At 43.4% G+C, this 115796-nt stretch overlaps 1 protein-coding gene across 2 annotated transcripts; it reads right to left on the bottom strand.

The window, feature by feature from the left end:
* Positions 1 to 21268: 21268 nt before the first annotated feature.
* Positions 21269 to 96683, bottom strand: LOC120045614 (melanopsin-A-like). 2 transcript variants are annotated; one of them, XM_038990519.1, is made up of 11 exons: positions 96200 to 96683; positions 72069 to 72214; positions 71503 to 71636; positions 53896 to 54099; positions 51403 to 51574; positions 51074 to 51238; positions 46961 to 47068; positions 34554 to 34749; positions 34291 to 34461; positions 21551 to 21744; positions 21269 to 21336 (listed from the first exon to the last, which is right to left on the bottom strand). In XM_038990519.1, the coding sequence occupies exons 1-11, from the start codon at positions 96386 to 96388 to the stop codon at positions 21315 to 21317; spliced, it is 1701 nt and encodes a 566-aa protein (XP_038846447.1). In that variant the 5' UTR covers positions 96389 to 96683; the 3' UTR covers positions 21269 to 21314. The 2 variants fall into 2 exon arrangements, with proteins under 2 accessions (XP_038846447.1, XP_038846446.1); XM_038990518.1 differs by lacking the exon at positions 21269 to 21336 and having other exon boundaries at positions 21496 to 21744; positions 96200 to 96388.
* Positions 96684 to 115796: the final 19113 nt, after the last annotated feature.

Below are 115796 nucleotides of genomic sequence, written 5' to 3' on the forward strand. Positions count from 1 at the left end.
ATATGGTCTCACAAGGGGTCTGAGGATCTCATCTCGGTAACTAATGGCAGTCAAGCTACCTCTGGCGAGCCCATGGAGGGCCAAATGCACTGTATATGGATCCTAAAGCTATCCTATTTTGTTTTACTGTTTAGGCATTAAGGCTTGCATATCTGTCATATCTTATTTTTGGTTTCATTCTCATATTTTCTTCATTACACACCCTTACTTGTGTGCTAACGTAATTGTTAAGGTCTGAATTGGTTACTTATTTTGTTTCACTTTATTATAATAATAATTGTTTTACACCTAAAGACCAAAAATATGCTGCTTAAGAGATTTCATATTTAAGGCTGCCACTAGCCATTATGCTATAACCCTGTAATTATAGTGCAGGGCGGGGAGAACCGAGGAGGGAGGGCTGGGGGCTAGGGAGGCTGGGGAAGGGGGACAGGGACGAGGGAACGATTTATTGAAAGGGTATTTGCTGTTGGAGAGTGACCAATGGGTGGGTTTCGCTGTGGGTTCTGCTTCTTTTTTTCTTCTTTTTTTTACATCTATGGGCTTATCAACACCAAAGATAACAACTTAATTTTAGAAAAACAACAGCAACGCTAGATATTCTCTTGTGGAATTTGAAAGGCCTTAATATTCCTATTAACCGTTCCAGCTGTCTTGATATACTAGCAAGAAACCATATTGATATAGCAATGATCCAAGAAACACATCCGCTCCAAAGGGACACACATAGAATAGAGAACCATTTGTACAAAATGGCTGCCTTATCATCAGCCCCAAACAAAACTAAAAAGGTGTAATCATAATGATACATAAGAAACTCAAAATCACCATCCTTGGTAAAGGCAACGCCAAGAAGGCAGAATCACTTTCCTTAAATGTATCCATAATAGAAAGAAAATTGCCTTTGTTAATGTGTATTCTTCAAATTCATATGATCCTAAGTTTTTGGATTGTCTGAACAGCATATTATTAGAATTAACTTCATTCCAACTGGTTATTGGGACAGACATGATCATCATGCTTCTTACTGCCAGATACAAATTTCATAATCTCCAACAACAAAAAAGTCACAAAATGGAGCTTTAATTCATCTTTACTACAAAATCCTAATTTCTGTTAAGAATTTGAAACTAAACTGAATGAATGTATTAACAAAAATGTAGTCAATGATTCTCAGATTTTATGGGACGGCATTAAAGGTTTTATTAAAAATAATGCAACTGCATTTGCATCTGGGCTGAATAAATTACAATTAAAGAAGATATCAGAACTTGAAAAGTTGACAACGTTAGAGCGTTCTCAACAAACACTTTTTTTTTAGACCAGGTAGCGACTACTCTCTTAAAAGTCAAGAACAAACTAAATATAGTGATAAGACAGACAGCAGAATTTGACATCCATCGAGTTAGACTCAACCATTACTTCCAGGGTAATCGACCCAGTCGTCTACTGGCAAGCAAGCTTCGCAGTAATGATCAATTTGCAGATATTGCAACTATTGAATCTGAATCAGGTGAATTACTACCAGAACCCAAATTAAATCAACCAAAGATTCTCCAGTTTTTTTAAATATATTTCCCCCCTTTTTCTCCCCAATTACGTTATATCCAATTACGATCTTGTCTCACCTCTGCAACTCCCCAACGGGCTCGGGAGAGGCGAAGATCGAGTCATGCGTACTCCGAAACATGACCCTCCAAACCGCGCTCCTTAACACCCGCCCGCTTAACCCGGAAGTCAGCCTGCAGGCACCCGGCCCGCCACAAGGAAATCGCTAGAGCACGATGAGCCAATTAAAGCCCCCCCGGAAAAACCCTTACCCAGACAACGCAAGGCCAATTGTGCGCCGCCATATGGGACTTCCGGTTACGGCCGGTTGTGACACAGCTTGGGATGCAGTGCCTTAGACCGCTGCGCCACTAGGGAGGCCAAGATTCTCCTGTTTCTATAAATAATGATATACCTAGAAATTGTAAATCCACACCAAACCACATCAAGTCCTTATTTAAAGATGTAAGAACTCCTCTTCTCTCAACTGAGGAAGCCGGAGCTCTGTCAGAGTGACCATCGGGGCTGGGGGCAAAATCTCCCTCCGTGAACTCAGAAGGACATCGGATAACATGAATAAAGGAAATCATTTTTTAACCAATTAGGTCCACTCTTACTTGAAATGATTAACACAGCCGTTCACAAAGGCTCATTTGGAAGGGATGTAAATACACCACTAATTTCAATTTGATTTTTTTTTAAGTACATCACCCAGTGCTCTCATTATTGCCCTGCATCTTTGATAAACACAGATATTAAACTATTTTTTGAAATTCTGTCATGTCGTCTCGAAACTTACATCTATCCTCAGATAACCGCTGTCTATTACATATATTTCATGCTACATCAGAAACCAAAGCTCCTTAGGCAGTTCTCTCTCAACGCAGAAAAAGCTTTTGATGGACTAGAATGGTCATATCTTTGGTTGGTTTTGGAACATATGGGACTTGGCTGCAATTTCATTAATATGATTAAAATATATGCCAGTCCCACAGCCATAGTAATAACAGGCAATACCGGGGCGGCAGGGTAGCCTAGTGGTTAGAGCGTTGGGCTAGTAACCGAAAGAGCTGACAAGGTACAAATCTGTCGTTCTGCCCCTGAACAAGGCAGTTAACCCACTGTTCCTAGGCCGTCATTGAAAATAAGAGTTTGTTCTTAACTGACTTGCCTAGTTAAATAAAGGTTAAATGTAAGTCGCTCTGGATAAGAGCGTCTGCTAAATGACTTAAATGTAAATGTTAAATGTAAAATACCGGCTCTGTTCTGTTCAGAATAACTAAAAGTAGCAAGCAAGGTGATCCTATCTCACCTCTGCTATTTTTATTGTCTATAGAGCCCCTGGCCCAGGAAATTTGACAATCGGAAAAAATTACACCAATATCTCTTAATTCTACGGATCACGTCATCTCATTATACGCCAACAATATCTTACTTTATCTAGAGAATGTATCTTAATCCTTCCCAAAAGATCATAGACAAATCCAGCTCCATCTCAAGTTCTAAAATAAATCTAAACAAATCTGCCCAGCTGCCTATCAAGACCCCGATGGAGGACTCCATCTCTACTTATGGAATCCCAATCATTTCCCCATTTTAAATACACTGCTCAAAAAAATAAAGGGAACACTTAAACAACACAATGTAACTCCAAGTCAACCACACTTCTGTGAAATCAAACTGTCCACTTAGGAAGCAACACTAATTGACAATAAATTTCACATGCTGTTGTGCAAATGGAATAGACAAAAGGTGGAAATTATAGGCAATTAGCAAGACACCCCCAATAAAGGAATGGTTCTGCAGGTGGTGACCACAGACCACTTCTCAGTTCCTATGCTTCCTGGCTGATGTTTTGGTCACTTTTGAATGCTGGCGGTGCTTTCACTCTAGTGGTAGCATGAAACGGAGTCTACAACCCACACAAGTGGCTCAGGTAGTGCAGCTCATCCAGGATGGCACATCAATGCGAGCTGTGGCAAGAAGGTTTGCTGTGTCTGTCAGCGTAGTGTCCAGAGCATGAAGGCGCTACCAGGAGACAGGCCAGTACATCAGGAGACGTGGAGGAGGCCGTAGGAGGGCAACAACCCAGCAGCAGGACCGCTACCTCCGCCTTTGTGCAAGGAGGAGCACTGCCAGAGCCCTGCAAAATGACCTCCAGCAGGCCACAAATGTGCACAGGGAAGGGATGGTATTCTGAGGGTTTTTTCTGGTCGCCAGGAATGGAGCCGGGGGGATGGGGGGGTAGTGGGTGACTGACAAGCAACCCTAGTTGCTAAGAGGGGTGGGAAGGGGTTGGAAACATGGTTTCCGGGGGTGGAGTTGGATGAAGACATGTTGGCAGGGTGGGGTTGGGGGAATGGGATGGGAGTTTGGGGACGGAGGCCACCTTTTTTGTTATCTTTTCCTGTTTATATTTAATTTATTATCACTTAAACTCTATGTATTTTTATTATTTTATTTTGAGTGGCAGCCTATAGGTACATGTTTTAGAAACGTATACTTTAAAATGGATAATGTACATGTAAGCCCCCAAACAAAAAAACAAATAAAAATGATCAAAAACAAAAGCTTTTAAAAGGAGGGGTCCGCCTGAGTTTCCATATACCATTGTGTATTTAAACCCAATGTATCTCCCCAGGATCCCTATCCACACACACACAAACAAAACCAGACTACTGACCACCTGCTCTGATTCGCCGAACCTTAGCACACATGCACTCACTCACGCACACACCCACAAGTAAGCATTTCATTAGACGGTGTGTACCATGTGTATCCCTGTACATACGACTAATAAAACTTTCCAGGCTGGCCCACCATCCAGGACAAACACAAAAGGGAGGAGGGCTAATCCTAAAGGGATACAGTGAGCCGGGTGCCCTCCCTGGAACTCACTCTCTTAAGAAACCCAGTGCAGAGCTAGTACCAGTGGTCCTATTCCTGCCAAGTCAAACAAGCTCAGAGCTATAGTCGATAGGCCGCCTGATGTTCAGGCAAAGGTAATTGTGTCTGACAGACATGTCAACCATAACACACACCATAAAAATCTGAAGCTTGCTAATTCAGGTATTCCTTTCTGGAAGTATTTTAAGAGCAAACCAAAATGCCTTTTTATGTGACGAATCCTTCACGTGAGTACTATATCTGTGACTTAAGTAGAATGTGAGTACTATATCTGTGACTTAAGTAGAATGTGATCATAAAACAAAATATACAAACTGGGCTGTTGTACTTAGCTAAGCTAATAATAGAGACATCCTCAGCATCAGAATTATCTTGTTAGCTGGACTGGAAAATATCTCTGTTACTTAGACTGAGGCACGGGATATGATAGAATACTATATCCACCTAATCAACTATGACATAACACTCGCTGAGTATGAGCACAGCTATTAGCTCATTTATGCAGAACATGAGGTTGTTTGCGAGCGCAGCAAATGTTCTAGCAACTCGTCCTCTCCTGTTATAGCAACCCTCTTGTCAGGCGAGCAGCCTGTGAGGTCATCCACAATGAGGTGACTTTATCAGACATTTGAAGGAATGCGATGGTAGACGGGTGGGGGCGAAGGGGTGACGCTCAGTCTCTCTGGTCTGCTAACTCTTGAGAGAGAGCCAGGAGCAGATTCTTTAATGTGGGAGTGGGAAAACACTGGCACTGGTCTATCTACTGGACTGGCTCTTTTGACTAGAATTCATTAACTCCCTCCACATTGTACAATCATCGGCTATCACTATATTCACATTCCATTTCTGTCTGCAAAGACAGACGGACTTGTCCAAGTCACTCAGAACATTTCTGCCTCTAGTTAGAAACATCATGTAAATCAGTGGTCACCAACGTTTTCTGAGTCAAGATCACTTCCTGAGTCAAAATGAAAGACAAGATCTACCGCTCTGATTTTTTTGAAACATTACTTAAAAAACATAAGACTATACGACATTAACCAATTAAAAACAGGTCTGTAGTAATGAGGTTTGTGCAGTAGGATATAGGCCCAATACATTATCACTGCATATTGGCTATGCTTGAATTTCCCTGCCAATGTTGTTCTTTTCAGACCAATTTGAATTTATACTTAGAAAATGTACTGTATATGATCACACTGGTAATAGATCATTTGATGCATTACTTGTGAGGCACAGATGAGTGAGCATAATAATAATTTTTTTGTCAGTCTGAGGAGAGGGAGGGAGCAGCGGTCAGGCTGTTCCTCCGCTCTCCCTCCGCTGAGAAAAGGGGACACAATCTTCCAGCTGATGGCGAAACTCAAGTCGCACTGCATTATTTCTGCCTCATGCACCAATTCATGTTGTTACTTCTATGACCAGATTAAGTCAAACATTCTTCGATATTAAAAAAGACACAAGCTGCTAACAATAACAACGCAAGCTTATCGGAACACTTTGCTATACTCACTCATTGCAGCTGCAGTGCTGGTTGTAGCATAAGTGGAAGTAGGGAGAACGCACATTTTATGGCTTATAAAAGTGTTGACAGTGCTGAATATCAACTTAAACATGAACTTACTCATGAAAACCGCAGCTCTTTGCTGTATGCATTGAGTCTATCTCTAGTCAGGGTTTTAAATGTTTTGAAATCGCACAGTATCAACTTGCGTTTGAGGCTTCTCTTTATTGCCTATGGCTCAAGGAAACTGTGTAGACACAGTGATCTCAGCTATCTGATTGAACAGCGGTAGGCCTATAGGTGCACTTCATTTGCTCTCTGGGCCTGCCGAATAGGCGGAGTTCTACCTTCAGAGACATTAAATGGTTTAAAATGGGAACACTTTGCCTTCCCGGCACCAGGGCTATTGCATCAAGTGCACCTACTGCCAACAGCAGGGGGGGAAATAAATATAGAGGTACGCAAGGTTTTATCGTAGTTTTTTTTACAGAAATGTTTAGTGATCGACAAGGAATCATTAATGAAGAAAACCATATGATTATGTTATTTTTGGGGACAGGTTGAAAAACATATGATTAACAAAAGGTGACTGGCAATAATATAACAATACAATACCTACAGTGCATTCGGACAGTATTTAGACCCCTTGACTTTTTCCACATTTTGTTATGTTACAGCCTAATTCTAAAATTGATTAAATTCATATTTTCCCCTCAATCTACACACAATACCCTATAAATGACACAACGAAAACAGGTTTAGACATTATAGTAAATGTATTAAATATAAAAAACATACCTTATTTACATAAGTATTCATACCTTTTGCTACGAGACTTTGAAATTGAGCTCAGGTTCCCATTGATCATCCTTGAGAACTTGATTGGAATCCAACAGTGGTCAATTCAATTGATTGGACATGATTTGGAAAGGCACACACCTGTCTATATATGTTCTCACAGTTTACAGTGCATGTCAGAGCAAAAACCAAGCCATGAGGTCGAAGGAAATGTACGTAGAGCTCTGAAACAGGATTGTGTCGAGGCACAGATCTGTGTAATGGTAAAAAATGTCTGCAACATTGAAGGTCCCCAAGATCACAGTGGCCTCCATCATTCTTAAATGGAAGAATTTTGGAACCACCAAGACTCTTGCTAGAGCTGGCCACCCGGCCAAACTGCGCAATCGGGGGAGAAGGGCCTTGGTCAGGGAGGTGACCAAGAACACGATGGTCACTCTGACAGAGCTCCAGAGTTCCTCTGTGGAGATGGGATAACCTTCCAGAAGGACAACCATCTCCAGAGCACTCCACCAATCATGCATTTATGGTAGAGTGGCCAGACGGAAGCCACTCCTCAGTAAAAGACATAGGACAGCACATTTGGACCAAGATTGAACTCTTTGGCCTGAATGCCCAGCGTCATGTCTGGAGGAAACCTGGCACCATCACTACGGTGAAGCATGATGGTGGCAGCATCATGCTGTGGGGATGTTTTTCAGCGGCAGGGACTGGGAGATTAGTCAGGATCGAGGAAAAGATGAACAGAGTAAAGTACAGAGAGATCCTTTATGAAAACCTGCTCCAGAGCACTCAGGACCTCAGACTGGGGTGAAGGTTCACCTTCCAACAGGACAGCAACCCTAAGCACACAGCCAAGACAATGCAGGAGTGGCTTCGGGACAAGTCTCTGAATGTCCTTGAGTGGCCCAGCCAGAGCCTGGACTTGAACTCGATCTAACATCTCTGGAGAGACCTGAAAATAGCTGTGCAGCAACGCTCCCATCCAACCTGACAGAGCTTGAGAGGATCTGGGAGAAACTCCCAAATACAGGTGTGCCAAGTTTGTAGCGTCATACCCAAGAATGGGTTTGCTTTAATCGCTGGCAAAGGTGCTTCAACAAAGTACTGAGTAAAGGGTCTGAATACTTATGTAAACGTTATTTTATATTTTTTATAAATTAGCAAAAAATTCTAAAAACCTGTTATTGCTTTGCCATTATGGAGTATTGTATGTAGATTGATGACGGGAAAAAAATTATTGAATCAAATTTAGAACAAGGCTGTAACGCAACTAAATGTGTAAAAAGTCAAGCGGGCTGAATACTTTCCGAAGGCACTGTATCCCAACCAGAAGCCATAGATTACAGGCAACATCCGCACTGAGCTAAAGGGTAAATTTTCAGTTTTCAAGGAGCAGGACACTAATCTGGACGCTTGCAAGAAATCCCATTAAGACCCCCGACGAGCCATCAAACAGGCAAAGCTTCAATAAGACTAAAATGGAATCCTACTACACCAGCTCTAACGCTCGTCGGATGTGGCAGGGCTTGCAAACGAACACTGATTACAAAGAGAAACAGAGCAGAGAGCTGCCCAGTGACAGTGACACGAGCCTACCAGCCGAGCTAAATGCCTTCTATGCTCGCTTCGAGGCAAGCAACAATGAACCATGCATGAGAGCACCAGCTGTTCCTGACAACTGTTCGATCTTGCTCTCTGTAGCCGATGTCAGTAAGACCATTAAACAGGTTAACATTTACAAGGCCGTGGGGCCAGACAGGAATATCAGGACACGTACTTAGAGCATGCGCTGACCAGCTGACAAGTGTCTTCAATTACATGTTCAATCTATCCCTGACCCGGTCTGTAATAAATCAAATCAAATTTTATTTGTCACATACCAACTTGTTTCAAGCAGACCACCACTGTCCCCGTGCCCAAGAATGCTAGCGTAACCTGCCTAAATGACTATCGCCCCGTATCACTCACATCTATAGCCATGAAATGCTTTGAACGGCTCACATCAGCACCATCATCCCAGACACCCTGGACCCCAATTTGCATACCAACCCAACAGATCCGCAATCGCTATTGCACTACACACTGCCCTCACCCGTCTGGACAAAAGGAATACTTATGTAAGAATGCTGTTCATGGACTACAGCTCAGCATTCAATACCATAGTCCCCTCCAAACTCATCACCAAGCTCAGGACCCTGGGACTGAACACTTCCTTCTGCAACTCAGTGTCCACATCACTAAGGAATTAACATGGTCCACACACACAGTTGTGAAGAGGGCCCGACTGCTCCTCTTCCCCCTCAGGAGGCTGAAAGGATTTGAAATGGGCCCTCAGATCCTCAAAAGGTTTTACAGCTTTACCATTGAAAGCATCTTGACTGGCTGCATCACCGCTTGGTACAGCAATTGCAAGGCACCCGACCGCAAGGCGCAACAGAGTGTAGTGTGTATACGGCCAGGTACATCACTGGGCCGAGCTCCCTGCCCAAAATATTTTCAAAGACTCATGCCAACCAAGCCACAGACTGCTCTCTCTGCTTTTTTAAAACTAATTATTTTGCACTGACTATATGCACACACTGCACATACATACACCGACACCCCAACACATAACATGTGCACACATGCATAATGACACGCACTTTCACACTCGACATATGCTGCTCCTACAGCTCAGCCTATTATCGACCCTGTTGCCCATACCTATATGTACATAGCTACTACCTCAATTACCTCGTACCCCTGCACATCGACCCAGACTCAGTACTCCCTGTATATAGCCATGTTATTTCTATTGTAATTCACTGTGTATTTATTCCTCGTGTTACTATTTCGATGTTCTATTTTTAAATCTCTGTTTTTAACTCTGCGTTGTTGGAAAAGGACACATAAATAAGCATTTCACTGTTCGTCTCCACCTGTTGTTTATGAAGCACGTGGCAAATAACATTTGATTTGCCGTGCACACATGGAAATCGGTTCAACCCCGCCCAAGAAGTGCCCACCCCACCGTAAACACACCTATACAATTATTCCTGAAGGAGAAGTAATGCACATAACATGCTGACCACAAGGCACGCAACACAGTGCGCGAGCATGACAAAATAAATGTACACATACATGTTATTCAATCATTTCATCCAAACTGCCAACGCGCCTCTGCGTAGCCAGGTGCTAAAATAGAGATTGGTTCTATTTCTGAGGCGCTGCAAGTCCCACCTCTGCCATTGAACGATGAACTGAGGTCCACACTCCAGTCCAGATGGTGGTGGTAATGCACCTTATTAAAGTTGTTTGCCAACCGCCATATAAGGTCTTAGAAACTAAATACGTTTCCCTGTTTATATGTGGATTAATTGTTTGAGAACACACGATATTGTGTTGACTCAAAATGGGTCAAAATTCTACAACGATCCAGTAAAAAAAGGACCTTGTGCATTTCAGGTAAAATAACAAGCCAATGTTAATATCCCAGGACAAATTAGCTAGCAACAACATGCTAGCTAGCTAAATGTCCATGAACGTTTCATGTGCTTAGACCTGTCTCCAAGGTCTAAGCACATGTTGATTTTGTGTTGATTTTGTGGATTGACAAAATCAGCATGCGCGCAATGGCGCACGCAGACGTGCGTGCCCGGTCTAGTCAACAGGTAATACTGGTATGTACACCGCCATAAAACCCCAACGAAGAGGAAGATTCATCACTGAAAGTTACAGGTGACACGTGCACCATCCCACAGTTGTTGACGCCAACGAGTTCCTAGATGAGATGCAGCATAATATGAATAATTTAATGGGATTTTCAGTTCAAACTCTTGCATGTAAAACCGGAGAAAGTGAAGGTTTGTGGCTGTTGTGACAAACAAACATGAGGTCGGGTGCAGTGAGCCTGTTGCATACGCGACAGATTATTGTAAAGAGCTACAACTGCTTCAAATTCCATTCAGTTCATGGCTCACGGTAAACGCTCTAAACACGCTGACGGCTTTTACTACCTGCCGTTGTTATTTGCGGTTCTTCTCTCCGTCCCCTCTGTGTCGCAGCTATGTCACTCGGGACAGCCTCATCCGATCCCCGGGACCACGGGCTACGTCAGCTCCTGGTAAAGGGGAGGGGGATTAACTGGGGATTTTGATTAAAGTGGAATTATTAAAGCGACAGTCGTCCTTTATCTACGGGCCATATCAGAGACACATGTTGAAAGCACCAAAACATACATGCAAAAAGACGCACGCTATTGATATAGATAGAAGTCAGACAATTTCACACCTGTCAAATGACCAATCAGATTTAGGACTAAACTGCTAATCACAATAATCACGCTTCAGATTCACTGTATGCATAATCTCGGTTACCCATAAGTAAAATTCCCTCGCGAAAATTAGTCATTTGCTGTTTTCATCTGTCCACGAGAATCTGTTCAGAGAGATTACAGTATGCAGGTTTGGTGTCAATGTTGTCAAATTAACAATAGGCACTAGGCAGGTAAATTCAGTATGGGTATAGATTCAAGTATTTATTCATCTCATTGCAGGGGAGATGACTGTTAGCTTGATGAAAATGATATGTCAAGAAAATGCTGAAGCATTTTCTATTCTAGGTGTGATAATGACATAAAATAATGCCTGAATTTTTTCATGCATTGATTCTGTATAGCTCACCTCCTCATAAATGCCAGCAGAACCCAGATGTGTCAGTCACAGCAGACCTGGGATCAATGAGGAATGAATGTGCACAGGGGTCTGATCTCCATGTCAGGCCTGGATGCATCACCTGCCTCCCAGGCCCTGAGCTCTGAGCACCTCTCTGTGGGGGGAATCCAAACGGAGAAGGAAAGCCATGATTCTTCATGGTTGTCAATTCCATCAGTAAGGAAAATCATTATAAATGTATTTTTCCTGCTTCAGAGAGAGTGAGGGTGTAAATACTAGAGCTGGGCGATATGGACCAAGATCCATATCACAATAAATTGACTGAATTATCACGACAACGATAAATTGAACGATAAATTTATAACGGTGTGCACCATAGTTATTTTTTATATTACCCTTAAAACTACTAGCTATCAGTTGTCCCATTAACAATCACCCATATTAACAAAGTTATTTAATTTCAAACTTCATATTTCTCTAGTAGGGCCCTATAGGTTATTTATCGTAATGAATGATACCAGCAAAATGTCTACGATAAGTGGCTGGTTTGTTCGGTGTCAAAAATGTTCACTTTATTGTCCCAGCTCTAGTACAGTAAATGCAGTGGTATGCTATACATATAACCATAGTAAAGGTACTCCAATGCAAACATATCCCCATCAAATGAGGCATGCTACTTGATGTCTCAGCCTCTGTCCAACCTTTTATATTGACCTTGTTCTGGGTTTGCATGAATAGCTCTGGAACACTGTAAAATTCACAAATGGACCCTGAATCTACAAAAAAAATAGAAAATATGTGTGATAATGTGTCACAATATGATAAATGCCCTTGGATGAGAGTGGGGCTAGATAACCAACAACAACATAGGCAATTTGCACTGCAGAAAGATCCATATCACACATAGTTATCAATTGTCCTGAGTCCATTGCTATCATTAAACTGTAAATAATAACTGCATTAAATAACAGACCAGAGGGGACTTCGGTGTATCACAGATACATATATCATTTTGTTTGTCTGGAGGATACTGTCTAACTTTTCAAAACACCTAAGAATGCTGAAAAAGTGTATGGAATAACAAGAGGCCTCACAGACAGGAAAGAACAATCTGTCTGTTAAGTGAATAAGAGCCTCTATTTACATTACATCATTTGGCAGATGCTCTTATCCAGAATGAATGCATACATTTTCATACTGGTCCCCCATGGGAATTGAACCCACAACCCTGGCATGGCAAGTGCCATGCTCTACCAACTGTGCTAGATGGGATTCTGTCTAAGATGAGCTTATTTCCTGTAATCAAAGATAGCGCACAGAGATTTCAGCTGAAATTGCAAAACCATTGTGTTACTTGACACACAGGAAAAGTAGTGTACCGAGGATGTGCAGTTTGTCAGTCGAGGCATGGACTTCAACACCTTTGGACGCTGTAATGTTCTTGTTGATCATTCTTCATGTGTAATAGTGCGAGTTGGAGCTATCCTGGAGTAGCTGTCATTTTCTTGTTCTTCTAGGCCTATGGGCATAACCACTTATTACTGAGCATACCATTTTGAATGTGGAAATAATGACTTTTCAAAAGAACATCCCATTGCAGTCGATATACATATGTTATTTGTCAAATGAAGTGTTCAGTACATCTCGTGTGCAGGGCCGTAGCCAGGGTTTGAGTTTTAGTGAGGTCCGGATATTAGTTGCTGTAGCTTCATTCAAATTCACCTTAGTCGATCTACAAACACATAGCCTATTAGCTGTACAATTAGCCGTTATACATTAACTCAGCACCGGGATTAAAAACTATAATTTAAATCATACTAAGGGATCCGGGAGCAAAACAATTATTTTATTAACAAAATATCAACAAATATGTTTGCTTTAAAGAACAATTTAATTTGCAGTTTTAAAGATAATTTTCCTCAATTGTACACATTTTGCCATGATTTTTGATAGGATAATATGATATCGTAGTGAGAGTGACTGTAAGGGGTGCGTGACTGGCTGCAGGGAAGTCAGACGCAGGAGAGCAGAACTGGGTAATAACCGGAGCAGTTTAATATGCAAAACCAACGGCATCCAGAACAACAAAATATGGGTACAAAGAACCCATCGCGAACCAGTCAGAAGTGCACATACACTTAACAACAAACAATTCCATACACAGACATGGGGGGAACAGAGGGTATTATACACGACAAGTAATGAGGGAATGTAAACCAGGTGTGTGGGAAAACAAGACAAAACAAATGGAAAATTAAAGGTGGATCGGCGATGGCTAGAAGACCGGTGACGTCGACCGCCGAACGCCGCCCGAACAAGGAGAGGAACCGACTTCGGCGGAAGTCGTGACAGTGACTGCCAAAATCAATGGGGGGATAGCTAGCTAGACTAACTAGACTAATTTGCCAATCTAAAAATGTTTAACTGACATTGGCTAATTGAGTGACTGTCTGTGAGGAAAACTGCTGCAACCAAGTTGCGAAATTGCACCTTGTGTATTTTACTATTCTAACGCTCAACAATAAGATGAGACCAATGTTCGCTGTCATTTTTTTCGTCACTTTGCAAATTTCAGGCCTGCTGAGCGCAAACTTGAAAGTTGTGAAAATTCTGTGCAATTTCCAGCGTGCGCTTACTGTGAACACTGAGGCTGTATGCACTTTAAGTTACAGTTTTAAGAGTGGCCAAGTAGCTTACTGTGGCTATTTGATCATAATGTAGGCTTACCAGAGTGGCCTACCATCAAAAACAATGGAGAAAATGCATCCCATAACATTTTAACATGGAAATAGCTGTTCTATCATTCAGCCTACAGTAGCAGTCAATGTGTAGTGTTCAATGTAGGCCTAAATTCCATGAGACTTTTGAAAAAAACATGCAGAGCTTGACATGAACTGTTTATCCACTTGTCCTTCAGACAATGAGGTGACTGAAAATGTTGTTTTGTTGTTTGATGCAAAAAAACACTACAACACAAAATCCATTATTATTCCCATATCATTATTACAGAGAATCAGACAAATCATACTACCCTCTGCCTATTGGCTAATTATCTTATTCAAGCCTGTCTCAAAATAAAACACCGCCCCTTTAAGACAAAAAGAGCTCTTTAACTGACCTGCTTTTCAAAGATGTCTAGAAATGTACAAGTTTTGTGCTCTTGTAAGAAGCAATCACTCCCCTATTGCTGACCACAAATGATCTATAACTGGGATAATAACTCACTAACTAGCAAAGGATATGAAAAAAATGTGCACATGTGGCTACATGCAGCTTTTGCTTTGAACTCAAAACAAGCCCATCTACTCACCACCACAGCTGTAAACACAGTCCAGTTCCAAGTAAATGGCACAGATCCATATATGGCAATAGTCTATTTGCATATAGACCTACTCCAGTTCTGATTGGTTATGTCACACCGGTTTGTGTATAGTATGGGCTGAGTTGTGTGCAATAGAATCCTACACTGATGTGTTCTGCCTACAACACAATCTCTTAGTTTGTTTTGTTTTCGGTATGTTGCATTGAAGGTGGCTAATATTGTGTTGATTGTATCACAATTGCCACAGTAAAGGGAAACGTTGATAGTGTTAACTAACAGGGAAAACTCTAGAAAGTTGAGTGAAGTTCAGTCTCGTGCTTCTCTCTGTTGGCTGATATTTCTTCTGCACTCTGCCTCGGGCAGTCTCTAGGCTACTGCACCCCCCCCCCCCCCCCCGCAGACGCACAGCTTAGGAGGGAACATTGGTTGAGACCCCAACTGAGTTCCAAAATATGAGTACCCTCGGTGTCCTTGTGTCTTAAATATAAATGGACAGTTGATTGGCAGGTTCAGCCCTTAGGCAATCGCTCTCATTTTCCCATCCCATGTTCTGTAATGCGTGACTGATAGTGTGGATCCATTATCAGGAACATGACTAGCAAGCAAGCAGCAAGCAAGCAATGCCAAAGCCCCAATGTACATGTGCAGACGTGTTGAAATAAATAATTTTGCGTATTCAGTAGAATTAGAATGTTATAGTCTTGCCAAGGCAGATCTGATGAAATTAGTGTATCTATGTATCCAGATAGTCTTAGCGCAATATTGATGAGAAGTCATGACTGCATGACATGGGAGGCGGCAGGTAGCCTAGTGGTTAGAGTGTTGGGCCAGTAATCGAAAAGTTACTAGATTGTATCCCCGAGCTGACCAGGTAAAAGTCTGTCGTTCTGCCCCTGAACAAGGCAGTTAACCCACTGTTCCTAGGCTGTCATTGTAAATAAGAATTTGTTCTTAACTGACTTGCCTAGTTAAATAAAGTAAAAAATGTCTCATGACTGCATGTCTCTTCACAGTTGGATCAAGCTATGCTTTATTTTATAGATTTTTGAATGATGTTGGTGAAAACTGCTGTTGGTGAAATATCAGTCAATCACATTTAATCAAAAGTATTTATAAGGCCCTTTTTACATCAGCCGATGTCACAAAGTGGTGTACAGAAATCCAGTCTAAAACCCCAAACAGCAACCAATGCAGATGTAGAAGCACGGTGGCTAGGAAAAACACCCTAGAAAGGTCAGAACCTAATAAGAAACCTAGAGAGGAACCAGGCTCTGAGGGGTGGCGAGTCCTCTTCTGGCTGTGCCGGGTGGAGATTATAACAGAACATGGTCAAGATGTTCAAACGTTCATAGATGACCAGCAGGGTCAGATAATAATAATGACAGTGGTTGTAGAGGGTGCAAAAGGTCAGCACCTCAAGAGTAAATGTCAGTTGGCTTTTCATGGCCGATCATTCAGAGTTAGAGAAAGCAGGTGCGGTAGAGAGAGAGTCTAAAACAGCAGGTCCGGGACAAGGTAGCATGTCCAGTGAACAGGTCAGGGTTCCATAGCCGCAGGCAAAACAGTTGAAACTGGAGCAGCAGCATGACCAGGTGGACTGGGGACAGCAAGGAGTCATCAGGCCAGGTAGTCCTGAGGCATGGTCCTAGGGCTCAGGTCCTCCGAGAGAAAGAGAGAGAGAATTAGAGGGAGCATACTTAAATTCACACAGGACACCGGATAAGACAAGAGAAATACTCCAGATATAACAGACTGACCCTATGCCCCCCGACACATAAACTATTGCAACATAAATACTGGAGGCTGAGACACTGTTGCCCTGTCTGACGATACACCCGGACAGGGCCAAACAGGCAGGATATAACCCCACCCACTTTACCAAAGCACAGCCCCCACACCACTAGAGGGATATCTTCAACCACCATCTTCAAATACCTTCCATTATGTGTCAGAAGACCTATCCGACATCAACACATTCCTTCTTTGGTCAATGTTCAATTAGCAACATGAAAAGGTTTAGGATGCCAATGTCAAGTGCAATGGAAACTCATTTTATCATACACATTGAAAAACGCACACATTTATCAGTTCACGCACTTAAGGGTGTACAGGCCCACTGCGTTTGTCGCCCGAGATGTCCTGTCACTTATCTACGGAGGGAATGCTTTAAAAAGAACCTGCCTAACTCTCTTTCCCTGTCTCCCTCTCACCCTCTATCCTTCTTTCGCTCCCTCTCACCCTGTCCTATTCCCTCACGCACTTGCAGTCACACGCATATACACGCAAACACACACGCACACACACTAACAACAAAAGCCACAACACGCCATTTCAAGCCAAATCTGTAACTATGAGATATATTTTGTGGAGACTATTTTCATCAACTGATGATTTGAGTATTGATCCTATAGGTGTTTTGCAGTTCAACCTCCTACCAAAGAAGATTAGGTCCGTTCTGCTAGTAGCCAATTGCCACATACTTTGGGCTCAGAGGGTATTTAATGAGAACAAAGAGGATAACAAAGCCATCCATAATTCTTTATCCCTAAATTCACTACTTGGGGTCATAAATCTGCTGTTTCACAAGGCCCAGCCACCCGCAAGTGTCCCTCACCCGGCTCAGGAGATCAGAGGTTTTAAGGGAAGACCTCTGTGTTTGTGTGTGCTTGCCAGTGCATGAGTGCATGTGTGTGTGTGTGCATGTCTTCACACAGCAGCCTCTTGATAACAGAGTTCCACACCGGATCTCCAGGGAGAGAAGTCAATGAGGTAATGACTGCTGACAGGGAGCGGGGAACGGGAAAAAAGAGACTGGAGAAACCTCTAATGGTGAGGAAGTTGCAACAACCACATACTGTGCAGAGTGGTGTAATTGCAATTTTACATTTGAAATCATAGTAATTATGAGATCTATGTGGACCTAAGCTGTAAAAACTTCTCACATTGAATCTTTTATGATCTTTTATTTACCTTTTGTATTTGTACAATACTTCAGAAATACTGATGCACCACAAGGTGGAGGATACATTAAGTAAAATGTATTTATTTAGAAAAATAAATTAGAACAACACTGATTAGACATACTATAGTCAAGGTAACAAATCTACAATAAATCTTTTTTCATATTTCTAAACATATCGTCCTTTTCCTGTAAGATAGATGCTTGTCAATAATACAAACACACAAACAAATGTAGAATTTAACGGGATTTAAGCTCAACACCATTATACTACAGAACAACAAAATAGATTACAACTTGCCATTTGATAAGACTGAATAACATTTATTTGGAAAACATACTGCAATTGAATCCATTTTTAGAAACTTTCACCTCTGAGATACTGAGAGCAAGGGGTGAAAATACGTTTTCACCATTAGGAATGCTTTTGAATCAACCTTTCAATCCCTTTCCATCTGGAATGAAACTCTCAAGTCTCTCTGCCTACTTTTCTGGCCATGAGACAATGTGAATCACTAACCACGTTTCCATCCAGTTTTTATGCGAGTAAAGTCATATCATATATTTTTTTTAAATCACTACAGTTGTGAGCTTGTGATGTAATTAGGAAGTTTTGGTAAAATTGTATAAATGTTGACAGATAATTTGTTTGTTCGACATGGTGGGATCGTTTTGTGTCGGTAAAACTAATTATGCTAGAAATGGCGGAGAAAACGCCTTTACACGCAAATATTGATATAATAACCATCATATCGGAGTAAACTTGGAGTCATGCGATATGGTGTATGGTCCTCCCACTTCGACTCTGGCAACCATGCAGTTTTATTAGGCTACAGATTAAATAAATTCTGATTAACTTCACACGCCTTTCCAATAAATAAGAGGCTTTTATTCGGGTGATATGATGATCGATGCTTGACTGCCGTTTGACAAATAAAAAGTATCCATATTCATCTCATCATGTAAACATTTTTATTTTTTAAAGAGTTTAAAATGCGATGGAAACACATTGAACTTTAGATTTTGATTCGGTAAATGAAAACTTAAGCGAAAAAGTAATTTTTTGTGCACTTCCTCATCACACGCTGATTTTTTTTTAAAATCAGCAACAAGTCCGTTTGCTGGAAACACACCACTGATGAAAAAAAAATCATATTTTCTTTATGTAGATTTTTTTTATATTTGCATGAAAATCTGTTGCCAATTAGATGGAAACCTGGCCACTGGGACCACTATTTACACCTCACTGTGCGGCTTAATCACATTAGCTAGCATGTAGGAAGTAGTAAGTAAAATAATACATTTCACACCTCAGAATGGTGGGTCACCATGTAGGACAGTTTCCCTTTCCCAAAACAGTATATGGATGCCACTGCCCACTGAGTTGCCAGTAAAACATAACCAAGCATGCAAGATCTGACAAACAGGATTTCATGATTGAGCGCCAATGCAATTGCCAAGGAGTAATTTTATGGGCAATCAAGGGTATATTTACTCTGATGTATCAATCAACAGGAAGTGTTTTTCCCACTTCCTGGGGACAAGGCTCAGTGGGAAACATCCTGTAAATTGCAGATAAATTGCAAACACTGGGGGGGGGGTCATTTTCTGTTCGCATTCGACCATTCCAAATTGTAAAATAAAACAAACACCTCTTGCACTTCGCTCAATATTTTATGTTTTATGTTTCTGAGCTATTATAGACTATGATGAAATCTTTCATATTCTATAATATCATTATAGTCACATGCATTATAGTTGTGCTCTGTATTGAAACTCACTACAGACCCATTTTAGTGTAAGCTATTTAACAGCTGAGGTATAATCAACAATAATATCCCTTTTGCCCACCCATACAAGCACAGGGAATATTGGATTCATACTCTACAACACTGCTCATAAAACTGTACAATTCACCTTACAGTCACTTTAAAAGCTTTTAAATGAATCACAAAATTAATATCTAGACCTTAAAGTGCTTCTGCAGATCATCTTGAAGTTTGCTTGCACAAGGAGTTAAGTTATCATTATCCGTTATTTCAACTGTTCCATTACAGCACTTAGCTCCATAATGAATTGTCTGATACCGATTCTCCCATGAATAACAATCAGAAAGACCCCCGCGGTAGAGAAATATAAATACGTATGATTATCTTAGTGTGGAAATCTTTTTAAAATATTGAACATTTTGAAATTCAATACTTACTGGTAATAAATGCAGCTTCTTACAAAGCAAAATCAATTTTACACTGCGTAATTACAAGCAGAATCTAAAAAGCAGGAGACCATAATAAATAGGAGACCAGACACTCAACAGATGCACATGGACTGTTTACCTGTACATATGAATACCACTTCTTGTGTTCTCATTACAAGTGCTATCAATCACTCTCAACCATTGTGTCCTGTAGTCTGTCAGTCTATTTGGTTCCATCAAAACACAGTAGTATCAGTTAACACTAGTCTGGTGATTGAAGTCAGAGGAACGGATGAGAAACTGAGGCTGGAATTCAAATCCGCCATAGATAATGTTATTGCAGTGTCTTTGTTTACCAACTATGCTACTGCCCATGGACCAACCACTTCTTATTCTGTAAACTGGACGCATCTACAATAGTTAAAACCATTCAGTGATTTTATTTGTCTATGGGGAAAAGAGCTATACTGCGTAAATACAGCAATAGAATACTGTATTACCATCAAGAAGGAATTTGTCTTGCACAATCAAATTGCAGGTTCTATCGAATTCAGCCTTGAGTTGTGGATTTATTGTGCAGCGTCCTACACATTCTAATGCTCAAGACATTTAAGGCCAGGGTATTGATTGAAGTCCTTAATGTGAGTCCAGGCTGTATTCAGCCCAGATTCTGTCACACAGGCCATGGGCCTCGAGAAAGAATCTTGGCTGACTACAGCCTGGACCCACATTAAGGACTTCAATCAATACCCTGGACCAGCGGTTCTCAAACCTCTCCTCGGGGAACACCAGACTCTTCACAATTTTGTTGTAGCCCTGAACTACTGTAACTCACCAGATTCACATAGTCAAGGGCTTGATGATTAATTGACTATTTGAATCAGGTGTGCAAGCTGTGGAATAGTTAAAATACATTGACCAGCTGGGGGTCACCGATGAGAGGTTTGAGAACCCCTGCCCTAGACAGCCAGACATTTCCAGCGTCTCCCAGCTAAGATAGATCCCTCAGATAGCCATTTCCAGCTCAGCCTTTTTTAGTTATGTCTGCATTACTTCACACAATAGTTCTACTTAATCGGTTTCAGCCTTTAGCAGATCTTAGATAAGGGGACCTGGGCTAGGGGAAATGTTTGAAACGGGTTTGAAACAGTTGGGCTGCTGTCTGATTTTACAGACTTCCTTACGATTGTAGCTCACTCAAAAGGAACAGGTGAAAGCTTAGCAGACAACACAACCAATCCCATTTCTGTACTTTGTCTTTTACCCAGGCCCCCCCCCCTCCTCCCACTGTGGCCTCCCTGTTGATGGCGGAGATACATTGATTTAGTTTTATGGTACTATTCCCTGACATTTTGCAATGTGGTGTAGAGAACAGTATGTTCGGGGGCCCCATGGCGGCCGGAGCCCCAAAGCGACCGCTTACGTCACTTATGCTTGGAGCCGGCCCTGGTTGTACCACATTAACAAAGCAACAAAACAAAACCTTTTCAGTAAAGAACGTACAGCAAGAGTATTCACATGGGGGTTAACTTGACTTGTAGAAAAGTTTCATGTTGAGTACAGACCCTGGCATTTATTATAATTTATCATGTACTGTGGTTGTGATCAGATGAGTGGTGTAGAGGCATCACTGTTAGAGGAGTTAGAGGGAAGTGTTGACCTCTGCTGGACATTCTCCTGTGGCTCCTTAGTAACAGACCCCACATCTATACTGCCATTGGATGGCCTTGTACGGGAACCACGGGAACTGGCCCTAAGGACAGGTAAGAAAGGGCTGGTCTCGGAGGTGATGATGATGCTGGGAATCTGGCCAATCATTCCTCTCGTTACGATGGCTTCTGACGAATCACCAGCCTGTCGAAGTCAAACAAAAGGTGAGATGAGAAACAATGAACATAAAATGCCAAATGATAGATTTTTGCACCCAATTATCTATGCAACATGGATTCCTGGTTTAATATTATTTTCCATAAAAGATGGTCTTGTATCCTTCGAAGCAAATCTCAAAGATCCCTTTTCCTTTGTCTCCAGCCAGGTCATGTTTTTTGGGTATGGGAGAAAAGGTACCAAAGATAGAGCTAGAGACACCATATTTTATGACAAACAATTTATATACAGTATGTCCTCTACTATTAGCAACTGTAATTTCCTTTCTAGGGTAAATTAGTTGAAATGAAATACACAGAGAACAGAACGACCGGAACATTACTTTTGTGCCTGACGGCGGGTCGGGAGTTAAAGGCGCTGCATGGTCAATCCGACATTTGTTTTGGCCATGCAGCATTTACGGTGCTATAGCCTCTACAGAAGTCAGGGCATTCAGACTTATTGCGTTTCGCGGCGCAGCGCAGAGCTGTCGAGTAGAACTGTTGTCAAGGAAGTGAGTTCGTGTTTATACAGTACCACCCACCCCCACCTACCGTCAACCAATCATGTCAATGAAGAGCAATACGGAGCCCTCTGCATTGTTACAACATTTGTGAGGCGCACAGGGATACGGTACCGAGTTTAATTTGGCCTCTGCATGCCTCCAGAGGCTCCTCAATTCCGTCACACCTTCTATAAGGAGCGTCAGACCACATTTTCGGATCAAGCATAAATTGGCTTGGGACGGAAGTAACAGCTGGCAAGAAGTGCACAATATCTGTCTTATCTCCATGTTTATGGTTTGTAATGCTCATTACTTTAAACAAATGTACTATTAGTCATAATGTCATGTTTGTGTCGATTTGAATAATTCATACTGTAGGTTAGAAATGTTCATTTAAAATAAACCATGCGTCAACATCGCCTTCCAATATTAATTGGACAAAAATTAATCACAATCGTTACTCATGTCTTGATAGAATAAACGTTTTTATACTTTTAACAAACGGCAAACTCATCATGCTTATCAAATTTCTATGGTTTGACTCCCAGAATCATAATGATATATATTTTTAACCACTAACCTGCCCATAAAAGCTTATGTGAGAAGCTGATCGATCAAGTCAATTGATTAAGGCATTATTCTAATGATGCCATATATCATTTTCAAACATTCAGTCCCTTGTTGATATTTTGCTAACTTTACAAAAGCAATATGAACTAGAGGAGACATTGGCCTGTGCTCAAATGTTATTTTATTCCAGGTCATCTGTTAACATTGTGTTACTTTCGTCCCACCCGTATCTCCTGTAACTTCTCCCAGGCTAACACTCAAGACTAGCTATTATAATACTTGAAACCTATGCTGTCGTTTAATTAAGAAAATGACATAAGAAAATGTCAGTTTTGTCAACAACTCTACAACCAAAAAACCCTTCCAGGTCCGTTTTTTAAACTTTTTAAAAACTCGCTCAAAACCACTTTTTGTTGATAATTTGGCAATACATGGGTAGACTGGGCTGTTTTTTGTTGTTGCAGGGACCTCGTCCTCCACATTAGGAATGGGTTGACTTCACTATGTCATTCTAGCTTCTATGTTATCTGAGAAAAGTGTTACTTTCACCCGCCTTACTTTCATCTTGACTCTCTTCCACCTACAATCTGTATATGTAACAATGCTTTGGTTACTTTAAAGGGATACTTTGGCAATGAAGCCCTTTATCTACTTCCCCAGAGTCAAATGAACACATAGATACTATTTCCATGTCTCTGCATCCAGTATGAAGGAAGTTAGAGGTAGTTTGATGAGCCAATGCTAACTGGAAGCCAGTCATTGTGCTAACAGTATTTAGCAATTGCGTAACACTAGTTAGCAACTTCCTTTTTTAATAAAATGTAACCCCTATTTTACCAGGTAAGTTGACTGAGAACACATTCTCATTTACAGCAACGACCTGGGGAATAGTTACAGGGATGAATGAGCCAATTGTAAGCTGGGGATGATTAGGTGACCATGATGGTATGAGGGTCAGATTGGGAATTTAGCCAGGACACCAGGGTTAACACCCCTACTCTTACAATAAGTACCATGGGATTTTTAGTGACCACAGAAAGTCAGGACACCCGTTTTAACATCCCATCTGAAAAACAGCACCCTACACAGGGAAATATTCCCAATCACTGCCCTGGCGAATTGGGATATTATTATTATTATATTATTTTTTTTGAACTGAGGAAAAGGTGCCTCCTACTAGCCCTCCAACACCACTTCCAGCAGCATCTGGTCTCCCATCCAGGACCAACCCTGCTTAGCTTCATAAGCAAGCCAGCAGTGGGATGCAGGGTGGTATGCTTCTGGTAAAGCAGAATCATAATAATGGTATCCACGAGTTCATCTGACTCTGGGGAAGTAGTTAAAAGGCTTCATTCCCGAAATCCCGAAGTATCCCTTTAAGACAGAAGGTTACTTAATACAGGAACAACAGTAGGGAGGTTGGTTGGGGAGAATGGGTGGGCACATAACGCAAACTTCTAGCAATCCTAAGGTTGCATGTTCGAATCGTGTCAGGGACAACTTAAGTATCTTAGCTAATTAACAACTTTAGCTAACCATAACTATTTGCAACTCCTTAGCATGTTAGCTAACCCTTACCCCTAACCTAGCTAACATTAGCCACAAATGCTAACGGCAACAAGACATATTATACTGTATGACTACTAAGACGTATGATACGGTAAGACTGCTTTTCCACCACCGGACCATTCGTAACATATCATAAAATTGGAGGAAGTACTGTAATATATCATAAGAAATGGAGGGACACAAATATATATATATATAATGCGAATGAGTGTGAGAAAGTATTGTTGTCTCTGCAGCTCAGAGTGGAAGTCTGCCTCACGTCATTATAATCTGCCACTGCCGTTCCTGCTCTGACATTATCGGCCCTGACTACAAATCAAAGAGCAAGTGGTAATATTTCTCCCCCTGTAAGGCCTAGCCTGCCACGAGGCATGTCACAGAACAGTTAATTATGTATCTCATTGATAAGGCTGGTTAATCTGCTGTGACATTTGAGATTAAACTGCAGTGATTTAATAAGGCCGTGCCATCCACATGCCTGCTGTCTGCTCATGGCTCATGGCCAGACCTCACAGGAATGCATTAGCATCCGTCAACCCTAATCACACTGAGGCTAGGGCAGAAATACAAAGGATGAATCGTCTTTGGCTAAGGAAGACACTATGGGAGCCCATTACCTAGCTGGGCTAAAGAGGGTAAAAAACAGGGGAATACATGTAATGTTATATTGCAGACTCAGACAATGTTTAGTAGGGCATTAGTGCTGTTTTTTTGTCTATTGGAGGTAGGTAATGGCCACACTGATTGATACAAAACAAGCGCAATTGACTGACACTTTTGACTTATTATGAGTACTTACAGCTAGAGGCAAGCTGCAGGCCCTGTGGCCTATACCTGTCAATGAAATGTCATTCAGAGCTCTATAAGATACACAATTCAGGACTTTGAGGTTGGTTCCTGCTATCATAATGAGTAACATATTGTAATTATTCGGTGAGTCACTTCAATGTTACACTCAATTAAATACCAGTCACATGTAAGTAAAGAGTTTCTAACACAATTTAGCCTTCATCAAATATTTGATCTTGAATGGGCGGATGGTGACCACAACAATCAGTCCGTGTGACACGGTATTGCGCATCTCCAAACATCTATCAAGTCACACCACAGATCATTTGTTACTAAGGCCCAAAGCTTTTAGTCCATCTAAAACACTCAGGTTTAACTCAACCATTAAATTAAGAGGCAAAGAGGATTTTCTAATTCAACCTGAAAGAGCGAATGTCCCTAAAAAACAACTAATCCCTTTGAAAATGGCCTATGTGGCATCAATATGAGTCAGAAACATTTATTCTAGTGTAAATATTGACTACAAAGTGTACTGTAAATAGGATCATTTTGGTCATAGTCATTCTCGCCTAAAACAGAGTTTGGAACGAGTAAATGAAGGTTGGGGGTTTGGATTACAATTATGTCAACAAATCATGCCGCCTTTTGCCAAGCTCCACGTGCAAATCGCCACTTCACTTCCCTTCATTGAATTGGGCTCTGTTGATTCATCGCTCCCAACGTGTTCAAAGGATCATGGCCGTTTTAGACTGAAAAGCCCTATACCGAATGACCATGAAATGCAGGATTTTGATTATCACTATCATCGCTAGCATAGCTGAAGTTCGCGAGCTAGCTGGCTAATGTTAGCCTACCTCAATACAACTCAGATTTTGCTTGGAAACATGATAACATTTCAAAATAATACTTTTCTGTCATGATTGTGATGTGGCCAGATTGACTTTAGATGCACTATAACTTTAGCCAGCTAACTAAGATTGAGGGGACCACTGTATTTTAGCTAGCTAACATTAGTATTGCTAGCTATTTTATTTTATTTTTTTATTTTTTTTATTTTATCCCCTTTTCTCCCCAATTTTCGTGGTATCCAATCGCTAGTAATTACTATATTGTCTCATCGCTACAACTCCCGTACGGGCTCGGGAGAGACGAAGGTCGAAAGCCATGCGTCCTCCGAAGCACAACCCAACCAAGCCGCACTGCTTCTTTAACACAGCGCGCCTCCAACCCGGAAGCCAGCCGCACCAATGTGTCAGAGGAAACACCGTGCACCTGGCCCCCTTGGTTAACACGCACTGCGCCCGGCCCGCCACAGGAGTCGCTGGAGCGCGATGAGACAAGGATATCCCTACCGGCCAAACCCACCCTAACCCGGACGACGCTAGCCCAATTGTGCGTCGCCCCACGGACCTCCCGGTCGCGGCCGGCTGCGACAGAGCCTGGGCGCGAACCCAGAGACTCTGGTGGCGCAGTTAGCACTGCGATGCAGTGCCCTAGACCACTGCGCCACCCGGGAGGCCCTTTTGCTAGCTATTTTTGACTAACTTTGCTAGTAACAGTAATGGCAAAGTTGTTTCCTACTAATTTGCCTACTTTAGCAATATCATCGTATTTCCATGTCACTAAGTTAGTGTAATTTAGACAAAACAGTCACATTAACCACCGAGGTGCAACCCATGTGAAGGGCAGAAATAAATATTGGATGCAGCCACTAGCTAACTCTTTTCTGACTACAACAGTTGACTAACTAGCAGCAACAAACTCAAACCAACCCAGGGCCATAGCAAAATATGTCACAGTTGGTTGCATAGTGTAACGGCTTCACCGGCCTCAATCTAATCCAATGGAGCCAGTCAGTCTACATCTGTAAAGCATTAAATTAGCTTCCAAACAAGATTACATTATTTCTCGAGCTATCTTATAATTGAGGGAGGATGACAATTGTTGACCCTGTTTTTCTGTTAGACAAAGTGCAGAGTTGGGTGCCAGACTGATCTCCTGGTCATGAACAGATGCTACCAGAAGGAGACCTACCAGAAGGAGTAAGGTGGGTATCATAACATGTCCGTCAATGTGATTGCAACGGTTTACCGTTTCACTTGCTATATTCACAACTTGTCAGACAAGACCTCAGAATAAAAGCCTAGCCCAAACCATCAAAAACAGCCCCAGACCCTTATTCCTCTACCAAAACTTTACAGTTGGCACTATGCATTTGGGCAGGTAGCGTTCTCCTGGCATCCGCCAAACCCAGATTCGTCCGCCAGACTGCCAGTGTGATTCATCACTCCAGAGAACACGTTTCCACTGATCTAGAGTCCAATAGAGACAAGTTTTACACCCCTCTAGTCGACGCTTGACATTGCGCATGGTGATCTTACGCTTGTGTGCGCCTGCTCGGCCATGGAAACCCATTTCATGAAGCTCCCGTTATTGTGCTGACTTTGCTTCCAGAGGCAGTTTGAAACTTGGTAATGAGTGCTGCAACCAAAGACAGACAATTTTTAGCTTCAGCGTTCGGCAGTCCCGTTCTGTGAGCTTGTGTGGCCTACCACCTCGCGGCTGAGTCGCTGTTGCTCCTAGACGTTTCCACTTCCACTTGACCGGAGAAGCTCTAGCATGGCTGTGTGCTCGATTTTATACACTTGTCAGCAACGGGTGTGGCCGAAATAGCAGAGTCCACTAATTTGAAGGGGTGTCCACATACTTTTGTGGATATAGTGATAGGCTACAAAAGCTATGGGACATTTATTTAAAAAAAATGTTTTATACTAGACCTAATAGCCTATTCGGGGAAAGAAGCAGGCTTGCTCTTGTCAATTGCTGAATGTAAAACAGACCTACAGCAGCATAGAAAATGCATGTTGGGGAAAGTTGAGGAGAGAAAGTGCATTTGTTGTGATAATGTTGTACCGATGCATTGCAAATAGTTGCACAGGACATACAGAGATGAGCACAGTGAAAAATATGTCCCAAAGGAATTGACCAGCTTTAGAAAAATGGAAATCACTTACAAACCACTTAAGCAATGAGGCAATGCCATGCTGTGCAAGATGCAGGCTAAATGGCATTTTTTTGCTTTTGAATTGTTACATTTATATAAGAGTTACTATATTATTTTTCATTAAGCCTAGATGTACATGCATCCTACTGCATTGAAGTATTATTTGCAGTTGTCACTATGACAATGAACACTGAAAGCACTGAATGGTCACTCTGAACCAGTATCTGTGTGTTACATGCTGACTAGACGGGGGCCGCGCATGCGTCCGCGTTGAGCATCCACACAAGTCGCAATTAGGACATGCAGGTTGAAATATCAAAACGAACTCTGAACCAACTATATTAATTTGGGGACAGGTCGAAACACATTCAACATTCATGAACATTTAACTAGCTAGCTTGCTGTTGCTAGCCAATTTGTCCTGGGGATATAAACATGGGGTTGTTATTTTACCTGAAATGCACACGGTCCTTTTTTTCTGAATCTTTGTAGAATTTTTACCCATTGAGTCAACACAAAATCATGTGTTCTCTACTCCGACAATTAATCTACAGATAAAGGGGAAACCTAGTTAGTTTCTAGTAATCTCTTCTTCTTCTGTGGACTTTATATGGCGGTTGGCAACCAACTGTTAGGTACATTCCCACTACCAACTGGACTGGAGTGTGGACCTCAGTATATATTTCAATCACCCACATGGGTATATGCTCCTAAAAACCAATGAGGAAATGGCAGAGGTGGGACTTGCAGCACGTCATGCATCAAAAATAGAACCAAGTTCTATTTTAGTGCCTGGCTACGCAAACGCACACGAGCAGTTTGGATGAAATGATTGAACAACATGTATGTGTACATTTATTTTGCAACGCTCACACACACAACGTGTTAGAGACCTCATGAATATCTGTGGTACCACCTTATAGGCAGAGGCAAGTAGGATGCATTGATCAGTTGATTGACAGGTGCAGGACTCTAAAAGGATAAACATTCCTCTAGTGTGGATGCTCACCAATGTTATATAGTTATGTAGCCTATAGTTTATCATTATAGTTATTGTTACAGTTATTGGCTTGCTGGATGGCCTGGGCCTTAAAGAACTCTACCACAACACAACTAACGTTTTTATCATAACAGAACTAGCCTACTAGTAGGTCTGTCTAGCTAACGATAGGGAGCTTGAATTAAATAAATATAAAATGACACTTATACACTTGTTTACATGACTTTTATACTTTATAAACGGACTCTTTCAAATAATTTAATCTGGCAAGTTTGCCACCAGCACGCTGCAGTAGGGAAGTAAAGTGGAAGTCGAATCCATAATTTCCATCGTTTGGCTGTGCACACAGCACATACAGTAGGATCTGAGGGCCCATGCTGAATCTTTTTAGCCTCTTAAGGCGGAAGGGGCATTGTCGTGACCTCTTCACGACTGTGTTGATGTGTGTAGACCATGATAGCTCCTTAGTGATGTGGACAAAGAGGAACTTGAAGCTCTGGACCTGTTCCACAACAGCCCCGGCGATGTGGATGGGGGCGTGCTCGGCCCTCCGTTTCCTGACGTCCACGATCAGCTCCTTTGCCTTGCTGATGATGTGGAAGAGGTTGTTGTCCTGGCACCACACTGCCAGGTCTCTGACCTCCTCCCTGTTGGCAGTCTCATCGTCGTCGGTGATCAGTCCTACCACTGTTGTGTCGTGTGTAAACAATGATTGTATTGGAGTCATGTGCGGCCACACAGTTGTGGGTAAACAGGGAGTACAGGAGGGGACTAAGCACGCACCCCTGAGGGGCCCCCGTGTTGAGGGTCACCGTGGTAAATGTGTTGTTGCCTACCCTCACCACCTGGAGGCGGCCCGTCAGGAAGTCCAGGATCCATTGCAGAGGGAGGTGTTTAATCCCAGGGTCCATATTTTAGTGATGAGCTTGGAGGGCACAATGGTGTTGAACGCTGAGCTGTAGTCAATGAACAGCATTCTCACATAGGTGTTTGTACAGGTGGGAAAGGGCAGTGAGGAGTGCAATAGAGATTGTGTCGTCTGTGGATCTGTTGGGGAGGTATGCGAATTGGAGTGGGTCCAGAGTGTCTGGGATGATGGCGTTGATGTGAGCCATCACGAGCCTTTCAAAGCATTTCATGGCTACAGATGCGAGTGCTATGGGGTGATAGTCTTTTAGACAGTTTACCTTGGTGTTTTTGGGCACAGGGACTATGGTGGTCTGCTTGAAACATGTAGGCATTACAGACGGTCAGGGAGAGGTTGAAAATGTCAGTGAAGACACTGGTCAGCGAGTACATGTCCTGGTAATCCGTCTGGCTCTGTGGCCTTGTGAATGTTAACCTGTTTAACTTTTTACTGCAATGGGCTAAATCAGGGTCACACAGAGTATTTCTTGGTAGTCTTAAACAAATCTATTTTGAAACAAACGATAACACCTCAGACACATGGTTATGGGTTTAAAAAAAATAAGACACCTGTACCAGATATAGAGTTGAAATGTATTACATTTTGAGTTTGCGTCCCAATAATACAATTTATATACATCTCAGAAGACTGAAATATAACAAAAACGTTTGACATTGAAACACCGGATTTTCAGCAGTTTTTTTAAGAGAATGTTTATTAATTATGAAATTATGAAAAATATTAACAATGTTTCACCCATGAGGCCACTAGGTAATTTGACTGCAGAAAATGGCTTCGGAGACTGTGATCACACAGTAGTCCGGAACAGCTGGTGCTCCCATGCATAGTTCAGATCGAGCATAAACCTGTCACGCCCTGACCTTAGTTTCTTGTTTATGTCTCTATTTTGGTTTGGTCAGGGCGTGAGTTGGGGTGGGCATTCTATGTTTTGTTCTATGTTTTGTATTTCTATGTGTTTGGCCTGGTATGGTTCCCAATCAGAGGCAGCTGTCAATCGTTGTCTCTGATTGAGAACCATACTTAGGTATCCTGTTTTCCCACTGTTAGTTGTGGGTGGTTATTTTCTGTTTAGTGTTGGTTGCACCTTGCAGAACTGTTTCGGCTATTCTTTTTGTTATTTTGTATTCAGTGTTCATTCAGTTAAGCTATTAAAGATGAACACGTACCCCGCTGCATTTTGGTCTGACGATTCCTCTTCTTCTTCCGATGAATGCCGTGACAAAACCAGCATTGGCCGACGTCCACTTAGCGGATGTTTTGGCGGTATTTTAGGTGTAACTGCGGTATGGCACTGACAAATCGATGAGCGGTTGCTCTGGTGTGTCACCAACTACTCCCTTCCTTTTTATCCCTACCGCATTAGAAGTTCAAATCGGAGACAGAAAGTGTAGGCTCTATCGATGATAGAAATAATGACAGACTAATGCATGTTGTCGTGTGAATTTGGATGGGGGGGGGGGGGGTTTATAGCCTATAAGTCTAATCAAAGTGTAGACAATAGAACATCACGCATTGGAGGGTTTGAGTGTATAAAGTCGGCTGTGGCTTCGTTACCTTGTCATGGACACTGCATCCAATGGCAGTGTCCATTGGATGCAGTTACTAAGGTAACGCAAGGAGCCGCTTGTGACGGCTCTGACACGGCTCCACCTCCAACACATCAACTGATATGTGGATGGCGGTTAGCGCGGATCTGTCACGAATCCCGTTTCCTGAGTCTGTTTTTTGCCTGTGTTCTGTCCTGGAGTGTTTTTTTCCGGCGTCCTGGAACGCACCCTGTCTGGTTGCCGGGCAATGTAGCCAGTTGGGAGAGTTCTGATTACCCGCACCTGTATCCCATCAGCTATCTGCACACCTGGTCCTGATCATCATCTCTCCTCTTAAGCCCGGACCTGACATCCATTCCCTGCCGGATCGTTAGCCATGAACAGTATGTTGTGCCCACGAACCAGCCTCCAGTTGATAGAGTTTGTTTTGTTGTTTTGTACGTCTTGCTTGCCTTTAACTTACCTCCGTTTGTTCTGTCTACAGCCATTCACCCGGAACCCATATCCCATCCCTGTCTGCTCGTCGCCAGTTTTTGTTTATCCCTTGGATCTGCCTATCCAATCCCATCAACACACCTCCGCTGCCCGCTCCACCACCTGGAACTATCTACCTCCACGTTCTCATTTATTAATAAATACTCACCATCTTCATACTCACCTTGTCCTGGTCTGCTTCTGGGTCCAATTTTGGTAAACCCTGACAGGATCTGATAGAATCTAGCCCTAAGTGCCTTGGGGGGGTCAAACCACTGAATACTGTAATACTGCGGCTCCAACCCAGATGAAAGACAGCTAAAATTGATTTGACTTTTCAGAGTGAGTGAACAAGGGCAAATGCACCAAAGGGGGACAGTTAATTAACAGTCAGATCGAATCTCTATCAATCTCTATCATCATTTTATAACAATATGTTGTAAAGACATTTAAGAGGCATTTTAAATACAACTTTTCTTAGTCATGAACCCTGATAACACCCATCATATATCTATATACCCGCTTTACAGAAATGTCTACTATATGCTCATGAATTTAAGAAATGGATTCTAATCCTCCGATACAGATTGCCTCTACGAAGACTATGACCCATAGAGGTACACTATTCCACAGTTAGTAAAACCCTGCCTTAGCAGATGCCATCACATTTTAAATGATAACACTGAAAGACACCATAAGATGAACACACCCTTCAAACATTTCATAATTCAATTAGATGTCTATGGTACTGCAAAGCCCTCCTAGAGCTTCTTCCCTGGAGGGATTTTCAGTTGATCCATTGTAACATCCTGTCTGTAATGAGGTGCCAGATTAGTTTAGGAGCCATGCGATTGGCTCACACAAATCCAGGGATGCATTCCAAGCCAAAATATGGTTTAATTAACGCCCTAAAGTCTATTGACGGACCGGTGTGTCAATCTAAGAAACATTATAAAAAATCCCATCAAAATCCATCAGTTTAAGTTAGATAGCTGTTTTTTTGCATGGGCTGCTTCTCAATCCACCACATCCTCCTATGTCGCCCTTCCGCATCTGCTGTGGAAAATGGCAGAGCTACAGTGTTGTTTGTCAGACTAGAAGACATACAGAAAATCTGTATTCGCACGAAAACGTCTGTAGCATCTGAGAGGTTTGGCCTAATAATATGACCACTCTATTGAAAGGGGAGACTCTCACAAACATGGTGGTGTTCGCCGTTTTGTTCTACGATCCCCACAAGCCCTACAGGACTCGTCTGAAGTCGATCACACTGATGTGCCAACTTTTGTCTGTAGCATCCAAAACATTTGGGCTACAAACTTAAGGTAACCCAACATACACTTCAAAACCTTATTACTCATGATTTCTTTTTGCCATTTATGAATGTGTTATTCAACACTTTTCTATGGGCTATAGTAGTAAAGCCCAAATTCAATATTTTATAAAGGCCAACAGCTTAGAATTTAGATTTGTGGCGGATTAAACATAAAAATCCTTTCTGATGTAAATTTGGACTTAGTTCTTGCCTAATTCCTCTACAAGTTTTATTGCATTACAGTAAAGACAGATTGGTGCAGCTTTTTTCAAGTGTGTTACTGTTTGATTAGGTGTTTCTCAGGTAGAGGCACTGAATATTAGGTACCATTGGTGAGATTAACGTGTATTGATGTTGGGAGTAGAGCATGTGATAGAATTAAAAGTGTCTTAATAATAACAAAATAATAATACAGAATCATAATGTGTACCAGTAAGTAATATGCTATTAATTTATCTGAATGTTGATAATCTGATCTGTGTGCTCTATTGTCTGATATCTGAGTTTGATTGGTTATACCTAGGAATTCATATAGGGGCGGATGGGGCTTCCCAGGTCACTCATTACAAGTGACTTGAAGCCGAAGCTACATCTCTGTGTGATTTATTTCTATACTTCAGGGTTATAACACATAAGTGCAAGTGAGGTGAGAATTTAAAAAAAAACTTGATGTTGACTCTTACTGACCTCTACTGTGTTAGACAACCATTCACACTGTTCTGCCTTTAGAGCCCGAAATATCCTCCACGCATTCAGAACATTGTCAAACATGTGGAAGGGAACAGAGAGTAGGCTTGCCGCTTGACTTAACCTTGCCCTGATGTGTTAGTTACCTTCTCAAAAATGCCAGAGTCGTGGCTCTTCATCTTGGAGCTGAAGCTGGAGGAGCTGTAAGGCTTGAGGGCTGGGAGCTCGGTTGTGTCCTTGCCGATATCGCAGGACACCTGGCGGCTAGCCGGCCTGGAGCCCATACTGGAGAGGTCAGCCTCCGTATCTGTCCAGCCCTGGGAGAAGGACCATTACATAACCGTCAGACAGACGCCTGGACAGACAGACAAACAGACACATACATGTATCAGGACATATTTATCCGTACCGATTCGCTGTCGGAGGCGGAGGAGAGGCGGGACTTGACGGTGCTGGTGCGGCGTAAGCGATCGCTGATGTCGGAGGTCTGGCTGGTGACAGTGGAGCGTCTGGTGGACATGAAGCTGCTCTCGGTGGAGCGCAGGTCACGTCTACGTACACACAGCAACACACCCAGACACGGGATGTACTTGGCTATGGCCATCCTGAAGACAGAATGGAGTGGAGAAAATAAGGAGATGTACCCACATGAAAAAATACTACAGTTTACTATCGAATAGTACAGTACTTAGTATCCCTCGATCATGTGTAGTACTTTTATTATAGAATGTCAGTATACGGTAGAACAGTGTTTCCCAACCCTGGTCTGCAAGTACCCCCAACAGTACAGATTTTTGTTGTAGCCCTTGACAAACACACCTCATTAAGCTCATTGAGGGCTTGATGATTAATTGACAAGTTGAATCAGGTGTCCTTGTCCATGGTTGCAATAAAAAAATGTGCTGTTGGGGGTACTCGACGACTGGGGTTTGGAAACACTGCTCTAGAATACTACAGTAAATACTACTGTATTATCCACACAAAAAACACTGTAGTAAATACTACAGTAATGGCCGCAAAAACGGTACACTTTTTAAACTACTGCAGTATTGCATCTGCAAATATCACAATTTGTGCCACCCATAAGTGAGAAACTTACATGCCAATGTGCAAAGGTATGAGGTATTTTAGGTAGACACAGTATGTACATGAAGGTAAAGTGACTAGGCATCAGGATTAGGGCTGTGGCGGTGACCATATTACTGCCACACCTGCAGTCATGAGTCATCACCACAGTAAAATTCCACGTGACCGGTGAGTCACTGTAATATCCTTTTATGCACTATGGACATGCTTTTGTAGTACCCAACTTGCTAACTACCATCAGGTCCTAATGGGCTGGAACTCAGTTTTCTATTGTCATTCTAACCACTCTGACGTCAATGCAAATGCAGTCGAAAATCACATCAAACACTCATCAACAAAACAGTAGGCCTACAGTACTTTTAAAACTCACCTCGCTGAAGGCTAATCAATTTGAAGAAGGAACTTCAACAGCAGGTTGAAACTGAGTGTAAAACATGTTGTTTCAAAGCCTAACAACGAAATGGACAGTGCTTTCTAAGGTGATGATTAATTCAAAACAACCATATGCATCTTAGAGCTTATGCACATGATCAGGATAGGTATTAATAAGAGTAAAATAAAGGACAGAGCAGCAGCAGCAGCAAATGATGAGTGTAAAAATGTGTGTGTAATATGTATACATGTGTGTTTGTCTTGTGTCGATCTGAGTGTGTGTGTTATGTGTGTGTGGGCGTATGTAGTGTATGTGTGTGGGTTTTGTGTGGGAGGGTCAATGTAGTGTGTGTGAGTGTGTATATGGTTTGTATATATAGTCTAGTGAGTGTACGTAGGGTCAGTGACTAGCCAGGGGCCTGATGTATCATGTCAGAGGAAATTATGACTAACACTGAAAACCTCTGGACATTCAGTACTACAGTACGACTCTTGGCCTTCCATTCTAACCCCCTCTCACCGGCTGTACAATATAATCTTGTTGCCATCTGATGTACAGTCAAATGTCATAAAAAATCAACACAGCAAAGCTCCCCCTCTCTGCCATGCCCAAATTGTATTGCTACTGATGATATCTGGAAATGTGTATGTATGCCCTGGCCTGTCTACTGTTGCTAGCCCCAATTCTGACTTGTTCTCAGATTTCGGCTTCACGGATTTCTGCCCTCGGAAAACCTTGGGTATTCTTCAAGTTAACACTAGAAGCTTATTACCTGAAATGGATCAGTTGAAAGTCTGGGTTCACAGCTCCAATCCAGATGTGTTGGTCATTACTGAGACATGGTTAAGAATAAGTGTTCTAAAACACTGATTTTAACATTTCTGGTTATAACCTTTTTCTGCAAGACAGATCTTCCAAATGTGGTGGAGTGGCAATCTTTACCAAGGATCACCGTCAGTGCTCGGTTGTCTCCACCAAGTCTGTCCCCAAACAATTTGATTTGCTGGTTTTAAGCATTCATCTTTCAAATAGCTCTTTGTTGACTGTTGCTGGGTGTTCAAATCAAATCAAATTGTATTGGTCACATACGCGTGATTAGCAGATGTTATTGCTCTGAGCTCATCAACTTTGTTATCCAAAGACTGAACATTAGCAAGTAATATACTCGGAAGCGGTGGGTGGTGTGCGCACCTCCTAAGAATCAGCTTGATTCCCTTTGTCGAAGATGCTTGGACCTTATTTTTTTATATTTTCAGTGGTATTGTTAACTAGCATGCCCCCATAAAGAAAATTAGAATTAAAAACAGGTTCAGTTCTTTGTTCAACCATGATCTGGCAGAGTTACTCCACCTCAAGAACACCATTTGGCGAAAGGCTCGGCACACAAATACTTAGGCTGACTGGCAAATGGGAAATAAGTTCAGGCAAATAGGAAATAAGTGCACTCAGGCTATCCGGAAGTCCAAAGTTAGTTACTGTACTTTAAGGAGCAGTTCTCTCTCTGTGGATCTAACCCCAAGATGTTCTGGAAAACAGTGAAAGACCTGGAGAATAAACCCTCCTCTTCACAGCTGCCCATGTCCCTTAATGTTGATGATGTGGTTGTTACTGACAAGGAGCGTATGGCTGAGCTCTTTAATCGTCACTTCAAGTCAGGATTCCTATTTGACTCAGTCATGCCTCCTTGCCTGTCCAACACTTCCTCTTCTCCCATTCCTTCTAATGCTACTAGCCCTGATGCTCCTCCCTCTTTTTCCCCTGCCCCGCTACACAGCTTCTCCCTGCAAATAGTCACTGAGTCTGAGGTGCTAAAAGAGCTCCATAAACTTGACCCCAAAAAACATCTGGGTCAGATGGTTTAGAACTTTTCTTCTTTAAGGTTGCAGCCCCTACCATTGCCGAGCCCATCTCTCACCTTTTTAACCGGTCTCTCCTCTCTAGGGAGGCTCCTAGTGCTTGGAAGGCAGCCACGGTGCATCCTTTATTTAAAGGGGGAGATCAAGCTGATCGTAACGGTTATAGAACCAATTTCTATCTTGCCTTGTTTATCAAAAGTGTTGGAGAAAAAGTGTCAATAATCAACGGACTGGCTCAGGCACTGCCTGTCACCAAGGGAGTACCCCAAGGCTAGATCCTAGGCCCCACACTCTTCTCAATTTACATCAACAACATAGCTCAGACAGTAGGAAGAGCTCAACAAAGCTTTCTTAGTGTCCAACAAATGTTCTCTGCCCTTAACCTTGTTCTGAACACCTCCAAAACAAAGGTCACGTGATTTGGTAAGAAAAATGCCCACCACCGGTGTGATTACTACCTCTGAGGGTTCAGAGCTTGAGGTAGTAACCTCACAAGTATCCAAGCTGCAGGCTAAGGTTGCATCTAGACTTGGTTTCCTCTATAGTAATCACACCTACCCACCCACACACTGGTTGATGCTTATTTATAAAACCTTCTTTGGCCTCACGCCCCCCTATTTGAGATACCTACTACAACCCTCATCCTCCATATACAACACCTGTTCTGCCAGTCACATTCTGTTAAATGTCCCCAAAGCACACACGTCCCTGGGTCGATTCTCTTTTCAGTTCGCTGCATCTAGCGACTGGAATGAGCTGCAAAAAAACACTCAAACTGGACAGTTTTCGAGAGCACGTGATGCCGCCGAGCTGAGCAGACGTTGACAAACCGAGCTCTTCAAAGTTATTCTATTATTACCTAAATAACAACGTTGAAACAATATTCTAACATCGGCTGATAAATTGTCAAGTACTTACCTTCCCAAAGAGCCATGGACCTCCGACCGAGAGGCAAGAAGGACGACCCAAACGTCGTTGATAACCAAGATAACGATAACGCTACAGCTAGCAAGATTAGCATTAGCCCTCATAACTCAAACGACAGTTCCAGACTGTTGCTCTCGGCCTCTTGCGAGCCTGCCGACATGCTGGCTACTCTCCTCCGGGAAATTCAGGATGGTAACAAAGGTCTTTCTATGAAAATCGATAAGAAAACGGCTGAACTCCATTCTTCCATTGACGACCTGAAATCCTCCATGAATGATCTCCTTTTGAGAACGACTGAGGCAGAGTTGCGCATTAGCACAGTTGAAGACACCATCGCTCGACATGACCAGGTCTTGATACAACTGCAAAAGGACAATGCCTACCTCAAAAACAAGGTAGATCAGATGGAGAACCAGAGCAGACGTAGTAATATCCGTGTGGTGGGATTGAAAGAGGACAGCGAGGGCCGTGACCCGGTCTGTTTCTTCACTCAATGGATCCCGGATGTCCTAGGCATAATCAACTTCACCAAGCCACTGGAAATCGAACGCGCCCACAGAACATCAGCGCCGAAACCCCGGCCAGATGAGCCCCCACGGGCCGTCCTGATCAGGTTCCTCCGTTTCCAAGACAGAGAGAAGGTACTGCAACTCGCAAGAGCCAAAGGGGACATCACCATTGATGGCAAGAGGGTCAGCCTTTTCCCGGATATGAGCGCGGATCTCGCAAGACGTCGCAAGCAGTTCAGACCTGCCGCCAAAGCACTGAAGGAGAAGAACATCACCGGCTACCTCATCCACCCTGCGCGGATGAAAGTTCAGTACAAAGGCCGAAGCCATCTCTTCAACACACCGGGAGAAGTGTACACTTTTCTCAAAGAACTGAGCAACGTCTGAGCCAGGACGGTCTCTTTGGGGGATAAGATGCAGTTTGTTTGTTTTCTCTTATCCGGACTGAACCGCTGATATCCTCCGGTCGCTATAATTGATTTGTACATTTTCAACTAACCGTATCTTTTCGGGGTGAGTTCTATTACATTTACAGTAAAGTATATTTTGGTTTAGTCCATATCACTGGGCGAAGAAAATAAGTGGGTTTAGGCCCACTGCTTTCCCCCTCATTTATGTTAATCTTTCGAAAAGAGACTCAAGCAGCCCTTACCGTGGGCAGTAAATATTCAGCCATAAATGTCTATTCACAACGTTTGTTTTCAATTTAGAGAGCTCGCAGGTTTTAGTTTACGCCAAGGTTTAGCTAGTAAGAGCAAGATGGAAAGCGAGCAGCAACGTATCTCTACAAGTGTATTCATGTTTGATTGTTGGGATTGTGGTTTTAGTCTAACAATCGGGGTGGGTGGGATTCTTTATTTTTTTCCCCTTTTTTCTATGTTTATTGTTTCCTTCCTAAAGAGACACATAGGTCACTTCTGTGTTCAAACCAAAGTTGAAACATTTCCTAACTATCTACATATGATAGATTTCCATTCAGTTACATATTTGAAACCCAACTATGCTTAATCCACTAAAATATGTCACATTCAACGTAAAAGGTCTTAACATCCCGATTAAAAGGAAGAGAGTCTATACATACCATAAGAAATTAAAGGCTGACATTGTGTTTTTACAAGAAACACATCTTACAGCCAGTGAACACAAGAAATTGAAGAGGGAATGGGTAGGACAAGTTTTTGCGTCCTCTTTTAACTCCAAAGCAAGAGGAACTGCAATTTTGATAAGTAGACACATCCCCTTCTGCGTCAACAACACCATCTCTGATCCCTCTGGCAGGTTTGTTTTGGTGCAGGGGCATATGTTTTCAGAGTCTTGGACCCTATTGAATATCTATGCTCCTAACTTCGATGACCATATGTTTATTCAGAATGTCTTCCTTCAGGTTGCTCAAGCACCACCAGGATGGTTACTGGTTGGAGGAGATTTTAATTTTTGTTTAGATACAGTTCTTGATAGGTCCTCTGATAAACCCTCACTTCTTACCAAAGCCAGCAAGCTCACCATGTCATTCATGAAAGATCTCAATTTACTAGACATCTGGAGACAGTTGCACCCACAGGATAGGGACTACTCTTTTTATTCACACCCACACAAGACACACACACGCATAGATAACTTTTTACTGTCGACACAACTGTTTCATAGAGTGTTAGATGTCGAGTATCTCCCCAGATTACTTAGTGACCATTCTCCCCTGGTATTATCAATCTCCATTCCTACCAAGGTAAATGGAGCATATAGATGGAGACTAAATTCTACACTCCTAAAGCAACCTGAATTTTGTGCATTCATCAAAGAGCAGATCAATATTTTCACTTTGACAAACAAACCCTCCGCTCCTGACAGTTTCATTCTTTGGGACACATTGAAGGCCTATCTGAGGGGACAGATCATTTCCTATACTAAAGGGCTGAAGAGAAAACACGGTGCGGAACTGAGTGCCCTTGAATCTGAAATCTCAGCGCTAGAGAAAACCTACCAAAGAGGCCCGACTAAAGATCTATACAGGCTTTTGGTAAATAAAAAACTGAAATATAATATTCTGAACACATATCAAGCTGAGAGGGCCATCACTAAATCAAAACAGCGTTATTACGAGCTTGGAGAGAAAGCTCACAAAGTATTGGCATGGCAACTGAAAGCAGAGGAAAGTAAGAGGACAATTAATGCTATAGAAACTCTTACTAATGAGATATCTTTCGACCCTACTGAAATTAATAATACTTTTAAGAAATACTATGAAGACCTCTACACTTCCCAATCAAGCGATGATCTATCAGAGATCGACTCCTTTCTCTCCTCTCTCAACCTCCCATGCCTGTCAGGGGAAGACAGCGAGCGCCTGAGTGAACACTTCTCAGTTCCTGAATTGTTGGAGGCCATTAAATCCTTACCTTCTAATAAATCTCCTGGGGAGGATGGCTTCCCTCCAGAGTTCTATAAAGAATTTAGGGAGTTGTTGGTCCCCTACCTTATGGAGGTACTTAAAAAAGCCAGGGAAGACAACTGCTTTCCAGAGTCTTTCTCTCAAGCAGTGATTACTGTAATCCACAAGAAAGGGAAAAATCCACTAAAGTGCGCCTCATATAGACCAATCTCTCTCCTTAACACAGATTGTAAACTGGTCACCAAGATGCTATCTAAGAGACTGGAGTCATGTCTTCCCCTGTTGGTCAACCCAGATCAGACTGGCTTCATAATTAATAGATTGTCCTCCAATAATCTCAGAAGGTTCTTTGATATAATTCACCTTGCTAACAAAAACAAAATACCTAGTGTCGCAGTCTCCCTCGACGCTGAAAAGGCCTTTGATAGGGTTGAATGGCCATACCTCTTTCGCGTCTTGGAAAAGTTTGGTTTAGGTACCGTGTTTGTAAATTTGATAAAATCACTCTACAAATCTCCTAAAGCTAGGATTGCTACCAATGGGATTACTTCCTCCTCTTTCCCTCTCTATAGGGGGAACAGACAAGGTTGCCCAATTAGCCCCCACCTCTTTGCCCTCGCCATCGAACCGTTGGCTGAGGCTATTAGAACGTGCCCTGACATACATGGCTTTGAGGTGGGCCCCCATACCCATAAATTATCACTCTTTGCGGACGACCTTATCTTATTTCTAACAAACCCAGAACACTCCCTCTCTCACTTGCAGATCCTACTACAGTGTTATAGTTCTTTCTCTGGATATAAGGTCAATTTAGATAAAAGCGAAATCTTACCGTTGTCTGTCTTTGACCATCATACCATCAAGCACAAGTTTCCTTTTAGATGGTCGCCTATGGGCTTCACATATTTGGGCATAATGGTGGATGGTAACCTGAACAACCTCTATAAACTCAATCTGGCCAGTTTGTTGCAAAAGGTGGAGGGTGACCTTTGTAAATGGATGGACTTACCTCTCACTCTACTGGGTAGAATCAATGTAATTAAAATGAATGTCCTGCCCAGATTTCTATATCTGTTTCAATCTCTCCCTATCCCTGTTCCCGCAGCATTCTTTTCCTCTCTCGACAAGATGACCAGACGGTTTATCTGGCACGGCAAAACCCCTAGGGTTGGCCTGGATAAACTGACCCTGGATTACAGTCAAGGGGGCTTAAACCTCCCCAATTTTAGAATGTACTACTGGGCAGCACAGTCTAGGTTTCTGGCTCAGAGGTTTGACAAGGGTCCCTCTCCCTCATGGTTGAACATTGAAAAGCTTGAGGTAAATGATGACACTGGGGCAGAATTGTTTTACAAATGGGACAGAAAATCTATAAAAACCATCACAGACAACCCTTTAATCATACATTCTGTCCTGGCATGGTGCAAACTGCATGAGCTGTTCGGACGAGGGGGATTCCTTTCCCCTAAAACCCCTTTATGGAACAATAGATTGATTCCTATGTTTTTCCAGAATAGTAACTTTAGACCATGGTCTGATACGGGGATCACTCTTCTGGAACATTGTTACGAGGAGGGAGTTCTTATGTCTTTTGATCAGCTGAAACAGAAATACCACTTGCCTAACAGGGACTTCTTTAGCTACCTACAACTACGAAACCTTATTAGGGTGTCTCTCAAGGGACAATGGAACCTACCTAAGATGTCACCTATTGAACAACTCTGCCACGCAGACCAACCACTGTTCAAGACCATTTCCCGTGTTTACGATGCTCTTATGTCAGGACTAACACTGCCTGGGCTAGATAAACCCCGACTTAGATGGGAAAAAGATCTGGGTATTGATCTTGATGAGGGTCTATGGAGTGACCTATGCAGGGATGGTGTTACATCCACATTGAACTCCAGATACAGACTGATCCAGTTTAATTTCCTCCATCAGCTCTATATCACCCCATCTAGACTGCACAAGTTCAACCCTGATATCTCCTCCCTATGTTTTAGATGTGGCTCAGATGAAGGAACATTCCTCCATTCCTGTCACGTTCCTGACCTGTTTTCTGTTAGTTTTTGTATGTGTTAGTTGGTCAGGACGTGAGTTTGGGTGGGCAGTCTATGTTTTGTGTTTCTATGTTGGTTTATGGGTACCTGATATGGTTCTCAATTAGAGGCAGGTGGTTTTCATCTCCTCTGATTGAGAATCATATTAAGGTAGGTGTTTTCACTTTGTTTGAGGTGGGTGGTTGTCTCCTGTGTCAGTGTCTGTGTATGTTACGCCACACGGGACTGTTTTCGGTTTTGTTTGTTCGTTCGTTTTATGTAGTCATTTTTCCTGTTCATGCGTTCTTCGTGTTTCATGTAAGTTCGTCGTCCAGGTCTGTCTACATCGTTTTATTGTTTTGTAATTATTCAAGTGTTCGTCGTGTTTTCTGTTTTGTTTATAAATATCATGTCTTATCACAACGTTGCGTCTTGGTTCAATCCATGCTCCTCCTCTTCGGATGAAGAGGAAGAGGAAAGCCGTTACAGAACCACCCACCGAACCAGAACCAAGCAGCGTGAGTTCGAGCAGTGGCCTAGAAAACAGGTCAGGAACGTGACAATTCCACTTGGCAGTGTTCAAAACTACACGGTTTCTGGCAGGGGGTATGCGATACCATATCCTCAATTCATGGGGTTGCATTCCCTTTAGACCCGGAGGTCTGTCTACTGGGCAACTTTACTAACACCAATCTTAGGCAAAGCCATACTATAAAGCTAACAGAAATATTGCTAGCGATTGCCAAGAAATGTATCGCCTTGAAATGGAAATTGGATTCCCCCCTGCCAGTTGCAATGTGGCTATCAGAAGTTAATAGTTGTATCCCACTGGAGAAAATTACTTACCGCTTGAGGAATAAGTTAAATACATTTTACAGAATTTGGCAACCTTTTATTGACTATATGGAGAATCTCCCCCCACATCACATTGAATGAATCTCTATATTATCCTTATATAATGTTTCACACGTAATGTATAATATGTAGCCTACAGCAGGTGACCATATGATCCAATGTCTCATTATATATTTTTTTTATTGTATGTTTGTATATATAATTATAATTTGTTTTATTTTTTCTTTCTTTGTTACGCTCATCTGTCACTGTCACTTTGTCCTATTGTTGTCTAATATCTTTTCACGTTTGTCTTGAATGTTGTTAATTGGAAAATTCAAAAATAAAATATAAAAAATAAAAAAAACTGGACAGTTTTCTCTCCATCTCGTCATTCAAAGACTCAATCGTGGACGCTTTTACTCACACTTGGCTGCATCTCGTGATCTATTGTTGCCCTTTGTGCTGTTGTCTGTGCCTAACAATGTTTGTACCATGTTTGTGCTGCTAACATGTTGTGCTGCTGCCATGTTGTGTTGCTTCCGTATTGTTGTCATGTTGTGTTGCTAACATGCTGTGTTGTCATGTGTTGCTGCCATGCTCTGTTGTTGTCTTAGGACTCTCTTTATGTAGTGTTGTGGTGTTGCTCTTGTCGTGATGTGTGTTTTGTCCTACATTTTTATTTGTAATCCCCCATTCCCTGCAGGAGGCCTTTCGCCTCTTGGTAGGCAGTCATTCTATGTAAGAATTTGTTCTTAATTGACTTGCCTCGTAAATCAAAGTTAAATAAAAATATTGTATGTACACTACCGGTCAAAAGCCTTAGAACACCTACTCATTCAAGGGTTTTTCTTATTTTTTTTGCTATTTTCTACATTGTAGAAAAGTAGAGAAGACATCAAAACCATGAAATAACACATATGGAATCATGTAGTAACCAAAAAAGTGTTAAACAAATCAAAATATATTTTATATTTGAGATCCTTCAAATAGCCACCCTTTGCCTTGATGACAGCTTTGCACACTCTTGGCATTCTCTCAACCAGCTTCTCCTGGAATGCTTTTCCAACAGTCTTTAAGGAGTTCCTACATATGCTGAGCACTTGTTGGCTGCTTTTCCTTCACTCCGCGGTCCGACTCATCCTAAACCATCTCAATTTGGTTGAGGTCTGGGTATTGTGTAGGCCAGGTCATCTGATGCAGCACTCCATCACTCTCCTTCTTAGTAAAATAGCCCTTACACAGCCTGGAGGTGTGTTGGGTCAATGTCTTGTTGAAAAACAAATGATAGTCCCACTAAGCATCAAACCAGATGGGAAGGCATATCACTGCAGAATGCTGTGGTAGCCATGCTGGTTAAGTGTGCCTGAATTCTAAATAAATCACTGACAGCGTCACCAGCAAAGCACCCCCACACAATAACACCTCCTCCTCCATGCTTTACGGTGGGAAAATACACATGCGGAGATCATCCATTCACCCACACCGCATCTCACAAAGACATGGCGGTTGGAACCAAAAATCTCCAATTTGGACTCCAGACCAAAAGACAAATTTCCACCGGTCTAATGTCCATTGCTCGTGTTTCTTGGCCACTAGCAAGTCTCTTCTTCTTATTGGTGTCCTTTAGTAGTGGTTTCTTTGCAGCAATTCGACCATGAAGGCCTGATTCACACAGTCTCCTCTGAACAGTTGATGTTGAGATGTGTCTGTTACTTGAACTCTGTGAAGCATTTATTGGGCTGCAATTTCTGAGGCTGGTAACTCTAATGAACTGAGTCTTCCATTCCTACGGCGGTCCTCATGAGAGCCAGTTTCATCATAGCGCTTGATGGATTTTGCGACTGCACTTGAAGAAACTTTCAAAGCTCTTGAAATGTTCCGTATTGACTGACCTTCATGTTTTAAAGTAATGATGGACTGTCGTTTCTCTTTGCTTATTTGAGCTGTTCTTGCCATAATGTGGATTTAGTATTTTACCAAATATGGCTATCTTCTGTATACCCCCCCTACCTTGTCACAACACAACTGATTGGCTCAAATGCATTAAGAAGGAAATAAATTCCACAAATGAACTTCCAAGATGGCACACCTGTTAATTGAAATGCATTCCAGGTGACTACCTCATGAAGCTGGTTGAGAGAATGCCAAGAGTGTGCAAAGCTGTCATCGAAGCAAAGGGTGGCTATTTGAAGAATCTAAAATCTATTTTGATTTGTTTAAGACTTTTTAAAATATTATTCCATATGTGTTATTTCATAGTTTCGATGTCTTCATTATTATTCTACAATGGAGAAAATAGTAAAAAATAAGAAAAACCCTTCAATGAGTAGGTTTTCTAAAACGTTTGACCGGTAGTGTATATCCAACATGCAAGCAATAATTTACCTTGAGCAGTGAACCTAAATTACTAAAAAACAAAAAGTACACAGCGGTAAAGAATCTAGGTCCCCTATATATTCATTCTTAGAATCCTTCCTGTGTGGTGAGAATATTATAATGATGTCCAGTTGAGTTATATCCAGGTTCATGAGTGATTGTAGAGTGGAGAGTTTAGTCTGATCGCTAGCTAACAAGGACTATACCCTTCCTGTCTCTCAGATTTGATAGATTCTCATGGGATGGAATGGAATGGTTAGTGTAATAAAAAACAACAAAAGAATAGCTCTTTGACTTTGTTGCTCAACGTAATTCCCAAATGGGGTTCGGCTGCGTAAGCAGATTTGACTCATATAGCAATAATAGAAACAATAGAAACCAATAGGTTTGATCTTTAATTTTTGTGGCAGCAAGAATACGGTACCTGTACTTTGGGTGGGTGATGGCATAGATGATGGGGTTGTGAATGGCTGAAGCCTTGGCGATCACAGCAGGAACTGAGTTCATGTATGGGGTCAGAAAATCTGCATACCTACAGGAGACATGGAGAAGACAGGGAGAGAAGGCTGTTAAGCTGTGAGGCAGAATTATACAATATATAAAGTACCTGTCACGAATCCCGCCGAAGATGGTGCCTCTTCCCGTTCGGGCGGCGCTCGGCGGTCGTCGTCTCCGGCCTACTAGCTGCCACCGATCCCCTTTTCTGTTTCATTTAGTTTTGTCTGATTTGTTGCACCTGTTTTGTGTTTAGGTTTATTGTGGGCTATTTAAACCCAGTTGGCCCGCCGACTTTTGTGAGGGCTTGTTTTTCTGTTGGTGGTGTTTGTTCATTCCTGTGGTGTCTGTTCCATTTCGGATTAGTCCTGTTTCTTTTGGACTGGGACTTTACGCGCCCTTGTTTTGTGTGGCATGACCGTCTCTCTGAGATTTTTGGAATATTAAATCTACGTCTTTTCTGACTACCCTGCTCTCTGCGCCTGACTCCTTCACTCACCACGTTTGGAACTGTGACAGTACCTGAATGGTCAAGGTTTGAAAATGTTGCTGCGGCATTGTAGTATTTGTATAGAAAGAATACAAAGTGATTTTATAAGTGGGTATACAGATGTAGGGTCTTAATTTTCTACAGCATGAAAACAATCCTGCAGCGATAGGAAAGGATTAGTTATAATCCACTTAATAATTTACAACATATTTTTTAGAGGTTACTACATTTTCCATAATGGAAAATCAAGTCAGAAATTTCAAAGTGGAAATTACAAACTTCCTATGAAAAATGTAGTAACCCTTACAAAAATGTTATGTCCACATAATAATTCACATTTCCTATTGCTGCAGGATTATTTTCATTCTGTCGAAAACTGCCTCAAATTAAGATCCTACAATGTCTCGGTGGAGCAAGAGCTCTGGTTGGCCGATATTCAAGATGACCACATCCTAGGGTTGGATTTCCTCAGTCAAGTGGGAGCATGCCTAGATGTTGGAACGCTGAAAGACTCCAGATGAAAGACTCCGTTATGGGACTGCAGAGCAGTGGAAAAAGGCAACGGCAGCCGCAGGTGACTCGGCCGGAATTTGTGACAGATAGCCCCACAAAGATCCTTCCCCAGATGAGAAGGAGCAGCTAAAGAGGTGTGTGTGCCCCAGCAGGTGACCAGTTACACGATGGACGTACCTTCGGAAGCTACCCAACAAGCTGTGCGGGAACCAGGGAAGAGGTGTTCGGAAGGGCTGGAGTCTGAGCAGTGCGATAAGTTGGTAGCACTGCTTGCAGAGTTGGTGGATGTCTTTGCACCATGAGACAAAGAATGCCAGAGAACCAGTCTGGTCCAGCACTCTATTGATACTGGCAACGCAGCACCTATCTGTTTGCGGCCCCATCACTTGCCACTGGCGAAGAGAGTGATAGCAAAGCAGAAGATCCGGGAGATGGCGGAGACAGTATTCATCAAGCCATCCAACAGCCCTTGGGCGGCCCCTGTAGTTCTTGTCATTGAAGAAGGACGGCTCATGGTGCTTCTGTGCAGACTACAGGCAGCTAGCTGAACCATGTGACCAGGAAGGATTCCTATCCCCTCTCGCACATAGAGGATGCACTGGATTACATCACAGGTTTATGGTTCAGGTTCAGTACCCTCAACCTACGCAGTGGTTATTGGCCAGTGGAGCTTGCCCCTGAAGCCAGGCCGAAGACCACCTTCTCAATTGGACAAGGACTGTGGCAGTTCACCGTGATGCCCTTCGGGCTCTGCAACGCTCCGCCAACCTTTGAGCGTCTTACATAGCAAGTGCTGGCCAAAATCCCCTTCAACAGGTGTGTGGTCTACCTGAACGACCTCCTTGTGCATGCCGTATGGATCTCTGGAAAATCTGAGTGAGGTACTACTTTCCATTCGGCACGCATGATTCAAGCTCCACCCCAAGAAGTGTTATCGGGGCAGATGGAGTTGCAACTGATCCAGCCAAGGTGGTGGCAGTTCAGCATTGGTCGAACCATAAGGATCTCTCTGAGTTAAGAAGCATTGTTGGCCTAGCTTCTTACTACCAGAGGTTCATCAAGGACTTTGCAACAGTAGCCAGCCCTCTACACCGCCTTACAAACAAGGATCAGCGGTTCGACTGGCATGATGACTGCGTGGCAGTATTCGCTAAACTGCGTCAGGCCCTTTTCAAGGCTCCAGTTCTGGCATACCCCAAACCCCAGCACCCATTTATTGTGGACACAGATGCCAGCAATGTGGGCATTGGGGCCATTCTTTCGCTGGCCGGATGGGGAACGGGTGGTGGCCTTCTACAGTCAAAGCCTCAACCATACCGAGCGCAACAACTGTGTTACCCGGCGAGAGTAGTTGGCTGTGGTCAATGCACCATAATTTCCGATCCAACCTCTACGGGACCCAGTTCCTCCTCTGTACTGACCATGCCTTACTCACCTGGCTCTTCAACTTCTGAGAACCACAGGGCCAGGTGGCTCGCTGGTTAGAAGAGGCACAGGAGAATGACTACCAGATGCAGCACTGGGCTGGTCTTCTCCACACAAACACTGGTGCGTTGTCTCGCCGGTCTCACCTTCAACCTTCACCTTCACCTGTATCACCAATGGACTTTGGTGATACAGCTGGCCGCTCTCACCTTCAACGACCAGAAAGACTGGGACCGACATCTGCCATTGGTCTTGTGAGCCTATCGTTCAGCAGTGCAGGAGTTCACCCCAGCAGTTATGATGTTCGGCTGAAAACTACGAACTCCGGTAGATTAGTCCTTTGGAAGACCTCTGGAGCACGAGGTTCCTGGAGCCACAGGCTTGGGAGTACCTCAACCACCTTCAGCAGCGCCTGGACACAGCCCACGACTTTGCACAGCATCGCTTAACAGAAGCAGGGGTAAAGCAGAAGAAGGTATACAACACTCTCTGTCGAGGTCAGCCTTTTCAGACTGCCCAAGATGTGTGGGTATACAGCCCCCGGCGTAAGCATGGTCTGAGCCCGAAACAAATGAGTCACTGGGAAGGCCCATGCCTGGTTCCGGAGAAACTTTCTGACATGGTGTATCGCAGCCAGCTTTGAACTCATGGACGAGTGGTGGTCCTCCATCAGGATCGTCTGGTGTGGGACACCCCCACAGCCACCAGGGCGCCGCTGCCGCAGGCTCCTGTCTCGAGGTCAGGATGGCAACCCCACGGAAATCACAACGCTGCCGCTGAAGACCCCCGTCCAGGTTTCAGGACTTTGTGTTGGATTTCGGGGTTGTCGGGGACGACTGACCCCTTAGGTGGAGGAAATGTAGAGGCAGCAGCCTATTAGACTGCCGCTAGTGACAGGAACGAGCTGCAAAAAACACTCAAACTGGACAGTTTTCTCTCCATCTCGTCATTCAAAGACTCAATCATGGACACTCTTACTGACACTTGTGGCTGCTTCACGTGATGTATTGTTGTCTCTACCTTCTTGCCCTTTGTGCTGTTGTCTGTGCCCAATAATGTTTGTACCATGTTTTGTGCTGCTATAATGTTGTGCTGCTGCCATGTTGTGTTGCTACCGTATTGTTGTCATGTTCTGTTGCTACCATGCTGTGTTGTCATGTGTTGCTGCCATGCTGTGTTGTTGTCTTGAGTCTCTCTTTATGTAGTGTTGTGGTGTCTCTCTTGTCGTGATGTGTGTTTTGTCCTACATTTACATTTTTTATCCCAGCCCCTGTCCCCAAAGGAAGCCTTTTGGTAGGCCGTCATTATAAATAGGAATTTGTTCTTAACTGACTTGCCTAGTTAAATAAAGAATAAAAAGGAAAGAAAAAAAGAGGATCTGGAGGTGTGGCTTGTTGGAGGCACGGCCTTGGGCTAGCTCTCTTTGGACAAACCGTTGGTGAAAGTGTCATTCCAGTTAATTGATTTTGCTGTACTCTCTTGATAAGCACTAAGCTTGTATGCTGCCAGATCTGTAGATTCAATATGATTGATATAAGTGCATGTGATACCAAATAGCCTTCATTAAGACAGGCACCGTTTTGTTAAAACACAGTACATATCAAAAGCACTCACCCTGCAAATGCAGTCAGGGCCACAACAGAGTATGGGGACCAAGAGATTACATAGAGGAGGATGACTATCAGAGCAATCTTAGCCATCTTCCACTCATTCTTCAGCCGACGGAAACTCTTAATTGAGTCTCTGGTGCTCCCATTGCAGTTGATCTTGGATACAGCCCTATGAGACACACACACACAGAAAAATAAATGCGAAATGTGAGAAATTTGAAATTTCAGAGAATCCAATTTCAGTAACTTGCAACGCACTTTCTTCACTTCATTTAATTGGACACACATTCAGTGATATCTCTAGAGCAGCTCTCTTGCATCCAATCCGCATACCTGTTCGTTGTACGTATGGCTCTGAAGATGAAAAAGTAGCAGTACATGATGACGATCAGGGGGATGAAGAAGACAAAGGTGAAGAGCAGCATGGTGTAGGCACGCACTGACGGGGTAAAGGTCACATAGTCCCATGAACAGGAGGTCAACAGGCCCTCTGGAACATAGGCGCCTGGGGGAGGTAAAGGGGGGGGAATAAGGGAGAAAGGGGGATGGGGAAGAAGTGTGAAAGTGGTAGAGAAAGGAGGAAAGGAGAGATGGGACATAGAAAGTCGGAAAAGGAAAAGGGGGAAAATGGCAGAAAATAAGTAGTGGGATACGATATTGTCAAAACCTTTCTTCTCCAACAGAACTTCTAAGTCGTCTACAAGTTGTCCTTCACGCGTCATCTATTGAAGCCCTGCTATGGTAAAACTGTCAGAGTGCCAGGGAAAGTTAAGGATACTCACATCAATTGGAAGACGCAGGAACATCAAAGCTTGCATCAAGGAAGCACTTCTGATGATCTAAACGCTCTGGACGATCAAAGCCTCAAAGTGAATAATGGAGCAGTTTTGTTTAGCTTTTATGTTCTTGATGTTATTGCCCCTGAATGACGTGATAATCAGTGGAGATGAGGCAGAGATCGGGCCGTCAGATGGGCTTAAGGAGACAGACGCCCTGTGTGTGGTCGGACAGGACACGCGGGCTGCGGAACAATGTCTGGGGTGGCATGCCTGCACGCAGACCCCAGCCACAGACGGCTGCAGGGGGTAGGCAGGCCATGATCTGCTACCTCTCTCCCCAAATCCCCTCCACATTGCCTGAGTTAGTGTGTCGCTCTTAAGGCCCTTTCTAGCATGTCACCCATAGTGTGCTAGACAGAATAGTGTTGTCAATTTGGAGCTGCTGGATCAATTTGTTATTTGCCAGAGATTTGCACTGTTATGGGGTGTGAGCCATTCTGAGTACAGTATACTGTAAGGCCAGGCCAATATGAGGCTTATGAGGGGCCCATTCCAGCCAGTTTGCCTGGTAGTTTCATTCTCTTTCTTCTCACTGAAAGATCTCAGGCAGCTCAGCATATCTGATCAAATGCCCAAATCCTCATGCTTAAACTAAGCTACTGCAGACTAGAGTTCAAAGAGAGAACACAGAGCCAGGGGGAGCACTCTCTCCTGCTGTCTTTCTCTCTCTCCTGCGGTCTTTCTCTCTCTCCTGCTGTCTTTCTCTCTCTCCTGCTGTCTTTCTCTCTCTCCTGCTGTCTTTCTCTCTCTCCTGCTGTCTTTCTCTCTCTCCTGCTGTCTTTCTCTCTCTCCTGCTGTCTTTCTCTCTCCTGCTGTCTTTCTCTCTCTCCTGCTGTCTTTCTCTCTCTCCTGCTGTCTTTCTCTCTCTCCTGCGGTCTTTCTCTCTCTCCTGCGGTCTTTCTCTCTCTCCTGCGGTCTTTCTCTCTCTCCTGCGGTCTTTCTCTCTATCCTGCGGTCTTTCTCTCTCTCCTGTGGTCTTTCTCTCTCTCCTGCGGTCTTTCTCTCTCTTCTGCGGTCTTTCTCTCTCTCCTGCTGTCTTTCTCTCTCTCCTGCTGTCTTTCTCTCTATCCTGCTGTCTTTCTCTCTCCTGCTGTCTTTCTCTCTCTCCTGTGGTCTTTCTCACTCTCCTGCGGCCTTTCTCTCTCTCCTGCGGTCTTTCTCTCTCTCCCGCGGTCTTTCTCTCTCTCCCGCGGTCTTTCTCTCTCTCATGTGGTCTTTCTCTCTCCTGTGGTCTTTCTCTCTCTCCTGCTGTCTTTCTCTCTCTCCTGCTGTCTTTCTCTCTCTGCTGTTGTCTTTCTCTCTCTCTCTCTCTTGCTGTCTTTCCCTCACATATATAGCACATGGGGATGTGTGAAACGTACTCCTCATCCTGAAATGTTCCCACTTGCGCCAGCGAACAGCTAGCTTTTCACGTGGTGCCCACTGGTAAGACACTTCAGGAGGGTGGTCACGTGTTCTAGCAAGGCAGAGGTCGTGAGTTTGCGCCAGGTATGGGCCGAATCGGTAGGAAGTGGTACTTCCTAAGCAAGCACTGTGACGTCCTTTACAGTGGTGCCGTGACCTGGATCTACAGTTGCGCTCAGCTCAACGCTGTGGTCGCTGTTGAGTAAGTTTGAGGGGAGAATGTAGCACATGGGGATGTGTGAAACTTACTCCTCAAACGGAAGTGTCCCCACTTGCACCAGCGAATCGCTAGCTTTTCGCGTGGTGCAGACTGGTAAGACGCTTCAGGAGGGCGGACATGTGTGCTAGCAAGGCAGAGGTCCCGAGTTCGTGCCAGGTATGGGCCGAATCGTGAGGAAATGGTTCACGCTGCTTGCTTAGCTGCTTCCTTTACACATATACTGACACAATCACGACTCTTCCATACAGTGTATACAGCCCTGGCATCCTACAACCTCATCCTAAGCTTGGCTCATGACCCAGGATTATGCTCTCTCTCTCTCCCTCTCTCTGTGTGTGCGTGTGCGTGTGTGTGTGGACTTACTCCAGCCAAAGAAAGGGGGCAGGCTCCATCCCAATGAGTAGACCCAGGCAGCCATGAGGATGAGCAGCGCTCGTTTCTTGGACAGCACCCCGATGGAGGCCAGTGGACGTGTAATCACAAAGTAGCGGTCCACTGCTATCACCATCAGAGTGATCATAGAGCAGATCCCAAATAGAGCCCCACAGAACGCATACAGCTCACAGCCTAGAGGACACAGAGACAGCACAGTTCATGACTGAGAGACAAATAGAAAGAGAGGGTGAAAGAGAAACAGCATGTCGGTTGGTGTGTTGTAATGCCCCCTGTGGGTGATAGTCCACTCCATAGGCTGGATAATGATCCGAAAAGAACCAGGTCAAACAGAAGGACTGCCTGCAGAGACAGTGGGAGCTGCAGGGGGTAATACTGACCTTATCTCAGATATTATGCAACATACTGTATATATGTATAGAACTATAGACCACCCCACAGTTGTATTAATACAAATCATACACGCCATAGGCCATGCCTTTCCTGGGGTTATATCTTGTGCTGTATGGTAGTAGCCTAGGCTGTTGTTACACACCCTCACTGGTGGGTTATGCCAGGGAAGATTAGACGCCTGAATTTACTGGGGTGTATAGGGTTTAACAATGGCAGAAGTGGGAACACATGTTAAGTACAGCTCTGGTTCTGGCTTTACCAGGGTGATTTTGCAACTGCGGGAACTTTTCGCATGTCTTATTTTGGGAAAAAATATGTTTCTTGAAAAATACTTTTATCAACATAAATACTTTTCTCTTTTTATCAGGAATCATAAATGTGGTATTGGCTGTGAACATTTTATTCAATAATCCATGTAATTGACTCCCTTTTCCCCAATACACCTTCTGCAGGTGTCATTACCATCATATAATAAAACATTTCATTTTAGTTTAAAACTTAATCACAAACACAATAGGATTTGGGATAATTTGGTTTATCTGCCTATAGGATTTGGTAATACAACATTTAGAAATAATTATTTAAATTCCTTATTGCATAAATATTCAATTACTTGTTGAACAATACAATTACCTGTTGAAAATGTTATGTATGTCAACATTTGAAGTAGTAATATGGAGAACAAGTAAGTGCTTTACACCTGAAGAAGACACAAGTGTGATATCTAGGCCGTCATTGTAAATAAGAATTTGTTCTTAACGGACTTGCCTAATAAAATAAAAGTCTACATAAAAACTATACGATTATAAAGGTTGAAAATGTATGTAAAACATCACAGCACATTTGAAATATATATGGCACATGGAAACCAAACGATGATGGTCTATGGTGATAGTTGGGATGGGCTGAGAGTGGCTGAGGGTTGGGATTAAAGAGTTTATGTTTGGTAAAGTATTATTGTGTATTATTGTTATGTGATTGCTTTATATAAAAGTACCATGTATGTAAAATGTGTATGTAAAATAAATGTATATGTTTTTTTTTTTTTAAAGACATTTGTCCTCCGAAGAGGGTGGATGGGTTAAAAAACAAACAAACAAATAATAACTGGGTAGAAATGTATGTTTAAAATATGATTGATTGCTACAAAGACAGTGAAATATTAAGTGATAAGCAGTATTGAGCAGGGGTATACCCTTTTTATGCAATGGTTCTACAAAATGGTGTTACTTGTGATGGTAATGACAGTGATGGTGATGATAATTTGGTACTTTTTTGGATTTAACTGCAAGGCCATAAGGTTTACTTAGTTAATATGATCAGTTATCATTTGATAAACTCCACAATCACAACAGAATGAGATGTGTTTTTTCAAACAGAGAACAATATAGGTGAGTTATGCCGTTGCGGTAATGACACAGTTTTTGTGTGACTTGATGTGTAAAGTGTTGAAAAAGCACTATAATTGATCACTTTGATTGGTGTGATGGTAATTACGCAATACTGTGAGACAACGGTACTTCATAGAAAATAATATATTTAATGTTAGCTCAGATCCCTTCCAATATGCCACATTTTGTTATGTTACAGCCTTATTCTAGAAGTATTTTTCTCCCTCATCAATCATCATTTTGCTATGAGACTCAAAATTGAGCTCAGGTGCATCCTGTTTCCATTGATCATCCTCGAGATGTTTCTACAACTTGATTGGAGTCCACCTGTGGTAAATTCAATATATTGGACATGATTTGGAAAAGCACACACCTGTCTATATAAGGTCCCACAGTTGACAGTGCATGTCAGAGCAAAAACCAAGCCACGAGGTCGAAGGAAATGTCCGTAGAGCGCCGAGCCAGGATTGTGTCGAGGCACAGATCTGGGGAAGGTTACCAAAACATTTCTGCAGCATTGAAGATACCCAAGAACACAGTGGCCTCCATCATTCTTAAATGGAAGTAGTTTGGAACCATCAAGACTCTTCCTAGAGCTGGCTGCCTGGCCAAACTGAGCAATCGGGGGAGAAGGGCCTTGGTCAGGGAGGTGAACAAGAACCCGATGGTCACTCTGACAGAGCTATAGAATTCCTCTGTGGAGATGGGATAAACTTCCAGAAGGACAACCATCTCTGCAGCACTTCACCAATCAGGCGTTTATGTTAGAGTGGCGGAAGCCGCTCCTCAGTAAAAGGCACATGACAGCCCCCTTGACCTTTGCCAAAAGGCACCTAAAGGATTCTCAGACCATGAGAAACTAGATTCTCTGGTCAGGGAGAGGGGAAAATGAATGGACAAAGATCCTTGATGACAACCTGCTCCAGAGCGCTCAGGACCTCAGACTGGGGCGAAGGTTCACATTCCAACAGGACAATGACCCTAAGCACACATCCAAGACAACACAGGAGTGGCTTCGGGACAAGTCTCTGAATGTTCTTGAGTGGCACCAGCCAGAGCCCGGGCTTGAACCTGATCGAACATTCCTGGAGAGACCTGAAAAAGCTGTGCAGCGACGCTCCCCATCCAACCTGACAGAGCTTGAGAGGATCTGCAGACAAGAATGGGAGAAACTCCCCAAATACAGGCGTGCCAAGCTTGTAGCGTCATACCTAAGAAGACTTGAGGCTGTAATCGCTAACAAAGGGTCTTCAACAAAGTACTGAGTAAACGGTCTGAATTTTGCAAAAATGTCTAAACCTGTTTTTGCTTTGTCATTATTGTCACACCCTGATCTGTTTCACCTGTCTTCGTGCTTGTCTTCACCCCCCTCCAGGTGTCGCCCATCTTCCCAATTATCCCCTGGGTACTTATGCCTGTGTTCTCTGGTTGTCTGTTTCCAGTTTGTCTTGTTTGTCAAGTCAACCAGTGTTTTCACAGCTCCTGCTTTTCAACAGTCTCTTTTTCTCACCCTACTGGTTTTGACCTTTGCCTGTCCTGACTCTGAGCCCGCCTGCCTGACCACTCTGTCTGACCTGAGCCCGCCTTTCTGTACCTCTGTCCCACTACTCTCGATTATTGACCCCTGCCTGCCTTGACCTGTCGTTTGCCTGCCCCTGTTGCTGTTATAAACATTGTTATTTCAACACAGTCTGCATTTGGGTCTTACCTGAAACGTGATAATTATCGTGTGTGTCTTGATTGCGGAAAAAACAATTTAAACCCTTTTTATAATAAGGCTGTAACGTAACAAAATGTGGAATGTTTTCAATCTCTTACCAGATTTATCAACCACACATTTAATTACAGGCGGCGTGTCACGTTCCTGACCTTATTTCCTTTGTTCAGTATTGTTTAGTTGGTCAGGACGTGAGCTGGGTGGGCATTCTATGTTATGTGTTTCTATGTTGGGTTCATTGTATTAGCCTGATATGGTTCTCAATCAGGGGCAGGTGTTTTACGTTTCCTCTGATTGAGAACCATATTAAGGTAGGCTGTTCTCACTGTTTGTTTGTGGGTGATTGTTGCTGTGTCTGTGTTTGTTCGCCACACGGTACTGTTTCGTTTCATTCGTTCGTGTGTTCCTTCCTGTTCGTGCGTTCATGTTTTATGTTCTCAAGTTCAGGTCTGTTCACGTCGTTTTGTTATTTTGTATTTTGTCAGTGTTCTGTTTAGTTGGATAATTCATTAAAATTCAACATCATGAACATTCACCACGCTGCGCCTTGGTCCTCCTCTCTTCCACATAAAGACGAGCGTTACACGGCGATATTAACTGCATTTTGGATCGTTATATGGATAGGCTTCCTGCTCGCCCACTTCACTGAATTCCACCACAGTGTTGCATTATTTAATTGGAACAATGGAACTTGTCGATGTTTGGAGATTACAACACCCTACGGGGATAAGGATTATTATTTCTTCTCACATGTGCATAAATCATTAACAGACTCTAAAGTCACCTCTACCAAGTAACGTTACCATTATATAATTTATGATCACAGTCCCGTTTCATTATAAAAATTGATTTTGGCAGAACAAAGCCTCAATGCAGTTGGTGATTTAATACAACATTAATCAATGAACAATTTCACCAACAAAACAGCCAATTTAATTACAGACTATATGTCCCAGAATGATAGTGCTGATGTATCCTACTCCACTTTGTGAGAGGCATTTAAGGCTGTTATGCGTGGGCATATAATATCATGAGGCTACCATGAAAAAATGTAGGCAGAGAAGCTTATTAGAAAGTGAGGCACAGCTCCCGGTCATTGATATAGTTTATATGGAAGCGCCCTTATCTTCCAAGTTGAATTACTTAATAAAACTCAAACATGAATACAATACTATTCTCTCTAATCAAGTAAACACAATGCTATTAAAGATTAGACAAAAACACTTCGAGTTAGGTGACAAGCCGGATAAACTACTGGCGCGCCAGCTGAGAGGTATACAGGCCAAATCTAGTACAGGAGCTGTTACTACGGACCCAAAATAAATAAATGCATGTTTCACAAAGTTTTATCAAGACCTCTACACTTAAGACTACTGTAGATACCGCGCAAATTTCTGATTTCCTCCATTCCTGTTCCCTACCTAAATTATGCGTTGCTGCTCAACGGGAATAAAATGCAGAGAGAACTTTAGAAGAGGTTGTCTCCACAGTACATTCCTTCCCCAAAGGTAAAGCACAGGCTTTGATGGATTTGGTTAAGAGTTTTACAAAGCACATTCAGAAAAGGTTACTCTTATGTTGAGGTTATTTAAATACTCTATTGAAACTCGCAGACTCCCGGAGTCTTTATACTCTGCCAATACAGTGCCTTGCAAAAGTATTCCTCCCCCTTAGTGTTTTTCCTATTTTGTGGCATTACAACCTGTAATTTAAATGGATTTTTATTTGGATTTCATGTAATGGTCATACACAAAATAGTCCAAATTGGTGAAGTGAAATGAAAAAAGAAAACTTTTTTTTAAAAATGATTACAAAATTCAACAGAAAAGTGGTGAATGCATACAGTATGTATCACCCCCTTTGCTATGAAGCCCCTAAATAAGATCTGGTGCAACCAATTACCTTCAGAAGTCACACAATTAGTTAAATAAAGTCCACCTGTGTGAAATCTAAGTGTCACATGATCTGTCACATGATCTCAGTATATATATATACCTGTTCTGAAAAGCCTCAGAGTCTGAAACACCACTAAGCAAGGGGCACCACCAAGCAAGCGACACCATGAAGACCAAGGAGCTCTCCAAACAGGTCAGGGACAAAGTTGTGCAGAAGTACAGATCAGGGTTGGGTTATAAAAGAATATCCAAAACTTTGAACATCCCACAGAGCACCATTAAATCCATTATTAAAAAATGGAAAGAATATGGCACCACAACAAACCAGCCAAGAGAGGGTCGCCCACCAAAACTCACGGACCAGGCAAGGAGGGCATTAATCAGAGAGGCAACAAAGAGACCAAAGATAACCCTGAAGGAGCTGCAAAGTTCCACAGCGGAGATTGGAGTATCTGTCCATAGGACAGTATCTGTCCATTGCCGTACACTCCACAGAGCTGGGCTTTACGGCAGAGTGGCCAGAAAAAAATCCATTGCTTAAAGAAAGAAATAAGCAAACACGTTTGGTGTTCACCAAAAGGCATGTGGGAGACTCCCCAAACATATGGAAGAAGGTACTATGGTCACAGACTAAAATGTAGCTTTTGGCCATCAAGGAAAACGCTATGGCTGGCGCAAACCCAAAACCTTGCATCACCCCGAGATCACCATCCCCACAGTGAAGCATGGTGGTGGCAGCATCATGCTGTGGGGATGTTTTTCATTGGCAGGGACTGGGAAACTGGTCAGAATTGAAGGAATGATGAATGGCACTAAATACAGGCAAATTCTTGAGGGAAAACTGTTTCAGTCTTCCAGAGATTTGAGACTGGGATGGAGGTTCACCTTTTTATGACAATTAGGTACTTTTTCCACCACTGTCTAGGTATACCATAAACTGTGAGAAAAGTAAATTAATGCCAATACTTTTCTATTATGGAAGAGAAAGGGCATTACTATTGCAGACCTTTACATTAATAATAGTTTTGCCACATTCGCACAGTTGAGGGAAGTGTACAAACTCCCTGCATCTAATTTATTCTGATATCTTCAGATAAGAAATTACATCCCCTTAAATATACCAAATTATGAGGCAATCACATCTGCCCGCAAACTGTATATTTTCATGAACCACGCCCCCGACTCCAAGAGTTTTAGCTCCAGATTTGTAGATCACTTTACAGCATATTACTCTGTATACACACAACATTTGAAGGAGACCTTTTTGGTGTGGTGAGTAGTTGACTGTGGTGAGTAGTTGACTCAAAGAGAGAGAAACACAATAGTTGAACAGTTTTCAACAAATTAATTTCTTCAAAAATGAAGGAGAATAGAGAGAGCGAGAGCGAGAGAGAGACAGAGATTTCATTTTTTTTCAGTTTCAGTTTCACTTACTTAGCTAGCAAATGCAGCTGGCTAGTTTAGCTACTCAAACACCCAGCTCAAATAGAGGGATGCTTTGTTAGCTAGCTGGCTATGACTATCCAACACAACACTGGAACTCTTCCAAGTCGAGGTAAACTTTTGGTTTTATTAATTTATTGCCACCGGGGCCCGCCAGTGTAACTGCTTACTGACTATACACTAACTACTGCATGATAGTAGCGGGTTTACTAACACATGAGTTATATTAGCTATGTTGACTAAGATGTTACTTTAGCTATTATGGGGACAACAATGTAGGCTATGTGTAGCGGTTATGACATGGTTTGACTTGGAAAGGTTTTTTCACCTGGTCACATACAGCTGATGTGTTGTTCATTGAAGTCCACAACGAAGGGAAAAGGTGAGAGGAGGAGAGTGCATAGAGGATAGAAGGAATACAACGTGGCTGCTATGAAAGTGAACTGTGTTTATGTGGGATCAGGGGTGTATTCATTCTGCCGATTCTGTTGAAAAGCGTTTCTTAAACAGAAGCAAACAAAACGGGGATAAAAATACTTGAATTTATCCAATAGAAACTCTCGTTTGCAACTGTTGGACTAATGATTACACCCTAGATAAGCTAGATGCAAGCAAGACTGTGCAAGGCGGTTTTGAATGTGTCACTGTCTGTCCATGTGTCACTGTCTGTCATCTCAAAGTTCTCTCGACCTGTGAGCACCTACGTTGTAAACTTTCATTCATAGGCTTGGTTGTAGCAACCTCATGACGGGTATAGGGACAATTTGAGGATCATGTAGTAGCCTAAACCTATCGATGTTACATTGAACTGAGTGAATGGAATATGAATTACAGTCGTCCAACATGCTGTAATAGAAAGAAGGCCATGCTCATAATTTTTTTTTTTGTTCTCCCTCATCATTTATTTAACCAGATAGTCCAGTTGAGAACAAGTTCTCATTTACAACTGCGACCGGGCCAAGATAAAGCAAAGCAGTGTGACAAAAACAACAACATAGTGTTACACATAAACAAACGTACAGTCATTAACACAATAGAAAAATCTATGTACAGTGAGTGCAAATGTAGAAGAGTAAGAAGTTAGGCAATAAATGGGCTATAGAGGCAAAATAATTACAATTTAGCATTAACACTGGAGTGATAGATGTGCAGATGATGATGTGCAAGTAGAGATACTGGGGTGCAATAGAGCAAGAGGGTAAGTAATAATATGGGGATGAGGCAGTTGGGTGTGCTATTTACAGATTGGCTGTGTACAGGTACAGTGATCGGTAAGCTGCTCTGACAGCTGATGCTTAAAGTTACAGAGGGAGATATAAGACTCCAGCTTCAGTGATTTTTGCAATTCGTTCCAGTCACTGGCAGCAGAGAACTGGAAGGAAAGAAGGCCAAAGGAAGTGTTGGCTTTGGGGATGACCAGTGAAATATACCTGCTGGAGCGCGTACTATGGGTGTGTGTTGCTATGGTGACCAGTGAGCTGAGATAAGGCAGGGCTTTACCTAGCAAGGACTTATAGATGACCTGGAGCCAGTGGGTTTGGCGACGAATATGTAGTGAGGGCCAGCCAACGAGAGCATACAGGTCACAGTGGTGGGTAATATATGGGGCTTTGGTGGCAAAACGGATGGCACTGTGATAGACTACATCCAGTTTTCTGAGTAGAGTGTTGGGGGCTATTTTGTAAATTACATCGCCGAAGTCGAGGATCGGTAGGATAGTCAGTTTTACGAGGGTATGTTTGGCAGCATGAGTGAAGGAGGCTTTGTTGCGAAATAGGAAGCCAATTCGAGATTTAATTTTGGATTGGAGACTCTGGAAGGAGAGTTTACAGTTTAACCAGACACCTAGGTATTTGTAGTTTCCCACATATTCTAGGTCAGAACCGTCCAGAGTAGTGATGCTAGTCGGGCGAGAGGGTGCGGGCAGCAATCGGTTGAAGAGCATGCACTTAGTTTTACTAGCATTTAAAAGCAGTTGGAGGCCACAGAATGAGTGTTGTATGGCGTTGAAGCTCGTTTGAAGGTTTGTTAACAGTGTCCAAAGAAGGGCCAGATGTATACAGAATGGTGTCGTCTGCGTAGAGGTGGATCAGAGAATCACCAGCAGCAAGAGCGACATCGTTGATATATACAGAGAAAAGAGTCGGCCCGAGAATTGAACCCTGTGGCACCCCTATAGAGACTGCCAGAGATCCAGACCACAGGCCCTTTGATTTGACACACTGAACTCTATCTGAGAAGTAGTTGGTGAACCAGGCGAGGCAGTCATTAGAGAAGCCAAGGCTATTGAGTCTGCCGATAAGAATGCGGTGATTGACAGAGTCGAAAGCCTTGGCCAGGTCAATGAAGACGGCTGCACAGTACTGTCTTTTATTGATGGCGGTTATGATATCGTTTAGGACCTTGTGCGTGGCTGAGGTGCACCCATGACCAGCTCGGAAACCAGATTGCATAGTGGAGAAGGTACGGTGGGAGTGTCTCCCCCTTTGAAGAGGGGGATGACTGCGGCAGCTTTCCAATCTTTGGGAATCTCAGATGATATGAAAGAGAGGTTGAATAGGCTAGTAATAGGGGTTGCAACAATTTCGGCGGATAATTTTAGAAAGAGAGGGTCCAGATTGTCTAGCCCAGCTGATTTGTAGGGATCCAGATTTTGCAGCTCTTTCAGAACATCAGCTGTCTGGATTTGGGTGAAGGAGAAGCGGGAGGGGCTTGGGCAAGTTGCTGCAGGGGGTGCTGAGATGTTGGCCGGGGTAGAGGTAGCCAGGTGGAAGGCAAGGCCAGCCGTAGAAAAATGCTTATTGAAATGATCGATTATCGTATATTTATTGGTGATGACAGTGTTTCCTATCCTCAGTGCAGTGGGCAGCTGGGAGAAGGTGCTCTTATTCTCCATGGACTTGTCCCAAAACTTTTTGGAATTAGTGCTACAGGAAGCAAATTTCTGTTAGAAAAAGCTAGCCTTAGCTTTCCTAACTGACTGAGTATATTGGTTCCTGACTTCCCTGAAAAGTTGCATAACGGCACTGACCGCCACTGAAGGCAACACTTTTTAGTGTATCTTTCGCGTGATGATGGGCAACATACAACCTGCAACCCACCTTGATCCAAAGTTATTATTTTAAATGCCGAGCATAATCCTTATACTCCTCATATATCAATGAAGCAAGGTGCCAATTCTTTGTGTTCTGTTTTTTCTTTCTGTTTTTGTTTTTCTGTCTTCTGTTGAGGGTTGGGGGTATTCTCAATGTATTATTTGCTGTCATTATCTATCTGTTTGTAAAACTGAAAATTCATCAATAAAATATATATATATAAAAAAATTAACTCAGACATTTCCCTCAAATCACAGGGATGTCTGTTGGCACAGGACTAATATTATCAGAGGACCTTGGAGTTTAGGGAGTAGACGAAATGTACACAATTGTTACCAGGAGGAAAATTGGGGAGGGTCATGCTTTTTCAATTTCAGTCAGAGGGAGAGTTTAATATATTTTTTGTTTAGTCCAGGTGTCACGCCCTGGCCTTAGTTATCTTTGTTTTCTTTATTATTTTAGTTAGGTCAGGGTGTGACATGGGGGATGTTTGTGTGTTTTTGTCTCGTCTAGGGTGTTTGTATTGTCTAGGGGGTGTTTGTAGAGTTCATGGGGTTGTGTTCATTGTAGGTGTTTATGTAAGTCTATGGTTGCCTAGATTGGTTCTCAATTAGAGACAGCTGTCTATCGTTGTCTCTGATTGAGAGCCATATTTAGGCAGCCATAGTCATTAGGTAGGTTGTGGGTGATTGTCTATGTGTAAGTTGCCAGTGTCTGCACTTATTTGTTTGTATAGCTTCACGGTCGTCTGTTTGTTAGTTTGTAAAAGTGTTAGTTTCGTCTTCATTCAAAAGTAAGATGTATTGTTATCACGCTGCGCCTTGGTCCTCCTCTCTTTCACGTAACGACGATCGTGACACCAGGGGATGGTCATGTAATTTGTAATTGATTAATAAACCTAATGCAATGGTACAATTACGCACTGGAGGTGGTGCTATAGGTTTAATAAAATGTAACGAAAAACAAGCAACTTGTTAGTTTCTTTCAACAACAATAAATACATGTCAAATGTAATGATATCATAACATCGCCAGGACACAACGCAAAAAGACACAACGCATTGCTGTTGAACCAGCCTTCATTATAGTAGGCCTAGGGTAAGGGTAGCCTATGGAGAGATTTGGGTTTTAAAGATGTGAAATGATGGGAAACAAGTAATTGTTACAGGAAATTAACTTCTACATATGAGGTTTACCGGTATTCACAGAGGTTCTCATCTCTCGTTTCAGGATGGGCATGGACACATATAGCCTACATCATGGAGGGGGTTTTACGCACCTCCAAAGCATGGCTAAAATAATGAAGCCCTGCCTACAGTACATAGATAAAAATGGAATGTCAGCTCACTGTTTTGCTCCTCTCAAATTTGATATTTTAATAAAGCTTTGGTGATTAAGATTTAGTTCCAAGCAGTCTCACGAGCCAAACCCTTTATCAACGGTTTTGACTCCCATCTGAGCGCAAGCAAGCTGATATAAGACAGGTAAATTACCCATCCTTCCGCAACAGTTTGAAAATAGCAGAGCGCTGGCTTTAACAGGTTGAAATTGCAAACGAACGGGTGTTTGACACTAGTGCCATCTTAAGGTCAGGCAAAAATAGAGCCGTGATGTCATCTTGCTCAGTGTTTGAGAATTAGTTGCTTATTATATGCTGCCCCTTATCCCTGATTCTTTACTGGGTGTGCAATATCAAGTGTGCCTAGTGTGGTCCCAATCAATACTCTTAGCTATAGTTCTAGGCTATATGAAGAGCATGCTCGGAGAAGCACAGGGCAAAGCTGTATTTCTAAGAAAATGCACTACCTTCCATGCATTTTTTGCGCTGCTGGGAGGGTGTGTATAAAACTAGGCTACACGCCATTACACACTGCAATGGAAACGCTATACCAATCATGAGCCCTGGCCAAAAAATGTAATATCTGTGTGTGCGGACTAGGCCTACTGATGTCCTGTTCAGCTTGAGAGGGATAGCGCAAAGATGAGAAGGAGGACTGGAGCTAAGCTTGCTACTGTTATAATTGATTTGAATAAAAACAATATGTGTCATTGCCCATAATGCTATTTATCAGAATTATTGACCTCGCAATAAGCCATATTCAAGTAATTTACATAAGTTACATTACTTTTAAGCGACAGCAGCGGAGATGGACAGCGCATGTGTGATGAAAGTAGGCTACTTCTAGAAGTACTAATTCATATAAACAGTCTTCGGGCCTCCCGAGTGGCACAGCGGTCTAAGGCACTTCATCACAGTGCTTGAGGTGTCACTACAGACCCGGGTTCGATCCCAGGCTGTGTCACAGCCAGGCACGACAGGGAGACCCATTAGGCGGCGCACAATTGGCTTAGCGTTGTCCAGGTTAGGGAAATGTTTGGCCGACCAGGATTTCCTTGTCCCATCGCGCTCTAGCGACTCCTTGTGGCAGGCTGGGCATATGCACGCTGATCAGTCAACAGTTGTACAATGTTTCCTCTGACACATTGGTGCAGCTGGCTTCCAGGTTAAGTGAGCAGTGTGTCAAGAAGCAGTGCGGCTTGGCACGGTTGTGTTTCGGAGGATGCATGACTCGTGACCTTCGCCTCTCCCGAGTTCGTACGGGAGTTGCAGTGATCTGACAAGACTGTAACTACCAATTGGGGAGAAAAAGGGGAGGGGGAAAAAAGTATTAATTTTAATTTGACTTTAGGCTACTAAGAACAAGAGGGCTTTATGTTGGAGCTTATTTCTTCCGATTCAAGAAATAAGAGGTAGGCGTATCTGTTTGACAGACACAATTCTAGTCTACTATCCATAGATTTTATCAGCCAATTCCTTCAGTCACCATGCACTCCTTAAATATCTATGTCAGTGAGTGTGTTAAGTTAAAACTAGGGCTAGAAACAAGCTGTAGAATTCTGGGAAAAGACATGACTTCGATGCATATGGGATATCGTTGGTTTGTCTATGGAATTCAGAGGCTGCGCTACAACCTTCTATAGCCGAGAAGACCAAAAATTGACTTCGCTTGGAAAGTAATGTGTGATTCTGTTGCTATCAATTGACGTTCAACATTTCAACCATCTCTTAAACAACATACTAACTCTAAATCAGTCAGGACCAAGCAAAGCAGCCTAGGAAGGACAGAAAATGCGTTATTTAGGCTATATTATTATAATTTCATGGCTATAGCCTGCTATTTAAGAAATCCATTTTGACGCATTTGTGACACGCTACAGGCTGGCAGGAGCGCTCAGCATTTCAACAACACATCAATGATAGCACTTCAACAACATGCCTATACATTCTGCCTTTTTCAATAGGGGGGCGCCATTTCGACTTTGTAAAAATTTGTTCCCAAATTAAACTGCCTCGTACTCAATTATTGCTCGTACAATATGCATATTATTATTACTATTGGATAGAAAACACTCTCTAGTTTCTAAAACCGTTTGAATTATATCTGTGAGTAAAACAGAACTCATTTTGCAGCAAACTTCCTGTCAGGAGCTGAGAAATCTGAAATCGGGGGCTCTGTTCCAGGGTCAGTTTATAAATTTGCATGTAATCTATGGGTCGACATGCACTGCATACGCCTTCCCCTAGATGTCAGTAAGCAGTGAGAATTGGAATGGGGTGTCTAGGTAGATCTGAGGCCGAACAAGAGATGTTGGAACCGGGTGTGCAGTCTTTTCTACGTTCGTCATGACGCGAGACAGACCTCAGGATTGCGTCCTGAAAAGCTGTTGTTATAGGCGCTAGATATATCCGGCTCTGATTTTATTCGATATACGTGTTAAAAACATCATAATGTAGTTATTTTAAACCGAGTTATATCAGTTTATATCAGTATATTGCGATTTTCGGGATTTTCTTTGTTCTGCGTTATGGAGGGTTGGCCACGTCTGCACCACATGGCTAACGTTTGCTGCTTCCACAGTTGAAGACGACATTCTACAACCGAGCAACAATTCTTCTGGACAAAGGACAACTTGTACAAGATTCTGATGGAAGCTCATCAAATAGTAAGAACTATTTATGATGTTAATTCGTATTTCTGTTGAAAAATGTTAAACTATTATTCCGCCATTAATTTCGGCACGGTCTCGCTTCAACGCACGCTGTATGTCGTAGTAACGTTAATTTTAAAAATCTAACACAGCGGTTGCATTAAGAACTAATGTATCTTTCATTTGCTGTCCAACCTGTATTTTTTAGTCAAGTTTATGATTAGTTATTGATTAGATTAGGTGCCTCTCCCAAGATTTCTCCCGACATTTTGTTTGCAGTTTCTACTATTCTCATTGTATAACCACGATTTGTGCCGCTAAATATGCACATTTTCGAACAAACCATATATGTATTGTGTAATATGATGTTATAGGACTGTCATCTGATGAAGTTTTGAGAAGGTTAGTGAAAAAATGTATATCTTTTGCTGGTTTATTCGCTATCGCTAACGTGCATGAATCAATGCTGCTGTGTGGTTGGCTATTGTAGTAAGCTAATATAATGCTATATTGTGTTTTCGCTGTAAAACACTTAAAAAATCTGAAATATTGGCTGGATTCACAAGATGTTTGTCTTTCATTTGCTATACACTGTGTATTTTTCATAAATGTTTTATGATGAGTATTTAGGTAATTCACGTTGGTCTCTGTAGTTATTCTAGCTGCTTTGGTGAGATTTTGTGATGGTGGCTGCAATGTAAAACTATGATTTTATACCTGAAATATGAACATTTATCGAACAAAACATATGCTATACAATAAATATGTTATCAGACTGTCATCTGATGAAGTTGTTTCTTGGTTAGTGACTATTTATATCTTTATTTGGTCGAATTTGTGATAGCTACCTATGCAGTAAAAAAATGGTGGGAAAAAAAAGTTGCGTCTTTTGCTATCGTGGTTAGCTAATAGAAATACATATTGTGTCTTCCCTTTAAAACATTTTAAAAATCAGAAATGATGGCTGGATTCACAAGATGTGTATCTTTCATCTGGTGTCTTGGACTTGTGATTTCATGATATTTAGATGCTAGTATTTACTTGTGGCGCTATGCTAGGCTATGCTAGTCAGCTTTTTTACTGATGAGGGTGCTCCCGGATCCGGGATGAGTACCAAGTAGAAGTTTTAAGGGTGTCTAGAATTCAATGAAACATTTTTTTAACTTAGAATTAAATAATAATTAAACAAAAAATGCCTTATTACGCTATACAGTCATTCTACAGTGCCTTTGAATTCACTTTTAGAAACAAGAGTTTGGCCAGTCTTTGGTTTGAGGATCATGCGGTGAGCTATGCATGCCTAGTTTGTTAATTTAGCCTAGCAGATGCTCTTATAAGTTAGAAGATGATAGTTCCTGAATGAAAAAATATAGGCCTACCTGATGATATGCAGCTGCTGTATTAAGAAACGAATTCCTTTTTCTCAAATTATTTGATTATCAGATACTTCAGTTGCACAACATTTTTACAGTTGATAGACTGTACCAAACTTAGACTATCCTTTTTTTAACAATAGCCTGTATAGAAATCAAAACCTCTCTGGTGCTGCAGCATGCGCTCATTCGTTGTCATGCTCTGTTGTGATATTAAAGATTCTGCTTGTCTCCAGTCATGTAAAATAACGTAGAATTGCACGACATGCATTTTTAAAAGGCATTCTCATACTACAAATAAGATGACAGATTCAATTCATGCAGTGCTTTTAATATAATGGAGATCTTTTCACCCTTACCCTTGTCCGTGGTGGAATGTGAATCCACAACCTTCTGGATACTTTGCCATGTAGGCTAATGCTTACAAAACGAAGAACAAAACTGCATATCTAAAGGCTCTGGTCTGTCCTAGGAGTGAGGGTAATGGGTTCTCCGCTATCTAATTTATATGTTTGAATTATTATTTTGGTTATAAGAGAGGGACACCATTTTTCAAGCATTCAGGGAGTGTCGGGTAAAAATATATTTTACTGAAGGGAGGGCCATCCATTTTCATTTGAGAGAGATCGGTTTTTCTCCAGGTATCCCTCATTATTGTCACAATTCCAATGGTGAAATGAAGGAGTCAGGTGCAGAGAGCAGGGTAGTTCCGAGCAAGTGGATATTTATTATACCAACCAGAAATAATCTATGAGACGGCTACGCCACACAACAAAGGGTGCGTCAAAAAATACAGTCCAACATAAATTAGGACAGAATCCACAATATCAATCACCACCACAAAAACAGAATAACAAGCCCGCACAAAAGTCGGCGGGCCAACTGGGTTTAAATAACACACTAACCCTAAACACAAAACAGGTGTAACCAATTAGACAAACCTAAATGAAAACAGAAAAGGGGATCGGTGGCAGCTAATAGGCCGGAGACGACGACCGCCGAGCGCCGCCCGAACGGGAAGAGGCACCATCCTCGGCGGGATTCGTAACAATTATAAATAATGTACAGTCCCTTAGTTGAAAAACAGTAAGTGGAATTATTGCAAAAATGACCGGCATGGCAGATTTGGACGTGATTTAAATTACAGATGTTGTGTTTTGTGCTTGTGCACATAATTACATAAAAGCTATCTCCCCAGTAAAATGAAACCCCACGAGTAGGGCTTTAGTGTTCATCCAAAGCTGTCTTTGATTGAAATGGATGCAGATAAAAAGCCTCAAGGTCTGCCTTATTTGTCTGTATCTCTAGGCAACAACTCATTAACCAGGCTTCCATTCACCTTTGAAAGATTGGAAGCCTAGTTATCAAATATATGCAGAAAAAGACATGCACATTTTAATGGGTAGGCCTGTTTCCATTAAACTGGCATGTTGTGGTTGAAAAGCTGTGCGTCATGAAGTTGTGCATATAAAAAGCACTTTTTCGCATACGCTTCCATGAAATTAATAATAAACAGAAGTTCAATGTGTTCCCATCACATTTTGTTGTCGCAAAAGAGTATAGGTTACATGTTGAGAGAAGAGAAAGATCATTTTTACTTGATAATTGGCAGCCAAGCCCCGATCCGCATGTCACCAGCATACAAATAATGCCTTCGATGTGTATTGGAAATTTGCATCAAGCTCATCAACGTGCACCTAACCACCATATGTGTGTTCATCATAACTTAATCCATCTGCCTAATAACCTCCTCGTGCTTTTATCATTGTGACTAAGTTTACATTGACAATGATGGTAATTATATCAATATTTGCACATAAAAGCGTTTCCCACCGCAATTGTCACATCATCTATTTCACAGACAAAGAAATGATCCACCCTTGTGTAGCGTATTTTGTTTTGTCGACATTAGGACGTTTTGACCAAAAAATTGTGCTGTTTCCATCAGGCTTGTCATGATTTTTTTTATGCTTCAGTTAATTCCTCGGCATAAAATGGTTGGAAGGAAACACGGTTTACGGTAAAAAAAATAAACACATTCTCCTTTTTCTCTCTTATCATAGACTTCTACCTCTTGTCATTCCCCACCTTTTCTGTTCAACTTACTTACCTTGGAATCAATTCCTTCATTCCACCTCCTTCCAGTCAATTATAAGAAAGAAGCTAGGTTTCCATCTATGTTTTTTCTTTCAAGTAATGTATAGATTTTTCCAGTTTCTCTCAGAAATGTCTGATTGGAAAGTGATTGACCTCAGATGAGTTAGAAGGCGGTGTGGAGTACCTTTCTCTCCGAAGATCCATCTCTTATGCATGGAGGTGGTGAAGAAGATGGGTGCCTGTGTGAGGCACATCAGGAGGTCAGTGACGGCCAGGTTAATGATGAACATGTTGGCCGGAGTCCTCAGTGACTTGCTCCTGTAGAACACAGCACATACAGCACAGGGAAAGGCAGGATACAGTATTCTGATTCAATTTGACACACACACACATAAACCTCAGTATACTGCTGTAACATTCCCACAAATGGTAGGTCAGTGTAATCAAAGTGTTATTGTACTGTAATTACATAGTTCCTCTCTGTCTGGTGAATAAGTTATTATTGACAACTATTTATCTATGGAAAGAGCTTGTGCCATCAATTTGTCCAACATGTACAACTTACAGTATATCTGCATGTGTGTATGTATGTGTGTGTGTGTGTGTGTGTGTGTGTGTGTGTGTGTGTGTGTGTGTGTGTGTGTGTGTGTGTGTGTGTGTGTGTTGGGTGTGGTGTGTGTGTGTGTGTGTGTGTGTGTGTGTGTGTGTGTGTGTGTGGTTACGGTACAATGGGAAGCTCCTGTCCCTTACCTGCTGAAGGCATAGATAACCAGGAAGTTGCCCACCATGCCAGTGATGCCGATAGCCAGAATGACTACCCCTATGGTGTAATGGACATGGTCTGGTACATCCACAGTGGGGAAGGGGTGGCGAGAGGCTTCCTGCACCATGGCCACCTACAGGTAAAACAAAATAACGGTATTTAAACAGGAGCCTGGTGGCATAACAAAACTCTGAGAAATGAACCATATCCACTTATTAATAATGTAGGAAGAGGAATGCATAGAATAACCCAAAAATGTTGGTAGGTTGTAAGTAAGTCTATTTGTTAGCAATGTTTTCAAATTACTGTACTATACTGAAATATACACTACCGGTCAAAAGTTTTAGAACACCTACTCATTCAAGGGTTTTTCTTTATTTGTACTATTTTCAACATTGTTGAATAATAGTGAAGACATCAAAACTATGAAATAACACGTATGGAATCATGTAATAACCAAAAAAGTGTTAAACAAATCAAAATATATTTTATATTTGAGATTCTTCAAATAGCCACCCTTTGCATTGATGACAGCTTTGCACACTCTCTGCATTCTCTCAACCAGCTTCACCTGGAATGCTTTTCCAACAGTCTTGAAGGAGTTCCCAAATACGCTGAGCACTTGTCTGCTTTTCCTTCACTCTGCGGTCAGACTCATCCCAAACCATCTCAATTTGGTTGAGGTCGGGGAATTGTGGAGGGCAGGTCATCTGATGAAGCACTCCATCACTGTCCTTCTTGGTAAAATAGCCCTTACACAGCCTGGAGGTGTATTGGGTCAATGTCTTGTTGAAAAACAAATGATAGTCCCACTAAGCCCAAACCAGATGGGATGGCGTATTACTGCAGAATGCTGTGGTAGCCATGCTGGTTAAGTGTGCCTTGAATTCTAAATAAATCACTGACAGTGTCACCAGCAAAGCACCCCCACCCCATCACACCTCCTCCTCCATGCTTTTCGGTGGGAAATACACATGCAGAGATTCTCCATTCACCTACACAGGAAAAATCTCCAATTTGTACTCCAGACCAAAGGACAAATTTCCACCGGTCTAATGTCCATTGCTCGTGTTTCTTGGCCCAAGCAAGTCTCTTCTTATTGGTGTCCTTTAGTAGTGTTTTCTTGCAGCAATTCGACCATGAAGGCCTGATTCACACAGTCTCCTCTGAACAATTGATGATGAGATGTGTCTGTTACTTGAACTCTGTGAAGCATTTACTTGGGCTGCAATTTGAGGCTGGTAACTCTAATGAACTTATCCTCTGCAGCAGAGGTAACTCTGGGTCTTCCATTTCTGTGGTGGTCCTTATGAGAGCCTGTTTCATCATAGCGCTTGATGGTTTTGGTGACTGCACTTGAAACTTTCAAAGTTCTTGAAATTTTCCATATTGACTGACCTTCAAGTCTTAAAGTAATGATAGACTGTTGTTTCTCTGCTTATTTGAGCTGTTCTTGCCATAATATGGACTTGGTCTTTTACCAAATAGGGCTATCTTCTGTACACATCTGTATATATCATCTACCTTGTCACAACACAAATATCAGGAATCAAACTAAGACCCAGATGCAGACTGTCGAAGTAACAATGTTTATTGTAGCAACAGGGGCAGGCAAAGACAGGTCAAGGCAGGCAGGGGTTGATAATCCAGGGTAAGGCAAAGGTACCGGACGGCAGGCGGACTCAGGGTCAGGCAGAGTTCAGTAATCCAAAGGTGGAGCAAAGGTACAGGACGGCAGGCAGGCTCAGGGACAGGCAGAGAGGTCAGACAGAGAGGTCAGGCGGGCTGGTACAGGGTCCGGACAGTAAAGGTCGAAAACCAGGAGGACGAGAAAAGAGAGGCTGGGAAAAGCTAGGCGCTGACAGGAAAACCTCTGGTAAGCTTGAACAAACAAGACGAACTGGCAACAAACAGACAGAGAACACATGTACACATACACAGGGGACAATTGGGAAGATGGGCGACACCTGGAGGGGGGTGGAGACAAGCACAAGGACAGGTGAAGCAGATCAGGGCGTGACAACAAATGATTGGCTCAAACGCATTAAGAAGGAAAGAACATCCACAAATGTACTTTTAAGAAGGCACACCTGTTAACTGAAATGCATTCCAGGTGACTACCTCAGGAAGCTGGATGAGAGAATACCAAGAGTGTGCAAAGCTGTCATCAAGGCAAAGGGTGGCTAGTTTGAAGAATCTCAAATATAAAATATATTTTTCTACAATGTAGAAAATAGTAAAAAATAAAGAAAACCCCTTGAATGAGTAGGTGTGACCAAACTTTTGGCTGGTGCTGTTTGTGAGCAAAAAACTCCAGAGAACTTACTTAGCATGTTTTGGCGTTAGAGTTAGGCGAACATTCCCTTAATATCAAACAGAACTTACCCAGAATGTAGTCACCATGTTCTCTGAATTTCCAATATTAATGTTCTAGACACATTTCATGGGACGTTGCAACAACATTCATGTCCAGTTTTCTGAAGGGTTAGGGGAATATTCCATCAACATCACAACAAACATACACAGAACATGGTTGCCATGTTCTCAGAATATAAGATATTAATGTTCTAGACACGTTTCATGGGAACATTACAAGAGCATTCGTGTGTCAAGTTTTCTGAGGTTAAAGGGACAGATCGCAATTTACTGGGATAGGGGAGAGTTGACAAACTTTTTTTTGCTTTGAGGAGGGTTGTGTGGTTTTTTATTGGGCACAGTGGAGGGTAGTGCATTTTATTCCTTGGTTTACATTCGTTGATTTACTATATAATTTCTTCCATCCTCGCCAAATATACTCATCTGCTTGCATGCTCCTCCCCTAAATCAAGGTGTTTTGGTACTTTTCCGTGGGCTAACTTTTACTATACCACAGGTCAGCATAGTCTACCAGTCTAACGGTCCATCCTGCCCTCTGTCCACCATTCATAGTGACAATAGTGCAAGGTGGATCATTTGTGCAGATCTGCAATAGGCTAATTAGCAATCATACCACACATAAGTACAAATAGGAATAGCTGATAGGTAGCGGAGAGGCCACGTGCGCATGAAATAACAGTAAAGACATGACACACAGCTCAAAAAAGCTCCCCTATTGATCTTGTTTGGGACAATACAATTATCCTACCTAGACTAGCCTACAACACCACAATGCAATGAATAATTGAATTATTGGTTTCAAGTGAGTTCAAAATTCTAATCTAGCCTGTAGTGAAAATGTCATCTGAATAATGGCGCAAAACCCCTCTGATTTGAATATTTCATTCGATTTGGATCAGTTGTTGATCTACAGTACTCTCGACAATTTCAATGTAGCCTAATTATTTATCATTTAACTTTTCAAATGTATTACCTTTTATATGTGGCAGAAACACAACCAGTCACAATGTTTTCATCGGATTAGGCTACTTCAAAAGTCTCCTGTAGGCCTGCACATGTTCATCCAAAATATAATTCCAGCATCCTCAAAATGGCTTGAGATTAACAATGTTTCCATGTGAGTAAAAGTAGCCTACGTAGCCTTAATGTGAGTAAAGTAGCCTACGTGTCAGATTAAAAAATGTCAAGACATCATGAGAAAGCATGCAGTTTATTAGGCTACAGATTAAATAAATTATGATGAACTTCACAGGGTGGTGCAAGTGCACAGTAATAAGGTTGATGATCCTTTCAATAAATATCGAGGGTCTTATTCTGGTCACATGATGATTGATGCTTGGCTGCCATTTGACCCAAAAAATGACCTTGCACTTTTGTCCATAATAATCTCATCATGTGGTAGGCTGTACCTGAAAGCTGTTGGCTAGAGCGCATGTACCAATACCAGAGTTGGCACATTTGCTACATGCTATTTTTTTTGTGACAAAACCATCAGTAGGCTTAGAGTTGAAAATGCAATGGAAACCTATTTAACTTGGAACGATGGAAACCCATTTTTTATTCGGTACTTGGGAATTTAACCTCAAAAGTAATGTTTATGTGCACAACTCCCTTAGCCAGGAGGCCTAATTGGCAGCTTTTGGTAAAAAAGAAAAGAAAAGCCTGATAAGTAGTGGGACAAATTGTCCAGAAGAGGCTGTCTATCATAGCCTACACCCCGAATTCGCGCTTCAGCATCATTCTCTCATGCCTTGTGCGCAAGTGCGCCTTCTGCTGAGGAGAGAGAGAGATAGAGACCTTGGCCTAGGGTACTGTTGATTGTGAAGATGGAGGCCTTTTTCATTGCAGTTAAGCAAAAGTTATAGGGAAAAAAGTATGCCTATTGTGAAAAGCCTACAAGGGAAATTTAATACAAGTTTTAATATTGTAGTGGACTAAAATGCCAAATGCAGGCTACTTTGCAAATCCCTATTCAGGTAGGATGCAATTTTGAAACATATATTTATTTTTAATAATTTATTTGATCATTATTATTATTATTGCATATCATTGTTATTATTGCAAGCCTATTTATTAATTGAAATCAATTCCTTAAATATGCAAAACCTGTTTTGTTTGATTCTGTTGAGACATTTTCATTAGCAAAATTACATTTGATTTGTCTTTTTAATTGTGTGCTCTGTATTTAGTTTAAAATAGGTTATAAGTAGGTCTGTTGTAAAATGTGCCTATTTCTGTCATTTGTTGGGTATGGTAGGCACTTACCTTTGTTAGTAATTGCAGCAATATAGCCTGTTCAAAACTTTTGTGAAATGTTAAACAAGTTTGCAAGTGTATTGTTTCATTCTGTTGAACAATTTTCTTTGGCCAAATTAAGTTCCAACTGTAGGCCAATATGATAGCCTGCTCATATTTTCTCTATAAACAATGGCTTGACTTACTTTTGATATTACCCTAATAAAGTTTAGAAACTTTTGTGAAGGTTTGGTGTTGTTTAGCTACTGCAGGCCTATGATATGAAGGTAGTGCGCACCGGCGCTCCAACTGACTCCAATCGTTGAACTTGAGGTGAGGAAGAAGGTTTTAGGACTACCAGAGTTACTCCTATAGTCTAATAATATAATGCTTAACTTAATATTAAATATTCTGAACGAAAATTAACAAATTAGCCTCCTGTATGTCTAACTGCCACCGGCATATCTGTATATGGGGTGGCAGGTAGCCTAGTGGTTTGAGCGTTGCACTAGTAACCGGAAGGTTGCAAGCTCAAATCCCTGAGCTGACAAGGTAAAAATCTGTCTTTCTACCCCTGAATAAGGCAGTTAACCCACTGTTCCTAGGCTGTTATTGAAAATAAGAATTTGTTTTTAACTGACTTGCCTAGTTAAATAAAGATTTTAAAAAATATCTCTGGGGCTAAGCTTCTCTTCTTTATTTAGGCAATATACTGTATACTATCGTTTTATATTAACATCATACATTGGACACCAAAGTCTATAGGCCTATGCATGCAATGCCCTGATGCGTTTAGTGCTCAAATCTCTGACAGCTGAATCTTGAGGTGGACAATTATTGCTTTATGAAAGTTGCCTAAAACCACCCCCCAAAAAATAGGCTATAAACGTTGACATAAGCTACACATGGAAACCCAAGGAATAAAGTTAACATTTTTAATATTCACGGTCACTTTGTCCGGCGCCAAATTTTCCTAAAGGAAACTCTGAAATGCACACACTGTTTTTATGCAGATTTTAGAATATTCACATGAAAATCTGTCGCCAATTGGAAGGAAACCTACCTATAGACATGCACAAGACTCTGGCAAGTGTGCTAGTCCAGTGTCACATTGATTATGCCGGTACATCATGGTATCCACCAGCAGTCTCAAACATCTAAAGAATAAGCTACAGACCAGCCAAGCAAGCTTGTAAGATTTGTACTTAAACTCCCCCCTCATACTCATCTGGAGGTTGAGCATTTTTTGTCTGTGTCTCTGTATCTATGTAATTGTATACGTAAACTCAGCAAAAAAAAAAACGTCCTATCACTGTCAACTGCGTTTATTTTCAGCAAACTTAACATGTGTAAATATTTGTATGAACATAAGATTCAACAACTGAGACATGAACTGAACAAGTTCCACAGACATGTGACTAACAGAAATGGAATAATGTGTTTCTGAACAAAGGGGGGTCAAACAGTCAGTATCTGGTGTGGCCACCAGCTGCATTAAGTACTGCAGTCCATCTCCTCCTCATGGATTGCACCAGATTTGCCAGTTCTTGCTGTGAAATATTACCCCACTCTTCCACCAAGGCACCTGTAAGTTTCCGGACATTTCTGGGGGGAATGGCCCTAGCCCTCACCCTCCGATCCAACAGGTCCCAGACGTGCTCAATGGGATTGAGATCCGGGCTCTTCGCTGGCCATGGCAGAACACTGACATTCCTGTCTTGCAGGAAATCACACACAGAACGAGCAGTATGGCTGGTGGCATTGTCATGTTGGAGGGTCATGTCAGGATGAGCCTGCAGGAAGGGTACCACATGAGGGAGGAGGATGTCTTCCCTGTAATGCACAGCGTTGAGATTGCCTGCAATGACAACAAGCTCAGTCCGATGATGCTGTGACACACCGCCCCAGAGCATGACGGACCCTCCACCTCCAAATCGATCCCGCTCCAGCCCTCGGTGTAACGCTCATTTCTTCGACGATAAACGTGAATCCGACCATCACCCCTGGTGAGACAAAACCGCGACTCGTCAGTGAAGAGCACTTTTTACCAGTCCTGTCTGGTCCAGCGACGGTAGGTTTGTGCCCATAGGCAACGTAGTTGCCGGTGATGTCTGGTGAGGATCTGCCTTACAACAGGCCTACAAGCCCTCAGTCCAGCCTCTCTCAACCTATTGCGGACAGTCTGAGCACTGATGGAAGGATTGTGCGTTTCTGGTGTAACTCGGGCAGTTGTTGTTGCCATCCTGTACCTGTCCCGCAGATGTGATGTGCAGGTGTTGTTACACATGGTCTACCACTGCGAAGCGATCAGCTGGCCATCCTGTCTCCCTGTAGCGCTGTCTTAGGCGTCTCACAGTACGGACATTGCAATTTATTGCCCTGGCCACATCTGCAGTCCTCATGCCTCCTTGCAGCATGCCTAAGGCATGTTCACGCAGATGAGCAGGGACCCTGGGCATCTTTCTTTTGGTGTTTTTCAGAGTCAGTAGAAAGGCCTCTTTAGTGTCCTAAGTTTTCATAACTGTGACCTTAATTGCCCACCGTCTGTAAGCTGTTAGTGTCTTAACGACTGTTCCACAGGTGCATGTTCATGAATTGTTTATGGTTCATTGAACAAGCATGGGAAACAGTGTTTAAACCCTTTACAATTTAGATCTGTGAAGTTATTTGGATTTTTACGAATTATCTTTGAAAGACAGGATCCTGAAAAAGGGCTGTTTCTTTTTTTGCTGAGTTTATTTATGTAAAAAATAGGGACCACAATGGAAATAAATCCCTGACTTTATTGTGCAATCCCGGTCACATTTATAAATCTTTGTGTATGTATTTTTTTGGGGTAATAAAATCAATTAATCCAAACTGTCCAGCGGCAATTTGATGAATGGAAAGAGACAAATGTTACAAAACACCAAAATGTTAAATGACAAGCCAAGCCTTCGATACTGGGTATAGATTTGGGCCGGGCTCGGACTTGCCGCGCTGTGGAAGCAGCAGTTAATCAGAACATCTCCCAGATGGTTCGGGAAACTTATTTTCCCAACACCACGACCGGCTGGCACAACTGGGGATGGCTATGGATGAGGTCCTCCGCGTTATTCAACGTGTCAACATTACTCAAGGGGCGTCATCTCCAAACAGCGGAAGATTCTCTACCACAAGTCTGTCCTGGTCAGCGATGCCTGATTGTGCCTCCCGGACAAATATGACGGAACTCCATCGAAATGTTGTGGCTTCCTACTCCAGTGCTCCATTTCGCTCATCAGTGAGGGGTCCAAGGGGTCCAAGGTTGAAATGGTTATTTCTCTGCTGACCGAATGGGCGTTGGAGTGGGCCACGGCCATCTGGGAGAGAGGAGAGGAGGAGCTGGGTTCCTATGAGTGGTTCATGGCTCTCTTCAGGGGTCTTCTACCATCCCCCGGAGGGCAGAGAGGGGTGTCCGACCGTGACGGAATACGCGATCACCTTTCGGACAGTGGCAGCGTCCAGCAGATGAAATGAGCCGGGGCTTCTCACCCAAATCAGAAGAGGATTGTGCGAAGAGGTCCAGATGGAGTTGGCGTGCCGAGACAACAACCTATCCTTGGATGCCCTCATCGCGATGGCCATACGTCTGGATAACCTGCTTCGGGAGCGTCGGTAGCCCCATCGCCTCTCTCCCTCCTTCGTTGACCGTTCTGAGTCAGAGCCTGAACCCATGAAGGTAGGGGCCGAGCGACACCATCGGAGACAGTTGGGGCTCTGTCCCCATTGTGGTCAGGAGGGGCAGTGGCTCCAGCGGTGTCTGGTGTGTCCCAACCTGAGGTCCATTAGATGATCATCCGATCATCCATGATCATCCGTCTTCCAGGGTAGGCGTGAGTATTCCTTCATCATCGTTTTCCACCAAACCCTTCCTGGTTTCTATTTCACTGGCTGGCTGTCCCCGTGTTCTCCACAGCTCTAGTGGACTCTGGCACTGCAGGGAATTTTATTGACCAGTCCCTCGTCTCCTCCCTGAACATCACCACATACCTGCTCTCCTCTCCTTCTCTGGTCTGAGCCCTGGATAAACAACCATTGGGATCTGGCACCAAAACGCACATCACAGCACCACTCACCCTCACCATGGGACCCATGCACCAAGAAAGCCTTCCCTTCCTCATAATCACTGCCTCCATACATAAAGTCATCCTCCCGTGGCTCAAACGTCATGACCTCACCATCTCCTGGTCAAGGATGGAAATCACCGCCTGGGCACCCGGATGTTGGGAAGACCTGATTTCCCTTACCTTGTGGTTCCATGTCAGTTGAGAGTCCTGTGAGTGTCCTCCAGCCCATCAGTCCGTCCCCTCATATCGTTTTCCTCGTGTTTTGGTACGTAGATGTGCACACCTGCCAGGCTCTGAAGAGGGAACCCGCACTTGCTACCTGTCCCCCTGAGTGAATCTACGTTCCCACGGAGGTGAGGGGTCAGCTGTTGACCTGGGCGCACACATCCCTCGATGCTGGAGACCCAGGTATCCCCCGCACTAGTCAATCCATCTCCGCTAAGTACTGGTGGCCCACCTTGGCACAAGACGTCGCCAGTTATGTTAATTCATGCTCTGTCTCTGCTCAAACAAAATCTCCCCAGGACGCTCCAGCAAAGAAACTTTGTCCCCTTCCCGTGCCTCAGCGGCCTTGGTCCCATCTGTCCATAGATTTCATCACGGATCTCCCTCCGTCTGATGGTTTCACCACTATGGTTGTTGTGGACAGATTTTCTAATTCCTGCCATTTTCTCCCTCTCTCTGGTCTCCCTACTGCCCTCCAGGTCGCTGAGGCACTGTTCCAGCAAGTATTCCGACACTATAGTCTTCCGGAGGACATTGTCGCTGACCGTGGGCCCACAATTCAAGTCACGGATGTGGAGAACCTTCATGGAGAAGCTGGGGGTTACAATCAGCCTCACTTCCGAGTATCGGCCTCAGTCTAACGGGCAGCAGCCAAACCCTTATCCCCGTGGGAATGTAGATGCGCTCGGGAGGACAGTTAGGGGGTGCGGGCTCCCTCTCCAAAGTCTGGCGAATGTCCACATCTATGTCCCAGAATACTGGAGCTACGACTCGGGAGGAAGGAATTATAGGTGCACTCTGGACAGGACCCTCTTCCGAATCGTAGAGACAGGACAAGGCATCAGCCTTGGTGTTCTTTGAACCTGGGTGATAGGTCAGCGTGAAGTCGAACCGTGTGAAGAAAAGGGTCACCAACTAAACCACCAGGAGCTCTCGATCGCCGACGTCGTAATTCCTCTCTGCAGGGGACAATTTCTTAAAGTAATATGCACACAGATACAATTTCTATGGCTTACCCTGTTGTTGAGACAGAACTGCCCCCACGCCCACCTCTGACACATCCACCTCCACCACAAAGGATATCGTGGGATCTGGGTGTTTGACAATGAGGTGGAGGTGAAACGTCCCTTGAGTAGATGGAAGGCCTCGTCATCTGCTGGGCTCCAAACCAGCCTACAGGGCCCACCCTTGAGGAAAGAGGTGAGATGGGCGGCGACGGAGTTGAAGTTCCTGATGAAACGGCGGTAGAAGTTGGAAAACTCCCAAAACCGATGTAACCCTTTATGGTGGTTGGGACTGGCCATGACCTGACCACATCTACCTTCTTGTCGTACATCCTTACTCCCTGTGGGCTGATTGGGTAGCCTAAGGAGACAGGCTTCTGATGAAATTGGCACTTTTCAGCCTTGACGAACAGGTGGTTAGCCAAGAGGCGTCAAGGACTGCTCGAACATGAGTGATGTGATCCTTCAGGGTAGCTGAGTAGACCAGGATGTCATCGATATACACGACCATCTGGTGTCCGAGCATGTCCCTGAAAACCTTGTTAACAAATGCCTGGAACACTGACGGATCATTGGCTAAACCAAATGGCATCACCAAGTACTCGTAGTGACCAGACATCATGCTAAACGCAGTCTTCCACTCATCCCTCTCCTGGATGCACATAAGATTGTAAGCACTCCACAGGTCCAGTTTGGTAAAGAACTGGGCCCCGCGGATCTGTTTGATGGCTGCCGGCACCAATGGGAGAGGGTAACGGTACTATGTGGTGATTTCATTGAGTCCTCGGTAATAAATACATGGACGTAACCCTCCATCCTTCTTGTCCACGAAGAAGAAACCAGCCGACGCAGGAGAAGTGAACGTGCGGATGAAACCTTGTTGGAGTGCCTCTTGGATGTAATCCTCCATGGCCTGGGTCTCAACCACCGACAGAGGGTAGATGCGTCTGCGCAGAGGCACAGACCCTGCCAGCAGGTCGATGGCACTGTCCCAGGGGCGATGAGGGGGAAGACAGGTGGTGCGTATTTTGGAGAATACCTCCCGCAGGTCCTGGTATACCCCCAAGGATGTTAGGCTGAAGGGCAAGCACAGGACTCTCAACCGACATGGAACCACAGGGGATGGGGAAGCAGGTCCTCCGTCATTCGGGTGACCAGTGTGATTCTCATCCTCGACCATGAGCTGGTGGAATTATGGAGTTGAAGCCAAGGGAGGCCGAGGATGATCTTGTGATGAATGGGCTCCACAGTGAGGGTGAGTGGTTGGGTGATGTGTGTGATGGTTCCGGATCCTAGTAGCCGATTATCAAGGGCTTGAACTGGGAAAGGAGAGGAGAGTGGGTATGAGATGATGTTAAGAGAGGAGGCAAGGGTCTGGTCAATAAAGTTCCCCGCGGCACCGGAATCCACTAACGCTGTAGACATAGTACATGAGGGACAGTCAACTAGTGTGATGGACACCAAAAAGCATTTAGCAGAAAGTGAGGAAGAGGGAATACTCACTCCTGCCCTGAGGTGGAAGATCACGTGATCGTCCATCTGCTCTTGTGGAGCCCCTATTAGGAAGTTCCGGACACCGCTGGAACTGGTGCCCTCCTTGACCACAATACAGACAGAGCCCCAGCTGTCTCCGTCTGCGTCATTCCACCACGGGGAGGTGTGAGAGCCCTACCTCCATGGGTTCAGACTCTGATCCAGAGTGTTCCCTGAGGGAGGGAGAGAAGTGATGAGTACCGACGCTCCCGTAGTAGGTTATCCAGATAGAATTGGCCTGTCGAGACGACAACCTCTGTCTGGACCTCCTCGCGCAGACCTCTTCGGAATAGCGTGCAAAGCGCCGGCTCGTTCCATCCGCTGGATGCTGCTACTGTCCGGAAGGTAAGCACGTACTCGGCAGCCATCTGGTCCCCTGCCATAATTGGAGTAAGCGATCACCCCCCTCTCTGCCCTCCGGGGGATGATCTAAGATGCATTTGAACAGAGCCATGAACCCCTCATATGAAGCTAGCTCCTCCTCTCCTCTCTCCCAGACGGCCATGACCCATTCCAAAGCCCACACAGTCAGCAGAGAAATCACCTTGGCAACCTTGGACCTCTCGTGGTGGGGGCTCCCCTCTGGTGCGTAAAGTAGAGGGAGCACTGAAATAGGAAGCCACGGCATATAGATGGGGTGCCGTCATATTTATCCGGGAGGGACAAACGGGCATCGCTGACCTGAGCGGGTTGCTGAATGGGCTGTTGTGCTGGTTTGACTGGTTGTAGTGTATCCTCCGCTAGTTGACGGCAACGCCTCCCGGGTATGTTCAAGACATTGTACACTGTGAAGAATCTCTCCCATAGCCGTCCCCAGTTGTGCCAGCTGGTCCTGGTGTTGACGTAGAAGGTATCCCTGCTCATTGACCATCTGGGAGATATTTTGTTCTCCTGCTGCTTCCATGGTTTGAGTCAGTATTCTGTAACGAAGACGCTGTGAGTTGAGAAGCAGGTGAAACGTTTAATACAACAACAAACATGGAAGGAGACAACATAACAGTAGCATCTTTGCATGAACACAGGATCAATACTTACTCGGGAAGGAACTTAAGGGAGTGCCAGATATAGGGGAGGTAATAAGTGAGGTAATGGAGTCCTAGTGTGCCTCATGATGACGTACAGGTGTGTGTAATGATTGATGCCAGGTGTGCGTAATGATGGATCCCAGGGCTGGTGGTTAGTATACAGGCGACGTCGAATGCCGGAGGGGAGGAGCGGGAGAAGGCGTGACACTACATAAATGTGGATGCTATCATGATTATGGATAATCCTGAATGAATCGTGAATAATGATGAGTGAGAAAGTTAGACGCACAAATATCAATATCTGTAATCATGGTAGCATCCACATTAATGTAGAAGTGTTTAGAAACATTATATTCTTATTTACAATAAAAGGTGATTCCAAAATGACACAATACATTATTTACCATTAATTTCTATTGGCCACAAAATCTGTAGAGTCACAAGCTTGATGTAATCATTGTGTGCTAGGAATATGGGACTATGTACAAAGAGTGCTGTAATTTCTAAACGGTTCATTCGTTATGGATGAAAATACCTTCAAATGAAAGCTGACAATCTGCACTTCGTCCTCATAATCATTGTATAATTTCAAATCCAAAGTGCTTGAGTACAGAGCCAAAACCAAAACAATGCCCCAATACTTTTGGAGCTCATTGTATGTAATTGGAAAACACTGTATGTTAAAAGCATTGTTTGTGTGTGTCCCTAATCTTGTAACAGACAAAGAGCTGTGAATGGATCAGTGGTTCACCAATCATGACCTTGATGGGTTCGGCAACAGTAACAAGGGGTGGTGTGTAAACACATTTTTGGGGGGAGAACGTTTCTTTAAGACCATCAGGCGACGTCCTAAAAACGTCTTTAGGGATGTCTTTGGAACAAGCTTTGAACTAGACAAAACCTCCAGGGGACCATGACAGAACGTCCTATGTTTTAAACGTCATTGGACACGTGAATGTTCTTGCATGGTTCCCATGAAAAGTTTATAGGACATTAATATCTTATATTCAGAGAACATGGCAACCACATTCTAGGTATGTTCTATTTGACATTAAGGGAATGGTCTCTTGAAAACAGTCCTTGCACATCACTGCAACATTCCTATAAAAATCTTAGGTAATGAACAAATGAGACTTCTAAGGGAACGTCTCTAAAGTTGTGGGAGTGTTTGTTGTTAACCGGGTAGTGCATGTTGGTTTCTGCTCTTGCCATTTTAATCAGTGGCTAATTTTGACTTGTGCAGTCAGTGACATGAATTCATCAACTAGGCTCCAGGGGAAAACAAAAACTAGCAGGACTGTGACTGTAGACCACTGGAGAGTTATACCCCCCGATTTAGACCATGACACTGTTTTCAACCTTTTCCTTTTCTCTGCAAGGCTGAAAAAAAGATAAAAGATAATCATAATTATTATTAAGTGATTATCCAGCCTTAAAGCACTAAGCAGACTAACTCTGCAAATAATTATCCGGAGTCGTTTTCCTCCACTGTGAATAATTACTGTCACATTCACTGGCCATCTGAGTCGCACATTTAAATGAACTTCTCTGAGCTTCAATACGAATGAAGAGCCGTTTGGATTCAAAGACTTGAAGGACAGTTTCCCTATTCCCTCTCACAAATTAAAATCAATACGCAAACATCACAGTTTTTTAATCCTTCTCCATCCGGAGTGTCTCCGGAATGGTTTTAAGGAAGAGAGCATTTGGTTGAGTTAGTAGCGCAGGGCTTGCAGGGTCAACTTCCTGCTCGACTGCTCTGAAGCCGCCGCGAGAGAACACAAATCAACAGGGGTAAATGTCCCCACCAACACAGGCGTGATGGAATAAATAAGACCAGGCGAAATCTCCCTCTGTCATTTCAAGTCTCAGTCACCTCAGACTGAGTGGAATGTACGCATATGTATGGTGGTCTCACACTACCCCACTCTCACAGAGTCTAACAGGGAGAAGGGGGCGCAGGTAAGAACATTGTGAAACAAAATGATGGGGATGAGGAGGAGGAGGAAAAAGAGGAAGAGGAGGAGGAAGAACAGGGGGAGAAGGGGGAGGAGGGGGAGCAGAGGAAGAGGACAATTGTTATGACGAGGAGGAGGAGGAGGACAACGATTATGATAAAGGCCCACACGCAAATACACCCGGATAAATAGTCCAAGGCCACTAGCTCTGTAGACAAAGACCTTGAATTCCTTTGATAACTTCAGATGAACCACACCCGTCTATGATGCATCCCCCAGGTGGCAGTGTTTGACAACCACTAGGAGAAGTGTTTGAACTGGGTTTAGATAAAAGCCCCCAAACTTTGCCTGTCCACAGATCAAACAGGAAGAAGAGTCAGAGGTGCTACATCAGACAGTCAGACAGGGTGGTATAATGGAAAGACATGTCCTGGACAGAATACCAGCATATGTCAGGGGTGATAAGGGAGATATGTCTGGGATAGTGTGGGCTTCTCCAGCGAACTTACACAACTTTCAAAGAAAACAATGGGTTCCACATTGAACTCTCGGAGCTAATGTTAAGCTGAAGATCTCAACTTTTATGGCAGTCAATAATCTTACTCTGTCATCACACCACTATTTGATCCACTGACACCTTGGATAAGTCCGCTGGAATGATTTTACCAGGAGTGATTACTAGGGGTATGACAACTTGTTTTCTATTATGACTATGCACTGTAAAAATAAAAATAAATAGTTGTTTCAGCTCAATATTATTAAGCAATTGGTTTCACAGCCTTTTTTTTGTTTATTCAACTTCTTGGTCAAAGTGTTACCTGAACTTAGAATGTTTAGTTCGCCCAAAGTTAGCTCCAACATGAGAAAACTTGTGCAAAAATAATCTCAACCTAAAATGATGTGTTTGCTCAAATTGTCATTCAACAAAATATTTTTTTTTGGTGCATCTTACCTTAAACGAGTTGCACAGTGAGTGCTTTTAACATACACTGTTTTCAACTTACATATTTGACACACATGATGACTGTTCATTTATACAGTAATTCATCTTCAACATCCTCCTCTAGGGATTTGAACTCTGAACCTGTTAGTTCACAACATTTCAGTCTTCCTGCTGCACCACCATGTCTTGTCAAATGGAGTTCATCTGTATTGCCACACCTTGCACTTCAAAGTCGAACCTCAACTCTGTTAACAGTACACTCAAGAAAAACAATTTTATTTATCATAGTGATTAAGGAGTACCATTAAAATAGATTAATATGCCCTACTAACATTAGATAATTAGGTATCTTAAACCAAAAAATGCTTAAATAAGTCAATCAAATCAATGATGAGAGAATATTCAGATTAACTGATAACTGACATAGACATGGTGGCGTGGCAGGAGTATCAGCATGCCATGTGTCAAGAGGTTGAGAGTTCAAATCACAGGTGAGGACATGTTGAATAATAATTACTGTATAAATGAACATACGCTATGTGAAAAACACTGAGTGTGTAACCAGTAGCACAGCCTTTGTTTTGTTTAAAATACCCAAATAAATATTCATACTGTAGTTAAACGCACACATGAGACAAGTTCAGCAAACACATCATTTTAAATTGACTGAATTTTTGCTAAAGTTTTCTCAAGTTTGGGCCAACTAAATGTTTTCGTTCAGATAAAACTTGGACCAAAAAGATGAGTAAACAAAAAAATCAACCTGTGGAACCAGTTACTTTATACTAGTTAGTTGAAACAACTAGATTTGTGGGTGTTTTTTTTTTTACAGGTATTGGATGAGAGGTTGGCAGCCAATAAGATACTTAATTCCCCAAAAATACAACTCAACAATGCCAATAATGTTGTCAGGCCCTGACCATAGAGAGCCTTTTTATTCTCTATGTTGGTTAGGTCGGGGTGTGACTAGTGTGGGTCATCTAGGTAATTATATTTCTATGTTGGCCTGGTATGGTTCCCAATCAGAGGCAGCTGTTTATCGTTGTCTCTGATTGGGGATCATATTTAGGCAGCCATTTCCCCTTTGTACTTTGTGGGATCTTGACTCTGAATAGTTGCCTGTTAGCCCTATTGTTAGCTTCACGTTTCGTTTTGAGATTTATTGCTTTTTGTTTTGCTGTGAGTTTCACCTAGAAATAAAAGATGTGGAACCCAGATCACGCTGTGCTTTGGTCCACTCATTATAACGATCGTGACAAATGTTTTCAATTCGACTTTTGCTTTCAAAAGCAGCTCAAACTTAGAACATGTAAGAATGAACTATAGCCATTGAATTCTACCATGCAAATATGCTGTTCGTTATAGGGAAACAATGCACGCTTTATTACGCCCTTCAAGCCAATTATAAACAAGTCTTCAACAATGCCGTGGTATGAATAGGAAATATATTTTTTTAAATGCACATCTGGCCAGCACTTTATTTCTCCATTTCCTTTTATTTCACTTAGCCGAGACAGTTTCCATCATTCATATTATTATATGCGACAGATGACTCTCATGATATTAACTGTCTCTGGCTACACATTAAAAAAAAAAGTTTTTCTATGGAAGACACCCTGATTCAACAAAAAATGTATTTGGGCCAGCCAGGAGGTTCAGTCCATGTGGGTATTCTTCCGCATGATATCAAAGTGCGCTGGATCACAGGAAGGGCTGAACAAAAAAACGTAAAAGCTTTGCCCTTTCAATGAAGAAATAAGCAGTGATACATCAAGCGTGAAAAAAATCTACTTTGAAGAAAATACCCCACATGGTTTTTGAAAAGGCACCTGTTTATATCTTTGCTTTCTGAGCTGTAAAATTCTCTCTGCCCATATTTAGGTGCATGCAGGTCAGCTATGAGACCATTAGGTACTAATACACAGTGCAATACTGATCATAATCTGATGCTAACGGTTTGAAAAGAGATCGGAGCACTGGTCATTATCCCCAAAACCGGGCTGCCATTTCCGAACACAAAGGTACAGCACTCAAACGACAGTAAGAAATCTCAAAAGCTTTTTAAACATTCTGGCTAATGAACATGCTTCAGATTGCTTGCTTACTACATATAGCCCAGGAGGACTTCTGTCATAGTGCCACTAAAGACCAACTGAGATCTGTCTGACTGACTGAAGAGTTCCTTCCTGGCACCACTTTTCTGCAGAGGTTCATTAAAATGTTTTGTTGAGTTTGATCATATCTGAATAGTTTTGCTGATTAAAAAGTATCCCTCTATAAGGGGATGAAAATACTCCTGTTGTAACTTTGAGATCCTCAGGGACTCTTTTCTCTTTTCATTAGTGGAGCAGCAGCCGTGATTTCTTCCCAACATGAGATCAGACTACACTGCTGCCTCACACACACAGTAACGGGAGATTTTTGTTGTGTGATTGTGTGTGCCTGTGTGCGCGTGCGCCTGTGTTTGTGTGTGTGCGTGCAAAAGGCAGTCAACCCTTGAGTCTTACAAAATACATCAGGGTATACAGTATTTAGGTCATTGTGTCTCTATAGTTGAATATTTTCTAACAGCATCAATTACATCATGGAATCCTTCTCGTTTCATCCTTTAATGCACCTGTACAGTCTAATTGTCCGTTCGAATGTACAATACCAGAGTGTGCAAAGCTGTCATCAAGGCAAAGTGTGGCTACTTTGAAGAATCTCAAATATATTTTGATTTGTTAAACACTTTCTTTGGTTACTACATGATTCCATATGTGTTACTTCATAGTTTTGACGTCTTCCACTATTACTCTACAATGTAGAAAATAGTACAAATAAATAAAAACCCTTGAATGAGTAGGTGTGTCCAAACTCTCTTTCTGTCTAGCTTGTGGAGGATATAATTGTGCTCTTGTGCTCTCTGACCTAATAATTGTCCCTGAGGGAATTAATAATAAAGTAATATCGATTATAACTGATTCAGTGCTGACTCTAATGCTACGTTCGAAAACTTGCTGATGCCAACAATATCTGATTACCATTTGCATGAATTGACAGCTTGAAAGCTACTGAAGTCCTGCCATCCTCATACATGAGGTCAATTCATTTAATTTGCCGTTAATTAGGAGCAGAGACAGTTAAGGTCTCCCTCTTTAGAGTAGTAATTACAAGTTGTCGCCATCACAGCCAGCGATCAGTGCCGTGGTGGGTGGTAATGAGTGGGAGAGGCATGTGAGAGTCAGTGGGAGACTGTGTTTTCAAGGCCACCTATTCCACAAAGGAAACAGATTGTTTAATAACTGTCCAATCTTCCCCCAACTCCTCCTCCTCCTCCACACGTGAATTCCAATGCATTTCAGACAAGTCTTACTGCAGTAGTCAGCTCAAAATCATGAGGGAGGTATGGGAACAATTCTCTATCACATTTCTTTTCTTGTTTTTCTGTAGGCCTAATTATTATCAACACAAATCAAGTGAGTGATTTGTAATGACCGAGGCAAGGCAGTAATTGTTTTCTCTTTAGTTGAGTTTTGCCTGTTGCGTGATAAAACAGCGGCCCTAACCCATCAGACAGTCTAACCAAGAGTTCCTATTGCACAGCTATTAAACAGTTGTTACATCATCATTACACAGCCACCGTGGTACAGTCCCACTGACAGGCACTCCACACAGCGTGATTAGGATTTCTATCAACTTCATATGACAGGCACCTTCAAAAAACTATTTCTAAACACTGAGATACATACAGAAGGATGACCGTCGCTGTAGAGTCATGATCCATTTATGGGTGGATACGTTTGCCTGTCTGCCTGACTGTCCGATCAGCATCTGAGCCTCTATCCTCCCTCTCCTCTTTCAGTGCTGTACAAACACACTCTGATAGAGATAAGACATACAGGTATACAGTTGAAGTCAGAAGTTTACGTATACTTAGGTTGGAGTCATTAAAACTCGTTTTCAACCACTCCACAAATTTCTTGTTAACAAACTATAGTTTTGGCAAGTCGGTTAGGACATCTATTTTGTGCATGACACAAGTCATTTTTACAACAATTGTTTACAGGCAGATTATTTCACTTATAATTCACTGTATCACAATGCCAGTGGGTCAGAAGTTTACATACACTAAGTTGACTGTGCCTTTAAACAGCTTGGAAAATTCCAGAAAATTATGTCATGCCTTTAGAAGCTTCTCATGCCTTTAGAGGCTAATTGACATCATTTGAGTCAATTGGAGGTGTACCTGTGGGTGTATTTGAAGGCCTAACTTCAAACTCAGTGCCTCTTTGCTTGACATCATGAGAAAATCAAAAGAAATTAGCTAAGCCCTCAGAAAAAGAATTATAGACCTCCACAAGTCTGGGTCATCCTTGGGAGCAATTTACAAATGCCTGAAGGTACCACGTTCATCTGTACAAACAATAGTACGCAAGTATAAACACCATGGGACCACGCTGCCGTCATACCGCTCAGGAAGGAGACGGGTTCTGTCTCCTAGAGATGAACGTACTTTGGTGCGAAAAGTGTAAATCAATCCCAGAACAACAACAAAGGACCTTGTGAAGATGCTGGAGGAAACAGGTACAAAATTATCTATATCCTCAGTAAAACGAGTCCTATATCGACATAACCTGAAAGGCCGTTCAGCAAGGAAGAAGCCACTGCTCCAAAACCGCCATAAAAAAAACAACCTACGGTTTGCAACTGCACATGAGGACAAAGATTGTACTTTTTGGAGAAATGTCCTCTGGTCTGATGAAACAAAAATAGAACTGTTTGGCCTGTGGTTGGCCATCGTTATGTTTGGAGGAAAAAGGGGGAGGCTTGCAAGCCGAAGAACACCATCCCAACCGTGAAGCACGGGGGTGGCAGCATCATGTTGTGGGGGTGCTTTGCTGCAGGAGGGACTGGTGCACTTCACAAAATAGATGGCATCATGAGGGAGGGAAAAATATGTGCATATATTTAAGCAACATCTCAAGACATCAGTCAGGAAGTTAAAGCTTGGTCGCAAATGGGTCTTCCAAATGGACAATGACACCAAGCATAATTCCAAAGTTGTGGCAAAATGGCTTAAGGACAACAAAGTCAAGGTATTGGAGTGGCCATCACAAAGTCCTGACCTCAATCCTATAGAAAATGTGTGGGCAGAACTGAAAAAGCTTGTGCGAGCAAGGAGGCCTACAAACCTGACTCAGTTACACCAGCTCTGTCAGGAGGAATGGGCCAAAATTCAACTTATTGTGGGAAGCTTGTGGAAGGCTACCAGAAATATTTGACCCAAGTTAAACAATTTAAAGGCAAAGCTACCAAATACTAATTGAGTGTATGTATACTTCTGACCCACTAGGAATGTGATGAGAGAAATAAAAGCTTAAATAAATCATTCTCTCTACTATTATTCTAACATTTCACATTCTGAAAATAAAGTGGTGATCCTAACTGACCTAACACAGGCAATTTTTACTAGGATGAAATGTCAGGAATTGTAGAAAACTGAGTTTAAATGTATTTGGCTAAGGTGTATGTAAACTTCGACTTCAACTGTATGTTCATACACACAACCTTTCATGCTGAGAATGTGTGGGACACAGTCTGACAAGCTAATCATCGGTTATAGGAGGAGGATACTTTGTGGACACAGTGTCCGTATGTAGATCTCCACAATCCCATTTCTCGATGGACCTCCATGCTTCTGATCAGGGAGATTTGAATTGGACAAACCTCCATTTGAAGTGGTTGTGCGTGGTGTAGAAATAAGAATCTCAGTGAGCCAGAGCCTGACTAGCTTTGCTTGCCAGGCTTATAGTATAACAGGCTACACATGGCTGGGGATGAGATGTACATGACTTTTGTGAACTTTTTTCCCCTTTGTTTCTGAATTGATCTTTCACCTCCGATACATATATAATGATTGATGGTAAACTTGGGGAGTTTTCTGAATTGATCTCTTTTTTCCCCCTCTGTCGTGCTGACGGCCTCTGGCTGGATTACCTGGGCGATTGGTTTTTCTGTCGTGTGCGTGTACAGCTCAGTGGAGGAGAATCGATTGAGACAGTTTACCTGCATGTAAACACAACGCCCCCAGCATCAGAGTTATTGATGTGCTGAAGACAGTCACGGTGCCTCCTCTGTGGGAACATCTGTTGATATGGGGATTTAATTAAGGCCGTTTTTTGGACCGCTCCTCATGTCATCATGGTCTTTCAAATGTAAAGGCTTAAATACCACACAACAACCGGGCGGGGTTTTGGGTAATGCTTAAATTAATTACTAAATGGAACAGCTAACTGAGTATTTAGAGTGTGAAGAAGGCACGTGAGGCTGATATTAGGAGCCAATACCAGTATAGTGTTACAAGGACAATATCGGCCGATAATATCGGTAAACCAATATATCGGTTGGGCTATAGTAATCACCTGTCAACTCTTCAGATAGATATGCTATTGGGGATTAAGAGAGGAGTTTTGGGGAAAGGCCACAGGACTACATGTCAAGTGGCGCAGCGGTCTCAGTGCAAGAGGCGTCACTACAGTCCCTGGTATGAATCCATGCTGTATCACACCTGGCTGTGATTGGGAGTCCCATAGGGCGGCTCGCAATTGTCCCAGCGTCGTCCAGATTTGGCCGGGGTATGCTGTCATTATAAATCAGAATTTGTTCATAACTGACTTGCCTAGTTAAATAAAAAAAACATATCTGAAGGTCAGTGACCATCGGCCATTATGAGGAGGCAGTGTGCCACCTGCTGCTTCAGCTGTGTCATTAAAGCACTGTAACACAAGGTGACTAAAAGGATTGGATCATTTCATTCCAGAGGTTGGCATTACACTGGCTTAATTTAATCTCTGGAAGGCCTGTTTTATGAATCAACAACCCTAGTCACTCTGGTGTAAGTGGATTCATATTTTTTATTCATGTTTATATGAATCACACACAATAGACAGTGCCACTAACCCATTTTCCAACAGCCTCTGGCAATCTCATTATGTCTGGCTACAGATGCAGAAGTGCCACGAGATATCAGGCATGTCAAGTGCCTATGGGACATACGGAATGCATTTCTGTCTATTAATATACATTTCATGTTTTTTGTATTGCACAAATTGTCTACCTTCTGCAGTGCCTCGTTTCCTTCAGGAATGAAGATGGATTGGTTCATTTTCCCAAGTGCACGTCTAATCACAAACTGACAGTCCTGCTATTGTTCCACAATATCAATGAAGTGCTCTTTCTATGCAAAACCCAACAACGTATTGCAATGCTCGAGTCACTCGGCGTCTGTGTATACCATGGAGACTTCTCTCTCGAAAGTTGACGGCGGCGGTTTGAGTGCGTGTGGAAAAAATGAAAACCATAAACCCCAAAATGAACGGACCAACAAACAATATCTGGAAATGCAGCGATTTGTGAAGCGATTTGATGCAATTCTGTATGTTGAACTAAGATAGGGATAGGAGAGGGACAGCAGGAGGGCGCAGCTCAAATGAGTCAGCTATCACTGAGTGAAAACATTCACATCAAAATCCAGCATGAAAGTAGAACACAAATATTCAGGATTTTTAAAATTATTATTTTGAATTAGACTCAGTTTGTTTCAAACCTTTCTATGCTGACAGGATGGTTCTGATTGAAGTTGTGCAGTCTAATTGTGATACTCAGACATCCCTTATCTGAATGCAATCCCTCACAGCTGTGTCAACTCATGGACAGGGACAGACTAACAACAACAGGGAAATGCCATCAGAATGTACAGAAAGACATCCTGATATTTAATCAAAGGTGGCAGGTGATATTTACCCAACAAAAGGGCTCTGCACCTCATTTACCCTTTAATAAAAAAGCTCAGCATGAGTATTTACACTGTGGGTAACATTCTGTAAGAACAATTTAGTAAGACAGATGAGAATGCAAGCTAGACAGTTACATTAAATACCTCACAAATAACTATGAAACACACAAACACAGAGCGAGACCGACAGACAGAGAGACGGACAGAGAGAGAGAGAGAGACGGACAGACAGACAGACCGGCAGAAAGAGAGAGAGCAAAAGATAGGAACATGGACACCGGCCATTAATAAAGGTTTGCAAATAGGTGACAAATCAATAGCCTTGGGTAGGCACTATACAGTACAGACAAAGAGTAAGGCTGAAGAATGTAAGTCCATTCTGAATCATTGCTGTAAGTTATTATTGATGGACAGTCTAACCAAACCATGAATGTTTGATGCACATGATACTATTTGACTCTAAGTGCAATGAACATCTTGCTTACTTTTCATTCTCTAGGCAGATTTGCTCTGTAGAACATAACACTGTATTGCAGGGTGAATGGATAAGCATTTTTGATATGTCAGATCTGCAGCCAGAGAAGAATGGTATTCATGCATTACATAACAGCTGTCAAGAGGGCTTTTTTTGCTGAGAGTAGATTTTCTGTAGGCCTAATGTGCCTATCATGCAAAAATATCCGTTATTTTTATATCTATGTCCATCTGAATTGTTGATCTACTTAGTTAAAGATTCCTGAACAAGACAAGGCAATGACATTCAGAAATTATAGCTGCATCAGTCATTGAAATAAATGATTTGACATGAGGAACAGCATGTGCAATCATAGCAAATTCTTACAACCATACTCAAAGCAAACCACTCAACCCAAACGCATGTCCTGCATGAATGATCAGGCTACTTCGACTATTTATTTCATTTCGTGGGACAGAATACACAGGTGAAACACTTACAGAGGTGACAGAAGGCAGATCCACCAGCCGGTACTCATTGACCACCGTGTCATTCCAGGAGGAAAGCGTCTCCACGATGCGCGTGCAGTTCGTGTCCTGGAAGCGACACGAGATGCCCTTCCGAACCGAGCGCAGGGCGCCGTTCATAGCTCCTCCTGTGCCCTCCAGGACGGACCGGCCACTCGACATGGGTTGTAGATGGGAAAAGAGAAAATAGTCCGGAGTACTGACACAATCCGAAAGCTGTCCGGTCCGTGTTCCAGCAATAGGCAAATACACTCAGGAAATTATAACTTCTCTTTAGCTCCACAGTGGGAATCTGTTTTGGAGAGTTATCAATTCTCGATATGAATGTTGACTAACAGTTTACGTTGGTTATGGTCTTGATATTGGTAGTCTGTGAGACACAGTGGTATAAAACAGTTTGACGATCGCAGACGAGGATGGAGCTGCATACGCGGTTGCGCACGAGCCACGCAACCCTAATAGCACATTTTTGTACATGGATATATTTACGTAAGTGAGAAAGCCGCACATGCTCTCTCTTTTCTCCATGTGCTCGCTCTGAGTTGCCACTCTCCACCCCTGTACTGTAATGATGGCACGCGCTCTCACAATGTCGGGCAATAGAGCACTCTGCACTAACATTAGTCATTATGTTGAACGCTACTTTTAAAGAGAGTGGTTGGTGTGCCAGACCAGTTGGTAGAGTTAATAGGCTACACATGGGAGAGTACATGTACAAAAGCTGAAGAACATATTCACATCTAGGTACTTTTTTTTTTGCAGGTGCTGGACACTGGCGAACTCCTGAAAAACAAAAAGGAAAACGCAGCACACTGCTGTTCATGCTCCCAGGTGATTTTGATACATTTCGACCCTTAAGGCTTCACTGCCTGATGAAGACCTAATGGCCGACACGTATCAATAAAATCACCTGGGAGCATGAACAGCAGAGCACAGAGAGTATTCACACCTGCAGTCTCTTCTTGCTGCCTGGGGAGAAAATTGGTCCTCACCTGGCCTGATCCTCTCTGATAGCTGCAGACCAGGAACCTGGCCAGAGGCACTCAAACACACATCCCATGTCAACAACTGTACCCGTCACACTGCAACAGCTAGCTCTATCAGGTTTAAGTTAAGACCCAAGTACAGACTGTTGAAGTAACAATGTTTATTGCAACAGGAGCAAGCAAACGACAGGTCAAGGCAGGCAGGGGGTCGATAATCCAGAGTAGTAGCAAAGGCACAGGATGGCAGGCTCAGAGTCAGGACAGGCAAGGGTCAAAACCAGGAGGGCGAGAAAGAGACTGGGGAAAAGCAGGAGCTGAGAGAAAACTCTGGTTGACTTGAACAAACAGGACGAACTGGCACAGACAGACAGAAAACACAGGTATAAATACCCAGGAGATAAGTGGGGAAGATGGGCGACACCTGTAGGGGGGTGGAGACAAGCACAGGTGAAACAGATCAGGGTGTAACAGTAGCACCCCCTCTAGTGACGCCACCTGGCATCCTACCTGGACGCATACCTGTTTGAGCAGGGTGTCAGGGTTGGAATTGAGAGATGGGTCCAGGATGTCCCTAGCGGAGACCTAGCACCTCTCCTCCGGGCCATAACCGTCCCAGTCATCCAGGTACTGGTATCCCCTGACCCGATGTTGAACTTTCAGGAGGCGTCTCACCCTGTATGCCGGTTGGCCGTCGATGTGACGGGGGAGAGGGGTGGGCCTGGAAACAGGAGACAAAGGGCAGTGAGACATGGGTTTTGATCTAGACACATGGAAAGTAGGAAGTATACGGAGCACTAGAGGACGAACAGCAGAGGGGCTATTGATTTTGGAGCAGGGGGAAAAGGTCTCGGCTTCCAGGGGTGTAGCCATGGGGCTCTAGCGGCGTGCCAGCGCATCTGGTTTAACCTCCTTTGGGTACCGGTCAGTGTTGTGGAAGCGAAGTGGCCCGGGCCTTACTGAACCCCTCCCGGAGGTCCTGGTACTCCACTGGAATGGCGGAGACGTTCGGGGCAATTTCCAAGCCCCCAGGAAGATGGCCCGGGGCAGGCAGAGCTGATTTCAGGCAATGGGCGTGGCAGAACAGGCTCCAGCCCCCGATGGCACCAGTAGACCAGTCAATCGAGGGATTGTGTCGTTGGAGCCAAGAGAATGCCAATGCTACCGAACCTGCGGAGAATCAATTAGCAAGAATTGGATCATCTCACTGTGGTTCCCCGACACTCGTAGATTGATGAGGGTGGTATGGTCGGTGACCCAGCCTATAGAGCGCCCGTCCAGTGCTCTAACATTCATGGGAATGAAGAGGGGTTGAGTGGGGATGCCCAGCTCGGACGCCAGCGTAATGTCCATAAGACTCATATGAAATGGAGGGTTTTGTAAAAAATATATTACTGCAAAAGTGGTTAAATTAATAAATATTGTGACAGACACCCTTAACTCAAACAGTGCAGAATAATGCCTGGCTGGAGGGGGTGTGCTCAGGGCCGGCCCTCCCATTAGACAAGATTAGGCGGTCGCCTATCGCGGCACTTGAATTTGTGGCGCCATTTTGGAAATTGTCTGCCGCCCTCAAGCGCCACTGATCGTCTACTCCACCGCCGGCAATGTCCCAGCCACCAGCTCATAACCATTGCTGCAGTTCCCACCTCTTACCCCATTTCCAATTTTCCTGAAGTTCACTTCCACTTTCCTTGGTAGTTATGGCGATATGTGTGTTTTTTCACGGGATTATCAAATTGTGAAACATTAATTAAAAGGAATCTGCCATTTAAACTATTGTATTGTTTTTTTAATGTTTGTGTGTGTCGAAGACGATTAGTGATTAAGGCAGTAGCCTAACCTAGCCTGGTAACGTTAGCTAGTGGAAACCATTTCAGCTAAAAAATATAGCTAAAAATATAAGCTATAGAGATTTGCAACCATATATGCTACCATCTCTAAGATGATTGAGAAAGTTCGCCATATTTGGCTCGTTCAGCCTGTCGGTAATCCCACGTAGCGCAATGTTCTGGGTGGCCATTCCGCGTATCAGGGCCATGAGTCTCTGCATCACCTGCTGCCAATGGAGAGTCTCTCCTCCAACAGCCCGTTGGGCTTGGGCATCGATAGTTTGCTTGGACACCAGGCTGATCTCCAGCTCCTTCCACCTCTGGAAACTATCTAGGCGGTCATGCGACTTCTCATGCGAGCTGAAGATTCCAGTCCCTGGTTCCATCCTTGACCAGCGCAGATTTGCACTCGTGTGAAAAAAGTTTGCAGCAAAAACAGAAAGCTGCATCGTTTTGCTTGGAATAAACGAGCCATGGTCTCTCCAATCTCTCCCCGTTCGCCATCCTCCTATTGTAGTGGGCCACCGAAAATATTTGTTGCCCCTCATCTCTTGGGAAATTCCCCTCCTTATCCTGATGTGGCCCAGCCTGCACTAACATGTCTTTTTGTCATGGAGTCAGATTTAGTAGCATCATCCAGGACATGGAGCGACACACAGTCCGGGTGCCAGATAGTAAGGTCTCCGCCGGCATTGTTTGGAGGTGTGGCTAGACTGGTGCTACAACCTGTTCTTGTCCACCCAGAGAGATGTCGTCATCAGTGGAAGTGGATGTCTCGGACTCCTCCGGTTCGCCCTCTTCTCTGCTAGAACCAGTGAACGGGTGCTTGTCTGTCTCTGTGAATTTATGTCCTTGGAGGCGTGTTGTTCTCCTGATGGATGGACATTGCTGCATGCTGATAAATTTCACTAGCGAATCTCTTTGGCTTAGAGATTGTGCCTCTTTTCTTATTAGTTTAAAAAATATATATATTCGCTTCCTGGTAGTTTTTGGGAAGGGCTTGTGTCTGGGAAGGGCTTGGTGTGTTTGGGTGTTTGGGCTCAAATCGAGTGAGGGTATGCCATGCCCTTTGTTAAAGAAAAGGGTATAAAGGATATCTATTGTTTGCTTTATATTTAGAAATAAATACATAAAAAGTAGCCAGATTATATATCCAGGTTGTATAACAATGCTTAACTCTGTGATGCCTTATGGTAGAAACAAGCTTTAAAATGCCCGCGAAAGACATGATTCTGATGCATATGGGGATATATTGATACCTCCCTATGACATTCTGAAGCTGCGCTGCGGCCTATAATATTCAAGGAGACAAACAAATTGACGCTGCTATTCTGTCCCTATTAATTGAGCTTTTCACTTTCTGAAAAGAGAAGATGTTAGTTTAAACCCAAGCAGCTTTTAGGGAAGCACTTCTGTTTTTGGGTTATGCAATGAACGAGTTGTTACATCTGCTCCTGCCATGCCCTCTACTTCTCATCCTGCCACTCCCCCAGTACTCTCTCCCTCTTCCTCTCTGTGTGTGTGATTGTGTGGGCGGAGACCGTGGTGCTGGAGGCAGAGCAGTTCCCAACCAGCTGCAACCTGTTCCATAATCAAGACCTCTACAAATACTCAGCCCTGCCACTTCCACACTGCCAGATCGTAACCTCTGCTCAGTCAGTCTGCATTTTTTAACAGTTTGTTCTGGCTTAGATCCTGTTTTCATGTTATGCCTGTTTTCCCTTGCCTGACGCTGTTTTCCTCTTCGGTACAGTTCTGCCCGCTCTGACTTTGTCCCCTGTCTCCAGTCCCACATCTCGTCAGTCCTGCTACTCTGTCCTGGACCCCCCCACTCCACTGCGTCCTTGGATTCCACTCCAGACCTGCTTACCCAGTCCCAACTCCCCTCGCTCCAGCCTCAGCCTCCGCACCGGGCTTCCTGTAACCCACCCAAGCTTCCCCTGGCCTGCACCCCATCCTCCACCTGTGTTTCAATAAATACCTTGGTTACCTCATCCCAGTCTCATCGTCTGCATCTGCTCTTGGGTTCACCTGTTCCACTCCGCATGACATGAGTAGCCAGCAGTTGAAGCTTACATTTTTCTGCATAGGTAGAGCGTCTGTCTGGGTGGAAAGGTAACTTTTGAAAGTGCCATGCTTAGATTCATAAGGATGTCTAAGATTTAATTATTTGCAAACAGTGGTTTGACATTGAAGAAATATGGTAAGAATGCCTATTTCTCTGTACATTTTTCCCTGAAACTTCTATTTTCATTATCCTCCTTTTTCAGCCCAACAATTTATTTTGATTGCAATATTTCTTTCCCCAATCAAAGTACACAGAAATATAAAAAATGAATTGAATAGAGACATTCGTGATTTTATCAATGTAATCTTATAAGGCTATGTTATTGACATTAAACTGATTATATACCCTACTAACCAGATGTGTTAAAAATTGTGTTTAATTTGTAGTGTAGGCCTATGAACTGGGCTGCTTTTATGTTCTGTTCCTCCGACTTTCAGGTGAGTCATTTTTTTCCCCAAGGCCAAACCTATTGCCTACCCCTGCTGTACATAGTTTAGCAGGGATAGGAGGGGGGGGCGCCAGATGTTTGTCTCGCCTAGGGCGGCAGAACGTCCAGGGCCGGCCCTGGGTGTGCCACAATAGCTCATGTAATCCAAAATATTGAAAATAATTGGAATACAAGCACTCTCTGCCCTGCATACAGAAACAAACAACCTGTAAACACAGACACAATAGGCAGAAATATCAACAATATGACTTCACGTTTTGGTAGATGTTCAATAGACATCTCTCCAAGTCAAATGTGTTATCCTTCAGTGCTGTATGGTCCTACCTGACAAAAATGCACACAGTATTGGTCTGGCCTTTCCACCGTAGTAGCACCAACGGAAACCCCTAAACACCTCCCCGAGCACTCTCGCGACCACCCCGTGAGAGCCCTCTGTTGCCAAGAAACAGTGGGATTATGACAAGCTAACCAGGGTAGGCCTAGCACCACGGGAAATGCAGGAGAGTCAATAAGGAAGAGACTAATTCTCTCCTTGTGACCTCCCTGCGTCACCATGCCCAGAGGAGCGGTGGCCTCCCTAATCAACCCTGACCCTAATGGTCGACTATCTGAGGCGTGAACGGGGAAAGGCACAGCCACGGGAACAATGGGGATCCCTAAACTATAGGCGAACGATCTATCTATAAAATGTCCAGCTGCGCCTGATTCGACGAGCGCCTTATGCTGGGAATGCTGGGAAAAGTCAGGAAAAGTGGCATACAAAAACATATGTGCAACAGAGGGCTCTGGGTGAGAATGGTTGCCGACTCACCTGGGGTGACGCCAGAGCGCCCTGCCTGCTGCCTCGATACCCAGAGGAACCAACCCGGCACCGACCGGCAGTGTGACCTCTGCGGCCACAGATGGTGCATGAGCTGGAACCCCCTCCTGTCTCACTGCGCACCGCCCCTCCCAGCTCCATGGGTATCGGAAAGGGGGTGTGGGGGTATGGAACCAACAGACCCCGATCTGAACATCCGCGGGTAGCCAGCAGGTTATCCAGCCAGATAGACAGGTCCACCAGCTGGTCGAATGTGAGGTTGGTGTCTCTGCAGGCCAACTCCTGACGGACGACCTCGCGCAGACTGTTGCGATAATGGTCGATCAGCGCCCTGTCGCTCCTCCCGCGCCGGCAGCCAGGGTCCGAAACTCCAGGGCGCGAACTCCTGGACGCTCCTCGTCCCCTGCCTCAGATGGAAGAGGAGTTCACCCGCCGCTCTACCCTCGGGCAGGTGGTCAAAGACTGCCCGGAAACGGCGGGTGAACTCCTCAAACTGGTCCAACGCCGCATCTCCCTCTCTCCACACGGCGTTGGCCCACTCCAGGGCTTTCCCGGTGAGGCACGAGATGAGGGCGGACACCCTTTCACGGCCTGAAGGAGCCGGGTGGACGGTTGCCAGGTATAAGTCTAGCTGCAACAGGAACCCCTGGCAGTTCGCAGCCGTCCCATCGTATTCCTGGGGAAGGGAGAGACGAATCCCATTGGGACCAGGAGAAGGAGGGGCACGTAGTGGAGACCCCGGTTGTGCTGGAGGAGGCGCTGGTAGAACTCCCTGTCTCTCCCAGCGGTCCATTGTCTGGACAGCGCGGTCCATGGCGGTGCCAAGATGGTGGAGCATTGCTGCGTGCTCCCGGACGCGCTCCTCCACCCCTATACCTGCTCCTGCTGACTCCATAAGTTTGGTCCGGAATTCTGTAAGGGGTGCGTACTGGCGGCCGAGAAGTCAGGCGCAGGAGAGCAAAAACTGTGTTACAACGGCACAGTTTAATAATAAAAAAATCACCGTAAACAAAACAAACAATACAATGTGTACAAAACCCGTCGCACACCAGACATAACGTGCACAAGCACTTACAATAAACAATTCCGGACAAGGACATGGGGGGAACAGAGAGTTAAATACACAACATGTAATGATGGAATTGAAACCAGGTGTGTGGGAAGACAAGACAAAACAAATGGAAAATGAAAAGTGAATCAATGATGGCTAGAAGACCGGCGCGCCAACCACCGAACGCCACCCGAACAAGGAGAGAAACCAACTTCGGCGGAAGTCGTGACATGACCCACTGGGAATGTGATGAAAGAAATAAAAGCTGAAATAAATCACTCTCTCTACTATTATTCTGACATTTCACATTCTTAAAATAAAGTGGTGATCCTAACTGACCTAAGACAGGGAATTTGTACTAGGATTAAATGTCAGGAATTGTGAAAAACGGAGTTTAAATGTATTTGGCTAAGGTGTATGTAAACTTCCGACTTCAACTGTATATATATATTTATATATTATATATATATATATATATATATTGATACTGTACTGTACTGTCCCATGTTTCATTTGCTGAAATAAAAAATGCCGGAAATGTCCCAGAAAACATCCCAGCTAGTTTCTCTCAAATTTTGTGCACAATTTTGTTTACATCCCTGTTAGTGAGCAATTTTCCATTGCCAAGATAATCCATCCACCTGACAGGTGTGGCATATCAAGAATCTGATTAAACAGCATGATCATCACAAAGGTGCACCTTTCAAAGGCTTCCTTAAAATGTGCAGTTTTGTCACTCAACACAATGCCACAGATGTCTCAAGTCTGGCTGCTAAGTCGGTGGGCCTATGCCCTCCAAGGCCCACCCATGACTGCACCCCTGCCCAGTCATGTGAAATCCATAGATTAAAGCCTAATTTGTTTATTTATATTGACTGATTTCCCTATATGAACTGTAACTCAGTAAAATCTTTGAAAATGTTGCATGTTGGGTTTACATTTTTGTTCAGTATAAAAAAAAGAAGACCAAACATGACTACACATTTCTAATTAAAGCCACTGAACAACTGCTGATTACCATGGATTAATTATATTTACATTTGAAGAGGAGTGTGCAGGTTTACAGTCCCTGGGGCCACAGGCAGGATGTGCTTACCATAAGATATTTAATTCTGTGATGTAACAGTGGTGTAATAGGGTGAGGTTAGAAAGAGGTGTAGCCACAATTATTGTCAGCCCATGTCATACCACATCAAATAATAAGTGCTGTACATCACTAATGACAGCATCATAATCATTCACTAATAACAGAATCATCATCATCATGCACTAATAACAGCATCATCATCATCATGCACTAATAACAGCATCATCATCATCATCATGCACTAATAACAGCATCATCATCATGCACTAATAACATCATCATCATCATCATGCACTAATAACAGCATCATCATCATCATGCACTAATAACAGCATCATCATCATCATGCACTAATAACAGCATCATCATCATGCACTAATAACAGCATCATCATCATGCACTAATAACAGCATCATAATCATCATGCACTAATAACAGCATCATCATCATCATGCACTAATAACAGCATCATCATCATGCACTAATAACAGCATCATCATCATCATGCACTAATAACAGCATCATCATCATGCACTAATAACAGCATCATCATCATGCACTAATAACAGCATCATCATCATGCACTAATAACAGCATCATCATCATGCACTAATAACAGCATCATCATCATGCACTAATAACATCATCATCATGCACTAATAACAGCATCATGTCACGAATCCCGCTTCCTGAGTCTGGGTTTGCCTGTGTGTCTGTCCTGGAGTGTGTTTCAGGTGTCCTGGAACGCACCCTGTCTGGTTGCCGGGCGAATTAGCTCATTGGGAGATTGATTTCACCCGCACCTGTTTCCCGTCAGTAATCTGCACACCTGTCCTGATCATCATCTCTACCCTTCAAAAGCTCTGACCTGACTTCCATTCCCTGCCGGATCGTTAGCCATGAACAGTATGTTGTGCCTGAGTACCAGACTCCAGTTGGATAGAATTTGTTTTGTTGTTTTCATTTACGTATTGCTTGCCTTGAACTTACCTCCGTTTGTTTTGTCTTCAGTTACTCACCTGGATCATTCACTCCATTCCCGCCTGGTTGACAGAGGATTCTGCTACTACATTGGATTCACCTATTTCCTCTCATCTACTCACCACCGCTGCCCGCTACGCCATCTGGATATATCTACCTTTTCACATTTCACTGTAAATAAATACTCACCTTCTTCCTACGCTCCTTGTCCTGGTCTGCTTCTGGGTTCGATCTTGAAAGATCGTGACAGAACGATCCGGCCGGTAATGAACCCAGCGGACCTGGACTCCGTTTGCCATGCCATTACCCTGCAGGAGAAGAAATTGGGACAACACAATACGGCGCTACAGGAGATAGCGAGTTTGATCCAGAATTTATCTGCTAGCTTGACACAAGTCCAGGATCAGCTCAGTTTGCAGGTGATTCATTCACCACCGGTTTCACCCATCTCACCTGCCGTGTCTGAAGCGGTTCCATTTCGTGAACCCAAGGTACCGACGCCTGATAAATATGAAGGGGATTTGGGAAAATGCCGTTCGTTTCTTATGCAGTGTGGGTTAGTGTTTGATCTACAGCCCCATTCTTACGCCACTGACAAGGCTAGGATAGCCTTTGTTATTGAACTGTTGCGTGGAAGAGCTCTGGAATGGGCTTCAGCCGTTTGGGAACGACAGGGAACCTGCACGGCTTCATATCAGGAGTTCACGGGAGAGATGAGGAAGCTTTTTGATCATCCAGTCCGAGGTAAGGACGCAGCTAAACGTTTGTTCTCTCTTCGCCAAGGAGATCGCAGTGTGGCAGATTTTATGATTGAGTTCAGGACATTGGCTGTGGAGAGTGGTTGGAATGAGGAGTCACTACAAGCGGTTTTTTACAAGGGGTTGTCAGATGAACTTAAGGATGAGCTGATTTCTTATCCAGAGCCTAGTGACTTAGACAGCTTGGTCGCTTTATCTATTCGGGTTGATAATAGAGTCCGAGAGAGAAGGAGGGAGAAGCAGTGGGGTCTATCCAATCAATCTGTAACTCGGTTACCATTCGGTTCAGGAGGTGAACCAGGACGTATTGATCGTTATTCTCCACACGGGATTAGTGGAGGAGTCTTGCCACCAGATTCTGAACCAATGCAAGTGGGGCGACACGGGCTAACTAAGGAGGAGCGCCAACGTAGACGTGAGACCAATAGCTCTTTCTACTGTGGTAGATCGGGACATTACAACTCCGCTTGTCCACAGCGCCCGTTAAACTGCCCGGCTCGCTAAATTTGGGAGGAATTTTAGCGAGCCAGTTTCAATCTCTCAAGGATCTTGTCAGACCCCGTTTTCCTGCGACCCTTATGAATAAGGATCAGAGTTTTGACCTGAACGCTTTTATCGATTCAGGTGCCGATGGCAACTTTATGGATGCCGACTTGGTGGAACAGCTGGGGCTTTCCAAGGAGCAATTGCCGGAAGCCATTGAAGCAACCACTCTGAACGGCAGTAGTCTGGCACGGATCACTATGAGGACTGAACCGGTTAATATGTTGGTGTCGGGAAATCATTCAGAGTTTATCTCTTTCTTCATTTTGTCCTCGCCCCATGTTCCTCTGGTTCTTGGTTACCCCTGGCTGAAGGAACACAATCCCTCGTTTGATTGGGTGACAGGGAAGGTAACTAGTTGGAGCATTGAGTGTCATGCTAACTGCCTTAGGACTGCCTGTTCTCCTGCTGTTTCCAGTCAGGTCAGTGACTCTGCTCCTCCTGATTTGTCCCTGGTTCCAGAAACATATCACGAGTTGGGTGAGGTATTCAGTAAACAGAAGGCTCTGTCTCTTCCTCCCCACCGACCTTATGATTGTGCGATTAATCTGTTTCCTGGATCTGCCTTTCCCAAGGGACGGTTATACAGTATCTCTCGACCGGAACGTGAGGCCTTGGAGACCTACATCAAGGAGTCTCTAGCTACAGGTCTCATTCGGCCATCGTCATCACCTTTGGGAGCAGGATTTTTTTTTGTGAGCAAGAAGGATGGTTCTCTTCGACCGTGTATTGATTATCGGGGTTTGAATGAGATTACGGTTAAGAACAAGTATCCCCTGCCCTTGATGAGCTCGGCTTTCGATTCCTTACAGGGTGCTACGGTTTTTACGAAGCTTGATTTACGTAATGCTTATCATTTGGTTCGGATCAAGGAGGGGGACGAGTGGTTGACTGGGTTCAATACTCCGATGGGACATTTTGAGTACCAGGTGATGCCGTTTGGACTGACCAACGCTCCGGCGGTGTTCCAAAGTATGGTGAATGACGTTTTGAGAGATATGATTGGTATTTTTGTGTTCGTTTACCTGGATGATATCCTCATCTTCTCAAAGGAGCTTTCTAGCCACGTTCTGCATGTCAAGCAGGTCCTGCAGCGGTTATTGGAGAACCGTCTGTTTGTGAAGGCGGAGAAGTGTGATTTTCACGCCCATACAACGTCCTTCCTCGGGTACATCATATCCAGGGGAGAGATCAAGATGGACCAAGAGAAGGTTCGGGCGGTTCGGGATTGGGTCCAGCCCGGTACAAGATTGCAGCTCCAGAGATTCCTGGGGTTTGCGAATTTTTATCGGAGGTTTATCCGTGACTACAGCCGGGTGGCTGCACCTTTAACTGCCCTGACGTCTTGCACCAGAAAGTTCTGTTGGACTCCTGAGGCAGACCGAGCATTTCTGGACTTGAAGAGCCGATTCACCAACGCCCCGATTCTCTCTCAACCTGACACTTCCCGTCAGTTCGTTGTGGAAGTGGATGCTTCTGATGTGGGTGTGGGCGCCATCCTGTCCCAGCGTAGCTCCACTGACGGTAAACTCCATCCCTGCGCTTTCTACTCTGGTCGTCTTTCTCCAGCTGAAAGAAACTACGATGTGGGTAACCGGGAGCTTCTCGCTGTGAAGCTTGCCTTGGAGGAGTGGCGGCACTGGTTGGCGGGAGCGGAGCAACCGTTTGTGGTCTGGACTGACCACAAGAATCTGGCTTACGTACAATCGGCTAAACGTCTCAACGCCCGTCAGGCTAGGTGGGCCTTGTTTTTTGGACGTTTCAATTTTTCCCTGACGTTCCGACCTGGGTCTAAGAACGGGAAGGCGGACGCCCTGTCCCGGATGTTCTCTAAGACGGAGGAGAGTGGGGTCAAGACTGAGACGATTCTTCCCCAGAATGTTGTCGTGGGAGCCGTTACATGGAGGATAGAGGAGGATGTGATGGCGGCCCTTCGGACGCAGCCCGGCCCCGGTAACGGTCCACCCGGTCGGTTGTTCGTACCCGAGTCGGTCCGTTCTGCTGTCCTTCAGTGGTCCCACGCCAGCAAGATAGCTTGTCACCCTGGCGTTGCTCGGACTATGGCACTACTGCGCAGACGTTTTTGGTGGCCTGCCATGGGAGAAGATACCCGGAGGTTTGTTGCCGCATGTCCTGTTTGTGCCCAGAACAAGAGTACCAATCGGCCCAGCTCTGGGCTTCTTCACCCCCTACCTATTCCTCGGCGACCTTGGTCGCATCTGGCCCTGGATTTTGTCACGGGATTGCCCCCTTCTGTTGGGAACACGGTCATTCTGACCATTGTGGACAGATTCAGCAAGTTTGCTCATTTTGTTCCTCTCTCCAAGCTTCCATCGGCTACGGAGACGTCCGAGATCCTGGTCAGGGAGGTTTTCAGGGTTCACGGATTGCCCAGTGACATTGTGTCTGACCGTGGTCCTCAGTTTACCTCTGCTGTCTGGAAATCCTTCTGTTTGGCCATTGGAGCTACAGTCAGTCTCACTTCTGGATTTCACCCACAATCTAATGGTCAAGCGGAGAGAGCCAACCAGAAGATGGAGTCCACGCTGCGTTGTCTTGTCTCCTCTGATCCCACCTCTTGGTCATCTCAATTACCCTGGGTTGAGTATGCCCATAATACCCTTCCTTCATCTGCCACTGGGATGTCCCCCTTCCAATGCCTTTACGGATACCAACCTCCTTTGTTTCCTTCTCAGGAGAGGGATCTCTCGGTTCCCTCTGTCCAGACCCATATTCGTCGTTGCCACCGGACCTGGCATCGGGCCAGGAAGGCTCTACTTAGAGTTTCTGACCGGTATCAGATACAGGCGAACCGTCGCCGTATTCCTGCCCCAGCTTATACGGTTGGAGATAAGGTTTGGTTGGCTACACGGGATCTTCCTCTACGGACGGAGTCAAGGAAGTTGTCACCTAAGTTCATTGGTCCGTTTGTAGTGGAGAGAATCATAAATCCTGTGGTGGTTCGACTCAAGTTGCCTGCAACACTTAGAGTGCATCCCACTTTTCATGTCTCCTGTCTCAAGCCGGTTCACCTCAGTCCTCTGTTGCCTCCTCCTCCTCGTCCTCCTCCTCCTCGGATGATCGGAGGTGGTCCTGTCTACACGGTGCGCCGCATCATGGACTCCAGACGGCGGGGTCGAGGGTACCAGTTTCTAGTGGACTGGGAAGGATATGGTCCAGAGGAGAGGAGTTGGATTCCTCGGCGACAGATTCTGGATGACGACCTGATTCGTGACTTCTACCGCCTCCATCCTGGCGCTCCAGGTAGTCCGCCCGGTGGCGTTCGTCGGAGGGGGGGTACTGTCACGAATCCCGCTTCCTGAGTCTGGGTTTGCCTGTGTGTCTGTCCTGGAGTGTGTTTCAGGTGTCCTGGAACGCACCCTGTCTGGTTGCCGGGCGAATTAGCTCATTGGGAGATTGATTTCACCCGCACCTGTTTCCCGTCAGTAATCTGCACACCTGTCCTGATCATCATCTCTACCCTTCAAAAGCTCTGACCTGACTTCCATTCCCTGCCGGATCGTTAGCCATGAACAGTATGTTGTGCCTGAGTACCAGACTCCAGTTGGATAGAATTTGTTTTGTTGTTTTCATTTACGTATTGCTTGCCTTGAACTTACCTCCGTTTGTTTTGTCTTCAGTTACTCACCTGGATCATTCACTCCATTCCCGCCTGGTTGACAGAGGATTCTGCTACTACATTGGATTCACCTATTTCCTCTCATCTACTCACCACCGCTGCCCGCTACGCCATCTGGATATATCTACCTTTTCACATTTCACTGTAAATAAATACTCACCTTCTTCCTACGCTCCTTGTCCTGGTCTGCTTCTGGGTTCGATCTTGAAAGATCGTGACACATCATCATCATGCACTAATAACAGCATCATCATCATCATGCACTAATAACAGCATCATCATCATCATGCACTAATAACAGCATCATCATGCACTAATAACAGCATCATCATGCACTAATAACAGCATCATCATGCACTAATAACAGCATCATCATCATGCACTAATAACAGCATCATCATGCACTAATAACAGCATCATCATCATGCACTAATAACAGCATCATCATCATGCACTAATAACAGCATCATCATCATGCACTAATAACAGCATCATCATCATGCACTAATAACAGCATCATCATCATGCACTAATAACAGCATCATCATCATGCACTAATAACAGCATCATCATCATGCACTAATAACAGCATCATCATCATGCACTAATAACAGCATCATCATCATGCACTAATAACAGCATCATCATCATCATGCACTAATAACAGCATCATCATGCACTAATAACAGCAGCATCATCATAAAATAGCCTCCAACACTCTACTCAACAAACTGGATGCAGTCTATCACAGTGCCATCCGTTTTGTCACCAAAGCCCCTCATCATGCACTAATAACAGCATCATCAGGTGGTACTGATCCTCCTTCTCAATTGGACTGCTTCCACCCCAGTGGACTCAGGGCTTCAGCATGACTGGCATCTGACACAAACACCACCAGGGAGGCTGACTGTATCCTGACCCACTTGCCCCAGAACTGTTGGTGCACAACTTTATTGGCCAATAAGCCTCACTGGGAGAGGGGAACATACTGTATCCCTAGAGTAACCTGCTTTTACACATCTTCAAAAGCAAAATGGGAGAGATGAAAGGGGCATTTGGAAAAACAACAAAGTGGTCAGCCCGCTCCACCAGCTAAGAGACGGTTCTGGAGAAATAAAACCCCTCTCAAATTCATAGACAGAGCTGTGAAGATGGATGTACCAATGGATGTACCAATCCTGGATTGACGACTGTTTTTGACTGGGCTACTACAGGTGACCTCTCTTTACCCTTTTTTTGAATTTTACATGTGAACTTGTATTTATAGGGTTATTTGCAGGAAGATACAATTAAAATAAACTTTAGGATTGAGGGTCTTTCTTTCATCTAACACCCTGCTTCATCTCTGTATACATCAATGATGTTGCTCTTGCTGCTGGTGAGTCTCTGATCCACCTCTACGCAGACGACACCATTCTGTATACTTCTGGCCCTTCTTTGGACACTGTGTTAACTAACCTCCAGACGAGCTTCAATGCCATACAACTCTCCTTCCGTGGCCTCCAACTGCTCTTAAACGTAAGTAAAACTAAATGCATGTTGTTCAACCGATCACTGCCTGCACCTGCTCACCCGTCCAGCATCACTACTCTGGACGGCTCTGACTTAGAATACGTGGACAACTACAAATACCTAGGTGTCTGGTTAGACTGTAAACTCTCCTTCCAGACTCACATTAAGCATCTCCAATCCACAATTACATCTAGAATTGGCTTCCTATATCGCAACAAAGCATCCTTCACTCATGCTGGCAAACATACCCTCGTAAAACTGACCATCCTACCGATCCTCGACTTCGGTGATGTCATCTATAAAATAGCCTCCAACACTCTACTCAACAAACTGGATGCAGTCTATCACAGTGCCATCCGTTTTGTCACCAAAGCCCCATACACTACCCACCATTGCGACCTGTACGCTCTCGTTGGTTGGCCCTCGCTTCATACTCGTCGCCAAACCCACTGGCTACAGGTTATCTACAAGTCTCTACTAGGTAAAGCCCCGCCTTATCTCAGCTCACTGGTACCATAGCAGCACCCACTCGTAGCACGCGCTCCAGCAGGTATATCACACTGGTCACCCCCAAAGCCAATTCCTCCTTTGGTCATCTTTCCTTCCAGTTCTCTGCTGCCAATGACCGGAACGAACTGCAAAAATCTCCCTCACCAGCTGTCAGAGCAGCTCACAGATTACTGCACCTGTACATAGCCTATCTATAATTTAGCCCAAACAACTACCTCTTCCCCTACTGTATTTATTTATTTTGCTCCTTTGCACCCCATTATTTCTATTTCTACTTTGCACATTCTTCCACTGCAAATCTACCATTCCAGTGTTTTACTTGCTATATTGTATTTACTTCGCCACCATGGCCTTTTTTTTGCCTTTACCTCCCTTATCTCACCTCATTTGCTCACATTGTATATATACTTATTTTTCTACTGTATTATTGACTGTATGTTTTGTTTATTCCATGTGTAACTCTGTTGTTGTATGTGTCGAATTGCTATGCTTTATCTTGGCCAGGTCGCAATTGTAAATGAGAACTTGTTCTCAACTAGCCTACCTGGTTAAATAAAGGTGAAATAAAAAATATAAATAAATCCGCCACCTTGCCTCAACTTAGACAATGGCTGATTAGCTGTGGAGGAGAACTTCTCTTAAATAGGTATGAAGAACTGATTTCAAGGAAATAGTGTTACCCGTATAGACAAGGTAAAAGGCCAGGGTCACCATGGAGTCGAGCAAGAGAAGAAGGCCCCAGAGTGCAATCTCCAATGGCTCCCAAACACCAATGTGGACCAACCAGTATTTATCAGGTGACCCTGGCATTTCAGGAGAGAAATGGCCTCCTTCAAGAAGATTACAGTTCAGCCTGAGAACCAACCCTCTCTATCATCCAGCTGACCCTAAATGAGTTATTCAAGGACACGTGGAGTTTTTCCGCCATAAAGTACTCACTCACACTTCTACATGAGAGCACGGTGGAGCAAATTCTTAATGAGGAGGGAGGTCCTCCTCGCGTATCTAAACACGTTTCTAGATGTCTAGCCACAAGCTTGAGGACTATGGTAGGACTACGGTATTATGAGGACTACGGCAGGAGCTTTAGTGCATCTGATGTGCTCAAGACAATGCTGCAGATGCACCTGGAGGAAAGAGGAGAGCAGAGGTGTGAGTACAAGGAACTGCCAAAACTCTCCGAGCCAAATGTTGCAGTCATGCAAAAACTGCCATTCACACATGGACTGTTATCCAAGGTGCAAATCAGCTAGCGCTAAGTTAGTTTTTCTTCCTATTGACCTTTTCCAAAATTCTCAAATTGGAGCGCCTTAGGGTTTTTTACAAAGGGAGGAAGCAGGATGTTGGTGTACATTCCTTATCACCCTTACTGGCCACAAGCAGAAGCTTTATTTCAACATATTTTAACACTGACTTATGGTCAGTGATTGTCTGGGAAGAACTCTTGGGTCTAGTTGTAACGTACAACTGCCTTAAATGATCATTTTTAGTGCAAGGGATTAGAGCAGCATAGCAAAGTCACAAAGAAACAGACAATCTTCATACTGTGCTCCTGTTTGGAGCAATTTATAACAACTTTATTGCAAAAATACAAGTTCCATCTGCTAGCACAGCATTTACAAACAAAGTCCAAAAATGGAAATCGGTCAACCCTTCCTTTATACTACTAAGAAAACCCATCGTCTTAAAATGTAAGGTCGAAGGCTATCATTATCTGCACACACAGTTACACTGTTCAGCTTTTGCAGTATCTGTTGATAAGCATGTTAAAAAAATAAAATGGACACATCAGTTACCTTCTGTTCTACTGACAATCCACGAGGGGGAAGTGTTGCTTAATGTACACAAACGAAGGAGTCATTCCTTTTCATTTAAATGAGTATCACTAAAGTCTTTGGTTAAGAGTTTAGCATCTGCAACGGTGCAGAGTTACATTTCAGTTTCCGAGACTTGTTTTCCCTAAAGAAGGACACCACTCACACCTGATGAATTGCACAGCAGTTGTGCATCCTAAATTCTGTATTAACTATACGATTTTAGCAGTTGTTTTATCTTAAGACACTCAAAACCTTTCTTCCATAAGCTCCATTTTCTTCATATTCCGTCAGTCATATCTACAGTGTAGAAAAATAAGTGTAAAAATATTCCAAAACAAATCAGCAACATCGTAGATAGCGACAAAACATAATTTTGTAATTTCCTTCATTTCAGATTGTAGATAACCTAAGTGTATTTTGTAAGGCTGTAGCTTTCTTTCCCTCACAAGTCAAAAAAAGCGACTTCACTCTAATTGGGACTCTAATGATCCATAAGTTTACACCATCAGATCTAAAATCTGCCTCAAAAAACGAGGCAAAGTTGGCTTTTGTTGTATTCCAGAGCTCTAAATCAGCATCTTAGTCATGTCTGGGTTGAGATTTGAATTAGGAACATTAAAACTAACCATCTCCAGTGATCGCGCATCACAAAAATTAAAGAGCAAGAAAAATGGCTCGAAAAATGGCTCTAGCATCAAGATTCAACTAGTAAGATTTGTTAAAAGCCATTGAATTGACAGTTTTATAGTCAGTTCCTATTTTGTTCTCTGTAAAGTATCCTAAAATACAGATGTGTACACTGTCATTACGTTTTCTCTAAGAGTGTAACCCTCGGTACTGTACCTCCTTAGCACTCAGGATCACCATCTAACCTACACAAGTACAAAAATAGGCTAACATTGAGAGTCTCCCGTAACAACGGGAAAAATGTCAGTAGAATTAAAACAGCAACCGATACAATTATCTTAACACTTCTGAAGTGCACTAAACTTGTGTTAACGCAGTTAAGTAAATTCACTGCACTAAATCTCATATATACTTAATATATTGTACACGAAGCTCCGAGGGACTCCCTCAGTCATAGATCTGCTGAACAACCATGCATAAATGCAGGGCTGTGAAAAGCCTCAAGAAAAACGTCCAGGGTCCTTAGCCCACACACAGGCTCATTCTGCAAGAGGGCTCTAGTCACCAGACAGTGCTAGCTAGTTGAGAGAATGCAACGTACAGCAGGTCTATGGCAGAGTATACACAGGTTAGGCCTGTAGATTAGTTTGATCATCTACACACTACTTACCCAGAGCTCGCTAAACATGATAAATAGAGTAATACAGTAAGTGAATAGCGTCGGTATACATTAAGGAGAGGGTTGGCAGAGATGGGTTGGTGTGAGAACGCAGCCTTATGACACATCCATTTCACTTTCTCACACCTGTTCAGTGTTTTCATGACTGACAATAAAACGTGTACAACTTCAACTGTACCTCTCACTCCGCCTTGCCCTCGTCCCCACCGTGCAA

This window comes from Salvelinus namaycush, chromosome 4 (assembly GCF_016432855.1).
Source record: "Salvelinus namaycush isolate Seneca chromosome 4, SaNama_1.0, whole genome shotgun sequence".
NCBI lineage: Eukaryota > Metazoa > Chordata > Actinopteri > Salmoniformes > Salmonidae > Salvelinus > Salvelinus namaycush.

Excerpts from the sequence above, each read along its gene's own strand:
- LOC120045614 (XM_038990518.1), bottom strand. The coding sequence starts at position 96,388 with ATGTCGAGTGGCCGGTCCGTCCTGGAGGGCACAGGAGGAGCTATGAAC. Across the intron at positions 72,215-96,199 it reads ATCTGCCTTCTGTCACCTCT|GTGGCCATGGTGCAGGAAGC; the intron begins GTAAGTGTTTCA and ends TTTTACCTGTAG. Across the intron at positions 71,637-72,068 it reads GTTATCTATGCCTTCAGCAG|GAGCAAGTCACTGAGGACTC; the intron begins GTAAGGGACAGG and ends TGTGTTCTACAG.